At 34.4% G+C, this 144179-nt stretch overlaps 1 protein-coding gene across 2 annotated transcripts; it reads right to left on the bottom strand.

Moving 5' to 3' along the window:
* Window positions 1-22763: 22763 nt before the first annotated feature.
* LOC145246772 (sugar phosphate exchanger 3-like) lies at window positions 22764-128174 on the bottom strand. 2 transcript variants are annotated; one of them, XM_080108555.1, is made up of 13 exons: window positions 127791-128174; window positions 105324-105416; window positions 99549-99629; window positions 95393-95461; window positions 89110-89235; window positions 88488-88547; window positions 75378-75450; window positions 58717-58780; window positions 48025-48115; window positions 36661-36755; window positions 35011-35171; window positions 34264-34338; window positions 22764-25378 (listed from the first exon to the last, which is right to left on the bottom strand). In XM_080108555.1, exons 1-13 carry the CDS (start codon window positions 127896-127898, stop codon window positions 25197-25199), a joined length of 1278 nt encoding a protein of 425 aa, XP_079964681.1. In that variant the 5' UTR covers window positions 127899-128174; the 3' UTR covers window positions 22764-25196. The 2 variants fall into 2 exon arrangements, with proteins under 2 accessions (XP_079964681.1, XP_079964682.1); XM_080108556.1 differs by lacking the exon at window positions 95393-95461 and having other exon boundaries at window positions 127791-128035.
* Window positions 128175-144179: the final 16005 nt, after the last annotated feature.

Below are 144179 nucleotides of genomic sequence, written 5' to 3'. Positions count from 1 at the left end.
GATTCTTGATAAATGATAGCGGAGTTTTCAATAAAATTGATTAATAAATTTATTTAGTGATTACTTTCTCTCTTAATGATTGATTTTAGAATTTTGAAGTAAAAATTAAAAAAATTAAAAATGAGTTAACGAGAGATTGTTAGCACATGGCATCTCTCGCGCCAAAAAAATATTTCGCTTTTAATTTATTAGTTAATTTTTGCAAAATTTGACAGGACGACAATAAATGTTGATAATTGATAAAATCATAATTTTAAATAACGCATGAGTGCATTTGGTATGACAGAAAACAAAAACATAACAACAAAAAACTATCATAATTAAAAAACAAAACCAAAAGCGTAACGAAGAATCGAATCGCTCTTTTTAATTTTTGGGTTTTGTTTTTTATTATTGTTTTTATGGCTCCAAAAAACATCGTTAAAATAAGAACAAAAAAAAACTTGTAATAAACTTTGTATGAACATAATAAACGCTTTAAAATAAGTTAAACCACTAAGAACTTAGAAAACGGACACTTAGAAAATCGATTTTATATAAAAAAAAAAAAAAACATTAAACAAGTAAAAATATTTTTAAAAAAACATTGGGGGGGGGCTATAGTTTATTTTAAAAAACAATATCTCCTTCAAGAACGATCATAAAATGTGTTTTCAATCGATATTTATTCAATACGGGACCAGTTTTCCTACTTAGCAAAAGGGGACGAGTTTTCCCGAGACGAGTTTTCCGGAGACGAGTTTTCCCGGGACGAGTTTTCCTAAATTCGAATTTAAGGGTGCCCGGAAAACTCGTCCCGGGAAAACTCGTCTCCGGAAAACTCGTCCCCTTTCGCTAGGTAGGAAAACTGGTCCCTTATTGAATAAATATCGATTGAAAACACATTTTATGATCGTTCTTGAAGGAGAGCCCCCCCCCCCTAATATTTTTAAGGTAATCATGAAGAAAGAGAGAGCCTGTTTCCTCCGTTTGCCTATAGGTGGCGTTAATGTCTGTCCACCCAGTTACGGAAGCACAAAATGTATATAATGGCACCGTTGAAATAAAAAATAAATGTTTTTATTAGATTTTAATTTTAAACATGTTGGTTTTTTTTTTTTTTTTTTTTTTTTTTTTTTTTTTTGCAAACATATTTAAGTTTTATTTTGTTTTGTTTTCGCAAACATATTTAAGTTTTATTTTTCCAAACATTTACGTTTTGTTGCTGGTTTATTTTCAAACATTTACGTTATTTTTGTTTTAATTTTAATATATATATATTTTTTTTTTTTGCAAGCATAAATTAAATGTTTTTGCTATATTTTTCTTTTAAACATATTTATGGGTACAACCGTTTTTCCGCGAGTATTTTTTACGTTCTTATAATAAAAAAGTCAACGTTTTTTCTTTTATCTTTTTTTTTTATTGACCCCCCCCCTCTTTTTTCTTAATTTTTCTGGACTTATTTTACTTTTTCCGCGAGTATTTATATATATATTTGAAAAGGGATATTGTAAAACCTGAATATTACTTGAAACTACTATAAAAAATTAAAAAAAAATAGCGCGGTACAATAAGTGCATAAGCAAGCTTTTCTAAAAGAAAAATATTTCAAAAATATTTAGTTTATGCCTGCAAAAAAAACAAAAACGTAAAAACAAAAAAAAAAAAACGTAAATGTTTGAAAATAAACTAGCAACAAAACGTAAATGTTTGGAAAATAAAACTTAAATATGTTTGCAAAAACAACAACAACAAAAAACAAACGTAAATATGTTTGAAAAAAAAAAAAAAACTTAAATATGTTTGCAAAAAACAAACAAACAAAAAAAAACATGTTTAAAATTAAACATTTATTTTTATTTCAACGGTGCCATTATATACATTTTGTGCTTCCGTAACTGAGTGGACAGACATTAACGCCACCTATAGTCAAACGGAGGAAACAGGCTCTCTCTTTCTTCACGATTACCTATTTTTAAAAAGTATTTTTACTTGTTTAATGTTTTTTTTTTTTTTTTTAAATAAAATCGATTTTCTATGTGTCCGTTCCGGTTTCTACCTAACTGGCTAAGTTCTTAGTGGTTTCACTTATTTTAAAGCGTTTATTATGTTCATAAACGAGACCGCATATTTTTTTTTATATTAATATAAAAAGAACGTACTTATTTACGTAATTATGTTTATAAAAGGGTAAAATCGATTTTTCTACTTCGCCGACTATGTTGTTTGCTGTTTAATTTATTTGGAATCGTTTATTCGGTAAAGAAAAAAAAAACACTCAGAAAACAAACAAAAAACATTTCGAGTGTTACGTGAGAACGAGAAATAATGTCCACTTAGAACGTCGACTTAGAACGTGAGAACGAGAAATAATGGACACTTAGAACGTCCACTTAAAATGTCCACTTAGAACGTGAGAACGAGAAATAATGTCCACTTAGAACGTCCACTTAGAATGTCCACTTAGAACGTGAGAACGAGAAATAATGGACACTTAGAAAATCGATTTTATTTAAAAAAAAAAAAAAAAAAAAAACATTAAACAAGTAAAAATATTTTTAAAAAATATTAGGGGGGGGGGGGCTATAGTTTATTTTAAAAAACAATATCTCCTTCAAGAACGATCATAAAATGTGTTTTCAATCGATATTTATTCAATAAGGGACCAGTTTTCCTACCTAGCGAAAGGGGACGAGTTTTCCCGAGACGAGTTTTCCCGAGACGAGTTTTCCCGGGACGAGTTTTCCTAAATTCGGTTTTTTTTTACCCCCCCCCCATCCCATTTTGAAATGTCTATTAAAATTTTAATAATTAATTTACTCACCAAAGTTTTATATATCACAAATAAAAGATCAATAAATAAAATATTCTAATTTAAAACAAAAAAAAAAAAACAAAAAAAGAAGTGTTTTTGGAAATTTACCACGTAAAATCAAACTTGTCTCCATTTATTTGAACAGTTAAAAATGATCTGAGTTCGCATTTTTTTTTTTTAAATCCTTGTTTAAAAACGTATTTTATTTAAAAAGGACGTGGAATATAAGTATAAATATGGATAAATTCTTAACAATGAACAGTTGAAGTAATGAAGTACTCATCGAATAGTAGGTTTTATACGTAAGTGATTTTTTTTTGAATTTATATATATTTTTTATAATCGAAGTAAAATTTCGTTGATTTTCTTTAAATCTTTTTTTAAAGAAAACCGATTTAAAAAAATTGCATAATTTGCTATTAAACCTTTTATTTTTTTAATTTAAAAAAAAAAAATTAGGGTTTGAATTACATCTTTCAAGAAGTTATAAGCTTCGAAAGACAGTAAGTAAATATTCCAGTGTTTACCACGAATTTTTACTGACGATTTCTGACACTGCGAAAGCTGTCAGAAACAGATTCTAGAAAATATGTTTTATTTGAGCGTTGATTGGATAGAAAGTGAACACCCTGTCACGTGGTATAGTCTTGTGCTACGTCCGCATGAAGAAGCATTGTTTTACTTTTTCTTTGACAGAATTTGTGTGAGTGGATACGACAAATGTGCGCGTAACTGAAATGTTATTTATCCATCCATTCTAATGTCTCTGGACGATGGCTACAAATTAAACTCATAAGATATTGGATTTAAAAAATGTACAAAGTTTTTTTGACAAAAAATGCATAATAAACTGTAGTAGTTACAGAGCTAAAAGCTATTTTTTTCTGGTAAATCAATGCCTCCCTCTGAGTTCTTCAACAGTAGACTGACCTATCAGCTAACGGGGAGCATTGATTCATCTGCTTCCTAAAAAGACTTGACAGAACATCAGTCAGCAACACCTCTTCTCTCGTCTCCTGTCCACCGGACATCTTGCTTTAGCATCGATGGTTTCCACTGGAGACAACTGCTATTAGCTACGGACGACTCAGTACTGACTGACCGACGACGATCTCAAAAGGAACTTTCTGTTTCTTCTTCCTTTTTCACAGTTTAACCTGCCAGTTCTTGTTACCCATAAATATTCTAAGTTGTTATTGTTAGAAAAGAAGTTTGTTGTTCTTTTGTGCTTTGTTCTTAAAATATATTTCATTAGGAAGGTAAAACAATTACCTTTCCTAAAAAACCAAGAAAAGCAATTTACGGCATTAAAAAAGAAACGTCTCCCTGAAAAGTGAAAATGTAAACACGAATAACACTGATTTTCACCAAATAACGAATTACTAGAAGCGTAATCATTTTGTTTAATTAATTTAATTTTGTTGTAATAAAACAGGAAACGCTTATTTAATTAGAATTTTTATGAATGTACGCAAGTAAGAAATTCATATTTAACTTGATAAAAACATTTTATTCAATATTATCAAATTTTTTTATGCCGTTTTTTTTTACCAATGTTTTTCTTATAAAACATTTGTAAAATGTTGCTCAAAAGTCAATTTTAACTGTTGCGGCACTAACAGGTGTCGATGTTAATCCCGCAAATTCAAAATAATAATAAAAAATCAAGTGTAAAAATGGAGTTGAAACAATGAAGCAAAGATGACTGAGACGAATAAATAAATTAAATACAAAATTGATTTAAAAAAAAAAAAATTGTAAATGAATGAAAAGAGAAGATAAGAAAGTTTCTTCTTAATTGAAAGTCTCTATCTGCGACTGAGGTGATTGAATGAAAAGATGTAGAAAAGTGAAAGTTCCTGGTTAGAAATAACCAGTCTTTTTACGAAGAATTAAACAATATAAAAGGTCCACCGCTTACTTAGCGGAGAGATAGAAAAGGGTAAAAATAAAAGGTCCATTAGGGTTGCAAGTCCGTATCCACGTGGAGGAATTAATTGATGGGTGCGCGTGTGTTTGATGTCCAAACGTGGACGGGTCGATGTTGATGTTTACGCCATGGTGTTCAAAGGTCGACTCCTGTTTAAGCGCAAAAATGCCCTTTTTATACCTCTCCGGCCGCTCCAGAGAACATTAGCTTCTGCTGATATTTTGGCATTTTGGAAATTTGTAAAAGAAATTATATTCTAAATTTTCTCATTGGCTGGTTGTGTCATGTGATGGTGCTTCCAACTACGTCTGCCAAAAATATGTTCTTTTTACTTTTGTTATTTTGAGCAAAGTGTGTAGGCGTATTTGAATTTGAGTAGTTGCTGAGAGAATATGTTTTTTCTGAAAATATGCGGGGAAAAATGGAATGAATAATGTTTCATTATTTGCGCGTGAGTGTGTGTGTGTGTGTGTGTGTGCATGCGTGACTGTACAAATACTCCCCCCAGATTGAAAAAAAGATATAAAAACTTTATTTTTCTTTTTTAAATATGTCAAAATATGTTGAAGCTTCCTGTAGGCAAGGAAGGGTGTAAGAAAATGGCTGGCATGGCAAAACATAAGCTACGATGTGAGCACACCGCGACAGGGCCCTCTCCCTGGATAATTGATCATATTCAATTAATATTGTTTTTGTGTCTTTGCAGGGTTGGTTGAGAATGATTGGTGAGTGCAAGTGGGTCTGCACAATTGTTGGTTAGTTGCAAGTGAGTCTGCAGAGTGTGTGGTCCGGTTGAAAGTGATGTGTGAGTGCAAGTGAATCTGCAGAGTGATGAGGTTGAAGTCGATTGTATGCGAGGGCTTGCAAGCGAGTCTGCAGAGCCAGTACAAATGAGTCTGTACCGAGGTCAGTGTGCATCGTTCGTGTTGATTGGATGTGTCGGTTGAATCAACGAACGACCAGTTGTGGAGTTTTTCCGTGTGTGTAGAGCAGCTAACTCGTTTTTTGGTGACTTCTTCATAACTTCCAGTTGAGTTTTTACAGTGCGCGTCACAGCTAACTGGTGTGAGTTCAATGTCGGTTGTTATTGAAGCGCGCGGATTTTGTGCGTGTGGCGAAAATCCATGAGGGTTCAGGTTTGTTGAATTCAGTCCGAGAAAGTTTGAAAAGTGATGTTTGACTTTTTACGATTTGTATGAAGTCAAGAACTCAATATCGATTCATATTGAGAGACGTTGGTACTAATTCGTCATCGTTCCTTGGTTCGGCTGCAATCTGTTAGAGATTGGCGGTATCGATGGCTTGAATGGCATCGTGTAAGTATGCGTGTGGTTTATCGGCATCGTGGAAGGAATGCGATGTAGTCGTGCTTATGCTTGCGTGAAAACGTATCGCGATCGTTTCTGAATCCGAGGTGTAAGTAATAACGATCTCGTTCAGAAATGTTGGATGACCGCTGGCGATGTAGGTAGAATTGTCAGTTGCCGGTTTGTTCGATATGTTAGGAGGTCCATGTGTGTTTTTGGCGCTAATTGGCTGTCATTCTGCGTTTGATTTGTAGAAAAGCATGTTGTTTAATCTTCGATTTTTGAGCGATTAATCACAAACAATAACCATCTCAGCAAAAATAACCTTCTTAGTGACACACAATATGGTTTCCGTTCTGCTAGATCTACAGCAGATGTGCTTACAGTTATATCTCATAGGGTTAGCAAATCTCTCGATGGAGGCAACCTTTCTAGGGCAATTGCTCTTGACATATCAAAGGCCTTTGATAGGGTATGGCATAAAGGTTTACTTCACAAGATCTCCAGCTATGGTATAGCTGCAAATGTCTTCTCAATCATTAAATCATTTCTCTCTGATAGGTTCATAAGAGTAGTAGTTGATGGGCAAAAATCAGAAGCTCACAGTATAAATGCTGGAGTCCCTCAGGGGTCCATTCTGGGACCAACTCTTTTCCTGATCTACATTAATGATCTTCCAAATTACATCCTTACATCATTCGTAGACATTTTTGCTGACGACACTACCATCTATGGTAGCACATCTAAGACAGTAAACGACCAAGTTCTCTCCAATTCTCTCTCCTCTGATCTTGATCACGTTGTACAATGGGGAAAGGAGTGGCTGGTTACTTTTAATGCATCTAAAACCAAGCCTCTATCTTTACATCATCAACGTTCTGATCCCCATCTGGTATCAATTAAAATGAATGGCTCTCGTCTTGGGGAGGCCTCAAGTTTTGACAGGCTTCTAGGCTTGACCTTTACTCCTGATCTTAAATGGAATACATACATCAAATTTGTTGCCAAAGCCGCTGGAGAAATGGTCGGATCCTTCTATCGATCCAGTAGATATCTCACTGCTGGTGCAATTCTCTATCTATATAAGAGCCAGATACGTCCAAGGATGGAATACTGTTGCCACATATGAGCAGGAGCTGCTAGAAATGACTTGTCCTGCCTTGATAGGGTTCAAAATAGACTTCGTGGCCTGGTGGGAGATGTCCTTTTCTCTTTGCTGCAACCTCTATCTCACAGAAGAGATGTTGCGAGTTTGTCTCTGCTTTATCGTTATTTTCATGGAAAGTGTTCGACTGAGCTTCAATCTATGGTCCCCCCTCGCCAAACTTTCACAAGAAACACTAGACTAGCTGAAAACATTATCAATAATTTCCCCCACTCTTTATCTGTGCCTAAACCTAAACATAGATTCCATGATCAAAGCTTCTTTCTTAGAACTGCACGCCTGTGGAATTGTCTTCCGTTTTCCTGCTTTCCAGCTGTCTATAATATGGTTGTCTTCAAGTCCAACGTGAACAAGTTTCTGATGAGCCGTTCCACTTAAGTTAACAAATTTACCAAACTTCCATTACTATTGATTACTATATTGTCCTTTTGACTACTCTACACTCTTTAACCCTTATCCTTGAGTGGCCGATCGGCCTTGATAAGTGGTGACGCCTATGTAAAAAAAAAAAAGAAAAATTTTTTTTACATTACTTAATTTATTCTTAAATTTTATTAATTCAAAAATAAGCTAAAACAATTCTTTATTAATTATTAAATATAATTCAAATTTGAAAGAAAATGGTTATTTACTAATGAAAGTTTTGAGTTTCCTTTTTATTTTTGCCATTCTGTCGACCCATACTTTTTCGAAGTAATCGTCAGTAGAACTAATACCATTTTTAAGTTACTTTTTTTAGTGACTCGGGATATCAGTTTTTTAGTTTTATTTTTCAAATTATAAAAAAAAAATTCTGACGCTGAAATTTACACGTTCATGTGTTTATATGTTCAAGTGACAATCTCTTTAATCCTTGCCCTCGAGTGACTCCCAGGCCTTTAAAGTAGTGACTTATCAAGTGATCTTCAAAAGTGTGATTTTCACTTTTTCCATGAATTCAATCTTTGATCTCGATATTCCCCGCCTTATCATAACAAATCTACTATCAAACCATAAATTAAATATTGGTGTCATATTTGCAATGGTGAATTCTCAGTCCCATTTGAGGGTTCTTAATAAATTGCAATTTAATTGGCCACACTATCTTAATCTCTGCAACCTCCCTCTTATAGACGTAATGTTGCTGGTCTCAGTTTTTTCTATAAATACTATCATGGTATGCGTTCTTTAAAATGGTCTCAAATTTTCTATAAATACTATCATGGTATGCGTTCTTTAAAATGGTCTCAGTTTTTTCTATAAATACCATCATGGTATGCGTTCTTTAAAATGGTCTCAGTTTTTTCTATAAATACTATCATGGTATGCGTTCTTTAAAATGGTCTCAGTTTTTTCTATAAATACCATCATGGGATGCGTTCTTTAAAATGATCTCAGTTTTTCTATAAATACTATCATGGTATGCGTTCTTTAAAATGGTCTCAGTTTTTCTATAAATACTATCATGGTATGCGTTCTTTAAAATGATCTCAGTTTTTCTATAAATACCATCATGGTATGCGTTCTTTAAAATGATCTCAGTTTTTCTATAAATACTATCATGGTATGCGTTATTAAAATGGTCTCAGTTTTTCTATAAATACTATCATGGTATGCGTTCTTTAAAATGGTCTCAGTTTTTTCTATAAATACTATCATGTATGCGTTCTTTAAAATGGTCTCAGTTTTTTCTATAAATACCATCATGGTATGCGTTCTTTAAAATGGTCTCAGTTTTCTATAAATACTATCATGGTATGCGTTCTTTAAAATGGTCTCAGTTTTTTCTATAAATACCATCATGGGATGCGTTCTTTAAAATGATCTCAGTTTTTCTATAAATACTATCATGGTATGCGTTCTTTAAAATGGTCTCAAATTTTCTATAAATACTATCATGGTATGCGTTCTTTAAAATGGTCTCAGTTTTTTCTATAAATACCATCATGGTATGTGTTCTTTAAAATGATCTCAATTTTTTCTATAAATACCATCATGGTATGCGTTCTTTAAAATGGTCTCAGTTTTTTCTATAAATACTATCATGGTATGCGTTCTTTAAAATGGTCTCAGTTTTTTCTATAAATACCATCATGGTATGCGTTCTTTAAAATGGTCTCAGTTTTTTCTATAAATACCATCATGGTATGCGTTCTTTAAAATGGTCTCAGTTTTTTCTATAAATACCATCATGGTATGCGTTCTTTAAAATTGATCGATTTTCTGCTTCTTTTGTTCCAGCTTGTTGAACTTGTTGGTCAAATTCTATTCGCTGTTTTGATACCTCATTGTAATACAGCTTCCTATTTCAGTAATCTTTTTTCAAGAATTGCAGGTTTGTGGAACTCTCTTCCTGCTGACTGTTTCCCCCTACCTTTAATCTTTGTCCTTTCAAGACTAAGGTCAATAGCCATCTGTTGTCGTTGGTTAATCATCTTTCTTGTTAGCTTCTTACATTAAGTGACTTATATTTTGTTTGGAGCAATTTCCATTCAAAAGAAAGGAATAAAAAATTTTAATGTTAATTTTTTTTCTGAAATGTGTGATTGTTCTTTGACTCAAATGAAAAATTGTTTCATCGCTTCACTCAATGTTGCACCATCTTTGTGAATGGTGCACAACCATCAATTTATGCATGACCCAAGAAGAAATGTCAAAATAGATAAACCAAACCTATCATACAAAGTATTAGAAAGTTATAACAAATAATAAACAAAATTGCGATCAGTTGTTTGCATGTAAAGTTATTAAGACACACAAATCCTATTATTAGTTTTTAAATGAAGTTGCTAACAGACAAATATTTGGTTAGTAATTTTTTTTTTTTTTTTTTGAGAAATTTCTAGACAAATGAAGGATGAAGCATAACAAAATTGAAAGAGAACATTCACGTGAATGGGCGTATAATTTCGCCCATGTGAAATAGTTTATACTCGTGAACAATAAAACTATGTCGATTAATTGACTATAAAAGGTCACAGAGGAAAACTGAAAGGCTTTTGTTATGCTCAGTTAGTCATAACTTGGCATGTACATAGGAAAACCTAGATAATAAAGAGAAAATGTGTTACATATTTATTGTAGGTGTTGCGTGACTGCAGCACTCCTTATTTATTTTCACCAATTATTTTTTGTACAACATATTTTTATAGTGTGATAAGTTGCACCTACCCAACAGTCCAGGATTAATGTCATTTAGGTTAAAATTTTTAAATAAAAAAATCATAATGTGTAAGTCTTGAAGGGATGGAAGGTAAAAATATTTGAGTCTTGAATCTTTTAAATCATTATTTAAAATTGTAATAATATATAATAATATTAAATAATATATATTATATATATATATGCTATATATTATTTAATATTACTATATTTTGCTGAAATAATTATTGTCAAAAAGAACCTGGAGAGAATTAAACTTTTTTTTGTTTAGTGTAAAGAACATTCTAAAGGGATAATAAAAATGAAATGGCTGGTTAGAATCAAATATCCATTTATCAGATCCTTTGCTATTTAGGTCTAACCTAAAAATCTGACAAGATATCTTTATATATTAGAAGATAAAGATCTATTGAGCACTTAAAATACTTCTCTAATTCCTATAAATAGAACAGATCTCTGACCTTGAAAGAAACTGGCTGAGACAGTGCTGAAGCCATTTACATGATTGAGTTTTTTGTTTTTTGTTTTTTTTAAATTTTTCAATGTTGGTTGCACTTGGGTTACTGAGTTTTAATTTGAGTGCCTAGTTACATTCTGAGATATTCCTTTTGATTGCTTGATCATTCTCGTTGAACCAGTCAGTATTTTGTCTTTTTGAGTAACCAAATACTTCTGCAGCAGTTTCAAAAGTTGCTTTGCTTATTTTATTCCACATTTGTTCAGGAGGAGAGGGGGGGGGGTTCTTCGTCTAATATGTGGTTACTTAGTGCTGCTTCTACCAAGTTATTCTTGTACCCTAGGTCATTAAGTTCTGCAGTGTCTCATTTCTTCTTACGGTACGGTTTGCTTTTTGTCATATGTAGGTTTTATGTTAAAACTTGTTCTAATGAGGTGGTGGTTTATATGACGGTTGCTGGAAATATATATTGGTAATTGCTAAGTCTAATTCAGAGAAAAAGCAGGTTAGAAATTCCCCACTCGGGTATTGAAAGCTCCTAATAGGACTAGTTTGTCTGCTGCAGAAACTCTTGTGATAATCTCCCATAATTGGCAGTAAAAAGCTTCCTATCCTTTTTCTGAGTAAGTCATTGTAGGGCATAAACGTTTATGAGAGTAGATATATCTTTGCGGTTTTCAGTAAACTTGATGACCAGAGCTACATCTGCTCTTTTCGGTTGACCTTCAGGGCATCCCATCCAAAAAACAAATTAAAGAAAATGAAGGCAAAGCTCCAAAGAAACCTCAGGAAAATGAAGAATTGGTGTCTCCAAATGAGATGCAGAGGTTGATAAATGAAAATAACTTTGCTGAATTCTTAAGGCTCAATGAACAATACATGACTCATTGGATGGATTCAATCCACTAACTGAACCTGACAAATTAATCCACAGGTGGAAAGAATACTTTGACAGGCTATTAAACATGGAATCATCTACAGAGGATGATGCTGTAGACCACATCCTAAATGGACATGAATAATGAACCAACGATGAAGAATTATTAGATAGGGGTTGATGGTATTCCTGCTGAAATCTATGTTTGGAAAAGATGCTAGTGCAAAAACTGCATGAACAAAACGTTGGAGATGCAAAACTCTGCTACAAGTCTTCAAAGATGTCCCCATATATAAGAACAAGGGTGGCCACAAAGACTACAGTAACTATGGGGGTATATTTCTCCTATCCGTAGCAGGCAAGATCATGGCAAAAATAGTTAAAAAAAAGACTCCCAGACCTGGCAGAAAAGGTGCTCACTGAATCACAATGTGGCTTTAGGAAGGAGAGGTCAACAATTGACATAATCTTTAGCCTCAGACAGATCCTAGAAAAAGCTATTGAACAGCACCAAGATCTGTATGTAGTCTTTATTGACTACCGAAAAGCTTTTGACACAGTTGATAGAACATGCTGTGGAAAGTCCGTAAGACATTTAGATGCCCAGATTACTTAATTGAAATTGTTAAATAGTTTTGTGAAAACACAAGAGAAGAGTATCAGTAAGCAAGAAGATGATCAGCTAAAAGTGAATCACAGAACAAAGTAATGTGTATTTGTATTAACGCTTTTTACCCTTTTCTTAACCCGACGGTACTAATAAAGTTCCATCAAGACACGGATAAAGGTGACTTTATTCACTCCAGATTTGATGGCAACCTGTTCGACTTAACACGACTGAGAGCAAAGACAAAGACTCAAAATTAGCTGATAACAAAACTGCTATTTGCAGATGACACAGCCTTGGTGGCACACAGCGAAGACCAAATCCAAAACATAGTAAACTTGTTTTGTAGAATGGTACAGAAAATCGGTCTTCAGGTAAATACAGGAAAAACTGAGGTGATAAACCATCAGGTGATCACACCCATGAATTCCAGACTTTAAAGACCTGGGAAGTACACTTGTAATGTTATGGGAGGGCAGGGAGAGGAGGATTTTCTGCCTGTTTGGTTATTATTAATATCATTATTATTACATGTCTCTTATTAATATGGATGTTTATGTATGTGTGTCTATATTTGTGTGTGACAACCATGATTGTCTGTCTATGTAAGTCTATATATATCTATAGATGTGGTCGTATCACCTCTAGTGTGTGTATTGTGAGAAATTCCATAACCAACGCCATTTTGTTTGCCCGCCTAACATGATTTGCTAGACGGTCTTTGATTGGTTCGATTTGAATGTGTCAGTTTGGCGCCAATTTTGTATTACATGTGCGTTATTTTTCAGTCTGACAAATGAACACGGAACAGTAAAGACTCACAGCGGTGCTCTGTTATAGAGTGCCAGGATTTTACCTTCATTGGACACCATGCAGTGGGTGGACGAAGGACATTTCTCTAAATACAGAGACAACATAATTGCTGAACTTATTTTACTCAATGAGGATACTCTACAGTGTTCGACTTGATATATTTGATTATAGGAAATTATTCCTATTTCTTCCAGAGACCATGAGGTCCTAAAATATGCTATATTGGGCGACAACATTCACGCCGTGTTCAATCATGTACAACATGTGTATATATTGCAATAAATTCACATTTTTTCTGTTTCTTATCTTCTTTGGGGATGTGATTCTTCCTGTCACTGGTTGATGCTGGAAAGGAACATCTGACAAAAACATAACACCGATTTTATGGCATGAATTCTTTATTCGTCTACGAACGAATGGGGGGAGACATTGCACTGTCGACTCAAGCTTTCTTTTTTGCGTTTTCATGTCTCCTTCGACAGGTTAGTCTCATCCAAAATCGGAAGTTAGAATGCACTTGCATGTGAGCCAAAAGATATCTTTCTCTCTTTTTAATGCATCATTTTTTTTTCACATGAACTGAATGATATTTCAGGTGACACTGTTGACCCTAGCTATCACATTTGACATACATCAACCCTAACCCTTTGAACTCTTTTTGCACTAACCAACTTATGAAGCAACTCACAATTTCCAACTTGCCGGCATAATCCGGGATAGATTATATATCACACTATCTATCAATGGCCATGCAAACAAGGAGAGAAGTTGCCGCATCCAGAGTGCATGTGCTTCGTTCAGAAAACTAAAAAAAAAACGATTATAATCAAGGAATGGCATTAGACTAGAAACAAAATGCAAAGTTTATAAAGCAGTGGTATTACCTGCTCGACTATATTCAGCAGAAACCTACACAATGTATAGAGACCACATAAAGAGGTTGCAAGTAATACAACAGCGCCACCTAAGAAAAATTATGGAAATTAAATGGAACGATCTTATACCAAATGTTGAAGTACTCAACAGAGCCAACATGGACAGCATAGAAGTTGTACTCACCATCACACAACTGTGATAGACTGGACATGTGGCCAGAATGGAAAACAATCGCATCCCAAAAATCATATTGTACGGAGAATTGGAAAATGAGTACCATAAAGTGGGGTGACTCTGGTCACCTGGGGTGACTTTGAGACATTAAGAAAAAGAAAAAAAAAAAGATAATGCATAAATGATACAGGGTAACCCATAAAAAAACGGGCCCCAACTCTAATTAGGCCCTGTTTCTTACTGTTTTGTCCGAATGAAATGAAACTTTGGTCATAACTAGTTTATTATATTCAAAACATCACATCAAAACACTAGGGTCTTTGGCCTTTTTTTCTTTTTTTTCTCCGTTCTACAGCATATGTTCTAGATGGTCTCTTTTGTTTTTTTGGGTCACTCTGTATATGATCTTTGCATTTTTAAACATAATTTCTAGGTCCGATACAATTTCATAATTTTACAGATAAATCGTGGTGCAGCAGCACACATTTTCTGCGGAGATTTCTTCAATTTAAAATGGCCGCTTGACTGCATGATTTTCTCTGCCGAAATTTATATCTTCAAACTTCTGTGAGTACAAAGAAAATTTTTCATTGTTTTAAGATTTGGTTATATTAAGCAGTAAGAAGAATAAACACTATGAAAATAATTAATATGATAAAATACACCATTGGTAAGATTTGGGGATGGCCAAAGTCAGCCCACAGTGTGCAAACATGTGAGGGGTGAATTTGGCAATCCCAGTTCTGCATAAAATTTAAAATTGGATATTTTATTTTAACAAGATATTTAATCTTTTAATTTTTTATTTGCCTGTTAAAAATGGCAGTAGTGTTTATGCAATGATAATTTGTGTTTCATCCAGAAAAATACGAAGATCATATTGACCCAGTACAAAGCAGGAGAAAATACAACTCAATTCTTCAAGAAGGGTGTTTGGCATCCAGAAAGAATTATGTACAGTACAAAAAATTCTACAAACAGTATACTAACAGTAACAGAACAAACATTATACTAACAGTAACAGAACAAACATTATACTAACAGTAACAGAACAAACATTATACTAACAGTAACAGAACAAACATTATGCTAACAGTAACAGAACAAACATTATACTAACAGTAACAGAACAAACATTATACTAACAGTAACAGAACAAACATTATACTAACAGTAACAGAACAAACATTATAATAATAGTAGCAGAACAATCATAATAGCAGTAACAGAACAAACATTATACTAACAGTAACAGAACAAACATACTAACAGTAACAGAACAAACATTATACTAACAGTAACAGAACAAACATTATAATAACAGTAACAGAACAAACATTATAATAACAGTAACAGAACAAACATTATGCGAACAGTAACAGAACAAACATTATAATAACAGTAACAGAATAAACATTATACTAACAGTAACAGAAAAAACATAATAACAGTAACAGAACAAACATTATAATAACAGTAACAAAACAAACATTATAGTAACAAAACAAACATTATACTAACAGTAACAAAACAAACATTATACTAACAGTAACAAAACAAACATTATACTAACAGTAACAGAACAAACATTATAATAACAGTAACAGAACAAACATTATACTAACAGTAACAGAACAAACATTATACTAACAGTAACAGAACAAACATTATACTAACAGTAACAGAACAAACATTATACTAACAGCAACAGAACAAACATTATAATAATAGTAACAGAACAATCATTATAATAACAGTAACAGAACAAACATTATACTAACAGTAACAGAACAAACATTATACTAACAGTAACAGAACAAACACTGCCATTGTACGCAAAACTCCTCTGGTAAACATGGACTGACAAGTTCGCTATAGTCGTTCCAAATCTGTATAGTTCGACCACAGCGCTTTCAAAGATTGGTTTGACTCAGTGGCACTTCAAAACTGTATGAAGCTACAAGGAAAAAGTGTCCATCATTTGCAACAACTTGTCACACTTGAGTGAAGACATTCTACGGCAATGTTAAAAGAATGACAGTCAATCCATCAAATGCAACATTGTGTCAGCTACTGGATGTTGCTTTTTTTGCACCAAAGAAGGCGCCGTGGAAACTGCTTCTCTCCAGGATCATGAATGTACCCAAAAAATCTCAAAGCACTATCTCAAAAACCTTGTTCCCAAAACATTTGAAGAACCTCATGGAAGAACTAAAAACCAAAAAGATCTTCTTGTGGCTTCAAAAATGTGGAATATTTCCTCTTGATGAGCTTCAAGTTCTGAAACACCTTCCACAAATTCCATTTGATCTGTTGGAGTCAATCAGTGAGGTCTTTATTTCAGAGCTCAAAAGACTTCGATATGGAGAAAAATTTGGAGCAACCAACGCCAAGTGAAAAAAACTAGAAATTGCTCCAGGAAAGATCATTTTGATAAGCCGTGTAGCAACACTAGTGAATAGTAGAGATGCTGCTCAAGATGTCCCTGTGACAGCAAGTCTCCATCCCCAGGTCCTTTGGGGGTCAAAATAGTGCCAGCTCCCAGTTCTCCAGCAGCAGATCCAATATCTGAGATGGTTGCTTCCTCTTCAGATGCTGACACAGATACTGTTATCAGTCATACAGAGTCAAGCGAAGACGAATGGACACCATGCTAAAACAGATAAAACATTTTCAACATTTGTGAGTGAAAAATAGCTGGTACCGTATCAGTATATACTATGTGTAAAATTTGTGTAGAATCAATAAAGCTTTTGGTTTATTAATAAATATCAATTTATGGAGTGTTCTGGTCATTTCAAAATAAATACTAAAATCAATGTGTACACACTTGTTTTAATGTTGGATAGGCCAAAGTCTGGCAACAATTACTAAGCATAAAATATTTGACAAAATGTCCTTTGTTCTATGTGTTCCTGTCCACTTTCTTTATAATTCAACACCAGCAGAAATTTTGTGTGTCCCTTATTTAAAAAGATTACAAGCATATTGTTCCTAATTTGGACCAAAGTCACCCCAGATTATGATACTGAAAGATTGGTTCAAGACTGCTACAAGGATGTGATAAAGTGCCATCTAAAGGCAATAAATATGAACACAAAAATTAGCAGAAGACCAAAGTTGTTGGCTAACTAGCCTTCACAAAAGAAAAGCAGAAATAGAGGTAAAAATAAAGGCCAGGTCTAAACAAAAACACTACCAAGGCACAACTACCATGCAATATTTGTGCGGAAACTTTCAACACTAAGGGTGGAATGCTACAACACCGTAGGATAAAGCACCAAGACTCTGCCTAGTTATTTTCAGCTATGATAGACTGCGTGATGATGATGATGACATGATTGAGTAAATGAGGGAGAGGAGAGAGAAATTACAAAGAGGCTACAAGTGTGCCAAAAATTCTGGCACAATGTTATTGTTGATTAAGCAACTGAGTTTATTTGATGTAGATTGAAGCAATATCAAAATATGCATCCGAGTTTTTTCTGCATTTATAGCTAAATTTCTTTTTAATTTCTTATTTTTCATTGACGTGTATGGGATTTAAATCCTTTATTTTAGAGACACACAAAAAATACATGATTATTCCAGGGAAAATAAACGTGATGTGCTCTGAATTATATCTGCCTAATTGAATGCTGAAATTGATTACACTGACCTCCAAAATTGATTATGGTTTTAGATTACAAATTATCCCCCCTCCCCACCTCCATTTGAAAACAGATTTAGAGGCTGCTGTTTCTGCAAACAGAACAATAGCAACATCACAAAAATGGTTAACAAAAATGGACAGAAAGAAATTTGACAGCAATTTTCTTTCCAAATCATTACAATGATGATGTCATGTACCCTGATGTGTCACACAACAGCAAAATCGTACACATACATTCGTGGAGTTCAATCATATTTCAGATCTAATACACATCATGTCACTTGTTTAACAGCATGAACTTTTTATACACACACACAGACACATGCACACGCACACAATGTTGTGTACATGTTACATCATAAAAGCTGCAGATCAGGTAGAGAGAATGATTGATGTATCAGAGGCAAGAAAATTACCTCAACAAATAAATGGAAGTCGAGGGTATCATGTGAATCCTGTCTTTTTGCTAGTGAACACTTGAATGGGAATGTTACACAAAAAGTGGCTTGACCCTAGAAACCTTATTGGGGTGTGAGCATGATAAACTAAATAGTGTGTGACTGAAGACTTGTATATCTCTCACACTATCTCTAATACAATAACTTCTAAAAGTATATCTCTCTCTAGTCTTTGTAATTGTTATTTTGTCGAAAAAATCTCCATTAGAATAAAAAGCCACATCTATATATGTTGACGATGATGATGAGGAAAGTGGGCGGTGTGTATAATTTCATTATAAACACAGAAGTGAGATGGCAACAAAGATTGTTTCCTTTCTCACATCTAAATACAAATGTAATGTGTAAATATGTTATATATATATATATATATATATTATTACTAGCAGGGATACCTGATGTTGCCTGGGATTGAATGAGGATCAACGAATGTTCCACACTTCCAATACTTTTATTGCCATTGAAATCGATGAAATCGTCCATGTTTCAATCAAATCGATTGATTGCCTGCTCTAGTCAGGGAACCACCATGGTGCACCGGGAGAAAACTTTACATGCCTCCCCATAGTAACTTAACACTGTACTCTACATTGAACTGCAGGGAACTTACTATTGATTTTATAAAGCATTTTTTATATAATGGCTTGAATTAAAGTTTAATATATATATCAAGTATCATGGTTCGATTGTACACTAAACAGAAACATTCATTTCAAACTCGCCCCTGTCTTATCAAAGAACCTACTGTTGATTTTATTCACAGAGTCCTTCTGCTTGTGTGGTGATAAAACTTCTTGATTGTAGTTGTGATGTTAGGCTGTATAAAGGTGTTAACTTTGATCAATATTGGATTGTATTTTCATTAACTAGTTTTGTTTTTATTATAGATTTTCAATACTTATTGGAGGTATTCTAATATAAAACCTATCTAAGAACACTGCCAGATACATTAAGTACATTTGTGTGAAATTAAAAAAAAAATGAACTCACACACACAAAGTGCCTTTCATATAAGTAGAGATACAGATATTTCTCTTTGTCTGTCTGGCTGTCCATTTCACTTTTTCTCAGAAACTACTGAGCTGATCTGTCTAAAATTTTGTATGGACCTTTGTTATGAGCAGATACAGTGAACTAGTACAATTACGGATTAATAGGGATTAGCATTTAATGAAAAAATGAGCACAAATTTATTAGTAATTTATTATTAGTACTTGTGTACAACCAATGTTAGCAGAGAAGTATATAATAGTTCATTAATTATAATTGTGCAGAAAGAATATATATTACACACACTAAAATACGACAACCACTTCATAAGCATATACATAAAAATCATGTGTGCACACTTATGATTAAGCCACATAAAACGGCATAATACAGCACCAAAGACTGCAGGCTTTGGAGATTAAATTATCCCATTTCACTTATAGCATTCTTATAAGTCTGGCTTCAACTCTTTCCAAAATATATCTTCCTCTCTGATTCCACAACTTTGTTAAAAATTCTACATTTCATAAAATCCATATTTTTTTTACATTACATTGATTTACAAAATTCAGCAAAAAGAGTGGAAATCTCAACAATAAATGGAATTATCGCATTCATCAAAAATGCATGAAAGGATTTTTGTGCATAGTTTTTGCAAACAACATTCCATATCCATGTTAGACATATAGAAATCAAAAAAGCTGTCCCTTCCTCCTTGGGTTGTTGTTCTTGTTGGCGGGACGTGAAGATTCTTTCCAACTTTGAACATTTGTTAGCCTGTTGAAAAGAATTCTAATCTAATCATAAGTTGCTGGAATCTGTGTTAAATACAGAAGTAATCAACCATCTCAACAAAAATAACCTTCTTAGTGACACTCAATATGGTTTCCGTTCTGCTAGATCTACAGCAGATCTGCTTACAGTTATATCTCATAGGATTAGCAAATCTCTCGACAGAGGCAACCTTTCTAGGGCAATTGCTCTTGACATATCTAAGGCCTTTGATAGGGTATGGCATAAAGGTTTATGTCATAAGATCTCTAGCTATGGTATTGCTGGAAATGTCTTCTCAATTATTAAATCATTTCTTTCTGATAGGTTCATAAGAGTAGTAGTTGAGGGGCAAAAATCAGAAGCTCACAGTATTAATGCCGGTGTCCCTCAGGGGTCCATCCTGGGCCCAACTCTTTTCCTGATCTACATTAATGATCTTCCAAATTACATCCTTACATCATTTGTAGACATTTATGCTGACGACACTACCATTTATGGTAGCACATCTAAGAAAGTAAACGACCAAGTTCTCTCCAATTCTCTCTCCTCTGATCTTGAGCACGTAGTACAATGGGGTAAGGAGTGGCTGGTTACTTTTAATGCATCTAAAACCAAGCTTCTCTCTTTACATCATCAACATTCTGATCCACATTTGGCATCAATTGAAATGAATGGCTCTCGTCTTCAGGAGGCCTCAAATTTTGACAAGCTTCTTGGCTTGACCATTACTCCTGATCTTAAATGGAACACGTACATCAAATCTGTTGCCAAGACCGCTGGAAAAATGGTGGGATCTTTCTATCGATCCAGTAGATATCTCACTGCTGATGCTATTCTCTATCTATATAAGAGCCAGGTACGTCCAAGGATTGAATACTGTTGCCACATATGAGCAGGAGCTGCTAGAAATGACTTGTCCTGCCTTGATAGGGTTCAAAATAGACTTTGTGGCCTGGTGGGAGATGTCCTTTTCTCTTCGCTGCAACCTCTATCTCACAGAAGAGATGTTGCGAGTTTGTCTCTGCTTTATCATTATTTTCATGGAAAGTGTCCGACTGAGCTTTAATCTATGGTCCCCCCTCGCCAAACTTTCACAAGAAACACTCGTCTAGCTGTAAACACTATCAATAATTCCCCCCACTCTTTATCTGTGCCTAAACCTAAACGTAGATTCCATGAACAAAGCTTCTTTCTTAGAACTGCACGCCTGTGGAATTGTCTTCCGTTTTCCTGCTTTCCGGCTGACTACAATATGGTTGTCTTCAAGTCTAACGTAAATAAGTTCTTGATGAGCCGTTCCATATAAGTTATCAAATTTACCAAATTTTCATTATTAATGATTACTATATTGTCCAATTTCTACTGTACACTCTTTAACCCTTATCCTTGAGTGGCCTCTTGGCCTTGATTATGTGGTGATGACTGTGTAAAAAAAAAAAAAATCTGTTTATTCGCCTCCTCTCTACGAGAGCACAGTTAAGTACAAGATTGTTTTTTAATATGGGGAAAATCTAACTCCCTAAAAAAGGAGCACATTGAGTTGGGATAAAAATTAAAATTGCCTCAGTCTAGAAGGACTTTCTCATCACTGATCAAGGACAGAAAAGATGCAGTGTAGTATTAGAACAGATACTACACTTTGCTTCTAGCCAAAAATGCAACACTTGTTTTTGATAAGATTTGGTATATTCTTCCATTCTTGAATCATTACATGTTCTAATGTCTGCAGGTATTTGAGATCCGGACAATTTATTAAAATTTTCAATTTTTGCCATAAATTTCCAAGCAAATTATTTTTATTCTAAATGTTATTACATTGTCTGCCGAGAAATGAAAGTTTCTGAAAAATTTTACCCAAAATATTAGACTTTTTCATTCAACATAATATTTTGTGACTCAGGAATTGCATATTTCTGTGTCAATGCTATATGTATGCATATCTGTCATTCAAAAAATCTGTAATTTTATTTGCCAAACATACACAAAATCATGGCATAATATTTGACAGCACAGATGGAATCTCATTTAATTTGAATAATAATTCAAATTTGAACGTTTAAAGTTAATTATGTTAAAAATTGAAAATTTTTCAAATTTAGTTATGAGACCCTCAGCAATAAAATTGTTTTTGCTTCATTCTTCAATATGAAGGTGTAAAGAACACACCTTTTTTTTTTTTGAACTGAGGATATTGAGTTAATTAGAGTTACAACTGAAAAATGTTTTTGCTTCATTCTTCAATATGAAGGTGTAAAGAACACACCTTTTTTTTTTGAACTGAGGATATTGAGTTAATTAGAGTTACAACTGAAAAATGTTTTTGCTTCATTCTTCAATATGAAGGTGTAAAGAACACACCTTTTTTTTTTGAACTGAGGATATTGAGTTAATTAGAGTTACAACTGAAAAATGTTTTTGCTTCATTCTTCAATATGAAGGTGTAAAGAACACACCTTTTTTTTTTTGAACTGAGGATATTGAGTTAATTAGAGTTACAACTGAAAAATGTTCTGGAATGTGTAAGTTTGAATAAATAGCTGTATTTATTATTGAGCACACAGTAATGATTCTCTGGAGAAATCATATAAAATTACTATGAGAATGAAACATGGAAGCCTTTGTGTAGCTTAATTGCTATAAATCTATTTTCATACACAAACACATATTTTTTTAATATTAATTTACCAACATAACCCATCCTATCTCAAAAACAGAAATAAATTTATACAAATCATAAAAAAGAAATGTTTCAAAAATAATTTATTCTTTAACTAAAAACCAAATGAAGATCAACTTTTTTTCATCATTTCAAAGATTTAATAAATAATACTTTATTGCTTAACAATAAAAGGAAAATTTAGAGAAACACTGTCTATATTTGTCTTTTTAAAACAAACAGAATAAACAGATATTATGAAAAGGCTGAACATACAAGTCAGTAACATGATGGCATGATGGTGACTAAAGTTTTTTTAAACTTTTGTTTTGGAATTTTTCACATGAAGAATGACAATTTGAATGGGGATCATTAGGATTACTGTTCTCATCTTGGAGATTATTCTCACAACAGTTTTGCTGATATAACCTTTGACTTTCTTCAGGTACATCTCTGAATTTAACAAGATACACCTGTAGACAGTCAGATGGTAACATCAGTCAAAGCATTGAGAACAGTAGTTTTGATAATTCTAATTTGATCCAAGATTGTCTTTTCTTTGAAAATATCAACCATTGATCCTTGCTGAATTGTTCGCCAATCCTCATGGTCTGTTCGATCCCCATCAAATGCTGGTCCACTTTGTTAATGGAATTTCATTGATTGTGCTGATATTTTCCCCTCTCTGTTGCTCTATTCTTTTTCTCAATAACCGTTTTTACAAACATTCTTAAAAATAAACATCAACATATAGAGTTGAGCATTAAAAATATTTTTTGTTTTTTTTCTAGTTTTCCAAAGCATACATGTACGTACTGTCTCCCCGCCTCTCCATGATGGATGGGTGCATGGGTGAGGAAACAGTTATCCAAAAGTGCACCTGCACTCTCTAGCAGTTCAGACCAAAGAGACCCAATTCTCTCTACTAATATGGCTTCTTTCTTAGAAGTGCACGCCTGTGGAACTCTCTTCCATTTGTTTGTTTCCCACTTGACTACAACTTGGATGTCTTCAAGTCCAACATAAACAAATTCCTGATAAACCACCCCCTTAAGACACTCTATCAAATCTCCATTACTAACGATTACTACGATATAATCCCATAGATTACTGTACATGCAATGGCCCTTATCCCCGAGTGGCCTCAGGGCCTTGATAAGTGGTGACTACCATGTAAAAAAAAAAAAAAAATGTCACATCCACTTCCTATGCCAACAACGTCACAACTAGTACGCAAAATTCAACTTTACCTATTTTTTAATGCTATGTGGAAATTTGCCATATTCGATTTTTACACACTCATCTCTAATAATGCTGCTTATATACGATGTTATGGCGTTTGTTCGCGTGGATCTTGTTCGGGTGTTTTATTCATTTACGGCGATGTGGTTTTCCCGACATATTATTGTTGTTTATTATCCATGTACGTGTGTCAAACACAATCGAAATACATTATTTTTTTGTTTAAATTAAATGACCTTTATGTGTGACATCGTCTCAGAGAATGACATAAAAAAACTTTGCATTTATAGCTTTTTAATCCGTTGATGTTATTCTTCTTAATAAGCATTTCCCATTTTGTAATTAATATCTATGCTAATCAACTGATCATGCTCCTCCTTTAATAATTCATGTTGTTTCAGACTGACAAGGGAAGGGAGATAACTTAGGAAATCAAAATAGAATGTCAAACTTTGAGCTGCATATGAACGTCTCAATCAGTTTGAATATGATAAAGTAATCCACAAACAAAACATCATCGATCGCAATGACAAGGGCATCCACATCCAAACAATTGAAGGTATGTTTAATAATTGTTTAAATGTTTTTAGATTTAAGATTTTGGACTTGCACTCTCTTTTGAAATGTTTAAAAATAATTAACATTGAAAACTAAATGTTTTTATTTTTAAATATTAGTTATGGCAAATAGATTTAAGGATTTTTCTACAAAAATAAAAGAAAACTTTTTCAATTTTAAATAAAGGTTTGTTTATTGCTCGTGTAATGTTTCTTAACTTTTTAAAAGTTTTGTATTTAAAAAAACACAAAAACAAATAAGATATATTTATATATAGCCCTTGCTTTGTCAGCATACATCATGAACTAAAGGAGGGTCCCTAGCTCATAGGTGAACTCATTCTCAAATGTTGCTATCTATTAATTTTAAAATTTTCCCACATAAATTGACAAGCCCCACTTTTCACATGTAATAAGCAATACCTGCCTTCTCTATATCATCCCTAGTTCATATTTTCCATACTTACTGAAAGAGATGAACTGATTTAATTTTTGTCTTCTATTCCTTGTCACAACTGGACACACGGAATTGAATCAATACTGTTGTTTGTCATGTTCATCTCTGGATCAGGTTTGATGTGACTGACAGGGACAATATTTCAAAGAAAAATCATGTAAATAATGAAAAATTTGCATTAAAAAAATTCAATCCAAAGTTGTGATCCGGCATTTTACTTTAACCCAACTCATATGGCGGATCTCGATATTTCCCCAAAATAATTGTTAGACTTCCTGAAAGATAGCATTTTTCTCCTGTGACTTTTGAATGTAAGCTGCTTTTAAAACCATAAAAGAGCCCAAAAGGGACAAGAAAATCATTAAGTAGAACATTCCAGACCAACCATACATTGTTGAAACAAAGCCAATAATTGGACCCTCGATAATTGTGCCAAGGCTACCAAAGCCTAAAAAAAAAAAAAAAAGTAATGGAATATAAATTTCACAAAAATATAAAAATAAAGAAAAGTTTATATATATATATATTAGTGTTGGGACAGCAAAAAAAAGTGGAGAATTTCGAAAATCATTTGATTTTTTTCGTAAAATTTCTTTCATAGAAGATAAGTCAAAACAAATATTTTAACCATGAATTAAACATGCACCATGGAATTAATAACATCAAATTTAGGAGTTATTTTATATATTAAAAAAATATAAAGAAAAAGTAAGTCATGATTAATTCAACAAAAACACAATAACATCAAATTTCAAGGGGAATAACATGTTTTGTTTATCTTTTGATATTCATGTATTTGTTTTATTTTCTCTTTATCTTCGATAACTCTTTAAAATTTATCTTTCTTTTTTTTTGCAGCTTCAATCGCTAACTAATTTTTATTTCATTTTCTAGAATATTCTTATTTCTAAATGGAATTTAAAAATAACTAAATCTTTTGATTAAATTTTTAGCTTTTTATATTCAACCGTCTCAAATGATTCCTATTTGACTTTTTAAAAAATATTTTTTAACAATGTTATTTAAATCTAAATAAATTGGTTTATTTCTATATTTATTATATATTTATATACTTATATTTATTTTTATTATATATTTATATACTTATATTTATTTTTATTATATATTTATATACTTATATTTATTTTTATTATATATTTATATACTTATATTTATTTTTATTATATATTTATATACTTATCATCCTTAAATGTTTATTCTTATTAATGCCTTAATTTCTTTATTTCTATATTAAAAAAGTAAATTTTTGGTAATTGTTTATTTCTATATTAAAAAAGTAAATTTTTGGTAATTGTTTATTTCTATAGTTAAATAAAAGTCATTTATTGAACTTTCGAAATCGCTTCCACCTTAATGCTGTTTCTGACAACCTTTTTATGTTTATTTTTTGTTAGGGGTTGGGAAACATTTACCTATGCTCACATCACAACTCTGATACCAGACATCGGTGAATGTCAACCAAGCCTCTACAGTCCTTTAGTTGAACGGCTCTGAGTGACTAGTTAGTTTGCAAAGTTAGGGTTCAAAGGATTTTAAAAAAAAAGTTAAACTTTTTCCTTTTTTAATAAATTTTTCACATTTTTTTTGTGCAAAGAAGTTCCAAAAGAAATGTTTAATTGCTTCATTCGCAGAATATTTGAATGAAATGTAAATTTCTAAAAGAAAGAAAACTTAAATTCACTTACCATGTTTTTTTAACAGATAACAAAATGATTGTTTTCTTTTGTAGTTTTTGAAAGACCTTAAGTGGAACCGTAGTCAGCATTATATGTAGTTCTATGTTTTTGTTTTTGGATACTTCAAAAAAGCCGACTGACTGTCAAAGTTTTGCGAACTGATACCACGTGATCAGTTTCACTTTAGTTTTAGAAATATATATTTTTCTATTAAACCTTTTATTGTTTAAATAATTTGATTTTGCTTGTTTTATTTTAAAAAATATAAAGGTTGACATTTTTCATTTACTAATGAGATTTTTCATTAATTTACTAATGGAAGAGTGTCGGTACAAAAACAAACAAAAAAAAACTTGCCAAAAGATAGACGCCCCCTTTTTTTTAGTCACCAGTCGGAAAAACCACTGATTTTTAACATGATTTACTTGCAACGAGAGCACTGTAAGCTATTTTTTCTCTAAGGGTTAAGTATACATCAACTTTTTCATGGACTTTACGTAGTTAGGCTGTTTTATACATAAATAAACTTTGCTCACAAATGAAAACAATATGAACTCACAACAGTGCAAACAGATAACTAATCATGGACCTCGAAGTTTCAAAACAGACAGCGCCTATGTATGTGACGGAATAAGAAAACTCATTAAGATAAAGATTACTTTTAAAGTAGTTAATAAAATTCTTGTACAGCATATTAAATATGTTACTGGATGAATACTTAACAATATTAAATCCTTAAATAAGAGAAGAATCCAGGTTGTCCTCCACAGTCGTAGATCTAAACAATATGATATAAATTCAGGTGCACCTTAGGGGTCGATCCTTTATTATTTTCTAATATTCATAAATGACCTCCCTGATAAAATTGTTTTTGAGATGGGTATATGTTATGAAAAGTTCTTTGACGTTTTTATCATAAATTTTTGAGAGCATTAATCTCACTTCAAACAAACAGTTCAACCTAAAAATATAAGAGAATCGTAATGAAAGAATCGTAAATCTAAAGTATTTTTTAACGATGCGATTCTGATTTCCCCCAAAATACATGATTCTTACAATTAACGATTCTGAGTAATCATCTAACCACTAATATATATATATATATATATATATATATATATATATATATATATATATATTCAATAAAGTTATTCAAAATTGTCACAATTAATAAGCTAAAAAAAATGGATTTACACTTTCAGAGCATATATACTTTTATCAAACATCCAAAGTCACAGAAGTATTCACTTAATTCACATTCATTTATTGTTGCATCTTACACGTTTCATTGAATGGCATGAATATACCAAAAAAATCATCACTTACATAGTTTTTTCTTCTTCTTTACCTTATATTGAAATCCTTTTTAATAAAAAAAAACTTGTCTAAATCTCTGATAATTTGTTTGGTATATTAATGCCATTTAATAAAACACATGTAAGACACAGGAATAAAATAATTTGAATGTGAATTAAGTGAATACTTCTGTAACCTTAGAATGTTTAATAAAGTTTTTATATATATATTGAGTAAGATGATTGATAATTTGTAATTAAAATTAAAAATCAGTTTCACAAGGAATATTGGGTGGGGTTTTTTAAAGGCACCGAAAATAAAACTAGCATTTTTTAAAAGTAAGTCAGATGTATCTTTTAATGGTTTGCCTTTTAAAGCTTGTAAGTATCATCGTCAATGCATTCATTGGGATGTTAAAAAAAAACACCCAATATTTTTGCTAAGACTTTGTTTCAAAAAATTATTGTCCAAGACTCACTGTCTATCACAATAAAAACATCGTTTCCGAAACGATCGTACAATTTATTGATTTTGTTTGTTCTTCCTTGTGAAACTGATTTTTAATTTTTAATTTTAATTATAAATTATCAATCATCGTATTCAATATAAAATAGCTCTATGATATATATGTCTATCGAGCTTATTATATATCTACATTACAACGAGCACTGTTTTCTTTTCTTTTAATTGTATTAATAAATTTACTAATACATTAAAATATACTCTGCTCTTTAGACTGTTGTTCTAATCCCCTTAAAATACATTTTTTTTTTTTACACAGTGGTCACCACTTATCAAGGCCCGGAAGCCACTCAGGGATAAGGGTTATTGCAAGTACATTACGTTAGTGTGGAGATTTGATGAAGTGTTTACTTAAGGGGGTGGTTCATTAGGAATTTGTTAACGTTGGACTTGAAGACATCCAAGTTGTAGTCAGGTGGGAAGCAGGCAGACGGAACAGAGTTCCACAGGCATGCAGTCCTAAGAAAGAAGCTTTGTTCATGGAATCCACGTTTTGATTTAGGTCCAGATAAAGAGTGGGGGAAATTTTTCACAGTGGATTCGGCTAGATGGGTGTTTTTCGTGAAAGATTGGCAAGGGGGGACCAGAGATTGGAGTTCAGACGAGCACCTGCCATGGAAATAACAATAAAACAAGGATAGGCTCGCAACGTCTCTTCTGTGGGAGAGAGGTTGCAGGGTAGAGAAAAGGGCATCCCCCACTAAGCCACGAAATCTATTTTGTACTCTGTCAAGGCAGGATAGGCTGTTTTTAGCAGCTCCTGCCCAGATATGGCAGCAGTATTCCTTCCTTGGACGTACTTGGCTTTTATATAGATAGAGAATTGCATCAGTAGTGAGATATCTTCTGGAACGGTAGAAGGATCCCACCATCTTTCCAGCGACCTTGGCAACAGACTTGATGTACGTGTTCCATTTCAGATCAGGAGTGAAGGTTAAACCCAGAAGCTTGTCAAAGTCAAAACACGGGGCCTCTCCCAGATGAGAGCCATCCATCCCAATTGATGCCAGATGGGGATCAGAGCGTTGATGATGTAAGGATAGGAGTTTGGTTTTAGATGCATTAAAGGTAACCAGCCACATCTTCCCCCACTAAACCACGCACTCGAGATCAGAGGAGAGAGAATCAGAGAGAATTTTGTCATTTACAGCCTTTGATGTGTTGCCATAGATTGTCGTGTCATCAGCATAGATGTCAACGAATGATTTAAGTATGTGTTTAGGGAGGTCATTGATGTAGATCTTTATCTGGGCCTAAATCAAAATGTGGATCCCATGAACAAAGCTTCTTTCTTAGAACTGCACGCCTGTGGCTCTGTTCCGTCTGCCTGCTTCCCACCTGACTACAACTTGGATGTCTTCAAGTCCAACATAAACAAATTCCTAATGAACCGCCCCCTTAAGTAAACACTTCATCAAATCTCCACACTAACGTACTGTACTTGCAATAACCCTTATCCCTGAGTGGCTTCCGGGCCTTGATAAGTGGTGACCACCGTGTAAAAAAAAAAAATTAACTTTAATTTGAAAATGGTGCATTTCTTTGATGTTACCTTCAATCTGATAAAAAAAACCGAAAAGATATAGTTTCTATAGAAAAGACAAAGCTAATCCATTATATGTTCACCCCATGTCCAACCACCTGAAATCAGTGATTAAACATATTCCAAAATCTATGAGTAAAAGACTTAGTGATAACTCATCTAACAAAGAAATGTTAGATGCCCATAAAAACTTTTATAATAAAGTCATTAAAGATAAAGTATACCGAGACATTATCAAATAAAAATAACAACAGGAAAAGGAAAATCATCTAGTTTACTCCTCCCTATAATTTCATGGTTAAAATAAACATAGGAAAAAAATTTCTTAATCTTATCAAAGTACATTCTCCACCAGGGAACATTCTCCATAAGATGTTTTTTAACACAAACACCCTCAAACTAAGTTATAGTTGTAGTGATAACCTTGAAAAAATTATCAAAAAACATGATAGTAAAATATTAAATAGCAACCAAGAGCCAAATATATCTGAACTAAATAATACAAGATCATGTAATTGTTTAAACAAGCCTGAATGCCCACTTAAATGCAATTGCTTAGTTAAATCTGTGGTATACAAAGCAACCATCACTACTGAAGAAAATGTAAGTAAATACAATATTGGCATGGCTGGTAACACCTTCAAAGAGATGGTCTTCAGTTATAATTGTTTGTTTAATAATCCAAAATACAAGAACAGAACATCACATGCCACATACTATTGAAATTTAAATGAGCAGAACCTAACATCAGTTGTTAAATGGGGCATTCTTAGGAAAACAAGCATTTGCAAATCTCTTAACTCACCTTGCTACCTTTGCTTGAGTGAAAAACTGTTTATTTCCAGATTCAAGGAAAGAGATAAGCTCTTAAATAAAACAATGAAACCTCTATTAACTATGGACACTATAAATCCCACCTTCTTAGCCACTTTGATTTCCTTTCATAACTTTGTGCTATCTTTATCTGTATTGTTTCCTTCTTTTTCATTCTTGCATTATTATGAACTATATAATATGCGAAATTGTGTGTTGATTACTTGTCATTTTGCAATGTTTATTTTGCTGCGTACCTTGCCTCTCTTATTACCTTCTAATATAATGACTTTTATTTTAACTTCCAAAATGTATACCCTTACCCATTCTTTGTTTAGAAATTTTACTATCTTTTATAACCTCTTCTATCTCTTACCCTTTTGTCTTCCTTAGTTTACCGTTTGAAATGCCGTAAAACAAAAACAACCAAACTCCTATAATTTCTTACTTTATTATTTTCTTTATATTATTAATATTATTATGGTTATCTTTACTTATGTTTTCCTTATTTTTTATTGTCTTATTTATTCATATTTATACTTCATCTTTTTATAATGTATTATATTTTCTGAACCATTTAAGTTATTTCTCTAAATCTTATTATAATCATTATCATTTACTTTATTATTTTACTAGCGGGGGTGGCCGGCGTTGCCTGGGTGTTTAGAAAAAAAAAGGTGGTAGTAGGCAGGCAGGCTTGAACCCATGACACTAAGGCAGAAAAGAAAGTGAAAGAAGAGCTGAGATCTTACCTTTATGCTAAAATGCAACAGGAAATGAAAAGCGTTCAAATTAATTCATGTTAGTCAAAAAATTGACTTGAAGTGAATAAGTTAAGAATCATGCAGACACAGAAATGAACGTTGGCTGAAGACTAGTTAAGCTTTCAGCTTTCTGCCATATTTTGCTTCGCCATGATGTTGGGAAAAACCAGCTCCCTACAAAAAGGGGGAATTCTCAAATGAATAGCAATTGTCTGATATGAAGGGTTTCTCCAACATTGATCAAAGCTAATTGCTTTTCTGGAGGTCCCGGCTGGAAAGCCAGGCAATCCACTTTACTTCGATCAGTTTCGCTTTATTTATACGAAAAAGATGAACAAACACGTGAAAGGACGGAATTTTTTAAAAGTCAATCAAAATAAATGTAGAGACGACATCCATTTGCAAATATTATAATCTACAAATATTATAATCTACAAATATTATAATCTACAAATATTATAATCTACAAATATTATAATCTACAAATATTATAATCTACAAATATTATAATCTACAAATATTATAATCTACAAATATTATAATCTACAAATATTATAATCTACAAATATTATAATCTACAAAGTATAAACTTCTAAATAAATGTAACCTCGTTGAGAAGCCCGGCACAAAAAAGCTTTTCTTGGACATACAAAAATGTGCATGACCGTTTTGCCTTTCATATATATACACTAGCGGGGGGTGCCCCACGTTGCCCGGGTATTTGGAGGTGTGATTGTTGGGAGAGTAGATCAAAACAACCCTGTTTAAAAAAAAACGTTGGGCGGGTGTTTGGAGGTGTAAAAGAAAGAAAAACTTTTGGTAGGAAGGTAGGCTCGAACTCAAAGCCTTGACGCGAAGAAAAGAAAGAGAAAAATCCCTGACACCTAACCAGCTCGGCCATGAGGGGAGAGGAAGTGAAAACTGTCTTAATTTAACGTTTATAAAGTGAAATTGACAGGTTCAAGAATTTAATAAGGTCAAACATCACGCGACTTAAGTTTGGTGCTGCGAGCCAATTTCTGTGTATGTTTGTTTCCCCCGCCAAATGAATAGCAATTGTCTGATATGACGTTCCCCCCAGCATTGATCAAACATTATTTGCTTTCTGGACATCTTGGCACATAGAGTCGATATTTGTTTGCTCCCTCACTGAGCAAATTAGGCACAAGGCCGTTTTATGCACGTAAAAATATTTAATAAATAAAATATATATATATATATAACTTAAAACAACGTGCACAAATAAATTTATGCTCCTCTTTTAAGCACATGTCATTGAGGCTGTCACTACAATAGTTAAAATTGTCCAAAGAAGCTCATATATATATCTGCAGATACATGTTTCAATATTTTATGGCTCATCAGCATGATTGAATTCATTAAGATTGAAAACCGGTATCACAGTGACTGGAATTTGGTACCTTACCATCAGACCGCAAAACCTTGCTAGCAACAAAGGGACATATCACACATAAATGTTATCATTTTTTGTTTGTTGTGTTTTTTTGCAATATTTACTAATGAATAGCTTCAGACATCGCTTTTTTACATAGAAAGCATTTCCTAAATGCTATGAGGTAAATATTTTTCCCTTTCAAACATAGGAAACTTCCATTTGGAAAATATCTATATTTCTAAAATATAATTATCCACAGACATGTGTTTCACTGTTTTATGACTCATCAGCATGGCTGAATCCAGCAAGATTGGTTGGGATCACACCTTTATTGTCAGATTACGGTTTTAAATCACACTGGATTCAGTGAAGCTGATGAGCCATACAAAAACACATGTACACGCTTCTCATATGGGGACCATCACACTGGTGAAAAGTAACATTTCCCTCAAAGCATTGAGGAAATATTTTCCCTGGTAAAACACAATCTCTTAATATGTTATTTTGTCATTATTACAAAAATAACAAAGACACATTGCCCTTTAGACATTAGCTATTGTATATTACTGGACCATAGTTATAGGAGCATACTAAGTGAGGAGTTTTGCAGTGAAATATTTGTTCACATTACATTTAAAATGTTGCATGCTTATACAGTCATGGAAACTGGGAGCAAGGAGGGGATTTCAAAGGCTAGCAATTTAAGAAAAGAAGAGTAGAAAGGCCTTCCTACAATGAATGGGTGGGATTTTGCTGATTGCTGGATTTGCCATAAGTATTTACGTGAAGGTGGTACAAGTGCAGCAGGTTCAGCAGAGTACATTCTTTGTAAAACAAGCAAAGTAATATACAATCGATTGTGACAATGGGATGTGGCAGATAGTATGAGACCTATTAAATTAGATGCTCTTTTTTTGAATATTGCAGACAAGAAAAAGAGAGACCAGTGGTAGGTGCACTAGATGTGACAACATGGCGAACGGTGACTCTAGAAATATACAGCATACTTGCAGGTGTGAGAATTTTCTAGCATGGTAGAGGGAGTCTACTTTCTTTGCAATGTCTAAGTAATTGTTCTACTGTTCCCCGTGACAGTTTAAATAATGGTTTCTCAGGTAAAGTGCTATTAACCATGGCAATCGGTAGTTGAAAAGTTTTTTTTTAATATTTGTTAAAGGAAATGGGTTTTGTCTTTTGCCATTTAATCTCACCATCCATTTATTTTCCCATTCCCCTATGGACACAGGTTGTGCTATTATATGTGTGTGTGCATTACTTAAACTGGCATTAGGAAATACTTACCATTGACAAAACCGACCGCTGCAGCTGCGGCATTGCGGCCATCTTGAGCACCAATTTTAGAAGGAATTGCAGCACCTAAAAGTTTTTATATGAAAAAAATCTATATAATAAAAATAGACGCATTTCAATAATTATGAAAATTTATTTTCATGAACAAAATTAAATAATTCAATCATTATGAAAATTTATTTTCATGAACAAAACTAAATAATTCAATCATTATGAAAATTTATTTTCATGAACAAAACTAAATAATTCAATCATTATGAAAATTTATTTTCATGAACAAAATTAAATAATTCAATCATTATGAAAATTTATTTTCATGAACAAAATTAAATAATTCAATCATTATGAAAATTTATTTTCATGAACAAAACTAAATAATTCAATCATTATGAAAATTTATTTTCATGAACAAAATTAAATAATTCAATCATTATGAAAATTTATTTTCATGAACAAAATTAAATAATTCAATCATTATGAAAATTTATTTTCATGAACAAAATTAAGGAAGTTTAATCTTGATAATGATGGATAAAATAAAATAAAAATAAAAATAATGGAAATTTTAATAAAAAAAGAAGAGGAGGCGTAATCTTAATAATTGATTAAAAATTATAATTAAGAAAAAAAATAAAGAATCAATCAGAGTAAAAAAATAATATAAAAACATTGAAATTTTTAAAAAATAATGATAATTATTAAAAGAGAAGATATTTATGCCAAAAAGACTATATTTACCAAGGATTGAATCTGGTCCACAATTAAAAGCACCCGCTAATAACATGAATAAATTATTGAATAAAATTCCCCAATGACTTGTCAAATTAAACAACACAAGGGTAATGCCACTAAGAAAAGCTGACAGCGTTGTTCCAATAAGAGGAACTTGAGAAAAATATCTGAAAAGAAACAAGAAATTTTTTTAAATTTCAAATCTTCAAAAAGGATTTTTGAGAAAGCATTATTTTTAACAATGTTAATTAAAAAACAAAAAAAGATTAGAAAAATACTTGTTTGAGGACGTGAACAATTTTGCATTTTATGAAGATTAAAATCAATCAGTTTAAAACCTTTGTTATTCCAATTTTGAGCAACATTACATAATTTTGATTCTAGAAAATGTCTGAAAGTTTGAAAGTTCTTAGAATTTAGGGATTCTTTCTTAATAGGTGTTTAATGACTATGGATCAAATTTAATACAAGTAAATTTTTTAAATGGAAGGGTGTGCCATCTAAGATCCCTTTAAAGATAATCCAAAGAAACTGAAATTTAAGAGAATATTTGTTATCGGTAAAATTTTAGAAGAATCAGAGGTACGCGTATCTAAATTTTCATGAAGCATGTCCATCCCATTTTTACTTCCTTTATATAAAAGTAAATATAGCCCACTTATGCCTAACAGCTATGCTTCAAAATTCATAATGATTGGTTTTATACGTGAATCCTACACATACAAATAAATAAACTTAACTATAAACTATAGAAAGAGACATGTTAATAAAAATGGGTTCATTTTTATTAACATGTCTTCTAAAAAGATTTTATTTAAAATAACATTTATCAAATTGTCAGAATAAAATATGGATTATTTGGACTGCTGTTCTCATCTTGAGTGTTACTCACATGTCAACCAGGAGCGGGTAAAAGCCTCCAGTAATTTGCGATTGTATCCTTAATATCAGTGACACTGAGGATTGAACCATCAACTTCTAGAAAAGTGTCATGTAAAACGGACTTAATATTTTGGTGAAAATGTCATGATGTCACATGACTAAGTGCAGTTCTCCAGCATAATCCATTGATAAATTTTTAGCTTCTGTTTGTTCACAAATTCTTTCTTGGGTTTTAGAGATCATTGAAAATTTTTTTATATTTTAAAAACTTTTATTCACCTCAAACAAAGCATGCCAGAGAAGTCAGATTTATAGGGAGCAATCTAAGTGTAGAGTTGGCCAGCAAGACTTTTGTTCACATCACATTTAAATTTTTGCATGTTGGTATGATCAAGGAGACTGAGATAGAATTCCAAAAGTAAGCAGACCAAGGAAAAAAGCTATGAGAATAGAAAATCTTCATCTGTGGAGCTCTACAGTGAAATGGTAGAATTTTGCTGATAATCAGTTGGATTGGGAATATTTACCGTGAGGGGAATACAAATGCAATAAGTTCATTGGCACACATTTTGTGGAAGTACTTGTAAAACAAGAGATGCAACATTACAGTTATGTGACAGAGGCTGGAGCTTAGTGGAGCATGGGATCTATTAGATAAGAAATTCTTTTTGAAACCTGTCTAAGAGGGAAACAATACTGGTTGGTGCACCAGTCTAGGTATGGTAACAATATTCTATGCATGGGCAAATAAATGAATCCAAAGAAAGGAATTACCTGTCCATGACAAAACCTATACCAAAACTTCCCACAACGCCACCAATTTCAAAAGTTGTAGAAAATAAACCAGCCATATTTTTCGAATATTTCAGCTATAAAAAATAAAATAAAATAAAAAATTTTTATTATGAAAAATATTTTCTTTATATTAGAACATACAGGTCAGCAATCATTGATCGACTCATATTTAGAAAACAGAATTTTCAAAATTTATGTCGATTTTGTTCAGATTTGTATGTTCAGAAAAGGAAAGATATTTATATGTTTACTTAATAATATGAAAATACTAACAGTTAAATCACATATGTACATGTGCACGTGTATGTGTATGTGTATATGCAAATGTATGTGCATGTGTATATGCAAATGTATGTGCATGTGTATGGGCATGTTTATGTGCATGTGCAGTAATGGTGTGACATATTTTGATAGTGCATCATAAAACATTGGTGTTTGATCTGTGGTTGTGGCTCTATGTGATAAAAACATCGGGACGCATTACTGTTGCATCTACATGTACAGTTTGGATCAGTAACAGGAACATACCAACGTGTGCGGCCATCTTTATCAGTAAATCGGATTTTACTGCTACCTCTGACCATTAGAGACAGGCATGGATTTCATCAAGGAAACGGGCAAATAACCACACACAATGAAGTGGCTGAATATAGAGTAGCTGAATATAGAGTGGCTGAATACAGAGTGGCTGAATACAGAGTGGCTGAATAAAAAATGGCTGAATACAGAGTGGCTGAATATAGATTGGCTGAATATAGAGTGGCTTAATACAGAGTGGCTTAATACAGAGTGGCTTAATATAGAGTGGCTGAATACAGAGTGGCTGAATACAGAGTGGCTGAATACAGAGTGGCTGAATATAGAGTGGCTGAATACAGAGTGGCTGAATACAGAGTGGCTGAATACAGAGTGGCTGAATACAGAGTGGCTGAATACAGAGTGGCTGAATATAGAGTGGCTGAATATAGAGTGGCTGAATATAGAGTGGCTGAATACAGAGTGGCTGAATACAGAGTGGCTGAATACAGAGTGGCTGAATACAGAGTGGCTGAATACAGAGTGGCTGAATATAGAGTGGCTGAATATAGAGTGGCTGAATATAGAGTGGCTGAATACAGAGTGGCTGAATATAGAGTGGCTGAATATAGAGTGGCTGAATATAGAGTGGCTGAATATAGAGTGGTTGAATACAGAGTGGCTGAATATAGAGTGGCTGTGAAAATTCGACCAAGATATGATCAGGAACTCCAGGCATGGAGGGATTTAGAGGCCTGTTTTTTTCCCGATATGGCACAAGCCATATCGGGAAAAAAAAACTCAGACCTCTCAAGGAGTTAATTCCGTTGATGGCCATGATGCAGCTGAATAAGAAAAAGATGCAACCAGTAACAAACTACCACAAACTTACAAATGAAGTAAACACATTCACGGCAAACACAATATTTGTGCTGCTAAGATGTGCAAATGATGCCAAAAAAGGGGTTAACGTGCCATTGTTGGACCTCAAAAGAGCATATCTCCAAGTATAAGTCCACAAAATGCTGTTTCCATACCAGACTGTGCAGATATTGTCTGACACATCTGGGGTTGGATTGAACATAGTTTCCTTATCATCACATGAAACTTATCATCGTAGGCAATCGTCAGCAGAGCAGTGTCATATGAGGAAGTCATGCGCAACATCAAATAACGACATTTTCGTTGATGAAGACATTGTGCCTGCGTTTCAAATCAGGGAACATTTGACTCAGTTTGGACTAAAATGTAAGGAATTAAAACGGTTGGAGGATGACATACGCATGATAGGATTGACGGTGTTAAGACATATGCATGATAGGATTGACGGTGTTAAGACATATGCATGATATCCTGGAAGCTGTAGAGGTGGAATCGAACCCAAGACGCCCAGTTACAAGACCGTTGGGTGGTCTTGGTTTCACACCCCCATAGACTCGCCCGTTTGCATGAAAGGCGAGAGCATGTTACTTAAACAAGACATTCATGGCAACCAGTGTGCTTTCAAATATACATCGTCTTGCCGACACTTTACATGGAGTCGCCAATATAGGAAACCTGCTACAAAAAACGTTGGAATATGGACGAACAAACACAGCAGACATTACTGCAACAAATCCTCGAGCTACAGCAAGAGAACATCGCCCTGCGAAGAGACGGAGGACAGTCCAGCAAGCCTTTTACAAGGAGACCCGACAGACCTACCATAGAACCGAACTCAAGTCATGGTGACCGGGCGATATTCATTAACTCCTGAAATAGATACAAGGAGATGTGTGGGTTGACAGAGCCAACAGCATTAAGAAACGAGCTGAGAATGGCCTGTTCTCCAGAAGTAAACAGGCTGTTGTTCGACATGATAGGAGCAGAAAAACTGAACTCCGTCACAGAAGAACAGCTGTTACGACACATAAAGCTCGTAGCTGTCAGAAGCCTAAACAAAGAAGTGTACCGACAAGAATTCCATTCCGTAAGGCAGAAGGAAGGAAAATCGGTTACGGATTTCGTGGCATGACTTTGATCAGCCGCAAAATTCTGCGACTTTTCAGTGACTTGTCCAAACGGGATAGGATGCAGCTGGAAAGTCAACTATTCCAACGATATGGCAACAGGACAAATGATGGCAGGGCTGGCAAACCTGGAGCATCCAAGCAAGGTGCTGTCAGAGGCTGCGACGCTTACGACACTGGAAGAAAAATTTATCAGGCTTGTCAGCCTAGAGATCACAGACAAGTCTCTCCCCCATCTCTATAGTAGGGTATACCCTACTACAACGAGCATACAGAGGCTGAGACACAGGCAGCGGCCTTGGGAGAACCAGACTGTATGAACTCCGAGAGACACTGAACCTTGTAAATGATGTGGGAAGAGCTCACACCCTGATGGCTCAAAAGGATGAGGGGGCTGCCCAGTAGGAAAGATGACTTGTCACAATTGCGGCTTGACCGGACATTTTAAAAGAGTCTGCCGAAAACCAAAACAGAGGTCCAGAAACAGATCTACAGTGGAAGTGGCCGGAGCAGAATCCAGAACTTCCACTACCCAAAGACACAAAAAGGGTTGTAACCGGATGATTTTCCAAGATGGGCAAATAAAAAAGAGATGTGAAGCCAACCTGATAAAACCAAAGGCCGTGCCGCACCTTATTTGGAACAAAAATAAGTTCTGAAGAGGTACTCCTGATCCGGTACCAACCCTGATGGTAGAAATAACTCGATTCCAGAGGCCCATGCGAAATTCGGGCGCATCTCCATAGGGCCAGCTGGCCTCCATACTCACAGCATTGATGCAATCGCAGACACTGGGGCAGACATGTTCTAGCGGACCAGAAATCCAAAAAATTCTGAAGTTTTCAGACAAATATCTAGTACCGACCAGTCACCGAATTCAGGGATCACAGAAAACCTACTAAACATAAAAGGCGTGATATTTGCTAAACCTACTAAACATAAAAGGCGTGATATTTGCTAAACCTACTAAACATAAAAGGCGTGATATTTGCTAAACCTACTAAACATAAAAGGCATGATATTTGCTAAACCTACTAAACATAAAAGGCATGATATTTGCTAAACCTACTAAACATAAAAGGCATGATATTTGCTAAACCTACTAAACATAAAAGGCGTGATATTTGCTAAACCTACTAAACATAAAAGGCATGATATTTGCTAAACCTACTAAACATAAAAGGCATGATATTTGCTAAACCTACTAAACATAAAAGGCATGATATTTGCTAAACCTACTAAACATAAAAGGCATGATATTTGCTAAACCTACTAAACATAAAAGGCATGATATTTGCTAAACCTACTAAACATAAAAGGCATGATATTTGCTAAACCTACTAAACATAAAAGGCATGATATTTGCTAAACCTACTAAACATAAAAGGCATGATATTTGCTAAACCTACTAAACATAAAAGGCATGATATTTGCTAAACCTACTAAACATAAAAGGCATGATATTTGCTAAACCTACTAAACATAAAAGGCATGATATTTGCTAAACCTACTAAACATAAAAGGCATGATATTTGCTAAACCTACTAAACATAAAAGGCGTGATATTTGCTAAACCTACTAAACATAAAAGGCATGATATTTGCTAAACCTACTAAACATAAAAGGCATGATATTTGCTAAACCTACTAAACATAAAAGGCATGATATTTGCTAAACCTACTAAACATAAAAGGCATGATATTTGCTAAACCTACTAAACATAAAAGGCATGATATTTGCTAAACCTACTAAACATAAAAGGCATGATATTTGCTAAACCTACTAAACATAAAAGGCATGATATTTGCTAAACCTACTAAACATAAAAGGCATGATATTTGCTAAACCTACTAAACATAAAAGGCATGATATTTGCTAAACCTACTAAACATAAAAGGCATGATATTTGCTAAACCTACTAAACATAAAAGGCATGATATTTGCTAAACCTACTAAACATAAAAGGCATGATATTTGCTAAACCTACTAAACATAAAAGGCATGATATTTGCTAAACCTACTAAACATAAAAGGCATGATATTTGCTAAACCTACTAAACATAAAAGGCATGATATTTGCTAAACCTACTAAACATAAAAGGCATGATATTTGCTAAACCTACTAAACATAAAAGGCGTGATATTTGCTAAACCTACTAAACATAAAAGGCATGATATTTGCTAAACCTACTAAACATAAAAGGCATGATATTTGCTAAACCTACTAAACATAAAAGGCATGATATTTGCTAAACCTACTAAACATAAAAGGCATGATATTTGCTAAACCTACTAAACATAAAAGGCATGATATTTGCTAAACCTACTAAACATAAAAGGCATGATATTTGCTAAACCTACTAAACATAAAAGGCATGATATTTGCTAAACCTACTAAACATAAAAGGCATGATATTTGCTAAACCTACTAAACATAAAAGGCATGATATTTGCTAAACCTACTAAACATAAAAGGCATGATATTTGCTAAACCTACTAAACATAAAAGGCGTGATATTTGCTAAACCTACTAAACATAAAAGGCATGATATTTGCTAAACCTACTAAACATAAAAGGCATGATATTTGCTAAACCTACTAAACATAAAAGGCATGATATTTGCTAAACCTACTAAACATAAAAGGCATGATATTTGCTAAACCTACTAAACATAAAAGGCATGATATTTGCTAAACCTACTAAACATAAAAGGCATGATATTTGCTAAACCTACTAAACATAAAAGGCATGATATTTGCTAAACCTACTAAACATAAAAGGCATGATATTTGCTAAACCTACTAAACATAAAAGGCGTGATATTTGCTAAACCTACTAAACATAAAAGGCATGATATTTGCTAAACCTACTAAACATAAAAGGCATGATATTTGCTAAACCTACTAAACATAAAAGGCATGATATTTGCTAAACCTACTAAACATAAAAGGCATGATATTTGCTAAACCTACTAAACATAAAAGGCATGATATTTGCTAAACCTACTAAACATAAAAGGCATGATATTTGCTAAACCTACTAAACATAAAAGGCGTGATATTTGCTAAACCTACTAAACATAAAAGGCGTGATATTTGCTAAACCTACTAAACATAAAAGGCATGATATTTGCTAAACCTACTAAACATAAAAGGCATGATATTTGCTAAACCTACTAAACATAAAAGGCATGATATTTGCTAAACCTACTAAACATAAAAGGCATGATATTTGCTAAACCTACTAAACATAAAAGGCGTGATATTTGCTAAACCTACTAAACATAAAAGGCGTGATATTTGCTAAACCTACTAAACATAAAAGGCATGATATTTGCTAAACCTACTAAACATAAAAGGCGTGATATTTGCTAAAATCAGAGTAGGATCATGGGAAACACGTCAGATTATGCATCAAAAAATGCATCAGATTTCTGTCTGTCCAAATCAGCCCTAAAAGACTTTGGTCTGGTACTAAATTTTCCAGGCCCAACTTCCCAGCAGAACATGGCAACTAGTGATGGTGGAAACGCACCATGTGGGTGCCCACAAAGAACTAATGTCCCACTTAAGCTGGACAGTATCCCTTTTGCCCCTACGGAAGAAAACAGACCCCGATTGGAACGATGGATAAAGGAGCAGTTTGAGTCTAGTGCATTCAATGTATGTCCACATCAATGGCTGCAGGCGATGAAAGGAAACCCCATGGACATCATGTTCATCCCGGGGGCCAAACCCTCAGCTGTCCACACCCCAATTCTGGTATGACACCATTGGAAGAAAGAGTTAAGGGGGACCTCAACCGAGACGTGGCATTGGACATCATAGAACCTGTACCATGGTGCTCCAGAATGGTGGTTGCATCGAAAAAGGATGGCTCACCAAGGCGTACAGTAGACCTACAAAAGCTCAACGCCACTACCCTACGAGAAACCCATTATACACCATCTCCTTTCAACCAGGTATCGCTGGTGCCTGCGAAAACTAAAAAAACCGTCTTGAATGCATGGAATGGCTATCATAGCCTAACGCTCTCCCTATCGGCAAGAGATGCAACTACCTTCATCACGGAATGGGGTAGATACCGTTATCTTCGGGCACCACAACGATTCCAAGCCTCAGGAGACGCATATACACACAGGTTCGACAATACCACTGTAGATATGCCCAGGAAAACAAGATGTATAGATGACACGATACTATAGAATGGCTCTATTGAAACATCATTTTGGCATACTACGGAGTACATAAATAACTGCAAAAAAAATGGTATCGTATTCAACCCCCAGAAATTTCACTTCACAGAAAAAGAGGCGGATTTTGCCAGGTTCTTGATAATGGAAGACAAGATAAAACCCACCATAAAAATGACTGAAGCAATACAAAATTTTCCGACACCAAAAAATATAACTGATCCTGGTAAATCAGGTAGCTTACACTTTTTCTCAGGCTGAAGTAATGGCTCCGTTCCGGGAGCTGCTGAAGAGAAAAAATCGAAAGTTTTAGTGGGACAACACACTTGATCGAATTTTCGAAGAGTCGAAAATAAGGATCATGGAAGAGATCGAGAACGGTGTAAGAACCTTCGAAGTGAACAGAGCAACTTGTTTGTTGACGGACTTCAGTAGGACAGGCTTGGGATATTTTCTTTTCCAGAAGCACTGCAACTGTGCAACCGAAGCTGGACCGAAGTGTGGTGAGGACCACTGGAGATTAATTCTGGTTGGCTCCCGATTTACTAATGATGCAGAGTCCCGATACGCACCAGTTGAAGGAGAGGCATTAGCATTAGTCTACGGACTGGAAGCATGCTGCATGTTCGTTTTAGGATGCCCAGAGCTGTTAGTCACTGTAAACCATAAGCCCTTGGTGAAGCTCTTCTCGGACAAAGCCCTGGAGGACATAAAGGACCCAAGACTGTTCAACTTCAAAGAATGGTCCTTGATTTTCGAATAAAGCATCTCTCTGGCAAACTCAATGTGGCATGAAAACCATGGATAGTGCCATAAGAGCATCATTTAACTCTACCTATGAGCAGGATCCCAAATTAAGGGTAATAACATGGGACAAGGTTGTGGCAGCAGCTGCTACTGACGAGGAATGTCATACCCTCGCCGAATTCATATGAAATGGGTTCCCTAAATCTCGGCACGAACTGCCGGAGACAATTCGCCGGTTTGGGCATATGAAAGATGAGTTATATTGCTTGGAAGGGGTAACGATAATGGAAAATAAAATCCTCATACCCAGAAAACTATGTGCAGAGGTACTGGAATCGCTCCATTCGGTGCATCAGGGCATCAATGGAATGTTGGCAAACGCCAGACAATGGCTGTTTTGGCCAGGACTGGACGCGAGCATTCACCAGTTTGGGCCTAATGCAAAGTATGCAACATACTGCCTCTGTCACAACCTAGGGAACCCCTAATGCCACCATCCAATCCTGAGTTCCCATTTCAGAACACGGTGACAGACTTTTTCGATTTACGAGGGAAGAATTACCTACTATATACAGACAGATACACCGGATGGGTAGAAGTCACTCTGATGTCGTCCAGGAATGTCAAGGCCACATGTGACAACCTACAAAACTGGTTCTGCACTTATGGCGTTCTGGAGAAACTGTCGACTGATGGTGGACCACCGTTTGACTCCAGTGAATATAACTGGTTCCTAGATAATTGGGGCATAAGGAAATGAACATCATCGGCATATTACCCTCAAAGCAATGGGAGAGCAGAATTGGTCGTTAAAACGGCTAAAAGGATCCTTATTGATAGCACAGACAGTTGTGGTCGCTTATGCCATGACTGGGCAGCTAGGTCCTTACTGACTCATCGCAACACCCCGGTACAAGACCTACATATGTCTCCAGCGATGATGCTCTATGGTTGCATGATAAAGGATCATCTCCCAGTGCTTTAGGACCAATATCGAATCTATAAACGCTGGAGAGAAATCAGTCGTTATAGGGAAACGGTGATGGCAAAAAGACACGGAATGAAAGAGAATACAATCTAAAATGTCACCCACTTTAGGAACTGAAAATCGGAGAAACGGTGCAGTTCCAAAACCAAGTTGGTCCACACCCGTGCCGATCGGCAAAGACGGGAAGGGTGGTGGAAACACTGGGTAATCGGCAGTATAATGTATGCATTGATGGAAGTAACTGGGTAACCCGTTGCAATCGCAGATTCCTCCAAAGAATAAACCCCGTGGTAGATACCCCTTGTCACTCGATACTTGAGGAGCCACCAGGAATTTTGGATACCATAGACAACCTAACAGAACCCGAAGTACCGGGACAATTATCCCTCACGTGTACAGATCAACACCAGCCCAAAATATTCGACACTCTGCCAGAACAGATGGAGGTGGATGACACAGCTTGCGCTGATATGATGGAGGTTGAGGAAGACCAACCGGTGCATCATAACAGAAGAGTGATGCGACCACCCAGGAACCTATATCCACAGACATGGGGCACATCGCACGACTACTCCAGAGCCTCAAAATATTGGACCATAACACGAGTATCTTGTGGTCCTGGAAGGGGGAGGGCATGTAGAGGTGGAATTGAACCCAAGATGCCCAGTTACAAGACCGGAGTGGTCTTGGCATCACACCGCCTATAGAAGTAGACTCACCCGCTTGCATAAGAGGCGAGAGGGGGCTACTTAAACAAGACATTACTGACAACGAGTGTGCTTTCAAATATATGTCATCTTGCTGACACGTTACAGAAACGAGGAAATACAGTCCCAGAAGTTTCCAACATCATCACATGATGAACCATATTCTCCTTATGTAGAAGGCTTATTAGGCACCCCCAAGTGTGTACATGGCTGCGTGTGGAGTAATCAAGAGAAGAGCCACTTCGATCATAAATGACAGGAATGATAAAATGACTGCAGAATGTAGTAAAGCAGAATGATCCAGCTTGTGAGGACTGGTGAATGGACAATCAGAAACTGAATGTATGGATCAATGTCAGCATGCTAGCAACGAGAGTGGCATTGGAAAAACACGGGACTGTGTTGGAGGATGCTGGCTATGATCAGAGAATAATACACAGTATATTAATTTGGCTGAACTGGATACTGTGTTGAAGGGAATTAACTTGGCACTTCAGTAACAGACTAATTTGCTGCAAATAAAAACATACTCAGTAGAAAAGCACTTCATTCCAAGGCTACCAGTAAGATGCTCATTATGAGATAATCAAGGATATTCAAGGAGCCGGTAAAGGAATATGATCTTTTGTTGGAAGTGATATATTCACAATATGGCCGACCAATTGACGTGTTTCGCTGCTCTCTACAGCTCATTAGTTTAACTTGACTATATTAGAGCTCGAAATAAAAACTAAAATATATTTATTTTTTACGTCCAAAAGAGATGAGAGATCTTTCTTAAGGAAAAACTAATTCCCTGATCTCCTAGGTAGGAGAAGCTAATACTGAATTATTGCTAAAAAAAAAAAAAAAATCAACAGCAGAAAAAAAAAATCAACATAACTTTAAAAGAGATAAAAAAAAAAGTAGTTAATAATATCAACAGGTGCCTGGAGTGTAATTGTATACACACTCGGCCATAGAACGTGTGGTTTGAGATTCGTGTCCTAATAAAGTCAAGTTACACTGATGAGCTGTAGCGCAGCAAAACACGTGTATGTAGAGTACCGTTTTAAAAAGTAAACTAATATATATATATACTAGCATGGAGACCCAATGTTGCCGCGATTGAATGATGATCAATGAATGTTTCACACTTCCATATTTTTATTGTCATCGAAATCGGTAAAATCATCTGTATTCAATCAAATCGATTGATTGCTTGCTCTAGTTGGGGACACATCATGGTGCACAGGGAGGACACTTCACATGCCTCCCTGCAGTGACTTCGTTCACAATACATTGTAGTCTACATTGCACTGTAGAGAACCTACTGTTGATTTTATAAAATTATTTTTCTATAATAGCATGAGTTAAAGTTTAAAATGCAAAAGTCAAGTATAATGGTTTAGTTGTGCTCTGAATGCACTTCTGTCACATCAAAGAGCCTACTGTGTATTTTATATGTCGGGCATTTCGGCTTGTGTGGTAATAAAACTTCCCAAATGCAATTGTGATGTTAGGCTGTGTAAGGTGTTAACTTTGATCAAAATCGCCTGTTCCTTCTTTAAAAATCGATCCAGCCATTTTTGAGTTCATAGGGAATGAACACACAAAGTTCCTTTTATATAATAGAAATTAACTGCATCTGTGCAGCATGGCTTGGAAGATGTTTTGTTTTGTTTTAATTATAAAATGACCTTTTTCTTAATTTCCTCTAAAAGTAAACAAAACTTCCATGAACAAAGTTTTTTCCATGAATTATCCATCTACTGAAAACGTTACCATAAGGTTGCTTCTCAGCTGACTATAACATGCTCATTTTCAAATCTTGTTGAATCTTCCTCTTAAATTATTTAATTTCTGGCCAGTCACAACCACTGTTACGAATCCTCATAATCATGGTGTACAAACCAGTATGTGGGTGTGATGTTCTTTGTATAGGCCAATGTGTATGCATGTGTGAAGTTTGCACTGTTTAATATATGCGTGTGATTTGGGTGTTGTGGGAGACAGTATACACATTGTTTTAACCGGTTGTGTTGTTTCACTGGTGACCTGACAAACTCGTTAACTCTTATCCTCGAGTGGCCTATGGGTCTTGATAAGTGGTGACTTATTACTACATAAAATTAATAAGAAAATGTAAATAAAACTTTTTGCCATTTAAAAACATTCTAAAGAAAGTGAAATAAAAAATTTACCTCGTTAGAAAGAAACATTGGTAACCACATGTACATGCTGTAACGGACAATTTTTAGGCAAAACACAGCCATCGCAACTTCCAGCATCATCCTGAAGAACAACAAAAATATAAGAGAAATATAACAAAAATCTAAGAGAAAGCTTTAAGCTGGACAATATAGAGAGATGTATGCAGAGCAGGAGACTTTGTTGGTTTGATCACGTTGAAAGAACAGATGAGAGTGCTGTAGGACAGTTGAGGTAGCCAGGTTAAGTAACATAGAGCCTGGCCAGTACTAAATGGGTAAAAATTCGGGAAAGCTAAGTGCTGCATGTCATCTTTCCATGACTGATATACAAGCAGCTGGAGATCGCTAGTGAAATTGATATTCCCTGTAAACTTCCTCCTTTAGAGGAAGCCAGCATAGCCCATTAAGCTATTACGAGTTCATTTTAGAGATTAAATTGGTAGAAGCTGTCCAACATATGCCAGCATGTAAAAAAGACGTTGAACCGAATGATTTATAAGCAACTCAAAGAAACATGTATTTTATAATTTTTATGCAAACGAAGATGAAATAATTATAAACACTATTAAAAAACATGCAGAGAACAAAAATTTTAATTAAAAAATAAATCAGATAAAAAATAGAACATCTTATTTCTTTTCCTAAAAAGAAAGATTCTATTGAAACGATTTGTAGTAGAAAAAAAGATACACGGCTAAAACTGCGGCATAGAGTATTCATTAGTTTTAAATGAAGGCATAAATACAAATACATTTACTTAAGTGTCTCCTGCATTCATTAACCATTTTATACTAATTAGTCACTACTTATCAAGGCCAAAAGCGACTCAAAGATAATGGTTAATGCACTTGTCAGTTTGAAGAACACCAGCATAATGCGATTGCAAAAGATGGATGATATTAACAAAATTTGACTAGTATTTGTTGACATTGGATTTGAAGAAAACAATGTTGTAGTCTGTAGAGAAGTAATCCTGTGAGAATGTGTTCCAAAGATAGGAAGTTCTTGGAAAGAAACTATGTTTGTGCAAATACTGTTTAGTTTTAGGTACAGAGTTCTTTGCAATAGTTGTAATAAGACAAATTGAAAATTTTACAGAGGAAGACAAGAAATTGAAGCTCAGTCGAGTACCTACGATAGAAATAATTATAGAGTAAAGAAAGACAGCCATGTCTTTTCTGTGAGATAGAAGTTGTGGGGAGGAATAGAGATCATCCCCACTAGATTGCAAAGTTGATTTTGTCAAGTATGTTTTAAAAAAATAAACTGCTAAGCAAGATGCAAGAAAGAATGTGTGATTGTTCTCCTAAAACTATTCTTACAAGATCGTTATTCCAATTGTAAAATCAATGTCCATAAAATGTAAAAAGGAAAATTAGTTTTTTTTATTTAATTTAATTTTTAATTATTGTTATGGTGTGATAATAATCTACTCTCTTTCGGAAATAGATGGACTCTTCCAGACAATATATATGGAGAGTTACAACAAAATGTCATAGCAGTCACAGTCACAGCATCGGATGCAGACTTTCCATAACATACTATTGCTGCACTTCTAAAATACCACCATATCATCACAACAATTATTTAATTTTATTTAAAGACATTATAAACGTAAATGAAATAAAAAAAATACTTTAACTAAATAAAAAAAATTATAACTTTTAATGCTAGAAAAACATTTAAATGTAATGACCTCAAAGAAAGGAATAAAAGGCTGCTTGCAACAATGTGTGAAGACAAAATTATAATTAGGCATGATTAGTAAAAATAGTTAAAGTACACAAAGTCATGCAGAAATTTGTTTATTAAGTATGTAAGCAACTGGTACTGTTTAGGTAAAAAAGGGACAAATGACTTCAGCCTAAAAATCTTTCTAGCTGGAATAAATATTTTGTGAAAGAAAGTATTGTGTTTGTAAGAATCATATTATTTGTTGCTGGTTATGAGAATTAGCAAGAACACTTTATAAACATGCAACTATTTATCAATGAATATAATTTTACAAAAATGATAATTGTAAATAATGTGAATCTGGCATCTTGCTCCATTGTGTCTGTCAAGGGAGACAACCCTATCCTTTTAGAGTTCCTTCCCTTTATTGCTGCTTATAACACCTCCTTTTGAAATATGATGCTTTTGGTGTGGATATACTTGTAGCAATAAAGTTGGTTTGCATCTTTGCTGTGTCATTCTGCTTCAACCTTTCTTATAGGACTTGTTTTGTTTGCTGCTTGAACATTTTGGGGTACTTCAAATGTATCGACTAAAACATTTAAAGGAATGATTGAGTCATTTGATTGTCTGTTTGGAAGCTGATTTGCATGTTTGGCCCAAATAGATAATTGTACATCCACATCATACCAGAACGACATACTATGTGATCTTGTGTCAGTTTTTCTTTACCGCTGCAGTAGTCTTTTGCCAATGCAGATTGTCTAAGTAGCAACTGATGTGACCGTGCTCCATGATGGTTTTCCATCTGTTTCTCTTGTAAAGATTATTTGATGATGGATGAGTATCATATTTTTATGTTCATTAGTGTGTCAGCAGGAGACTTTCCATTTGGGCAATTTGGATTTGGGGTAGCTCTGTAGCCACTTAAAAATATCTCCATGTTCTCTTGTGTAGTTCTTTCCTTTTTTAATTTCAAGAGTGCTCTCTTAAATGTGTTTACAAACTGTTCAGCTTGTCCATTTGATTGTGGGTGGAAGGGTGGAGATCTGAGGTGCTAAATATTGTTTTGTTTGCAGAAGTCGGAAAATTCTGCTGAGATAAATGCAATACCATTATTAGAAACTAACATTCCAGGGACGCCTAACCTGTTGAAAATTTCTCGTAATTTCTTTACAGTTTTATTTGAGGTAGTATTATTCATCTGAAAGACTTCTGGCCACTTACTCTGAGCATCAACTAATATTAGATACTGTTGTCCATTTATTATTCCTACAAAATCAACATGCAGTCATGACCAAGGAATTCCTGGGATAGGTCATGAATGCAATATTGTTTTCTGATGAGACTTTGCAACAAGTTGACATTTTGCACAACTTTTTACAAATTCCTCTAACTGCTTACACTTTCATCTGATTAATCCCTTAATGAAATTGCTTGAGAAATCTGTTCTGGAGTTTGAATGAGACAAAACGTTCATCAAAAAATAGATTTTCATTGATCTCAAATCAAGATCTTCACTGAAAAAATAGTCAAATGAAATGAAAATATAAAACTTTCTGTAGTAATGGATCTGCGGCTGTAACTTCCTGGATCACCTTTGAAGTGACAGGTAATGATCTCACTGTGAAATCGAGTCTAGAAACAACTTCAGATTTCACAAATAAAGCAGTGATGTGCCTTTCACTGCTTTTTAATGAGAATGGATGATAACGCACTTGCTTGGCCAATTTTACTGCTTGGTCGGTATTTTATGGAAAGTTGTAATCTAAAAACATAGTTGTCCATCTTTGTAAGTGCTGTAGTTAAGTTTAAGGGGCCACAATTATAAGGTGAAAGAGTTCTGGTGTTCATTGCGAGCAGTTAAACTGAGTGTACTCTCTGCTTGAAGATAGAAATGTCTGGCATTATATAAGCCAGACGAATCCATATTATCCATAGAAAGAGGGGTGTTAACTATCATGGATATAGGGATGTTAACTATCCCAGCATCCCCCCTCCCTCAAAGATTTTGTTTCCTTTTTCTGCTGGAACGACATATTTCAGTACTTGCTTGAGAGGGTTCCAGGTCAAACACGTTATACAGTAGGTCCAACATCTACTTCTGGTGGAGTTTCACTTGACTCATCCAAAGTGTGTTTGCATATCTGGTTCAAATGTTTTTTATACATAACATGTGGCCCTTCCTCCATGTAGACCATATAGCCGATCCTGTTCTTGATTGTTCCTTGTTCCCAGAAAGTATTATTATCTTTGTGCATCTGGAAGAATATTTTTTCTCCCGGTATGTATTTCTTTCTGGGAACAGTTGTCTTTACCTGTTTTGGCAGTAATTTTTCAAAGACTGGCTGTATTTTTCTAGTGAACATCACTTCTGTTGGAGACATCTGGGATGGTGTATTCTCGTTAGGCATCATGCGGTATACCTGAAGAAATCGTTGCAAAGCTTTTTCAGATGGAGTGTCCTTTTCCTTTTTCAAAACCTTCTTCAAGGTGTTCATGAACCTTTCAGCCTATCCACTTGACCTGAGGTAGTATGTCGTTGTGATGTGGTACACTTGGAAGTCCTCCATGAACTCTGTAAAGTCCCCGGATGTAAACTGAGTGCTATTATCTGACACTAAGCAATCGACCACCCTGAAACGTGCAAATAACTCATGAAGAGTTTTTATAGTCAGTACTTGGGCTTTTACACCTAAAGGCTACTTGGTGAAACTGTCCACTATTATAAGGTAGTACTGTTCATCAAGTGGTCTCACGTAGTCCATGGGCTAAATTGAATTAGTGGAGCTTTAACAGTTAGTGCACATCCCCTGCATGATATCACCTTGTCCATGCTTCTCCAATACACATATGAATGCATTAAACTTTTTATTCTGATGGCACCCAGATGTCCTGTGTGAAAATCCTGTAAGATTTTCTTATGGAGGGTCGCTAGAACAACTACTCTCTCCCGATATAATAATACTTGGTTGCATGTTGAGAAAACCTCTGCTACTCATTCATCAGTCTGCAGTTTTTCATTGGTTTCTCTTATAAAGTCATCGCTTTCGGCTTCTTTCCTTATATCGTCCAAGGTAACAGGAAGTTCTTTCACAGTGTTGAATTGGATCGAACTGTAATCTCCTTCTGATCATAGTGATGTGATCACCGAGTTTCTAGTGGTTCACCATCCTTGGTATTAGCCAGGATAAGCCGTCTGCATGTCTTGTTTGATGGAAGGAACTCCATACCAAAGTCGTAATTCAATAGAATTGTCCTCTTCAATTCAATAGGGTAGCCTACATATATGCCTGCTTGGTGTATGTGTAGGCAACCATGTTTTCAAGCCAAATATAAAAGATCAACGGCTTGTTATCTGTTTGTAATTTGAAGTGTCATCCATGCAGTTATCTGTGGAATTTTGTTACTGTGAAAATGATACCTAAAGATTCTTTCTATCTGGGAATAATTCCTTTCTGCATGTAGTAATGTTCTCGACGCATGTGCTATAAGTTTCATAGATCTGTCTGGTATTTTATGCAGGATACACATGTTAATTTCATATGTGCTCGTGTCACTTGCAACAATAATGTCTAAATCTAGGTTGTAATGAGTCAGGAATAGTTTTGATGTGAGCACCTCTTTCAACTTTTTGAAGGCCATCTTGCATTCTATGATCCAGTTCCAAACCTTGTCCTTCCTAAGTTCATTTAAAGATGTGCGCAATATGTGCATATTGGGAATGAAGGATTGGTAGTAGTTAGCTAAAAAACTTTGCAATGTTATATTGTGTGGCTCATAGTCTGAAGCATCAGTCACCACAGTAATGTCTAAAGATGAATCATAATGTGTAAGCAATAGGTCAGAACGAAGAAATGACTTGAAAGTGATTCTTTGCATATGCTTGACCTAAACTTGACCATTTAGTGTCTTTTTTTGTAAAAGATAATTAAGAGGCCCCTGTAATTTGTGCAGTTCTGGTAACAAAGAACCATGACTTAAAAGTCCCGAAAGGATTGTAGTGATAAAATATCCCTTAGGGCTGCCATGTGCTTTATTGTCTGACTATTATCTTGATCTGGTTTTCGACCATTTTTGTCAAATAAAAATCCAAGATATTTGACAGAAATTTGGAAAAATTTGCATTTGTTTGATCTTTAAATAAAATCCATATTGTTAAATTCGATCCAGCACAGAAGTTAGGCGACACAGAAGTTCCTCTTGAGATGTGCCTGTAACGATAATATAATCAATGTAAGCAGATACTCCTGACAATCCTGTGAGCATTGCATCTATAGTTTGTTGGAATATCAATGGCGCTGATTTGACCCCAAATGGAAGACGATTAAATTGAAATAATCCCTTGTGGATGTTGATGGTGAGAAAATTTTTGGAATCTTCTTCAATTTCCATTCGTAGATATGCATATGCAAAGTCTAGTTTTGCGAAACAGGTTTCACTATTGAGTTTTGAAAACAAATCATCCGGTACAGATAGAGGATACTGATGTGTTATCAGTGCGTTGTTTAATTCTGTAGAAAAATCTGGACACACATGTACCTTGCCCTTAGCCTTCTTCACAATGGCAATAGATACTGCCCAGGATGAGTAATTTGTGGGTTGGATTAGTCGTACTTGTTGAAGGTGGTCCAATTCTTTCTCCACTGTAGCTAAAGCTATGTATGGTCCCGGGTACTTTGGTCTGAAAACTGGTTTTACATCTGATTTCAGTTTTAAAGTCACTTTAACTTTAGAACATTCAAAACTTTCTTGAAAAAAATTGTTGAACTTTGCCTTAAGTATGTTCTTAAATTGTGTTTCAGCATTTGCTACAGCATTAATATAGAAAAAATTTAAAACTGAGTTTAGGGGAACATTGAAAAAATCAAGTTCTTCAATAAAATTAACACCAAGAAGATTTAGAGTCGATGTATCAGAAACATAGTACACACCTGAAAAGTTTTTTTTTTTCTTGAAAAGAGACATTACATGCTAACTCGCCAGTTAGTTGTATTTTGTTTCTTGATGCACTACAAGCAACATGTGGCAAAAATTAAATTCGATGAAGGTTTTTATATGGTTTTGCCTCTTGGCTATGAAGTAATCATCCTGGTAGCGTTACTATTATTATTTTTACAAAATTTATCCATGATAAAAATTATTCAGTTTTTATTTATGTTTGTGAACAAAAAAATTCCGAGCAAAAACAAAAAAATAAATGTGTTCGATTTTATTTTTTAAAAGACATTATGTGGTCACAGGAAAATATTGTTTTTAAATCGTCAATTATCTCAACCTCTTTGCCAAATTTGTAAAAATGATGTAATTTGTTGCCGGTTATGAGAATTAGCAAGACCACCTCGTATGAACATGAAACTATTTATTTACAATAGAAAAATAAAACTTTACAAGAACGATAATTGTAAATAATGTGAGTCTGTCATCTTGCTCCATTCTATTTGTCAGGGGAGGCAACCCTATTCTTTATAGTTATTTTCCTTCATTTCCGCTGTTATTTCATTTGGAGTAGTAATTTCATTTTCTTAAATGTTGTTAAAAAGAAAATACTGTATTTTACTTCAGTTTTTGTTAGAAAAAGTGTAATGAAATACAGTACTTTAGTTGGAAGTTATTTAGATCCAACCTCAAAAGTTCGAATGATATAATTTTATATATTAGATAAATGAATGCACATGAAAGCATTTTATTGAAAACTGATGATAAAACAGTAGTGTTTAGTATATCTTACAGCGTGTAACAAAACTGATGATAAAGCAGTAGTGTTTAGTATATCTTACAGCATGTAACAAAACTGATGATAAAACAGTAGTGTTTAGTATATCTTACAGCGTGTAACAAAACTGATGATAAAACAGTAGTGTTTAGTATATCTTACAGCATGTAACAAAACTGATGATAAAACAGTAGTGTTTAGTATATCTTACAGCATGTAACAAAACTGATGATAAAACAGTAGTGTTTAGTATATCTTACAGCATGTAACAAAACTGATGATAAAACAGTAGTGTTTAGTATATCTTAAAGAGTGTAACAAAACTGGTGATAAAACAGTAGTGTTTAGTATATCTTACAGCATGTAACAAAACTGATGATAAAACAGTAGTGTTTAGTATATCTTACAGCATGTAACAAAACTGATGATAAAACAGTAGTGTTTAGTATATCTTACAGCATGTAACAAAACTGATGATAAAACAGTAGTGTTTAGTATATCTTAAAGAGTGTAACAAAACTGGTGATAAAACAGTAGTGTTTAGTATATCTTACAGCATGTAACAAAACTGATGATAAAACAGTAGTGTTTAGTATATCTTACAGCATGTAATAAAACTGATGATAAAACAGTAGTGTTTAGTATATCTTACAGCATGTAACAAAACTGATGATAAAACAGTAGTGTTTAGTATATCTTAAAGAGTGTAACAAAACTGGTGATAAAACAGTAGTGTTTAGTATATCTTACAGCATGTAACAAAACTGATGATAAAACAGTAGTGTTTAGTATATCTTACAGCGTGTAACAAAACTGATGATAAAACAGTAGTGTTTAGTATATCTTACAGAGTGTAACAAAACTGATGATAAAACAGTAGTGTTTAGTATATCTTACAGCATGTAACAAAACTGATGATAAAACAGTAGTGTTTAGTATATCTTACAGAGTGTAACAAAACTGATGATAAAACAGTAGTGTTTAGTATATCTTACAGCATGTAACAAAACTGATGATAAAACAGTAGTGTTTAGTATATCTTACAGCGTGTAACAAAACTGATGATAAAACAGTAGTGTTTAGTATATCTTACAGCATGTAACAAAACTGATGATAAAACAGTAGTGTTTAGTATATCTTACAGCATGTAACAAAACTGATGATAAAACAGTAGTGTTTAGTATATCTTACAGAGTGTAACAAAACTGATGATAAAACAGTAGTGTTTAGTATATCTTACAGCATGTAACAAAACTGATGATAAAAAAGTAGTGTTTAGTATATCTTACAGCGTGTAACAAAACTGATGATAAAACAGTAGTGTTTAGTATATCTTACAGCGTGTAACAAAACTGATGAAGCAGTAGTGTTTAGTATATCTTACAGCATGTAACAAAACTGATGATAAAACAGTAGTGTTTAGTATATCTTACAGCATGTAACAAAACTGATGATAAAACAGTAGTGTTTAGTATATCTTAAAGAGTGTAACAAAACTGGTGATAAAACAGTAGTGTTTAGTATATCTTACAGCATGTAACAAAGCTGATGATAAAACAGTAGTGTTTAGTATATCTTACAGCATGTAACAAAACTGATGATAAAACAGTAGTGTTTAGTATATCTTACAGCATGTAACAAAACTGATGATAAAACAGTAGTGTTTAGTATATCTTACAGCATGTAACAAAACTGATGATAAAACAGTAGTGTTTAGTATATCTTAAAGAGTGTAACAAAACTGGTGATAAAACAGTAGTGTTTAGTATATCTTACAGCATGTAACAAAACTGATGATAAAACAATAGTGTTTAGTATATCTTACAGCGTGTAACAAAACTGATGATAAAGCAGTAGTGTTTAGTATATCTTACAGCGTGTAACAAAATTGATGATACAGTAGTGTTTAGTATATCTTACAGAGTGTAACAAAACTGATGATAAAACAGTAGTGTTTAGTATATCTTAAAGAGTGTAACAAAACTGGTGATAAAGCAGTAGTGTTTAGTATATCTTACAGCATGTAACAAAAATGATGATAAAACAGTAGTGTTTAGTATATCTTACAGCGTGTAACAAAACTGATGATAAAGCAGTAGTGTTTAGTATATCTTACAGCGTGTAACAAAAGTGTCTCCCGAAAGAAAACAACAGTACAGATATATTTTAAAACTTTTTTGAAAAAATCCATTCAGATAACTTGATTATGTAGTAGCAGAGCCGAATACTATTCGATGCAGCCACTTTCAACCTCCATCACCGCTTCGATATAGATTCGGAACTGTGACCATGCCTTTTCCACAAGCGCCAGCAGGAGCTCGGTGAATACTTAGTGGATGGCAGTGATCAGGTTGGCTTTGATGTTGTGAGAGGTCATGTTGGTGATTTTCTTGATGTATGACCAAACGAAGTAGTCCAGCAGGTCCAAGTCGAGGGAGGAGGGGGGGCAGTGAGAGAAGGATACAAAGTTGTACCACTCCTGGGTCTCTTTGGATGTGGACTGGCGCTGAGTCCAGGTTTTGCCAGTGGCCACCAGATTGCAGCAGGGGATCACCACACTCTTCAGCACATTCAGATACAGTTTGGTGTTGACTTTCAAGCCAACTTCGAAGATGTGAGATGGCATGATGTGGCCCTTACTTGAAACCATACCAAAAACCATAACGGTGGCTGGGGACTTTGTTTTCATAACCCTGGGCACATCCCTGTTATTTGTGGCAATCCAGCAATGCATTTTGAAGGTGCTGGCAATAGTCCTGTTGTCATAACTCGGATTGGTATAGCGGCGCATCTCCAATCTTGCTTGTTCAACATTGTGTCACTTTCAGACATGATAGACGTGATTGCTTTTGAGATTGTACACAACTGGCCAACTAGTAGATGGTCTCGAACAAGAAAAGAAAATCGTTTTTCATCAAATGGAAATGGAATCATGTTGTTTCTAAGGCAACAATATTATCGTTTCTCTCTCTCTCTCATATATATATATATATGTGTGTGTGTGTGTGTGTGTGTGTGTGTGTATATATATATATGGTATATACTTTACTTTATGGTAAACTAAGGTTATCATTAATAAAGAAAGAAACACATCTTAAAAAAATACACATCTTTTTTTATTAGCTGTTTTTGCAAGTTTATAAGATACAATTCTTTTGAATATCATTGACACCCATATTGAATTCCATCTTTTCTAGGTCAGAAAAAAGAATAAAGTGGAATTATGAAGCTTGCAAACCCTAACGATAAAGCCCCAATTTCCAACTTATTAAATAGAATAGAAAAAAACTTACGGAATTTTCATTAACTGCAAGTAATTCAGTTTTTCTGTTGCTCCAGAAGGATGGATATCAGATTCTACAAACGTGAAAAAAACTTCATTGTACACTTTTTAATATAAAAAAAAATGTAGCGATTTCCATTGAACCAAACAACAGTTAAATGCATATCTGTTTTTACATTGAAATTATTTGAGCACTGGAAATCAATGTCCTTTCTCCTAATCAAAAAAAAAAAAAAAAAAATTGACTCTGCTTTAAAAAGCTTAAATATTCATGTAATTTCTCACTTAATAAACTAAATTGGTTGCATTTCTATGCAACAGATAGACTTTAGTCTAAACTTTATTATACCATTATATATTAGCAGAGGTAATAACTCAGCTTCATCTGTGAGAACTGTCTACAATTTGAGTGGGGATGAAAAGAGGGGTCTATTCTTCTCCTCTCCAGAAGAAATTGGGCAGGTCATTCATCGTTTTTAGGATTTTACCATTTATTTCTAATCATAAATACTAAAGGGAAGATATCAGTTACTTGATTATTATGCCTTGTTGAAAAATAAAGCAAAATTGTCTACAATATAAACACTACTGAAAAAGCTGTGACTTTCATACAATTTTACTTACGGCAACAAAATTATTTGTACAAGATAAATGAAAAACATTATTTTTTGTAGAAGTTATATGAAATATAACTGTTCAAAATAAAACAGACATACTTATCAATGAAAAATATTAGTTATGTTATGACAGTTCAAAATAACAGGAAATATTAGCATACACCAAAAATTATTGAAAATAAAGGAGTAGAATTTGGATAAAAAATAAAATTACTTTCCTATTTGGAGCCCAAGGAAATCCGAATTACATTCGCATCAAACTATTATTTTACATATATATATATGCACAATATATACATATATATATATATATATATATGCACAATATATACATATATATATATATATGCACAATATATACATATATATATATATATGCACAATATATACATATATATATATATATGCACAATATATACATATATATATATATATGCACAATATATACATATATATATATATATGCACCATATATACATATATATATATATATGCACAATATATACATATATATATATATATATGCACAATATATACATATATATATATATATATGCACAATATATACATATATATATATATATGCACAATATATACATATATATATATGCACAATATATACATATATATATATGCACAATATATACATATATATGCACAATATATACATACATATATATATATGCACAATATATACATACATATATATATATGCACAATATATACATATATATATGCACAATATATACATACATATATGCACAATATATACATACATATATATATATATGCACAATATATACATATATATATGCACAATATATACATATATATATGCACAATATATACATATATATATATATGCACAATATATACATATATATATGCACAATATATACATATATATATATATGCACAATATATACATATATATATGCACAATATATACATATATATATATATGCACAATATATACATATATATATATATATGCACGATATATACATATATATATATATGCACAATATATACATATATATATATATATGCACGATATATACATATATATATATATGCACGATATATACATATATATATATATATGCACGATATATACATATATATATATGCACGATATATACATATATATATATGCACGATATATACATATATATATATGCACGATATATACATATATATATATGCACAATATATACATATATATATATGCACAATATATACATATATATATATGCACAATATATACATATATATATATGCACAATATATACATATATATATATATGCACAATATATACATATATATATATATATATGCACAATATATACATATATATATATATATATATGCACAATATATACATATATATATATATGCACAATATATACATATATACATATATGCACAATATATACATATATATATATATATGCACAATATATACATATATATATATGCACAATATATACATATATATATATGCACAATATATACATATATATATATATATATGCACAATATATACATATATATATATATATATGCACAATATATACATATATATATATATATGCACAATATATACATATATATATATATATGCACAATATATACATATATATATATATGCACAATATATACATATATATATATATGCACAATATATACATATATATATGCACAATATATACATATATATATATATGCACAATATATACATATATATATATATATGCACGATATATACATATATATATATGCACAATATATACATATATATATATATGCACAATATATACATATATATATATATGCACAATATATACATATATATATATATATGCACGATATATACATATATATATATATGCACAATATATACATATATATATATATATGCACGATATATACATATATATATATATATGCACGATATATACATATATATATATATGCACAATATATACATATATTATGCACACTATATATATATATATACATACATTCACAATATATATATATATATGCACAATATACATATATATATATGCACAATATACATATATATATATATGCACAATATACATATATATATATATGCACAATATACATATATATATATGCACAATATACATATATATATATGCACAATATACATATATATATATGCACAATATACATATATATATATATGCACAATATACATATATATATATATGCACAATATACATATATATATATGCACAATATACATATATATGCACAATATACATATATATGCACAATATACATATATATGCACAATATACATATATATATATATATGCACAATATACATATATATGCACAATATACATATATATATATATGCACAATATACATATATATATATATATGCACAATATACATATATATATATATGCACAATATACATATATATATATATGCACAATATACATATATATGCACAATATACATATATATATATATGCACAATATACATATATATATATATATGCACAATATACATATATATATATATATGCACAATATACATATATATATATATGCACAATATACATATATATATATATGCACAATATACATATATATATATATGCACAATATACATATATATATATATGCACAATATACATATATATATATATGCACAATATACATATATATATATATATATGCACAATATACATATATATTTATATATATGCACAATATACATATATATATATATATGCACAATATACATATATATATATGCACAATATACATATATATATATATATATATATGCACAATATACATATATATATATATATATGCACAATATACATATATATATATATATGCACAATATACATATATATATATATATGCACAATATACATATATATATATATATATGCACAATATACATATATATATATATATATGCACAATATACATATATATATATATATGCACAATATATATATATATATATATATGCACAATATACATATATATATATATGCACAATATACATATATATATATATATATGCACAATATACATATATATATATATATGCACAATATACATATATATATATATATGCACAATATACATATATATATATATATGCACAATATACATATATATATATATATGCACAATATACATATATATATATATATATATGCACAATATACATATATATATATATATATATATGCACAATATACATATATATATATATATATATATGCACAATATACATATATATATATATATATATGCACAATATACATATATATATATATGCACAATATACATATATATATATATATATATATATATATATATATATGCACAATATACATATATATATATATGCACAATATACATATATATATATATATATATATATGCACAATATACATATATATATATATGCACAATATACATATATATATATATATATATATATATGCACAATATACATATATATATATGCACAATATACATATATATATATATGCACAATATACATATATATATATATATGCACAATATACATATATATATATATGCACAATATACATATATATATATATGCACAATATACATATATATATATATGCACAATATACATATATATATATATGCACAATATACATATATATATATATGCACAATATACATATATATATATATATGCACAATATACATATATATAAATATGCACAATATACATATATATATATATATGCACAATATACATATATATATATATGCACAATATACATATATATATATATATGCACAATATACACATATATATATATGCACAATATACATATATATATATATATGCACAATATACACATATATATATATGCACAATATACATATATATATATATATGCACAATATACATATATATATATATGCACAATATACATATATATATATATGCACAATATACATATATATATATATGCACAATATACATATATATATATGCACAATATACATATATATATGCACAATATACATATATATATGCACAATATACATATATATATATGCACAATATACATATATATATATGCACAATATACATATATATATATATGCACAATATACATATATATATATATGCACAATATACATATATATATATATGCACAATATACATATATATATATATGCACAATATATATATATATGCACAATATATATATATATGCACAATATACATATATATGCACAATATACATATATATGCACAATATACATATATATGCACAATATACATATATATGCACAATATACATATATATATGCACAATATACATATATATATATGCACAATATACATATATATATATGCACAATATACATATATATATATGCACAATATACATATATATATATGCACAATATACATATATATATATATGCACAATATACATATATATATATATGCACAATATATATATATATGCACAATATATATATATATGCACAATATACATATATATGCACAATATACATATATATGCACAATATACATATATATGCACAATATACATATATATGCACAATATACATATATATGCACAATATACATATATATGCACAATATACATATATATGCACAATATACATATATATGCACAATATACATATATATGCACAATATACATATATATGCACAATATACATATATATGCACAATATACATATATATGCACAATATACATATATATGCACAATATACATATATATGCACAATATACATATATATGCACAATATACATATATATATATATATATATATATATATATATATATATATATATATATATATATATATATACACACTAGCAAAAGTACCCGTTGTTGACTGGGTTCAAAAACAGCCTACAGAAAATGGACTCTGATTTATGAAAGTATGATAGGTTATGAAAAGGAAGGGTTGTAAAGAGATAGCTTCGAATTTGGGGGCATCAAAACCAAAGCAAAATATGATGAAAGTAAAAATAAAATAGATAAACCCATGATTTATTATACCATACCTGTTCACACTGAAACACTTATCACAATATTCTGTGGATCTATATTAAAAAACCTTGTTAAACTTTGTGACATATTTCCATTCTTTGGAGGTCAGGCACAAACGAACACCCCATAATTTTATTATACCATACGTCTTCAAACTGAAACATAATTATCAAAGTATACTTACAGAGATAGATATGAGAAGTCTTCATTAAAGTTTGTGCCTATTTCCTTTCTATGGAGGCCAGGCGAAAATGCAGACCCAACAATTTTATTATACTATCCCTATTTAAGTTAAAACATACTTATCAAAGTATTCTTATGTACATCTATATCAAAAACACGTGTAAACGTTTTTTTTTACTTTTAAATTTTTTTATTTCCATATTTTCTGAACCAGGCGCGTACACAGACCCCACAATTTTAATGAATCATCATTATGCCAGATCAAGCATACCTATTCCTGTGTCTTGATACATATTCTATCATTATATGTGATCAGTTTTCTATAATAGTCAACCATATAGAAGCCTATTTGTGACCAAACATACACACAGACGTTCAGCTTTATATTATAGATATATATACATACATATATACATACACAATATAATATATATATGCACTATATATATATATATATATATATATATATATATGCACTATATATATATATATATGCACTATATATATATATATATGCACTATATATATATATATATATGCACTATATATATATATGCACAATATATATATGCACAATATATATGCACTATATATATATATGCACAATATATATATATATGCACAATATATATATATATATGCACTATATATATATATATATGCACAATATATATATATATATATGCACAATATATATATATGCACAATATATATATATATGCACAATATATATATATATGCACAATATATATATATATATATACAATATATATATATGCACAATATATATATATGCACAATATATATATATATATATATACAATATATATATATGCACAATATATATATATATATATGCACAATATATATATATATGCACAATATATATATATATATGCACAATATATATATATATATGCACAATATATATATATATATATATATGCACAATATATATATATATGCACAATATATATATATATATATACACACAATATATATATATATGCACAATATATATATATGCACAATATATATATATATATATGCACAATATATATATATATGCACAATATATATATATATGCACAATATATATATATATATGCACAATATATATATATATATATGCACAATATATATATATATATATGCACAATATATATATATATATGCACAATATATATATATATATGCGCAATATATATATATGCACAATATATATATATATATGCACAATATATATATATATATGTACAATATATATATATATATGCGCAATATATATATATATATATGCACAATATATATATATATGCACAATATATATATATATATGCACAATATATATATATATATGCGCAATATATATATATATGCACAATATATATATATATATGCACAATATATATATATATGCACAATATATATATATGCACAATATATATATATATATATGCACAATATATATATATGCACAATATATATATATGCACAATATATATATATATATGCACAATATATATATATATATGCGCAATATATATATATATATATATGCACAATATATATATATATATATATATATGCACAATATATATATATATATATATATATATATATGCACAATATATATATATATATGCACAATATATATATATATATGCACAATATATATATATATATGCACAATATATATATATATGCACAATATATATATATGCACAATATATATATATATGCACAATATATATATATATATGCACAATATATATATATATGCACAATATATATATATATGCACAATATATATATATATATATGCACAATATATATATATATGCACAATATATATATATATGCACAATATATATATATATATATGCACAATATATATATATATATGCACAATATATATATATATGCACAATATATATATATATATATATATATATGCACAATATATATATATATATATGCACAATATATATATATATATGCACAATATATATATATATATGCACAATATATATATATATATGCACAATATATATATATATATGCACAATATATATATATATGCACAATATATATATATATGCACAATATATATATATATGCACAATATATATATATATATATGCACAATATATATATATATGCACAATATATATATATATATATGCACAATATATATATATATATATGCACAATATATATATATATATATGCACAATATATATATATATATGCACAATATATATATATGCACAATATATATATATATATGCACAATATATATATATATATATGCACAATATATATATATATATATGCACAATATATATATATATATATATGCACAATATATATATATATATGCACAATATATATATATATATGCACAATATATATATATATGCACAATATATATATATATGCACAATATATATATATATGCACAATATATATATATATGCACAATATATATATATATGCACAATATATATATATATATATGCACAATATATATATATATATATGCACAATATATATATATATATGCACAATATATATATATATATGCACAATATATATATATATATATGCGCAATATATATATATATATATATATGCACAATATATATATATATATGCACAATATATGTATATATATATGCACAATATATATATATATATGCACAATATATATATATATATATATGCACAATATATATATATGCACAATATATATATATGCACAATATATATATATGCACAATATATATATATATATATATATATATATATATGCACAATATATATATATGCACAATATATATATATATTGTGCATATATATATATTGTGCATATATATATATATATTGTGCATATATATATATATTGTGCATATATGTATATATATTGTGCATATATATATATATATATATTTCAATTTTAATCATACTTTTTATTTTTAGATTCAAATATTAATAACTCCATTTTATTTCAGTATTAAATTTATGTACTTTTGGAAGAAACCCCCCCTCCCCATCCGCTTTTCTTTTTTATCGTAAGTTTCTTAAAACGTGACTAGCTAAAGTTCAGAATAAAATCACGCTTTTCTTTTAACAGTTAATTTAAAAAAAAAAAAAAAAATATTTTTGAATGCTGTTAACTTAAATTCCTCATTTCAGTTTACATTTTGGAGACGGATGTGTTTTTGTTGAGATAAGTGATTTCAATTTTAATCATACTTTTTATTTTTAGATTCAAATATTAATAACTCCATTTTATTTCAGTATTTAATTCAAGTATTTCTGTTTTATTAAATGTTAGCTTTTTTTTTTCTCGTCCATAAATGTTTATTTATCTACCAAGTTGATTGCAAAAATAGATTACGAATTTGTACTCATTCTTAGTTTGTGAGAGGGGAATCTATCACCATACTTTCCCTTAAACACGTCTGTTGGACTTTTAAGTACAATACTTAATAGTTTTTTTTTTTTTTAATGGAGAGTAGAAAACGCATTGTGGACGCTAGTTAGTTGTTACACCCCAACGTTAGCCAGTTCAGATCAAGAGAAGGATGACTTCTACGATACCTTCCGTGATGTCCTCTCCAGAGTTCGACACCATGATAAACTCGTTCTTGCTGGCGATTTCAATGCTCGTGTTGGTAGTGACCATCTGTCGTGGACCGGTGTACTTGGTAAGCATGGCATAGGCAAGGTAAACGCAAATGGTTTACGACTTCTTACAATCTGTAGGGAGTTTGACCTCTGTATTACCAATACCATATTCCAACAACCTGTACATCGGAAGATGACATGGATGCATCCTCATTCAAAGGACTGGCATCTTATTGACTTCGTCATAACAAAGCGGAAGCACATGAGTGACTTAAAAATCACTCGCTCTTTCCACACTTCTTGCTGTCTTTCGGATCACGCCCTTCTCAGAAGTAAACTGTTGTTGCATGTGCGAAGGCACAGAGGTAAAAAATCAACAGTCCCCAAACGCATTGATGTGCGGCCTCTTAAATCCGGGGAAAAGAGAACTGAGCTCTCCAATAAGCTTGATGAAAACCTTGAGGGTGTTGATGTAACTGATGATGTTGAATCTTCTTGGAAAGCATTGCGGGAAGCAACTCAAGCTGTAGCAGTAGAAGTCCTTGGAATACCGAAAAGAAAACACCAGGATTGGTTTGACGAAAGTGACAATGAAGTTAAAGCACTGATTAACCAAATGCACTCATCTCACAAATGTTGGATTAAGGACAAAAACTCAACAGTGAAGCACACGGCCTACAAAAAGTGTAAGGTGAGGTACAACGAGCTCTCTGAGCTATGAAAGAACAATGGTGGTACAATAAGGCAATTGCACTGCAGGGAGCTGCTGACAGCAAGAACACGAAAGCCTTCTATGATGGTTTGAAAGAGGTATTTGGTCCTCAGAAAAGTGGTGCTTCCCAATAAAGCACAGCCGATGGAGAGGCATTGCTGACTGATAAATCAGATATTCTCACTCGTTGGAAGGAGCACTTTGAAACTGTCTTAAACACCTCATCTGTCATTGACGGCGATGTCGTGTCCTCTATTCCTCAGAATCCAGATATTCCAGAATTGTCATTGGAACCTGCTTATCAGGAGGTATGGGATTCCATCAAACAAATTGCTTCTGGCAAGTCTCCATCACCAAAGGATCCAATTCTGCCTGAAGTGTACAAGCATGGTGGGCATGTGCTGGTAAAAAAGCTCCATGCTCTCTTTGTAAAGATATGGAAAGCAGGCCGAGTTCCACAGGACTACAAAGATGCCTGCATCAAACATCTCTACAAAAATAAGGGAGTCAAGAATGTCTGTGACAACCATCGGGGGATATCTCTGCTTTCAATTGCAGGAAAGATTCTGGCTAGGCTCATTCTAAACCGAATCATAAATCGTCTCGTTGATGAGATGTATCCAGAGTCCTAGTGTGGGTTTCGGTCGGGTCGCGGCACCATTGACATGATATTTTCCTTACGTCAGGTGGCAGAAAAGGTCCATGAGAAAAATCAGGAATGTTATATGGTGTTTGTTGACCTGACGAAGGCCTTCGACACTGTGAATCGCGATGCTCTTTGGCAAGTTTGAAGAAGGCTTGGTATTCCAGAAAACATGCTGAACGTGATCATTTCCTTTCACGAGGGGATGAAGGCTAATGTTGTCTCAGATGTCTGATCCATTTGACGTTACGAACAGGGATGTGTAATGGCGACAGTCCTCTTTGCGCTCTTCTTTTCACTAATGCTGAAACATGCATTTGATGATTTGGACACTGGTGTCAAGTTTCAATTTCAGTCATCCGGTGGCTTATTTAACCATCAACGGTTTAAGGCCAAGACTCTTCTTCGCACCAAAATTATTCGCAACTTGCTCTTCGCTGACGATGCCGCACTGGTAGCCACATCCTTTGAAGAAGCCCAGGTTTTTCTTGATCGATTTTCAGCCGCGTGCAAGGTCTTTGGCCTGACAATTAGCATAAGGAAGACTGAGGTAGTGCATCAGCCACACCCTACTCCAAAACAAGTTGAAGGCGTAAAGCAAAATCCACCAGAGTATAGATTTCCTGCACGCAAGCTGAAAGTCAACGGATATCAATTATGTCAAGTTCTTTCCTTACCTTGGTAGCAAGGTGAACCAGGGCGGTTCTCTTGTCAACAGGATTGCTAAGGCCACTTCTGCCTTTGGAAATCTTCGCCATCGCTTGTGGAATGAAAGGGGTATTCGACTAGACACAAAAATCCTTGTCTACCGTGCTGTTGTTCTTTCCATTCTTCTTTATGGATCTGAGTCATGGACCCCATACAGACATCACATTAATCAGCTGGACGTTTTCCACAAAAGCTGTCTACGCTCCATATGTGGCCTTAGCCTCCGCGACAAGGTATCAAATGCCGAATTATTCACAAAATGCAAAATATCTGGCATTGAATCATTCCTTATTCAATCGCAATTGCGGTGGGCTGGTCATGTATTGAGGATGCCCGATGACAGAATTCCAAAAATTGTGATGTACAGTCAATTTGAGGGTGGTAAAAGAACTGTCGGACGTCCTTGGCTTAGGTACAAGGACAAGTTGAAGAGTAACTTGTCTACAGTGAACATACCATACAGGAGTCTTGAAGATGAGGTGAATGACCGAAAAGGATGGAGATCAAGGTGTTTTGAAGGTCTCCAGAGGTTTCAATCTGAAAGCTTAAGGCAACTGAAAGGAAACAGAGTAAGAGCAAAACGACTAGCAGCCGCACCAATATATGCAGCGTTAAATCCACATTCATGTTCTATTTGTGGCCTTGTTTGCAAGTCCCTTGCTGGACTAAAAAGTTATCAGAGGCAAAAGCATAAATGAGTTTTAGAAATATGGGTTGTCCAAACCTCATACGTCGAAATCGACGGGAGAGTCCATCATATGCACAATATATATATATACACACATACATATATATGCATACATATATATATATATGCATACATATATATGCACAATATACAGTGTGACCCCCAAAAAACGGGCCCGATTATAATTAGGCCCTATTTCTTAGTGTTTTGTCTGAATGAAATGAAACTTTGGTCATAACTAGTGAATTATATTCAAAACATCACATCAAAACACAAGGGTCTTTGGTCTTTTTTTTCTCCGTTCTACAGCATATGTTCTAGATGGCCTCCATTTAGGTTTTTTTTTGGGGGGGTCACCCTGTATATGCACAATATATATATATATATATATATATATATATATATATATATCAGGGGCGGAGATGGGACTAATGCCACTCGTGCCCGGCACTACCAATAACTTGGTCAATGTTATTCAAAATGGATTAAAAATCATCCATTAATTTCAAGCAAACATACTTAGTCTGATCTCAATTAAATTATGCATGGATTTAAGTTTCAATAACTAAGTAGTCAAAAGTTCATAAATATATCTAGGAATAATACAACGATGATGTTTTGAATGGATGGACTTTCTCCGGCAACCGCCAGATACATTGAACATCCCATAAAAGCGGCTACAATGTTGAACACGCGCAATCCGTGCCAAGCACAAGAACCCTCATAATAAGCATAATGTTAGAGAAATCTTGCTTTTTCCTGTAGCCACTGGCAAAATCAAGACAAACTACCATGCTCAACAAATTGAGCACAATGTCACTGCTGACGCCCTTCTTGGGAAGAGGGAGAGGGACCGAGAGAGAGTGAGAGTGAGATCTATAGATACATACGCACGCATAAACACATGAAGAACGATTACTACTACTGCTGCAATATGTAGTAGTACGAATAGCTATGTGTATATATCAGATTGTTAATATCAGTGATGAAGTTACTGTTTCATTAATTAATAAAGAACAGGTTTTGAATGAGAGTGAATTTGCTTGTTTTTTATTGAGGAATTTTTTATAGAAATCTATGAAAAATATGGGTTTTAAGTCATTTTATATTAATACTAAGAAAACCTGTCAAACCAATGAACCTTCGTAGAATTCCGTAGTGGTATGTAAATACTTTTGTAATTTTTTTTTCATAAAGGTCTTGTAACTTTTTTTTGCTGCATCCATCATTTCACAGCTATTTAAACCCAACTTTATTCACCAATATTACCTTTTATTCTATGGGAAAATTTAATCGCCATTTTTGGAGAACATTATTCAGTTGCCGAAAATATTTCAGTCGCTTCACTACATTCAATTTTACCACGGACTTTATTTACAAATTCTTTGTATCTTAAAATTTTTGGATAAAATTAAGATTTTCAATGTTCTCAGTGTTTCCATGGATAACTTTAACTGGTCAAGATATATGTTTCAAAATTCATCAGATGGAATTTACATTTTGGAAGTTTTCGATCATTGTTAGGTATGTGAATGGATGCAAAATTATTGAACGATTCCTTGGATTTCATGACGTGAGCGCTGACAAAAGTGCCACAAGATTAGTTGATGTAATCGAGAATTCTTTAAATTCCTTCGATGATGCAAAATCAAAATTGGTTTGCCAAACTTATGATGGAGCAGCCGTGATGGCAGTTGAATGGAACGGAGTGCAAATTAAATTGAGAGAGAGAGGGGATTTAAATACACCGATTTCATCCATTGTTATGCCCATAAACTTAATTTAGTTTTGAGTAAAAGTACGGAAAAAGTTGTTGGCATTTAAATATTTTTTTCACATTTACACAACTTCAGTAAATTCACATCATCTAGTATGAAACGGAAGAGTGTGTTCTGAAAATTTGAAATCAGCATCCCATCTTTGTGTGCTACCAGATGGTTTTATAAATCAAGAAGCGTATCTGTTATAAAAGACGATCATCAAAAAATAATGAACGCACTCGAAAATATTCTTGATCATGGCGAAATATGGGATGAAGCAACACTAAGTGAAACCGACAATTTTCATGTTTTTTATTAACTGTTTTTATGTCATTCTTTCTCAAAAAGAGAAACTATTTGACATTTTACAGCGCAGAAAACTCGACGTGAAATATGCTCAAGATAAAATACATGATTTCATTCAATCAATATCAAACAATTGTGACAATGAACATGAAAATATGATCCAACAAACGATGACAGACATGGAGATATCGGACGAATCACACGCTCCACCCACAAAAAGAAATAGGGGAAATCGAATCAACTACAAAAGTGTATATTTTGAAATAATTCAAAACATCATTTCATCTCTAAAGGAACGATTCGCCAACATAAGAAACTTTTCATATTTTGAATTGCTCGATGTGAAGAAGTTTGGAGTTTTTTCCTGTACATTCCCTAAGCAACATATAGATGCATTGCAGAAAAAATACCCTGGTATTTTTTATCTAAAATACTTGACAAGTTAGCTCAGGTATTTGTATTCTGATAATGATTTCAAAAAATGTATTTCAAGTAAAGCTTCATGAACTCGGTTTTTTGTCTGCAATGTCTGAAACTGTGAGACTGATACAACTTTTCCTTACCATTCCCGCTACTTCAGTTTCAAATGAAAGAAGTTTCTAAACCTTGGACAGAATACGATCATTTTTGAGATGCACTATGGCTGAGGATTGACTTTCGTCTTTAGCCCGAATTTCAATTGAGAAGGAAATGCTTAAAGACTTAGAACAAAGAAAGAATTGCACAATAAGGTAATAGAAAAATTTGCGGCCAAACCAAGATGCCTGGAGTTTATGCTCAAATGAGATGACCTTCACAAAAACGCACTTGACCTGCAGACAGGCCCATTCAAAGGCATTTATAGGCGAACACTAGCTGTGAAATGATACAGCAAAAAAAAAATTACATACAGAATCTTTATGAAAAAAAATTACAAAAGTATTTACGTACTACTACGGAATTCTATGAAGGTTCCGAGGTTTAAGAGTTTTTCTTACTATTAATATAAAATGACATAGAACCCGCATCTTTTGTAGATTTCTATGATTCAAAATTCACGAATAAACCATTCCTTAATGAAAAAAAAAAAGGATTGTGAAGTGTTGATAAAAAATCATTTAATTATTTTATAATTCCATGAGTAAAAAATGACCTGGAGAGTTGTGGACTTCATTGCTAACCTAGTTAGTTGCCATTGTCATCAATTTCTTTATTCTAATAAACATATTTTTCTCCTCATAGTAATGAACATCTCTTTTCTTCTATACTTTTGAAAGGAAAAAAAAAAAGTTATCCTATCTACTGTATTAACAAGACTACAACTTATATAGTATCTTGATTGTTCACAAAAAAGCACCATGCAAGGTACGTTAGTCAATCTGTGCTATACAATGGAGAATCATGCAATAACAACTATGAGGACTTACTTTGGGTCCATGGACCACGGATTGGGAACTGAAGTTGCAGAGGGCGGGGGGGGGGGTGCACAAATAGCAATAATAGGCTAGAGTCGCCACTGACATATATATATATATATATATATATATATATATATATATATATATATATATATGCATATACATATATATGCACAAAAAAAAACTTAGTCAAACATCTTTTTTTCCAATTGTATGTCACTTATTTAAAATCATTTTATAAAGTAATACATATTTTTGTTAGGTTTAGTTGCTTTTTTCCTTATTTTTTTAGACAAACTGAGGGTATCCTATCGCTAAAAAAAGTTAATGTTATAAACTGGGATCATTTTGGGATTCACAAGTGAAAAACAAGAGTCAAGTCTAACAAAACAGTATTATCGGCTTTTAAACATTGCTAACATAATTTGCGGTACTTGTACAGTTTAATCAAGACATTAAAAAATGAAAATATTGAAAAAAAGTTTAAATTGTACGTATCTGTTATGGAATGAAGTACTCTGAAAAAAAATTTCACTTAATTTCATCAAGTAGTTTTTTTTACAGCGAAAAAACAATTTGTTATGATACCGAGCAAAAGGTTCGATTTTTAGGAAGTAAATCTAGTATTAAAGATGGGGAGGGAGTGTCGGCGCTTTACATGGAGTTATCTCCCGTGGCATGTTCTATAATTCAAACAAAAATTTAAAACAAATCCAACCTTCAACACGCTCTCATAAAAACGTGTTTTTCTGCTGTAAAAAAAAAAACTACTTGATCAAATTAAGTGAAATTTTTTTTCAGTGATCTTCAGTCCAAAACGGACATGTACAATATGACCTTTTTTCGATATTTCTTATTTTTTAATGTCTTGATTAAACTGTACAAGTGCCTAATTTGCATATAATAAAGTCAGAGGAAATAATTGAGATATTTACCTTTACCAGGAACTTCAATTTTCAACTCTTTAGGTTGTTTAAATTGCAGTAAAACTGTAAAACCCAAAATAATCTGAAGAAAAAAGATAAATGAATAAATCCAAAATGAATTGATTCTGTGATAATTTCTACATCCAAAATATATGAGATAAGAACTTTGAAATTACACAACTGATTCCGGTGAACTGAGGCAACTATACGACTACACATATCTATCACATGGAGAGTCTTCAGACAGCAATTTTACAAAATGCAGAAATACAGTTGTTGCAATATTTTGGCTATCAGACCAATCAGAAACCAGAATCATTCTATAAAATATACTGAATGTTTAAGAATTCCTGCACATAACTTTTTATCTTTATACAGGAAGGAATGCTGCTATTCATCTACCAGCTTTAGAATTCAAGATTCTTTAGATTGCAAGCTTTGACAATTTAAAACTTCCCTACTGGTATTTTGTTTGGAACATCATTTCTCTTATCTTCTAAAACTAAAAATGGCTTACAAGTCTGTCATATGCAAGACAAACAGCATACAACATATATATCTGACTGTCATATGCAAGACAAACAGCATACAACATATATATCTGACTGTCATATGCAAGACAAACAGCATACAACATATATATCTGACTGTCATATGCAAGACAAACAGCATACAACATATATATCTGACTGTCATATGCAAGACAAACAGCATACAACATATATATCTGACTGTCATATGCAAGACAAACAGCATACAACATATATATCTGACTGTCATATGCAAGACAAACAGCATACAACATATATATATCTGACTGCTTAAGGCATATCTGGAATCAGTTCATGATGATCTAATCCTGGTGGGTGACATAAGCAAAAAAGCAATAGACAGGCTTGGAAGTCATTTAAGAAACATCTAACCTCAGCATGATACAAGGTGAAAAAGATTATTATTATTAACTATGGTTAAGAAAATAATTATTAACTATGGTTAAGAAAATTGTTATTCACTGTGGTTAAGAAAATTGTTATTCACTATGGTTAAGAAAATTGTTATTCACTAGGGTTAAGAAAATAACATTTTACCCTGAAAAAGATTTTGCATTCTATATAATGTTTGCAAAAAAAAAAAAAAGACAGAATAATTTTGTCCATCAAAACATATAAAACTGTCCTCTATTATATCATGTTTCAGATGCTAATTTAAAAAAAAAAGCCACAGCATAAAGATATACAGATGACACAAAGCTGTATCTTAAAATAACAACAGATTTTGCATTCTATTAATCTTTCTTTTTATTAAACCTAAACGCAATGCAGAAATGAAGCTGTGGACAAGTGTACTGTTGTATTATGTGGACTGAATTAGTAAAGGGTTAGTGATAACATAGAGAGAAGAGAGAGACACACGTGTGAACGATACAAAAGCTTTATTAACACTGAGAAGGAGTAGTAGTTTTTGCTACTACGATATACCACGTGATTGTGTGGTGGGAGGTTGCAGGCAATGGTGATGGTGGGTGTAATCCCAGTCAAGGGGAAATAACTCGTGTTCCTTGATGCATATAACATCTTCGGTTTTTTACTAATAGAAAAGTTTGTATTTTTATTTTATATGTATTTAATTAGTGTCTGTATCTGACTGGAAGCCTAATTGTTCTGCCTCTCGTGAAGTTTATTGTTGTTGTTCTCTTTTCCCTACCCATTTGTGGTACGGCTTGTCTTGGACTATTTTCTTGATTAAATATGTTTTCATAGTCATATGTAACTCTGCGTGTTGGATTTTCATTTGTTTTAAGAGGTGATGTCTGTTACGTCTTAAATATTTTCCTTATTCTGTTTTTGCTAAATACGAACGAGGCTCTTTTAGTTTTTTAACAATTTTACCTTTCAGGTTCCATTTTCCTTGGGAGCGAATACGAACAGTGTCGTCTTTGCTTAGTGTTGGTAGTTTTTTAGACTTTTTATCTACTTCATGCCTTTTCATTGCTTTTTTATGTATGATGTTAGGAAGGTTTGTCCTAAGCGTTCTTTTCGTTAGTTGTTGGGTTCGTGACAACGATTTATCTTTTAATGGGAATGTCCATTGTGCTAACATTGCTAAATATGGGTCTTGGTTGCTTTTATATGACTTTATTAGTGTCCTTTTTATAGTTTGTATATTTCTTTCTACTAGTCCATTGGATTGTAAATAGTTTGGACTTGTCGTGATGTGTTTGAAATCCCAATCTTTAGCAAACAATTGTTTAAATTCTGATGATGTGAACTCAGGTCCATTGTCGCTGATCACAATTTGTGGAAAACCAAATTTTGCGAAAGTCTTTTTTATTTTATTGATCACTGTGTGTGATTTACACTCATCAAGTTTGTGGATATCAAAGTATCTCGTTGTGTAGTCTATTATTACTACATATGCTTTATTGTATGAATAAAAAATGTCTGTCACAACTTTCGTTCATGGTGCATTAGAGGTTCTTCAGTGGGTTTTATTATTCCCATTTTTATCATTTTCTCAAGTTCCTTTTTTAATTTTGGCTTCATGCCAAATGGGATATTTCTTGGGGGATTTATAACGAGTTTTATATCTGCGTTTATAGTTATGTGGTGAATGACTGGTAATTTTCCGATGTCACCAAAGCAATCTTTGTGTCTTCCTATTAGGGCTTCTATATCAGTCTTATTTATCGAATATATTCTTTTCACCAATCCCAGATTTTCCGCTGTGTTTGCATTAATTACTGCATTTGCATTATTATCTGCTATTTATTTTTATGTCTTTGTTTTGTAGCTGTATTATACAGCTTCCTATTATACGAATTTTTGTACTATTATATGCAGTAAGTGTTATCGTTGTTTTCATTAATTTAGATTTAGGTTTTATTGTGTTGTAAATATTTGCTGGTATTGGTATTGCTCCCCAATGGTTTACTTCAACTTGTGCAACTGCCATTGCTCAAAAGCAGCATGCATACCGCAGATTTAACTGACATAAGTCCAGTTCAAACAGATTGAAGTATATAGAAGCTAGAAATAACGTTAAGAAAGAAATAACGACAGCTAAGAGAGAATTTACGGAAACCACTAAAAAACGCGTTGAAGCACAAAAACTAGGAAATCGAGACTTCTGGAAAATCTACAACAGTGTAGTAAATAATGGGCAATCAACAATTCCCCCACTAACCAACAATCACGAGGTTGTCTCCTCAGCAACCGACAAGGCTAACATGCTTGCCAGTCGGTTTGCCTCAAACTCCACCCTGGACCCTTCCAACCACCCCGTACCTGACTTTCCTATGCGGACAGATGCCTCGCTAGATGATCTGAAAATCACCCTTGATCAGGTACATGCTATCATAAAAAACCTTGACACTTCAAAAGCATGTGGACCCGATCTCATCCCAGCTGTGCTATTAAAAAAGTGCTCAGCCGAAGTAGCTCCAGTTCTCTCCAAACTCTACAACAAGTGCCTTAATGAAGCTTGCTTTCCAGGCTGTTGGAAAACTGCTTCTGTTGTACCAGTATTCAAGAATTCTGGCGAAAGGACTGACCCATCAAATTATCACCCCATTAGCTTCCTCCCACTTTTTGCCAAAATATTTGAGACCTTAATTAACCATGCTCTAGTCCATCACCTTACAGATGCTAAACTTCTGACTGACAAACAATATGGGTTTAGACAAGCCTGTTCCACAGCAGACATCCTAACTGTAATCTCTGAACATATATACCATTCACTGGGTAGAGCGGTAGCTCTAGATATATCTAAGGCTTTTGACAGGGTATGGCATGAGGGTCTCCTTAGGAAAATTAGATCATACGGTATCACTAATAGAATACTTAACATAATTAAATCCTTCTTAGATAAGAGAAAAATCCAGGTTGTCCTCGACGGTCGTACATCTAAACAATATGATATAAATGCGGGAGTGCCCCAGGGTTCTATCCTTGGACCTCTATTGTTCCTGATATTCATAAATGACCTCCCCGACAAAATTGCCTCTGAGATGGGTATATATGCTGATGACACTACACTCTATGGCAGGCACGACAGGAAGACGAATGAACACATTTCTAAAGAAATGGCAGAAACACTAGAGGATGACCTCCAATCTGTAGTGGAATGGGGACAAAAACGGTTGGTCACATTCAATGCCGCCAAGACTAAACTAGTGTCATTCAATAATTACAAGAAACCTTCTCTACCACCTATAGCAATGGCCAGCGACTCTTTATCTGAGAGTACATCTTTCAACCTCCTTGGCCTAACGTTCACAGGAAACATGAGTTAGAACAATTACATTGAAGGCATTGCCAGGGCCGCTGCAAGAAAGGTGGGCTCTCCCTACTGTGCTAGACAACTACTAACACCCGAAAGTATCCTGTACCTCTATAAGGCCACCATTCGCCCATATATGGAGTATTGAGGTCACATTTGGGCTGGTCTCGCTCCTTGACAAGGTTCAAAAGAGAGTCGCAAACCTGATAGGCCCTGAACTGGCTTCTAAGCTTCAGCCTCTGTCCCATCGACGAAATGTTGCATCTCTCTGCCTTTTCTACAAGTATTTTAGTGGTGAATGCTCTGACGAACTGCAATCACTTGTGCCCCCACGACATGAGCACCCTCGACAAACCCGACAGGCTGCTAAATCCCACCCCCACACTGTAGAGATCCCTAGATGTAAAAGATCTTTCTACTCCAATAGTTTCTTCCCCAGAACCGCTAGACTTTGGAATTCCATTCCAGGTCCCTGCTTCCCCAACTGTACTGATGTGCAGAAGTTCAAGTGTAACGTGAACCGACATCTTGCTGCCCAAATCCCTACATAGTACCCCAGTAGTTGTTGCCCCTGATTGAGCAATGGCAGTTGCACAAGTTGAAGTAAACCATTGGGGAGAGTGGGGCTTGCTATAAAATTTCCGCATGGGAACATGTGCTTCGATTGTAGTTTTGAACCATTCAGTGGTCTCGTTTGCACACTTTTCAGCAGGAAGAGAAAAAATATTTCCACATGGGGCATCTCTGATAAGATCTCTGATGGCTTCCCAGTCAGCCTTTTTATAATATCTCGTTGTTTTGAGCACTTGATCTTCAGTTTTGGCTCTAGAGTTTAGGGCGATTTCAACCATTATCACTGCATGATCAGCGTTCCCAAGTGGGCTGTCGGCATTCGTTATACAATCATCAGGAACTGTGGTCAAAAACAGATCTAAAAGTGATGCGTGTTGTTCTTCCTGGTCAGGGAAACGGGTTGGAAAAGTAACAATTTGTGATAGGGAGTGAGATATAGAGAAGCTATGAGTTGTACTGCCTGTTGCATCTGTGTAAGTAGAGAATCCAAGCCAGTTTTTGTGATGGACATTAAAGTCACCAAATACATGTACTTGTGCACTAGTGTCGATGGAGAGTGTTGTGTCTATGCTGTCAGAGACTTTGTTTATTATGGTGCAGTCTTGGGTCGAGGGAGAGCGGTAGAGAAAGTAAAAGTAGCTAATGTTGTGTTGCATGATTAGTCTAAAGCACATGTGTTGCATGATTAGTCTAAAGAACACTTGATCATCCGATTCTAGGTTTGTTTCTCTAGTCAGGGGAAGGGTATTACGAATGTAAACTCCAAGTCCATGCATGTGTCTGTCAGAGTCCTTACGGAAGAGTGGGAGATATTCAGTCATGTTAAAGTAGTTAGAGGGGATGGAGGAGTGTAGGTTAGTCTCACTTAGTGCTAAGATATCCGGGGTATTTGTTAAGAGAAATGCTTCAACATCAGCTAAGTTAGTTCTAAGCCCACGGATATTTGTGAATGCAAGCCTCAAGGGAGGAGGCATGTTGGATTTGTTTGACCCTAAACTTGGTTTAAGCTTATTTTTAGATTGTACTGTCATTATATTTTTTTACGAGTTTTAGTTAGGAGGGCTTGAGATGCGAGTGCAATATATTACGGATAAAACTAAGTTTTGAGTCATGTGTAATTAGGTAAATAGATATATGGGTAAGTTTTTAGTAGATGCGAATAAAGTTGAAGGTACAAAGTGTGTTTCTATTATTGAGGGAAGATAATTTCATCTTTCAAGTAGGAGTCATGGCCATTTAGCATAACAAGGAGTATTGGTTCAGTTTCGTATAAATCGTTGCAAAGCTATCTAGGAGGAGACAGTTATGTAATGCAGTGCACTTTGCTTCCGAGTACATACTTTGGCTGTTAAGTACCTAACTGGAATAGGAATGAACTCCAATGCATGTCTAAAAGGTAGAATTGTATAGATGTTTAGTGATTAAGCAGTTAGCATGTGAGGGTTAGGGGCTGGAAGTTAAAGATTCCACTACAAACGCTGTGCAATGTAGGAGTTAAGTGGGGTTTGGTGGGAAGGAGCAGATTGTTAGCGTTCAAGAGACAGGGGTTATTAACTTGCAAATAACAGATCTCCATTAGGATTTAGAGTTTCAGGTAAGGTTTTTTGCGCATGCAGGATAGACAGAGGTAGTTGTCTTGGAGGTAAAATGTATATTGGGATTTCGTAGCTAGCCGTTAGGTGTTTTTTTCCATTTACAAGATCTAGTTCATGGTGATTCGGAATTCGTATTCTGTATTTATAGGCAGAAGGTCAGGCACAGGGCATAGCATCCACTCAGGAAAAATAGTCCTAGTATCACAGCTAAGATACTGCATATTTCAGTTACGAATATAGTGAAAGTTAAATTGGAGGGCACTTATTTTTAATTTTTTAATTTTTAAAACTTTATTTATATATATATATATATTTTTTTCTTGCATCTTACCATGGCTGTTAATATTAAGTATCATACTTAAATAAAGTTCTTCTGTCATCTAAATAAGCTAATAGGGATTTACCCCCCACCACTACTACCTCGATGTGACATGGTAAAAAAGAAAGAAATTAGTCAGGAAATTGTTTTAAAATAAGTGAATCAAGAATGGTTAAGATGTGTGAGAAATAAAAATAAAATAAAACTACATAGAATGATATGAGCACAAACAAAAAAAGAGGGTTAGATTTGATTGACTTTAAAAAAGTGAGCATAAAAATGTAGCTTAAAGTTTCATCTTCGAGGTGTGGATTCTTCGTCCACCGTGCAAATGACGCTAAGGAATTCTACCCTTTCTATCCCAGGTCATTGGAGGCGTGATTGTGTGGTGGGAAGTTGCAGGTAATGGTGATGGTGGGAGTAATCCTAGTCAAGGGAAATAACTTGTGTTCCTTGATGTATATAACATGTACCACAATCTATTTTCAGAGGGAAAGTTCAGTGTTTACATATTATCTTCACAAAATTAACATCAAAAAATCTTGTGAACATGACTTGTGTTGGACAAAGCAGGTACAACTAAGGTTGTCCTGAAATCATTTGGCAAGATATTCCTATGCTATTCATTTAAAATTGTAGAAACCTCTGGTGTGACTGAACTTAGGATTCACATTATGAAATTCCTATCTTGCTAAGATTATGGACCATCAGATGAGATTGAGATGTGCAACCAAATAAATATTCTCCTGCAATTTGTTAAATACCTGATTTTCTTTGAATTTTTGACATTCAGTAAATCAATTGGTAATCATTCAGAAAATTATGAATTATCTCACCCACAAAAATCATGTTTTTTATCTCCATGAATCTAACAAACATGGACATATCTAGAAAGTCAGGAAACAGCACAATTTCAGAAGCGCTTTTTATGCTCAGAATTGTTGAGGCATGGAATAAAAACTGCTTCGCTGTTAATACAGTGCCTCCTTTAAAAGCTTCATTCTTCCAGAAATTTTCCAAAACTATGATGTTTCAACACACACACATATCATGACTCTTACACTGTTCATTTCGCTGACAATATCTACAAAATGGTTTGTCTCATGTCAGAAACTATAAATAAAGTAAACAATATATTTCACCTCAACTTATACAGCTAAAATTATTGCTTTCGGTTAACATGAAACCACATAGTATATCTTTAATTGAATAAACACTTTATCTTTCAAAGAATCATTCAAAATTATGGTATTTTCTCAAATTATAAAATTTTGCCCTATCGACAAACTAAAATCGGCAGTAATTTTTAGTTGAAGCTCCTTGAATATTTTGAGAATAGCTAAGATTAAACTATACTATTTTCCAAGAATTCAAGTAATGCTCTGCCTGCATTATAAAACTCTTAGCTGATTTTTAATATGAATAAAACCTAATTTAATTACAGACATGTTCTCCTTCAAGGATGTTCAATCTCCCTAAGAATTAGTCAATCTCAGTTTTGTTGAAGACATCGGCATTGATTAAATTCACATTGTGTTTCTTATGAATGTATAGAGTTTGTTACATCCTTGATCCGGGTTTAAATGCACAGCAGTAATTTTAACATCAGCACATGGACTTAGGATTACTATATGCACCCGGCTTAAAGAAGGGTAAGGGGATTTACCACTAGGGACAGCTACGCAACTGGTCCCCAATCCAGTCAAGTGTAAGCAAATTTCATCACCTATCGAATTTTCTCCGAGTCTCTAATCAAAACAGTGAGAAGTGAGCATGCAAAAAAAAAAGAAAAAAAATTCAGTATGAAAAAATGAAGAGGTTGAAAGCAGAAATATAGTTTATATATATATATATTTGTTTTTTCTCTTATATCGGCTTTATTTATCCTCTTTTTTTCTGTATAAAACAAATAAACAAACAAACAAAAGTATTGCAATAACACAAAAGTCTTTTTGGTGAAGAAACAGAGAAATTCACAAACCTTCATGGCTAATTCAAAGTCAACCATATAAAGTTTTTTTCTTTTTAAGGTATCATTGTTTTTTTCTGCCTGTCACTCCATGAGCCAAGAAACGAAAACATCACCTTCCTTTGCCGAAAAAAATGCCAACTCAGACTGATTCTTTTTCTTTCCTCTTTCTCCCTCCCCTCGACGCGAATCCTGACCGATTCCCTCTCTTTCCCTTTTCTGCTGCTGCTAGTGTTCACTATGATCTCGGCATTACTTCACATTAACTTCCAAAAATAATTTGCGTCGACTTCGAGGTCTCCGTTTTCTTCCCACGGTCTTTGGACAGTGACAAGTTACAGTCATTACGTTTTATTTTAGTATTTTATGTTATTGTATTTTTGATTCATGCAACAAATACATATACAAGAAGTGGTCAGACAATATGGTAAACATTCAACATCTCTAAAGTGTTGAAATTAAAGTTTTTAATTGACAAATACTGGTTTGTGCACAAAAAAAATATCTGTCGTCCTTTTTCCCACTGACATGCGAAGTACGTACAAAATAACTCCGAGTGAGCAAAAAAATCTTCTCTCCAATCAAAGAAATACAAGCTGTTTATATGCTCAAATTCAACATATGCAAATTAAAACGCGGTCGAATTAGAGCATATATCGCTTTTTCATGTCCTATCATCCGGGTTTTGAGTTTTGAGCATCGCACACGCCGCCCTTGGCTACTTATTTCTGTGTCACACTCTTCCCTGATCTTATGATCACACAGCGGTGGTCGTCTTTGTCGGGTGCTTCTTCGGAATTATGGGGCCTCTTCAGAACTGTGGGCTTCATCGGGGGTGCGCTTGTCTTCTACTCCTGCCTCTTGACTATCTTCTGAGTCTGTTTTGTCATCAAGTATCAAACTTTCTTACCTGCTCTCTGAGGATGTTGTGCTGTTGGAATCTTCTTCTGACAAGAGTACACTGTATTGGGGGCACAGGTCCTTCACATATCTGGGAATCCCATCCACTAAGATGGACTGTGGATTATCTCAATTACCCGATCCTGGCTAAATCTCGTGGTACGATGACTCCCTGGTGTCTTCACCCTCACAGTCTCCAAGTTGGTATGCACTATGCTCAGGGCCTGTTACTGGTGGAATAACAGCAATTCCTTTCACCCGGACCTTGTATCGGTATATGGCATCAGCTGATGAGGTCAAAGATGACTTGTCTTTTCGAGTCACATTGTATCTGTAAACCGCTTCTGGTAATGAAGCAGTGTATCATAGCCACAATTCGTTTCGCAGTGCAATAGCATTGCTCTGCTATGCCGTTCCCAGCCGAGGAATATGCACAGCGAAATCTCAAGTTCTGAATTCTTTGCTGCGGAAAGCTGTGTCGTTATCTGTCAGTAGTTCATGAGGTGGGCTACATTAAAAAAAGACCGTTTCCAGTTGGTGAATTATAGTTGCAGCGCCCTGCCATGCTAATTGCCTTCACATTAAAAACCACAATGGCCCACAATCCGTGATAGTTAGAAAATGGTAAGCACCATAGTGTCTAATGTCCATTTCCAACTGTTGCCAGTATTCTTTTCTCCCAATGAACTGGCGCTTGATCTATAGATTGGCATTCCATATATATTTGACTGCTGCTTTTGTTGCCGCAAGGCAAACTCTCTGGTTGAAATAAGCAGTGTGTCACACTCGTGGATGTCCACTGTTTCTGTGAATGGACATAATCTGGGCTACATCCCCTTGTTCATTTCCCAAACAGTCCTGCGCCCAGTGTCCAACCTTTTCACATTGGTAGCAACAGGTTTGATGTCTTCGGCAATTTCTCACTCTGTGACCCTTGCAGCCAGATTTGAAGCAGTTTACTACTGTGCCAGAGCTATCCCTGGTAGGAACAGCAGATTTACCATTTGATGGACTCACAGTTGCAACCACATGAAGGCTTTGGTCCCTGGTTGATGTCAACACCCTTGCTCTTGCTATTAGGTCTCCCATTGTTAGGGTCTCAATTTTTTGTACCTGCTGGAGTTCAATGAAAATGGCATCAGGGAATCCTGTGACAAGCACCAGTTTGGCAAGTTGTTCTAGTTCAACTCCTCAAAACCAGCCAGTCCAACCAATCGTCTCATATTGTTCACATACACGTCCACCTGCTCACCAACCCATTTCACCATGGTTGACTTTCTGTGAACACACCATCTGTGAATGCTTCCTTTAATTGAATCTTAGCCGTTCGACGTCCAATTGATCAATCTTACTCATTTCTAAGTAGAGGGCCAATGCATCCTCGTCCATATGCAGTGGCAACAGGCTTGCCACATCATCCATCTTTTGGAGTTTTGGAACACCCCTGAATTATAATAGCCATGCTACGTCTCTCTCTTGTCATGCTACGTCTCTCTCTTGTCACCATGTTGCTGCTTAGTTGTATTTTCATCATGATAATGGCCAGAATAGCTTGAAGTGTTTAAATTAAAGTTTTTAACTGTTGAATACTGTTTCAGGCATAAAAAAAAACGTCCATCATTCTTTTCTCCCTCTGACACGCAAGTTAATTGTACAAAAAAAAAATCCATTGTTCTTTTTCCCACTGACATGCAAAGTAGGTACAAAATGACTCCAAGTGAGCAAAAAAAATCTCTCCAATCAAAGAAATATGGGCTGGTTATATGTTCAAATTCGACATATGCAAATTAAAACGTGGTCGAATTTGAGCATATATCACCTTTTTGTGTCCTATCGGTCGGGTTTCGAATTTTGAGTGACGTACACACTAGCTTTGGCTGCTTGTTTCTGTGACTATTGTCACAATCTCTATATATAAAGTTAGACATGTTTATATATTTGCACTTACAAATTAACCAATTATTATGAATTTTGGAACACAGCTGTGAGGCAGCAATATGGGTAACGTGAAGAATTTTTGTTTGTTTGATCTGCTCTTAGGAAATTTTGTGAAATTTTATTAATAAATATTCTCCAAATCTCATTTTCTTTCAAGGGTTTTAGGGGTCATAATATGTTAGGGGTCATAATCTAGACACAATCTTCCATTTGAAAATTAAAAAATATCAGATTTGCATTACATTTGATCCACATCATTAGGCATCAATCAAGAAGATTCCCTGAATTTCAAATTTTCTTAAGATCTCTTAAGCCTAAACCCTAAATTTTAAACATTTTCTAGAATAAAAACCAGCATAAAAATACAATAATAATTGGAAGTTGGTATTTTATCAGAAATATAAGAAAGTTTATATATTTCCAAAGATGAGATAATACAATAATAATTGGAAGTTGGTATTTTATCTCTATATGAATAAAATTAACTCATTTTTTCCCGTCGGATTTTGACCTTAATAGGATTAAAAATCAAGATATTTCATGCAAATATAATATGCACAAATGGCAGAACAATATCTGAGGTGTGTTATAGGCTTATTATTTCTCAAATTCCTCGATAATCTTAGATTTCTATACTTTTTCTGCTGAGAAGTCACGGCCAAAATCGGTTAAGATCAATGGAAGTGGTAAAATATTTTCTCTCTAATAAATTCCTTCTCCCCCTGCCACCACTTAACACCGTTTGGGGATCGTTCACAAGGAACAGTTGAGAAGAGAACACCGGTTTGGCTTCGTAGTTCTTTCATGTGAAGTTATTTAAAATCACTAAACTAAGCTGCAGTGCTCTGTGGCGTAGTGGTTAGCGTGCTGGACAATTCACATTATATTTTCACGTTCGCGCCGACCTACCGTAGTCGTTTTTTTTTTTTTTTTTTTTTTTCCTAAACAACTGGAATGGACTTTTCTTGGTGGCCGAACTGTTAACGTTGCAGATGTTTTTTTTTGTTTTTTTTCACACTTTATTTTCCTACTTTTACTCATGACTCCGGGTTTGATCCTTCCTACTTACCTACCATAACATTTTTTAACCCCCCCCCCCCGTCCCGGAAACAAACACTCGGGCAACGCCGGGTACCCCCGCTAGTCAGAAATATAAGAAAGTTTATATATTTCCAAAGATGAGGTAATACAATAGCTTTGATTGAATCGGAACATGGATTGGCCAATTCACTAGTACAAGACAAAATCCATTAAACCTATCCTGTGACTTTCTATTTTTTTATTACAATGACCCTTAATCATGACAAAAAACTTTATGATTGTAAATCATGTGTTGATAATGATTGCTGCAATAACAATGAATTGAAGCATTATGAAATCGCAGATGATGCCATATACGCACATACAAAAGTTAAATCCTTATTGTAGTTTGTCTTAAACTTTTATAAACATTAAGTATTTAAGTGATTTTACAGTAGTAAGAATATGCTTTCTATAATAAAATGTGAATTTCAACAGAAATCTGTGATCTGTTTCAATATACTTACCACAAGTGTTGAAGGCAGTAGATATACCTCCCTCCATCCATATTTCATCTGAAGAAATACCTACAGGAGAAAAATTAGATAAATCCGATCAATATAACAGCCAATAGAGTGGGAACAGTTAAAACACAAGCATTCAGAGAGTGTAGACCTCCACCAAGTCTCAACTAGACCAGTTAACTTGACAAATCAAAATTCTCACATCAATGGCATTTTATCACACTCGAGCAACAAAGGATGCGAGGAGACCTGATTCTAGCCATACAACATCATCAATAGGAATTTAAATTTATCTTTAGAGATGTTTTTCACCCCAGTGCCAAGATATGCAGATATCCACAGAAGATGTATCATCGTTGTTTTTATCTCAACAGAAGAAAGCATTCTCTATTTGTGTTTCTGCTCTGTGAAACAGTCTGCTAAGAGAGGATATGGCAATGCCAAACATATCCAAGTTCAAATTTTTCAGACTGTATAAAATGTGTAAAAAAGTGCATACAGATGTAAATATAAAACGAGGCATTTCATTGAACACAAGGCGTTATCACATTTCTGATGGAAGTGAAAGCTGTCCAACATATGCCAATATGTAAACTACACATTAAACTGATGATGCTGATCTTACTGCGAGAGCTGTTCCCATTATTCCACCTCCAAAAGCACAGGTACCAAAACTCCCAAAGACGCTATTTCGTACACGATCAGGAAACCATTCTCCAAGAATTTTCACACAGTTCGGCCAGCATTGAGCCTACAAAAAAAAAAAATATTAATTTAAAAAAGATTTTAGCTTTGTTAGGTTTTTTTTAAAATGCCCTTCTTAAAATCAAACAAGAAAAACATGATCAAACGAATACAATTAAGGATAAGAGTTATATCCCTTGGATTCTGATTATGCAATTTTTTTTTTTTAAATCATGTGGTCCAACTCGTACAATTGGTAATATGAAAACATTTTTTTGTTATGACCAAAAATCAAAATCAGCAAAGGAGAATAACTCATATTTTTAATTGAATAGAATATAAAAGGAATTTTTTTTTTTTACGTGGGATTCACCACTTATCAAGGCTTGAAGGCCACTCAGGGATAAGGGTTATTGCATGTACAGTAATCAATGAGATAGTATTGTAGTAATTATTAGTACTGGGTGGTTAGATAGAGTGTCTTACTTAAGGGGGCGGTTTGTCAGGAGTTTGTTTATGTTGGACTTGAAGACGTCCAAATTGTAGTCAGGTGGGAAACAGTCTATTTTGTACTCTGTCAAGGCAGGATAGGCTGTTTTTAGCAGCTCCTGACCAGATGTGGCAGCACGTACTTGGCTTTTATACAGATAGAGAATTGCATCAGTAGTGAGATATCTTCTGGAGCGGTAGAAGGATCCCACCATTTTCCCAGCGTCCCTGGCAATAGATTTGATGTATGTGTTCCATTTCAGATCAGGAGTAAAGGTCAAACCCAGAAGCTTGTCAAAACATGGAGCCTCTCCAAGATGAGAGCCATCCATTTCAATTGATACCAGATGGGGATCAGAGCGTTGATGATGTAAAGATAGAAGCTTGGTTTTGGATGAATTAAAAGTGGTCAGCCACCTCTTCCCCCATTGTACCATGTGCTCAAGATCAAAGGAGAGAGAATTAGAGAGAACTTTGTCATTTACAGCCTTGGATGTGTTGCCGTAGATGGTCGTGTCATCAGCATAGATGTCAACGAATGATTTAAGTAGGTGTTTTGGGAGATCATTGATGTAGATCAGGAAGAGAGTTGGGCCCAGGATTGACCCCTGGGGGACTCCAGCATTAATACTGTGGGCCTCTGACTTCTGCCCATCAACCACTACTCTTATGAACCTATCAGAGAGAAATGATTTAATGATTGAGAAAACATTTCCAGTAATACTGTAGCTGGAAATCTTGTGAAGTAGGCCCTTATGCCATATCTTATCGAAGGCCTTCAATATGTCAAGAGCAATTGCCCTGGAAAGGAAACCTTTGTCAAGAGATTCACTAATCCTATGTGATATAACCGTTAGCACATCTGCTGTAGATCTTGCAGAGCGGAAACCATATTGCATGCCACTAAGAAGGTTGTTTCTGTTGAGGTGGTTGACTACTTCTTTATTTAATATGGATTCCAACAACTTACTCATGACACACAGGAGACTTATTGGTCTGTACTGAGAGGGAGATGATTTTTCACCTAAATTTTTAAATACAGGGCATACTGATGAGGTTTTCCAGGGTGTTCGGAAGCACTTCTCCTTAAGGCAACGCATAAACAGTTTTGTAAGTATGGGGACACGTTCTGGTTGGAGCTTTTTCAGCACTATAACTGGAATGCCGTCAGGGCCAGTTGCTTTACTGGAATCAAGGTTCTTGATTAGCTTGGCGACCTCACGCACAGATATTTGTATGTTGCATAGCGTGTTGTCTGTTATAGGAGGAAATACAGGGAGTTGATGGTCATTGTCTCATAGGGTAGAATTAGCTGCAAAGTTCTTGGCAAATAGTTTGGCCTTGTCTGATGCTGACGAGATGACCTCAGGTCCATTGATGATAGTTGGGTTAGAATGCACACTTCTGTTCAGGATTCTGTTTGCTATTTGCCAGAACTGGTGGGAACCAAGCCGCAGCTAAGCTACTTTGGATTTAACGGACTGAGCATATAGCTCTCTTGCATGTTTTATTACTCTTTTACAGTGGTTGTTGGCAGTCCTGAAAGCAGCTTTAGTCTCAGTATATCTATTACGTTGGTAGCTATGGAAAAATATGGAAAAAGTGATTTCTGAGCATGATGGCAGCAGCACATTCAGGGGAGAACCATGGCTGGCTGTTAGGTTTTTGTTGGAATTTTTTATATGGTATGAATCGGTCTATGCCTACAATTAACCATTCCGTCAGGTCTGATACAATAGAGGACACATCCTTTTTAAACATGGAATGCAGAGGTTGGTCAGATATGAATGTACGGAAGCTATCCCAGTCAGCCATAGAGTATCGATATACAGTACGGTGGAGAGGTACGCCTGAAGACTTATAAAATTTCATTTTTATTTTAACTGTTATGACGGAGTGGTCAGAGGATCCCAGAGGAGATAGAACGGAACATGAACACAGCTCAGGGGATGTTGTGAGGAAAACGTCTAGAAGGCTTGCATATTGACCGGGTGTATCGGGCATACGGGTGGGTTCGTGAACAATCTGAGTGAGGTCACAGGCAATGGCAAAATCATGACAAAACCTCCCCTCGTCATCGGTTTTATTTGAGTGGGTCAGCCATTCCACATTATGGACATTGAAGTCACCGCAAATGTGAATGTTAGCCGAAGGATGAGCAGACAGGAGGTGGTCAATTTTCTCAGATATGCTCTTAAAGATAGTAACCCCACTGCTGTGGGGATGATAGAGGGCAAATATAAATGCAGTGGTGTAAGCTAGTGCAATACGGAAGCAGATATAAGGTAAATTAGGGTCTTCTCTGGAGATATCCCTATCACATGGAAAGCCATCTTTGATGTAGTCACATATTCCATGCCCATGGCGATTTTGGGGGTCAGATTTAGATGTTAAGTTGGAGTATCCTTTAATTATGAATTCGTCTAGAGAAGTGGTTGGCCCTATGCCAGTTTCACTTAGAAAGAATATGTCCGGTTTTGTCTCCTGTAATTGTGTTTCAACCTCTCGGAGGTTGGAACGTAGACCCCTGATGTTGGAGAAGGATACCTGATAGTAGGGGTCTATGTTGGAGGATGGGGTTTTAGGTTTATTTGTGTTTCTTTTTTGGAGATTTGTCATGATTGTTGAGGTTTTGGGGTTTGTGGAGCAGGTCGGTAGACTTGGTTGGAGCAGGACAGAGAGAGAAAATAAGAGAGAAAAAAGACAAGAAATTTTTTTTTTTTGTGGCACATGATAAGGTAAAGCCGTAACAATTACCCACTAGTATGGCATCGAGAAGCCCCACCAGAAACTACTGTATTGTCCAGAATCCATTCACCAAATGGCAATACAGCAGCCCCGGTACTTTGCACCTGCTGATAGGACAGCCTCCTTAGTGGTTATTCCAAGGTTCGGGTCCCTGACTATAACGTCAGCCAAGATGAAACGTTTACCTCTAGCACCCTTACTAGTGACATGACCACAAGGATAGACATAGAAACAAAAATTTTCCGACATCTCAGGCTACTCTTTACAAAGTACTACCGACCTGGAAAGCAGCTTTTTCTTCACCCTTTGTCAGAAAAATCATTCACTGGAAATGAGGACTGAAGGACAAAAAAGGAAAAGCGAGAGTTACTGGAGCTGCCAATAACACATCCACATGCATTATCTACTCTCCATTGAAAAAAGAAAAAAAATAAATAAACTAAACTAAACGTGAGAAGGACTTATTAATATCTACTTAGTATAAGTCCGTTGCCCCATTACCTGCTTATTTATTTTTTTGTATAAGTTTAAAGAAATGTGCAAACAAAAATTAAAACTAAAATGACTTCACTGCATCCCAAGCAACACCAAGTAGGTACAGCTAGTCATTAATATAATACTGGTTTACTAGTAGGGACGTACAGCTTAGTCTGGTTGTAAAATACTCTTAAATATATTTTAATTTATGCAGATTTCGTATATATTATTATAGAGTAAATTTTCTATCAATTCTTATATATTATAAGGCTGTGATTTCAAAAATGAAAAAAATATATTCATATGATTTAGGGGCATCAGCTTGAATTGAAACCAAAACCAAAACCAAAACTTATGAAGAATTTTTGGTAAAATTATTTATATATAAAAAAAAAAAGATGACTTGAGTGCCATCAGCTATAATTGAAACTGAAACCAAAACTTATTTTTGGTAAAATTATTTATTACAAGAAATGGAAGGTCATAACAATGACTCAAAAGGTTTAAATGTAAGCGTGACACACAAAATGACACACAAAATGACACACACGCTATCGTATTAATGTATTGATTCTGTGCATTTGATTCACATTTGTTTCACATTTGATTCACATTTGATCCACATTTGTTTCACATTTGATTCACATTTGTTTCACATTTGATCCACATTTGTTTCACATTTGTTTCACATTTGATTCACTACATTTTGTTTAGAAGAAGAAATAATAATAAACTTCATTTGAAAATTCACTTATTTTCTTGTCTTCAGCATTATTATGAAGAACTTCTAACTATTATGAAGAACTTTTGAGGGCAAAAGATTGAAAATCAATCAAGCACTTTTCATGAACATGACGATAAAGTAAAGGAAAACTAACAATGTCTCTTCTGTGAGAAAATGGGCTTTAGGGATCATCTCCACTAGATTGCAAAGTTGATTTTGTACTCTGTCAAAGAGAGAAGGCTTTGAGTGATACACTGCCAGATATGTCAGTAAAACTCCATCTTAGGATGCATTAGGCTATTATACAGGTATGGATTGCATCAGAAAATATTTTATGGAGTGAAAGAATGACATGACCATGTTAAATGAATGTTTAAACTTTAAAAAAATAAAAATGTGTTCATGCTAAGAATCAAACTGACAATATTTGTTTCTAAGTTATGTTCATGGCAGGTGCTCGACTGAGCTTTAATCCCTGCTAACCCTTGTAAAACATTCGCAGCAGCAACGGACCTAGCTACAACTACAGCAAAGAATTTTCCTTTCTTTTTTTTACCAAAATTCAAATAAAATTTCCATGAACAAAGTTTTTTGCATAGAACACCCCATCTGTGAAAGATAACATAAGTCTGCTTCCCAACTGACTACAGCATAGTCATCTTCAAGCCTAATGTAAAAAATATTTGTTGTGCCATCTTCTTGGATAATCAAATTATCTTAAATAACCTCATCTCAACCATTGTTCTGGCTCTCTCGTGAAGATGATCAGGCCTTGATAAGTGATGACCCATTATTTAAAAATAAAAGTAAAATATTTTTAAATATCGATCAACGTATATGTCATGTGTATTTTTCTTATTTTTTCCAACATTACATCAAACCGTCCATACCCATTTCTCTATTTTCTCTTTATAAAATATATAAAAAGGGAAAAGAGCTAAATGTAAAGGGATTCAGAATTTTTCTCCCTTAAAACCTTATTTGTTATAATGAAAATCGAATTGAATTTCAAGTAAAACTAATTGTATCTAATTGTCATGTCACAGTAATGAGCATATCCAAACATTATGAAAAATGATAAGGTAGAAAATTAATCATTAATGAAAATAATTTTTGAAGAAAATCAGTGGAAATTGATTTTTGCTAAAACAACGGAGAGGACAAATCATAACAAGGGAGGTAATTTCTGAAAACTGAAAATCTTAGCAAAACTCAACTTTCGTTGTCTGCGAAAACTATTTTCATTAATAATTGATTTTCTACCTCATTTTTTGTAAATTTTGGATATGTTCATCATTGCAACATGACAAGCAGATACCATATTCAATTTTTCGATTTGCACTATTATAATGAAGAAGTACCCTTTATTTTGATTGGTAAATTGTGTAATCAACCATCGAGGAAAGGTATCTACAATTTTTAATAATTACAAATGCATACAGGTTTTTTATTTATATTTAAATATGATAAAAGATTTTTATATGAAGCTATTGTGCATCTTTTTTTTATAAAATGAAACTAATAAGAATTACATTTTTTGATGTAAAAACATGGTGAAAGGATTTAAGTATTTTTGTTGATTAATTTCCATTTTATTCATAATCCTTGCTCACTGAATTATTATTAGAAAAAAATTTAAGCAAACACAAATTAAGATAGTGGAAGAAAAAAAAGGCTAGTGTGAATTAAGTATCGATTTATCAGATTCATTGCTTACTTTGAACGTCTAACTATATTTTATATATTAAATATTGTATATATAGATTTGCAAAAATTAAACACTTACCTGTGCAGCACCATTGAGAAAGAGGAGAATAGAAAACATGTAAAAGTTATTCCAAAATCCAAAGCTAATCTAAAAATTGAAAAATAAAAACAAAGATAAAACATTAAAACAGATAATTCCAATCGGTTACAAATTTAAAAAATATAAAAAAAAAAAAAAATTATAAACATAAAATATCCAAAGTAGGTTGAATATAATCTTAAATAGCAAAATGTACATTTCAAAATTGTCAGTTTAATTTTTGTTTCACTTTTTGTTGTTTTCTTTACTTATCAAATTCTTATTTTTAGTAGGATTTTAAGTTAAAATCAATTATTATAGTATCGTTTGGTTATTGAATTATTAATTGAACAAAATTTAGCACTTCTCCATGGTTGCACCTAGATTGAATATGGATGTAGAGAAAAAAATAGTAACATATATGTCAGGGAAAATAAAAAACAATTCCCCCTCTTTCTCTCTCTTACTTTCCCTCTCTGTCCTACTCTAACCAAGTTTGTCGACCTGTTCCACAAACCCCAAAAACTCAACATGAAATATCTCAAAAAACAAATAAACCTAGAACCCCATCCTCCAACACAGACCCCTACTACCATGTTTCCTTCTCCAACATCAGGGGTCTACGTTCCAACCTTCCAAAGGTTGAAACCCAATTACAGGAGACAAAACCGGACTTACTCTTTCTAAGTGAAACTGGCATAGGGCCGACTACTTCCCTAGATGAGTTCATAATAAAAGGATACTCTAACTTAACATCTAAATCTGACCCCCAAGATCGCCATGGACATGGAATATGCACCTACATTAAAGATGGCTTCCCATGTGGTATAGATATCTCCAGAGAAGACCCTAATTTACCTTATATGTGCTCCCGGGTTGCACTTGCTTACGCCACCGCATTTATATTTGCTCTCTATTACCCCCACAACAGCAGGGTTACTGGCTTTAAGAATATATCTGAGAAAATTGATCTCATCCTGTCTGCTCATCCTTCGGCTAACATTCACATTCGCGATGACTTCAATGTCCATAATGTGAAATGGCTGACCCACTCAAATAAGACAGATGATGAGGGGAGGTTCTGTCATGATTTGCCATTGTCTATGACCTCACTCAGATTGTTCACGAACCCACCCAAGTGCCCTATCTTACCGGTCAGTATGCAAAAAAAAAAAAAAAAAAAAAAGCCTTCTAGACGTTTTTCTCACAACTTCCCTTGAGCTATGTTCATGTTCCGTTCTATCTCCTCTGGGATCCTCCGACCACACAGTTGTATCAGTTAAGATAAAAATGAAATATAATAAGACTTCAGATGTACCTCTCCACTGTACTGTATATCGATACTCTATGGCTGACTGGGATAGCTTCCGTACATTCATATCTGATCTACCTCTGCATTCCATGTTTAAAAAGGATGTGTCCTCTATAGTATCAGACCTGACCAAATGGTTAATTGTAGGCATTGACCGATTCATACCATATAAAAAATTCCAACAAAAACCTAACAGCCAGCTATGGTTCTCCCAAGAATGTGCTGCTGCCATCGCGCACAGAAATCACTTTTTCCATAGCTACCAACGTAATAGATGTACTGAGACTAAAGCTGTTTTCAGGACTGCCAGCAACCACTGTAAAAGAGTAATAAAAAATGCAAGAGAGCTATATGCTCAGTCTGTCAAATCCAAAGTAGTTGAGCAGCGGCTTGATTCCCACCAGTTTTGACAAATAGCAAACAGGATCCTGAACAGAAGCGTGCATTCTATCCCAACCATCATCAATGGACCGGAGGTTATCTCATCAGCATCAGACAAGCCCAAACTATTTGCCAAGAACTTTGAAGCTAACTCTACCCTATGAGACAATGACCATCAACTCCCTGTATATCCTCCTACAACAGGCAACACACTATCCAACATACAAATATCTGTGCGTGAGGTCGCCAAGCTAATCAAGAACCTTGATTCCAGTAAAGCAACTGGCCCTGACGGCATTCCAGTTATAGTGCTAAAAAAGCTCCAACCAGAACTTGCCCCCATACTTACAAAACTATTTAAACGTTGCCTTAAGGAGAAGTGCTTCCCAACACACTGTAAAACGTCGACAGTATGCCCTGTATTTAAGAATTCAGGTGATAAATCATCTCCCTCTCAGTACAGACCAATGAGTCTCTTGTGTGTCATGAGTAAGTTGCTGGAATCCATATTAAATAATCAACCACCTCAGCAGAAATAACCTGCTTAGTGACATGCAATATGGTTTCCGTTCTGCTAGATCTACAGCTGATGTCCTAACAGTTATATCACATAGGATTAGTGAATTTCTTGACAAAGGCTTCCTTTCTAGGGCAACTGCTCTTGACATATCAAAGGCATTCGATAAGATATGGCATAAGGGCCTACTTCACAAGATTCCCAGCTACGGTATAACTGGAAATGTTTTTGCAATAATTAAATCATTTCTCTCTGATAGGTTCATAAGAGTAGTAGTTGATGGGCAGCAATCAGAGGCCCACAGTATTAATGCTGGAGTCCCCCAGGGGTCCATTCTGGGCCCAACTCTCTTCCTGATCTACATCAATAACCTCCCAAAACACATACTTAAATCATTCGTTGATATCTATGCTGATGACATGACCATCTACGGCAACACATCAAAGGCCATAAATGACAAAGCTTTCTCTAATTCCCTCTCCTGTGATCTTAAGCGCATGGTTCAGTGGGGGAAGAGATGGCTGGTTACTTTTAATGCATTTAAAACCAAGCTCCTAACTTTACATCAACACATCTAGCTTCAATTGAAATGGATGGCTCTCGTCTTCGGGAGGCTTCATGTTTTGACAAGCTCCTGGGTTTGACCTTTACTCCTGATCTGAAATGGAACACGTATATCAAGTCTGTTGCCCAGTCCACTGGGAAAATGATGGGATCCTTCTACCGCTCCAGAAGATATCTCACTACTGATGCAATTCTCTATCTGTATAAAAGCCAAGTACACCCAAAGATGGAGTACTGCAGCCACATCTGGGCTGGAGCTTCTAAAAACAGCCTATCCTGCCTTGACAAAGTACAAAATAGACTTTGTGGCTGAGTGGGGGATGCTCTCTTCTCTTTGTTGCAACCTCTCTCACACAGAAGAGACGTTGCGAGCATGTCTTTGTTTTATTGTTATTTCCATGGCAAGTGCTCGTTCGAGCTCCAATCTCTAGTCCCCCCCTTGCCAATCCTTCACGATAAACACCCATCTAGCTAAAACCACTGTCAGTAATTTCCTCCACTCTTTATTTGTGCTTAAATCAAAATGTAGATTCTATGAACAAAGCTTCTTTCTGAGAAGTGCACGCCTGTGGAATTCTCTGTCGCTTGCCTGTTTTCCACCTGACTACAACTTTGATGTCTTCAAGTCCAACAAACAAATTCCTGATTAATCGCCCCCTTAAGTAAGACATTTTATCAAATCTCCAATACCAACTATTACTACAATATTATCCCATTGATTATTGTACACAAAATAACCCTTATCCCCGAGTGGCTTCCAGGCCTTGATAAGATGTGTAAAAAAAAAAAATCATGGAAATTCATCCAGTAAATTTTTTTTTTAGAAAATAAATTGAACTTTTAGCTGTACATTGAATGATCATGATATTTAAGGGAGATAATTCTGACCTCACCTCCCTTGACTTTCATAAGAATGCTGATAATGGTAGCGATATTCATTGTCTACTCAAATGGGTTTATCTGCAGACAATCTTTTCTCAAGTAGATTGTTCTCAGTATAAACCTCCGTTTAATGAGCCACTTATTTTATTTCAAACAAGAAAACACTTGAGATATTTTCAATTCTTTATATGACCTATTTTCTAGTTATTAAAAAATACTCACTTGTAGCAAGTTTGTTATTTGCATACATCCAATCTAGTGAGTCTTTACAAGTGTGATAAATGGCTCAACTTCAGAAATATAAGATTACTATGGAAGTCAAGAGACTTATTAGTTTTAGTTAAGCATGAAAGGTAAATTATTATTAAGTTATTATTAATTTAAGTAAAATTATTAATAAGTTATTAATAACTTAGATAAATTTTTGAACATGCGTTTGGGAGTGTGCACAGAACAAATGAATAGCAAGGTATAAGAAGATTATGGAACCAAATACTGACCATCGATAAACCAGATAAAATCAAAGAGATTCCAAATGTTTTTCTTGGACCAATTTTGTCTCCCACAGAACCAAGAAGAATCTGAAAATAAAAAATTCCAAAGATTTAAAATCTAAACAATTTTTAACAGAACAACAATTATTTACAATGAAGCAAAATTTAAAATATGGAAACAAAAAGACAACAAAATATATGAAAAGTTATACAAAATTATTTGTATCTGACATCACTCAGGAGTCTTTTTAATTTGTTTTGTTTAAAAAACAATTTTTTTTTTTTACAAAATTATTTATCTTGGAAAACATGACATCGTGATGCGACCATCGCACGCATAAAACAAAAGGAATTATGTTATGCTCTCTCGCGCAGAAACACAGTAAACAGGCTGAACATTCGCCAAAAATCAAATCAGTTTTCTCTCCAAATTTTCAACAACAACAACATGTGCTTGAGGAAACTCCGTCTACTTAGACATAAAACATCATTTGCCAAGAATGCCACAGAACAATCAGTTTCCTCTTCAATTTCTCAAGAACAACACATGTTCTTCAGGATAACTCTGTGGGAGACGTTAAAACCTGATATTATGTGCAGTGCACATGAACTTTATTACCATCATGGAAAATTACCACATTGAACGAAACTTTAAATCTTCCTTTGAAGAATTTTATTTCAAACTACTGTTCTTCTGATATGAACACACACACATGTATTCACTTGAATGGATTTTTAGACTGTTCTTCTCAGAAAATAGTCACATTAATCTGAAGCCTGCGGCACTCTGATCATAAAAAAATCAGTAATTTCAAACCTCGTGCTATTCTCACAAAAATCCTCATTTCAATAATCCTTCATTGTGAACATTCAACACAAGAAAACACTTATGTTGGAACAATTTATACTAATATTCATAACACATAAAATATTCCTAACACATCAATTAATATTTATTTTATGTTAATACAATGATTTTGTGTTCTTTGTTGAATGTCATTATTTTCTGGATTTCATTTTTTATGTAAAGATGTGGATTTGTGAAACCTTTCTATTAATCGGCGATCCTGTTAAATTTACCTTTAATGGCCCCACGGATACACTTCTACTTTCGACTTGTTGCATGTGGCTCGATAAAGTTGAGCCACATGCAACCACAGTCCTAAAAATTGAAAAATCCCAATTATGAATTGATTATCTGATCGAACCACAAATGGGGGACTCCATCGGGAGTCAATCCTACAAGCCCTGTCTAAATCCTTAATTGTTGGTTTTGATAATTTCTGTGACAGTTTTGTTAATGTGTAATATACATCTGGCCTTGTGGCTGCCATTAAATATATAAGACATCCTATGACCTCTCAATGTAGTTTATCGTCAATTATTTCAGATTCTGGATCCATATTTTATTTATATCATTTTCAACTGGTATAGCATGGATTTTGGAATCTTATATTCCAAACTTTAATAGGATTTTGTCAATGTATCTTGATTGATTTATCTTAATAATTCCTTTTTCATAAGTAAATTACCATATCTGACTGAAATTAGCCATTTTGAACTTTTTATTTAGTCCATTCTTAACATCTATTAATACTATTTTACAATTTTATGCGACTAAAACGTCATCAACCTACAAGACTAAAATCAGTAATTTATTGCTTAAATTTTGAATGCACGAATAGGAATCAATTGTTTGAATTGTTGTTCGATTAAATAATTATGAAATATTTGATTCCAATTTCTACAACTATGCTTTCATCCATATATTGAGCTTCCATTAAGCTTCCATATCCAATTTTTTTCATTTTGAATCCTTTGGAATGGGTAGTATAAATTTCACAGACTATCAGGGCATTTAGATAAGCATTTTTGAAGATCCATTTGATGGATGTTAATGATGCAAGTTGCAATAAAATTCTGACTATGGTTAAGTTTATCGTCGGTGAAAAGGTTGAAAAATATCCTATAAATTTGAGAAAATCATTTCGCAACAAATATTGCTTTATACTATTTAACGCCTGATACTTTTTTTGTAAAGCCGGGAAGAAATTACATTTTTATCCTTTGCTGGGGGCACTAATGTATGATTATCATTTTCTGTTAAAGCATTAATTTCATTCTTCATGGTCATTTTCCAGTGTTGGCAATTTTCTGAATCAATTACATAAATGAAGTTTTTTGGTGGATTTTTCCATGTAATAGCAATAATCTAGTTGATAATTCTCAATAATTTTGACTTTAACATCATCGTTGTCATCATTATCAATATTTCTATCAGTGTTAATGTTGATATTCTCACTAGATGTAGGAGTTTTGGAAATATTAATTCATCTTTTTTGTCTAAGTGATTTTCATTTTTCAAATTAAATTTTACACATTGAACTTGTTTTAATTTTGTCTACCTCTGTTGTAAATTAGAAATAGACCCTGTTCACTTTTAATATTTAATTTACTTTTCTTATCTATGAATGCGAAGTAAGTTTAACCAAATATAAGCATTCTATCTAAATTTTTTTTTTTTTTACCGCAGAATACTTGATACAGAGTTTTGCTTCATCTGTTATTAAAAGATCCATTGCATATAGATGCGGCTGCCATTAATGCATACATCCATAAGTTTTTGGGAACTTTAGATTCAATAAGTAGACATAAAACCAGAATAATTATCTACAAAATTCAATGCATGTTTTCCTTGCCTATTGGCCCCATGCACCAGCGAGAGGATTTTGGTGGCCTTTTTGTCTGGCAACCTGCTTTGATATTTCACCATTTTTTTCTTAAAAGGTTTTATTTTCATTGCATCAACAATATTCAGCAGCAAACATTTGATATCTGGAACATTGCAGTGTCTTAAAATTTAATGCCAAGTTTACAAATCATACCAGGCAGTTTTGATAAGACATCATCTTCTATTTTTATTTAAGTGGGGGAGAATGAAAGGTGGGAAGGTTAACTTTTGGTAATTACGTCATTCTTCTTAAAATTATGGTGTTAAGTTGGGGACAACTTGAGATTATCATCACATGGATTGGCAAGTGTTTAATGAGATAATCCTCCCAGACATTATTTTGTGTTTATTCGAGTATGGGAGGAATATAGGCAGGGGAGGGGGCGGTAACTTCTGGATATGATGTCATTCCTTTTATATATTATGGTGGTAAGTGGGTGATGACTTGTGATTTTCATCACATGGATTGGTGAGTGTTTCATGAGTCAATCCTCCCTGACATTATCTCCTTTTTTGGTTCACATAGAGGGGAGGGTTGGTGGGGGGTTACTTCTGGTGATGACATCATTTCTCTTCAAATTATGGTGTTAAGTGGGGGACGACTTGAGATTATCATCACATGGATTGATGACTGTTTTAATTAGACAATTCTTCCAGACTTCATCTTCTCCTTTTTATTCGAGTAGGGGGGGGGGTAAGAGGGGGGTTACTTCCTGTTATAACGTCATTCTTCAAATTATTGTTGAAAGTGAGAGACGACTTGAGATTATCAAAGTGCTCAATATCCTAAATAAAGCAGATGTGTTTAAGTGCAGCATGTTCTGGAAGAAATAATTACTTGGTCTTTTGTTATTGTGTAATGGTATACGTTAATTAAAAATGCCTAATACCCAGGTAGCCCTTTTAGTATTGAATACAGTTCCATTTGGGTACATCAAATTTGATAATGTTTGTCTTTTTCGTAGGAGAAACTGCCCTTTGAAAAATTGCAGCTTTTATTTGGTGCAAAGGCTGATTTTGTTGGTTTTTGGTGGGCATTTCTGAATTTCATAATACTTGTCGATTCTTGATTCTTTTCAGTTTCTTTATAATTCTTTATTTCTACCTCTAATTGACTGAAAATCATGGGGTTTCTTTCTAGTTTATCATGGTTGTAAATGGCTTAAAGTCTTCCACATTTTTAATAAATTTACTGTTATTTCATTCCTTGTCTGTAATTGTCTCAGTTTCCATTCATTTTAGAGATGTCAGTTAAGTATATATAAAGAGATAATTTTGGGTTTTTCCTTCGATCAATACTGCTCTTAATGTTCGATGCTTTGTAGACATCATCCAAAGCTTCTTGTATTATCAGAAATAGACTTCTGTCATGTAAATATTGTATTCATTCCACAAAACAGTTGCATTCTTTGTATTATTTGGACCACTGTTCTCATCTTGAGTGTAATTTTCACAACGTTTTAGTCGAAGTAACTGCCGAGCATCTTCAGGTATGCTGAACTTGGGAATTTGGATGTAATTTCGAGCGGAACCCTTTATTTACTTCACGGGGGTAGCATGCTCTTGTTCCATCAGTAATTCGCAATTGTATTTTTCAGTCGCTCACACTGAGGATCGAACCTTCAACCATCAAGAGAATCACTTCTTACAATTGATTTCTCCAAGTACTTTAACCAATAAGCCACGTGAGCAATTTTGGCACAAATTTTAGGAGCCTTAAACCTATTTTATTTCTATTTGTAAATATCACTAGTTATTACTCTATATTAACGTATATCTATCTATCTATATATATATATATATAATTTGGTAAAAACAGTAATAAAAAAATAAAACATATATATATATATATTAATGTCTATACTTATTACTTTTATATAGTATCTATTGTTTATAATTAATGGTTCCCATATCGTATTAAATTCTATACTAGGTCTTCTTAGTAATTGGTTGTCTCCCAGCATATATGCTGCTTCTTTGAGTAGTCATACTCTCCACTGTTCCTCTCTGTCTATAATCTTTACTACATCCTATAATGGTAGATCGTTTCCCTTTTCCTTCCAGACATGGTCAGCTATACCTGACTTTTCAGTCTCTCTATGTACTACGACTTTTCAATATTCTTCTAATCGCACTTTCAATGGACGACACGTCTTACCTTTGTACAGTTTTTCACATTTACATGGGATTTCATATACACAGTTCTTAGTCATAATTTATTTTTGTAGGGGGCTTAACTCTCACAAGCTGTTTCTGGAAAGTTGAATCACACCTGAATACTATCCTGATGTCATATGGATTAAATATTCGTTGAAGTTTTTCAGACAAACCCTTCATATATAATGTATAAAAACAGTGGTCATTTTCTGAGTGGTGCCCTTTTGTGTTTGGTCCAGATTTCTTAGAGCCGATGTCATGCACACTGAATAGTTGTTTTACTAGAGGGTTTCTTTTAAACTGTCCATCTCCTCTTGATATGAACTGCTGTTACTACACATTGTTTTGCTTGGTGTTGTACAATTTCCAGTTCTTATCAAGCACATAATCTTCCAATTTTTTGTCATCATACTATCATAGGGATACCAAAAAGATCATAACAAGTATTAATATTATTTCACCTATAACTAGAGAGAGAGAGAGAGAGAGAGAGAGAGAGAGAGAGAGAGAGAGAGAGAGAGAAAATGAAATTTTGGATTTTATTTTTATTAAAAATATTTCACTGGCTTTGAAACTTATTTTTTTTTAATTCAAACAATCCAACCCAAGTTTAATTCCAACATTTTCTAAACTTCCTTTTCTTTCCTCACCCTTTTTTTTAACAATTAAAATTAAATTTATCATCTGTAACTCTTGTTAGTTATTTCTCATTGAATTTCAATGCATTATTGAAATGTATAAAATTAAAATTAAATTGGTGATTGCTTTGACTGATGCTGTATTGAATTCTATCAAACAAACTATGCCAGCTTCCTCAAATTGAAAAATGATGTAGACTTCTTTCTCAAGCTTGAAACCTTGAAAGGAACAAAGCAAATTATATAATTAGATACCTGGATGACTGCATACGGTAAAAGAAGGGCTGTATCCAACCATCCTAACTGTGTTTTGGATAACTTCAAGGACGTCTCCAGATCAGTTTTTATCTAATTAAAAAAAAGAAAAGAAAAGAAAATTAATAAACTGTGATTGAAAATTTAAAAAAATGTACAAAGTTTAGTTGGGTTGAGTTTTTTTTGAAAACCAAAACAAAACTGAAACTCATTCAACCACCTCTAAGGAGATATGTATAACATTAAAGTATAAGGTAAAAAAAAAAAAAAAAAAAATTTCTCTTCCAAAATGAAATATCGTTCGTGGTCTGAATAGAGAAATCAGTAAAATGGAAATGATTTGAAAGATTACTTTTTATCGAAACAGATTTGAAAGATTACTTTTTATCGAAACAGATTTGAAAGATTACTTTTTATCGAAACAGATTCAAGGATTCGGTTCTGGGATTCGAGAAGGAGTGAGTCACTCTCTCAACAACAGTACATTCCTGCCCTCTTCTTTTCCAATCGACCACACCTGGCCTCTCGCCACCAATGTCACACCGCACAATCCGAACGTTCAGCAATACAAAATTCTTTTCAAGAGATGTTCACAACTCTTTTCGCTCTGCTCCCCCAGGGAATTTTTCCCTGCTTTTATATCCTCCTATCTAGAAAAAAAAAGAGACAGGAAAAAAAAATAGCTTCTCCCATCATGCTTTGCCTTCCCAAGATGCCCTTCGCGTATACAAATGCGCTGGCCATCCTTTCCTTCTTTTCCAAAGCGCGATGCAGATACGCCCGGTATGTTTCTTTTTTTTTTTTTTTTCTTCTTTTCTAACCATATACCCCACACGCCCCCCTGATCTTTGAGATCAATAAGACACTTCATAATCTTTCATCCAAGCAGGCCTCCTCCTCTCATGTTGAGGCCTCTGAGGGACAACTTCTTGGGGGTTGACATTTTCAGGTTCACTACAGACATTCTCGTCCAGTTGCAAAGAACCACAATGTGGGGCTAAGTCGAATTGGGGTGCATCGTTAGCTTCTTAGTGGATATCGACTTCCTCCTCTTCACTGCCATCACTGCGCACCGGCAGGGTTACACGACGCAGGTCTAGGATATGCCGGGGAATGCCATTCACCATTATGTTGTTTTTTGACTGCGTTCCCATTACGACCCCCCTCCCCCAGCGAGTGATACATTTTGCATTGGGGGGCTTTATCCACACCTCCTCGCCCACTTTAATGGCAGCTTCTTCACCCTCAATTCCTACCGTTTTGTTGCACGGATGCCGCCACTTATATGCAAAGATGGCTCTATGAGGAACAGTTGTCTCATCTTGTCTGGTTTTCGGTGAGATGTTGTACCAAAACACCGCCTCCATGGGTGAAATGTTGCTTTTTCCGCAGCAGCCTTGATGGTGTGATGATTTCTCTCCACTATCCCATTGCCACTCGGCCGATACGCTGCCCTAAAAAATTGCCTTACTCCCCACCTATCACACACCTCTTTAAAGGCTTCTGATCATTAACAGTTTCTCAATCGGCTCTCTCTCCAAAAATATTTCGTCGATGACCCCTCCGATCGCCCATGCAGCTTCTGCCCTGATCTCTCTCCATACGGCAAACTTCCTCGGTCCACAGACGACCATCGACAGATACAGCTTATGGCGATAATGGGTCACATCAATGGCCAATCGCTTCCAGTCCTCTGCAATGTGTAACTCTCCTGCTTCATGTCTGGATGGTCTGGGGTCTATCGATTGGCACTCCATACAGTGCTCCACTACCTCCCTGACCTCCTTCTTGGTGGTTTCCGGATAAACATCTCTTGCCAGGAATAATGTCCGTTCTTGACCAAAGTGGTGCATTTCATGTAACTTTTTAACTTCCTCTCCTGCACAGCATACTGAGGAAACCTCCTTTCTCTCTTGCAGTCAGGCCTTCTTTACCCGTGTCATCGAATCCGCTTTGTTCTTTTCTGATGGGATCAGCACTACAGATACCTTCAACTGGAATTCCGCTATCAAATCTGCAAGTGCTCCAAGCCTGTGCTTGATCAGCATTTTTTCAGCAACTCTGGTCCTAACTCTCTTATCGCCAATCACTGCTGACCTGATTCATGAAACTACCGTTGCCGAATCGGATTTGATTTCAATCGTTTTCAATCCCCACTTCAGGGCCAGATTGATTCCTTTCATAGCGGCCTCCAGTTTGGCTCCGTTGATATGGGAATAGTCGTTTTTCTTCCTTAACCATGCCGCATTTTCCACAGTTATGCCTCCCATCTCTAATACAACACCCAATGCCAGACTGCTGGCATCACACCAAATCACCCCCGCTGACGTACCATTCCTCCTTTACTGGGTCTTCTTCCGTCACTATCACGATGATTTCCTGTAGCATGTTCGTGACCTCCTTTGTCACACGGCCCTCACAGCCATCAGTGCCCGTTTGTTGTTTAATAACTGCACGCTATCCTGAGCCAGCCGGCGATTGGATAGTGTCCCACCAGTCTCCTGCAGACCGAGAAGAGTTCTCGTTTTGTCAGGTTGGTTCCGATTTCGAGTATTGCATTCCCTCATCTAAAGACAAAGCTTCCTTTGCCATATCGGCATAGTTTCAACCCCAACGCCGCTCCTCCATCCAGGGACTCCGCCGGTTTTGCAGTCAACCCATACCTCACGACATGGCCTCTCACTTTCTCTGCTGTCACCTCTGCTTCCTCCACGAGAATGTCGTCAATGTACGAACTAGTGGCCTTGTCCACTGTACAGTCTTTACTCAGCACCGTCTTCAGCACGGCAGTCATAATTTTTTGGGCTGAGCTCAGCCCAAAGCCTAACCTCGTCAGGCAATACAACTTCTCCTTGTACCGGACCAATTGATGTTTCCAGAGTTTTTTATCTACATGGACCTGGAGATAAGCCAACTTCAGGTCGACAATCTTAGTGGCCTGCTTCATTCTCCTCCACATCCTCATCACCTCTTCGCATACATCAATCCCCTTTCCAGTGTGGCAGGCTACATATCTGTTTAATTCTCTGAAATCCAGTCAGCCATGTTAACCTGCTTGACTCGCCGAAATAGCTTCTAGGGTTATAATCAGGATTCGGTTCTGGGGTTCGGGAAGGAGTGAGTCACTCTCTCGACAACAGCACGTTTCTGCCCTCTTCTTTTCCAATCAACCACACCTGGCCTCTCGCCACCAATGTCACACCGCACAATCCGAACGTCAGCAATACAAAATTCTTTTCAAGAGAAGATGTTCACGACTCTTTTCGCTCTGCTCCCCCAGGGAATTTTTCCCTGCTTTTATATCCTCCTATCTAGAAAAAAAGGAAGAGACAGGAAAAAAACATAGCTTCTCCCATCATGCTCTGCCTTCCCAAGATGCCCTTTGCGTATACAAATGTGCTGGCCATCCTTTCCTTCTTTCCCAAAGAGCGATGCAGATACGCCCGGTACGTTTCTTTTTTTTTTTTTTCTTCTTTTCTAACCATATATCCCACACGCCCCCCCTGATCTTTGAGACCAATAATACACTTCATAATCCTTCATCCAAGCAGGCCTCCTCCTCTCACGTTGAGGCCTCTGAGGGACAACTTCTTGGGGGTTGACTTTTTTTTGTCTTCTTTTCTAACCATATACCCGACAGTTTACAGAAATAATCAATGACAAACTAAGAGAATAGAAGTGACTTTTCTTCATATATTTTACACCTTATTCCATTGACATAAATAGCTTTCTTATTCCATTGACATAATAAATAGCTTTCTTATTCCATCGACATAAATAGCTTTCTTATTCCATCGACATAAATAGCTTTCTTATTCCATCGACATAATAAATAGCTTTCTTATTCCATTGACATAATAAATAGCTTTCTTATTCCATTGACATAATAAATAGCTTTCTTATTCCATTGACATAATAAATAGCTTTCTTATTCCATTGACATAATAAATAGCTTTCTTATTCCATTGACATAATAAATAGCTTTCTTATTCCATTGACATAATAAATAGCTTTCTTATTCCATTGACATAATAAATAGCTTTCTTATTCCATTGACATAATAAATAGCTTTCTTATTCCATTGACATAATAAATAGCTTTCTTATTCCATTGACATAATAAATAGCTTTCTTATTCCATTGACATAAATAGCTTTCTTAAAAAATACATAATTAAAACTGTATACCAAATATTATGCTTGCTGCATGTCTGAATACCCTTTACATAAAATTTCAAATGTTTAGACCCAAAATTGGCTTAATAGTTTGCAAAGGTAAAATCTTTGGAATTTTGACTCCTTGGCAGCCAAATTTTCAGCAAAAAATGATTAAAAATTTTGCCCTATATCTGAATATATTTTATGTAAAATTTCAAATGTTTAGACCAAAAATTGGCTGAGTAATTTGGTAGAGATCGCTGAGGTCAATTTTTAAAAATCTTTGACCCCAATTATGACCCCTTAACATTTATTGTTTTGGGCTCAAATCAAATTATAAAGTTAGATCCATGTCCAACTAACCTATATCTAAAATTTCAAGTGTTTAGACCCAAAATTGGCGGAGGAGTTTGGTAGAGTTCTCAAAGGTCAAATCGGTGAACTTTGACCCCTTAACAGAGAAATTTTTGGCTGAAAACCAATCAAAAAGATTGCTATCAAAAAGTGCTCCGCCAAAGTAGCTCCAGTTCTCTCCAAACTTTACAACAAATGCCTTAATGAATCTTGCTTTCCTGCCTGCTGGAAAACTGCTTCTGTGGTATGAGTTTTCAAAAATTCTGACGAAATTAAAGTAAATTACCACCCCATTAGCTTCCTCCCATTTTTTGCCAAAATATTTGAGTCCATAATTAACCAAGCTCTAGTTCATCACCTTACAGATGCTAAACTTCTGACCAACCAACAATATGGATTTAGCAAGCCCGTTCCACAGCAGACATTCTAACTGTAATCTCTGAGCGTATATACCATTCACAGGACAAAGCAGAGGAGGGTAGAGAGGTAGCTCTAGATATATCTAAGGCTTTTGACAGGGTATGGCATGAAGGTCTTCTCAAGAAATTCAGATCATACGGTATCACTGGAAGAATACTTAACATAATTAAATCCTTCTTAGATAAGAGAAAAATCCAGGTTGTCCGCGATGGTCGTATATCTGAACAATACGATATAAATGCGGGAGAGCCTCAGGGGTCTATTCTTGGACCTCTATTATTCCTAATATTCATAAATGACCTCCCTGACAAAATTGTCTGTGAGATCGGTATATATACTGATGACACCACACTCTATAACAGGCACGACAGGAAATCAAATGAACACATATCTAAAGAAATGGCAGAAACACTAGAGGATGACCTCCAATCTGTAGTGGAATGGGGACAAAAATGGATGGTCACATTCAATGCTGCTAAGACTAAACTTGTTTCCTTCAATAACTACAAGAAACCTACTCTACCACCAATATCAATGGCCAACGACTCTTTATCTGAGAGTACATCTTTTAAACTCCTTGGTCTAACGTTCACAGGAAACATGTGTTGGAATAATTACATTGAGAGCATTGCCAGGACCACTGCGAAAAAGGTAGGTTCTCTCTAATGTGCTAGAAAGCTACTAACCCCCGAAAGTATCCTGTACCTCTATAAGGCCACCATTCGCCCATGTATGGAGTATTGTTGTCGTATTTGGGCTGGTGCATCTGTTACTAATCTCTCACTCCTAGACAAGGTTCAAAAGAGAGTCGCCAACCTGATACGTCCTGAACTGTCATCTAAGCTTCAGCCTCTTTTCCCATTAACGAAATGTTGCATCCCTCTGTTTGTTCTACAAGTATTTTAACGGTGAATGCTTTGACGGACTGCAAGCACTTGTACTCCTTCGATGTAAATACCCCCGACAAATCTGACGAGCAGCAAAATTCCACCCCTTCACACTTGAGATCCTAGATGTAAGAGAGCCTTCTTCTCCAGTAGTTTCTTCCCCAGAACCGCTAGACTTTGGAATTCCCTTCCAGGTTCCTGCTTCCCCAACTGTACTGACATGCAGAAGTTCAAGTGTAACGTGAACAGACATTTTGTTGCCCAACTCTCTACATAGTACCCCTGTAGCTTATGTCCCTGATAGTAGCCCCCTACATCCAAGTGGCAATGTGCCTTGTTTGGGGTGAAAATGTAACAACAAAAAAAAAAAAAAAAAAAGCCACATATATTTTCTAGAATCAAAATCATGTAATGAATTTTGATGAAAATTAGAATAAAAATTCTAGACATAAGGTTCATTATCATCGTACGTTAATTTTAATGTTCATAAAGAGACAAAGTTTGGAAGAATTTATTTTGCTGATTCTGGGACAGGAATTTTTCCAATTGATTACCTAAAAACGTATTTGTAAAAAATTATTTTGGGGCAGAGGTAACATTGACTTGTTTGCTGGATTGTGGTATGTGTTTTGTTTTTTACAATTTAATGACAGAATAAAATGTTTTTACAATTTAATGACAGAATAAAATGCATTATGGCAGAATTTAATTTCATAAATTTATAAGGGGAGATGCAAGCAGGAATACTCATTGACATATTTGCTTGGCTGCAATGTGCATATATGAGTGTTTAGCCTGGGAAGGGGGTGTAGCTGTAGGGGCTGGGGAATTTTGCTTTTAATTTATAATTGTAGAATTGGAGCGCAACTCTGAGAAAATTGTGTTGAACAGGAACCTCCTTCACTCGTCCCAATGCACTGAGTAACCGTCTGTCTTGTAACGTCACCTGTTTAGCATCTGAACAGCCAAAGCTCTCTCTGCACACTTCCAAGCGGCCTGCTTTATATTACATTCATCCACGTGAATCTCGCGAGATTACACGAGACCGTTTCTATTAAATATCACAGATGCCATCTTGCTTTTTCTTTTTCCTGTCAAACGTGCATGACAAACAGACACGTGGATGCTTCATAGGTCGTGTGTATGTCCGTTTCTATTTTCCCCACAAATTGACTGGAAAAGACTTGAAAGACATTTCTCACTTAAAATAATTATCCACAATATAAAAAAAAACATCATTGAATTAAAAAAAAAACAATAAGAATGAATAGTGAATGAGATGTTCTTTCACAAAACAATATGCAAATTAGCTAAACTTATGTCGCTCAGAAGAGATGATCCATGTATAAACAAAGGCTATTGCTTTTCTATTTTGATTTCAATGTTTTAATCTCACTTCCAGTGTGATAAATAACCCAACTAGTGGTTTAAAGTGTTCTAAATTTGAAGAGGGCGTTTTTCTTTTTTTTAAGGTTTTGTGACTTTCACAGTTTTTGGTTGTAAGTTAATGAAAGAAATCAATGAAAAAAAGTGATACACAATGAAAACTAATTTGAATGTTTGAGATTTACTTTTTAAACAAGGTGAATTATGAGAGAAAGATTTTGATTTTCGTTTGTGACATTTTATATTCATGTACAACTTTATTTTTTTACCAGAATTCCTACTGACTTGCTTCCTCACAAGGGCAGAGTAAGATATAAGGTCGGCTTTTAATGCAGAGAAAATCCAGCTCCCTAAGAAGGAGCAGTCTGGATTCGTCCCCCCACCCAAATGCCTAAGTCTAAAAATATTTCTTCTTTATTAGTTGAAGACAGAAAAGATAAAGTGTAGTATCAGAACAGATACTACACTTTGCCCTTAATCAAAAGGCAAAAAAACAAAAATTAAACATGGTGGACATTATAGGGTAGTATGTATAGAAAAATAGATTTTAATGATATGGCCATGTTAAAATAAAGGATTTCTTGTGTTAATACATGCAAAAGGGTTGAAGTTCAGAGGACAAAGAAAACATGGAAGGAAGTGATAAAATTGAACCCAAACGAAATAAGGCTGAATAAACACCTGGCCAGAGATGTGTTAATTTGGAAGTCAATTTTTTAAAGCCAGCATGTAAGCCAGATGTTAAAACATCATGCAAGCCAACATGTACCATAGACATTAGACTGAATATGTGACATAAGTCGTGTTTGAATCAAGAAGTAAAATTATTCTTTCAATTTTTTTGTCTTTTACAGAACAATCAATGGTTCACATTTGTCAGCGGACTGTGTGAACTAAAAAAAATCAATTGTAAGAAAAAGCTATTTCTGTTTACACAATCGATTTTTATAGTTTTTCTTTCTAGCCTTTTACTTGTAAGTAAAAAACTAAATATTTATTTAAAAATCTGTCTCCACTCTAAGGCCATCTATTTGCACCAAGAAAGGAGGGTGGCGGGGACAGAGTAATGCTGGAGTTAATTTTGTTCCTACTGTAACACATGTTAGGATTATGACTTTGCACCATATGTAGTCATTTCAAACTGGCAAACTCAAACCACTTCATTCTTTGGGCATTTACGTCATTTACGGCCAAAAGATGAGCAAATAATTAAAAAAAAATGAACAAAAATGTAAAAAAGTAAAAAAAAAATATATATAAACAAAAACAAAAAATGTAAAAAAGTAAAAAACAAAACAAAAAACAACATTTGATATTTTTTCAAATTTCCATGTCAATGTAGCATTTTTATTGCATAGATAACTTATCTAGGATAAATAAATTTTAAAAGGATGAAATTAATGTTCGAAAAGTTTTTAGATGAGGATCGAGAGTTTACATCAGCTGAAATATTTTGTGAATAACATTCAAGATGAAAACAATAGTCCGAGTAATTCAAATAATATGAAGAAAATTCATATTTTTTTCATTTTCTGAGAAACGAGGAGAAAAAGGTTGGATTCTTCATATAACGACAGAGAAATTACGAAAACAAACATTTACAACATTTTTTTTAAGAATTATAATCAACCATTAAGAAGTTGAATTTCTAAACACAGTTCTGCAAGCCTTAACGGTCCACCATAATGGAATTTCCTGACATATACTTTTTATTCTGTAATATTTTATATTGGATGGCACAATATTGATAAAAATGAACGCATGAGGTATAGTTTACTAGACATTTTTATTTACGAAAAGAGTTAACAAAATCGATCCAAGGGCAGCAACCCTTAAAAACTAAAGAGCTCTCTACCTTATGACATCTCAAGTAAAATTATTTCATTTATTTTTTTATTTATACATAATAAAATCCTTATATTTTGTTGGGAGTTTTCTTGTTCTCACAGTTTGTTGATGTTGGTATGTTACATTGTGGGGTAGCCAGAAGAGGATGATTTATGTAGTATAGCCACATATCAAATTGATGTCTAGACATATATGATACGGTGAGGTATCATATGGGGATATATTACAGTTCATATTTACATAAAGATATCATATTTTATAAGAAGAATATGCTTCATATCTTTTCTTTAACCAAGAGTTCACTGCTGGGCTCTGTGATGAAACATGAAACGGCCAACACCATAACTGATTGAGACACCTGTTTTTTCTTCTTTTGTGAAACTACAGAACAACACTATATTTTTTCAAATATAAATTTATTTCAGCTGTCTCAGTAGTCTTCACCAGGAGTCTGCATTATGTCTCTACGTGCTTGTTCTTTCAGCTCCGCTTCTCAGGTTTGAAGCACGTCTGTTCACTTTCGTGACCAAACCCCAACTCTTCAATCTAATCTTCTTGACCTCTTGACCTGTCAGTTCCATTACATCAAAAGCACACGTCTCCTAATGTGTGACCTCTGTTACATATGCAACTGTTGAAGGTCATTTTGTTTATTTTTAACTTAGCTAATTTCTGTAAACATCTTCAGTTAAAACCCATTGTTACATTCAAAATCTTTAAACACGTTTTTGAAAATTTTTTTTGTTTGTTACTGAGATCTGCATTTTTTATAACCTCTCGACCCTTTATTCCTAACTAGCGGGGGTACCCGGCGTTGCCCGAGTGTTTGTTTCCGGGACGGGGGGGGGGGAGTTTTAAAAAATGTTATGGTAGGTAAGTAGGAAGGATCAAACCCGGAGTCATGAGTAAAAGTAGGAAAATAAAGTGTGAAAAAAAAAACAAAAAAAACAAACATCTGCAACATTAACAGTTCGGCCACCAAGAAAAGTCCATTCCAGTTGTTTAGGAAAAAAAAAAAAAAGACTACGGTAGGTCGGCGCGAACGTGAAAATATAATGTGAATTGTCCAGCACGCTAACCACTACGCCACAGAGCACTGCAGCTTAGTTTAATGATTTTAAATAACTTCACATGAAAGAACTACGAAGCCAAACCGGTGTTCTCTTCTCAACTGTTCCTTGTGAACGATCCCCAAACGGTGTTAAGTGGTGGCAGGGGGAGGAGGAATTTATTAGAGAGAAAATATTTTACCACTTCCATTGATCTTAACCGATTTTGGCCGTGACTTCTCAGCAGAAAAAGTATAGAAATCTAAGATTATCGAGGAATTTGAGAAATAATAAGCCTATAACACACCTCAGATATTGTTCTGCCGTTTGTGCATATTATATTTGCATGAAATATCTTGATATTTAATCCTATTAAGGTCAAAATCCGACGGGAAAAAATGAGTTCATTTTATTTATATAGAGATTAAAATATAGTTACATTTCATTTTTCCCTCCACATTGTTGATTATGAAAAAGGATGACAAAGTCAATCCATTCACTGAAGGCTTCATGTTTATTCGTTCAGTCTAACATCGGTAGTGGAATATTAGACGTCGCCATTTTTTTTAAAGGGAAAAAACTTATCTTGATGTATTCACTTTGTGATATATTTACATCCGCTTTTTTTTTCCATGAGTTAATTGCAAATCAGTCAGTTCCAGCTTGCTGCCACCATGTAATATTTTATATTGGATGGCACAATATTGATAAGAACGAACACACGAGGTATATTTTACTAGGCGTTTTTATTTACTGTCGAAAAGAATTAACAAACTCGATCCAAGGGCGGCAACTCTTAAAAACTGAAAAGCTCTCTACATTGTGACAATTCCATCTTTGTATTTTAACCTATTGCCATGGAAATAAATGGAGTGGGATTTCCTTAATCTCCTGTTGGTCAATGTCGTACCACACTGGGGATCATCGTGAATTGACTTTTTGAGTGTGGCAGAACATTTGATTAAGATGTAGCGGTTAACAAACTATTTTATATATGCAGATCAATGCCCTTTGCCAACGTGATTTGGCAAGACTGACCAACCGCAGAGTGCATTGATTTTAGCTGTCCCCTAAAGGACTATTTTTAGGCCTTTGGAAACTCAGCTGATTTGGGCAGAGAGACACCAGCCAGCGACCAGAACAGATCTCTCTCACAGCACTCCTAACACCGCTACTCACTAGCTACTGCCATCCATCGCTCACCTACCCAACCATCAGCAGACGACACCCAGCCAGGCAGATTCCTTTGCCCTTTCTTTCTTTTCAGTTCGAGAAACAATCTCGTCTTTGTTCTGCAATAAACCCCTTTTGTTGTTACTTGTTTCAAGGTGTTTTGTTGTTCTTGTGATTATTAATTAAATTATTAGGAGAGTAATGAACCTACATTTGTTCCCCTAAAATACTTCCTGATGTTTTGTATGCATCGAAATGTTTTGTATGCATCTAAATATGTTTTGTATACATCTAAATATGTCTTACATTTATCTAAATATGTCTTACATTTATCTAAATATGTCTTACATTTATCTAAATATGTCTTACATTTATCTAAATATGTCTTACATTTATCTAAATATGTCTTACATTTATCTAAATATGTCTTACATTTATCTTAATATGTCTTACATTTATCTTAATATGTCTTACATTTATCTTAATATGTCTTACATTTATCTTAATATGTCTTACATTTATCTTAATATGTCTTGTATGCATCTAAATATTTTGCTTACATCTAAATATGTTTTGTATACATCTAAATATGTTTTGCAAACATATTTAGATGTATACAAAACATTTATATACATCTAAATATGTTTTGCATACATCTAAATGTTTTGTATGTATATAATTGTTTTGTATACATCTAAATATGTTTTGTATGCATCTAAATATGTTTTGTATGCATCTAAATATGTTTTGTATGCATCTAAATATGTTTTGTATGTATATAAATGTTTTGTATACATCTAAATATGTTTTATGAATATAAATGTTTTGCAACATCTAAATATGTTTTGCAACATCTAAATATGTTTTGCATTCATCTAAACATGTTTTGCATTCATCTAAATATGTTTTGCATTCATCTAAATATGTTTTGCATTCATCTAAATATGTTTTGCATTCATCTAAATATGTTTTGCATTCATCTAAATATGTTTTGCATAATCTAAATATGTTTTGCATACATCTAAATATGTTTTGCATAATCTAAATATGTTTTGCATAATCTAAATATGTTTTGCATTCATCTAAATATGTTTTGCATTCATCTAAATATGTTTTGCATTCATCTAAATATGTTTTGCATTCATCTAAATATGTTTTGCATTCATCTAAATATGTTTTGCATTCATCTAAATATGTTTTGCATTCATCTAAATATGTTTTGCATTCATCTAAATATGTTTTGCATACATCTAAATATGTTTTGCATACATCTAAATATGTTTTGCATACATCTAAATATGTTTTGCATACATCTAAATATGTTTTGCATTCATCTAAATATGTTTTGCATTCATCTAAATATGTTTTGCATTCATCTAAATATGTTTTGCATAATCTAAATATGTTTTGCATAATCTAAATATGTTTTGCATTCATCTAAATATGTTTTGCATTCATCTAAATATGTTTTGCATTCATCTAAATATGTTTTGCATTCATCTAAATATGTTTTGCATTCATCTAAATATGTTTTGCATAATCTAAATATGTTTTGCATAATCTAAATATGTTTTGCATTCATCTAAATATGTTTTGCATTCATCTAAATATGTTTTGCATTCATCTAAATATGTTTTGCATTCATCTAAATATGTTTTGCATTAATCTAAAGGTTTTGCATAATCTAAATATGTTTTGCATAATCTAAATATGTTTTGCATTCATCTAAATATGTTTTGCATTCATCTAAATATGTTTTGCATAATCTAAATATGTTTTGCATTCATTTAAATATGTTTTGCATTCATCTAAATATGTTTTGCATTCATCTAAATATGTTTTGCATTCATCTAAATATGTTTTGCATAATCTAAATATGTTTTGCATAATCTAAATATGTTTTGCATAATCTAAATATGTTTTGCATAATCTAAATATGTTTTGCATTCATCTAAATATGTTTTGCATTCATCTCAATGTTTTGCATGCATTTAAATATGTTTTGTATGTACATAAATATGTTTTGTATGCATCTAAATGTTTTGTATACATCTAAATGTTTTGTATACATCTAAATGTTTTGTATACATCTAAATATATTTTGCATGCATCTAAATATGTTTTGCATGCATCTAAATATGTTTTGTATGTACATAAATATGTTTTGCATGCATCTAAATATGTTTTGTATGTACATAAATATGTTTTGTATGCATCTAAATATGTTTTGTATACATCTAAATATGTTTTGTATACATCTAAATATGTTTTGTATACATCTAAATATGTTTTGTATACATCTAAATATGTTTTGTATACATCTAAATATGTTTTGTATACATCTAAATATGTTTTGCATACATCTAAATATGTTTTGCATACATCTAAATATGTTTTGCATGCATCTAAATATGTTTTGCATGCATCTAAATATGTTTTGCATGTACATAAATATGTTTTGTATGTACATAAATATGTTTTGTATGTACATAAATATGTTTTGTATGTACATAAATATGTTTTGTATGTACATAAATATGTTTTGTATGTACATAAATATGTTTTGTATACATCTAAATATGTTTTGTATACATCTAAATATGTTTTGTATACATCTAAATATGTTTTGTATACATCTAAATATGTTTTGTATACATCTAAATATGTTTTGCATTCATCTAAATATGTTTTGCATTCATCTAAATATGTTTTGCATGTATATAAATATGTTTTGTATACATCTAAATATGCTTTATGTATATAAATGTTTTGCAACATCTAAATATGTTTTGCATACATCTAAATATGTTTTGCATACATCTAAATATGTTTTGCATACATCTAAATATGTTTTGCATACATCTAAATATGTTTTGCATACATCTAAATATGTTTTGCATACATCTAAATATGTTTTGCATACATCTAAATATGTTTTGCATACATCTAAATATGTTTTGCATACATCTAAATATGTTTTGCATACTTCTAAATATGTTTTGCATACTTCTAAATATGTTTTGCATACTTCTAAATATGTTTTGCATACTTCTAAATATGTTTTGCATACTTCTAAATATGTTTTGCATACTTCTAAATATGTTTTGCATACTTCTAAATATGTTTTGCATACTTCTAAATATGTTTTGCATACTTCTAAATATGTTTTGCATACATCTAAATATGTTTTGCATACATCTAAATATGGTTTGCATACATCTAAATATGGTTTGCATACATCTAAATATGGTTTGCATACATCTAAATATGGTTTGCATACATCTAAATATGGTTTGCATACATCTAAATATGTTTTGTATACTTCTAAATATGTTTTGTATACATTTAAATATGTTCTGTATACATCTAAATTTGTTTTGTATACATCTAAATATGTTTTGCATACATCTAAATATGTTTTGCATACATCTAAATATGTTTTGCATACATCTAAATATGGTTTGCATACATCTAAATATGGTTTGCATACATCTAAATATGGTTTGCATACATCTAAATATGTTTTGCATACATCTAAATATGTTTTGCATACATCTAAATATGTTTTGTATACATCTAAATATGTTTTGTATACATCTAAATATGTTTTGTATACATCTAAATATGTTTTGCATGCATCTAAATGTTTTGCATGCATCTAAATGTTTTGCATGCATCTAAATGTTTTGCATGCATCTAAATATGTTTTGCATGCATCTAAATATGTTTTGCATGCATCTAAATATGTTTTGCATACATCTAAATATGTTTTTGATACATCTAAATATGTTTTAGATACATCTAAATATGTTTTGCATACATTTAAATATGTTTTGTATACATCTAAATATGTTTTGTATACATCTATATGTTTTGTATACATCTATATGTTTTGTATACATCTATATGTTTTGTATACATCTATATGTTTTGTATACATCTATATGTTTTGCATACATCTAAATATGTTTTGCATACATCTAAATATGTTTTGCATACATCTAAATATGTTTTGCATACATCTAAATATGTTTTGCATACATCTAAATATGTTTTGCATACATCTAAATATGTTTTGCATACATCTAAATATGTTTTGCATACATCTAAATATGTTTTGCATACATCTAAATATGTTTTGCATACATCTAAATATGTTTTGCATACATCTAAATATGTTTTGCATACATCTAAATATGTTTTGTATACATCTAAATATGTTTTGTATACATCTAAATATGTTTTGTATACATCTAAATATGTTTTGTATACATCTAAATATGTTTTGTATACATCTAAATATGTTTTGTATACATCTAAATATGTTTTGTATACATCTAAATATGTTTTGTATACATCTAAATATGTTTTGTATACATCTAAATATGTTTTGTATACATCTAAAATATGTTTTGTATACATCTAAACAGAAAAAAGAAAAAGTTAGAAAGGAAGAAAGAGAGATAAAATTCAGTTTAATAGCGATGAAAAATTAATGCTTTAGAGATGTGGCCGAAATAATAAAACATAACAAAAAAGGTGTTTAAACAAAAAAGCAAAGAACTCATATCCAGAAGAGACTCTAAAGCGTTTTAATTGAAAATCCACTTTTATTTTTAGAAAAAAAAAAGCAGAGAATATATATTCCTGTACTCACAACAAAACACCCAAAAATAAAACTAAAAATGCCATCACATAGAACACTATTTAAAAAGTTGCCAGTTTAAAACAAGTACAATTATTATATGTGCTAATTAACAATAGTTGAACGTTGATTTAAATTTACAACAAGATTCATCAACTCAAATGATCTGCGCAGACAACAGTGAAGATTCATTTAAATGTGTCTCTTCAAAATTTGTAGACTCACTCGTAACTAACACATACCAACAGTGCAGGTCCACTTGCATTCAACACATACCAACAGTGCAGGTCCACTTGCATTCAACACATACCAACAGTGCAGATCCACTTGCATTCAACACATACCAACAGTGCAGATCCACTTGCATTCAACACATACCAACAGTGCAGATCCACTTGCATTCAACACATACCAACAGTGCAGATCCACTTGCATTCAACACATACCAACAGTGCAGATCCACTTGCATTCAACACATACCAACAGTGCAGATCCACTTGCATTCAACACATACCAACAGTGCAGATCCACTTGCATTCAACACATACCAACAGTGCAGATCCACTTGCATTCAACACATACCAACAGTGCAGATCCACTTGCATTCAACACATACCAACAGTGCAGATCCACTTGCATTCAACACATACCAACAGTGCAGATCCACTTGCATTCAACACATACCAACAGTGCAGATCCACTTGCATTCAACACATACCAACAGTGCAGATCCACTTGCATTCAACACATACCAACAGTGCAGATCCACTTGCATTCAACACATACCAACAGTGCAGATCCACTTGCATTCAACACATACCAACAGTGCAGATCCACTTGCATTCAACACATACCAACAGTGCAGATCCACTTGCATTCAACACATACCAACAGTGCAGATCCACTTGCATTCAACACATACCAACAGTGCAGATCCACTTGCATTCAACACATACCAACAGTGCAGATCCACTTGCATTCAACACATACCAACAGTGCAGATCCACTTGCATTCAACACATACCAACAGTGCATATTCACTTGCATTCAACACATACCAACAGTGCAGATCCACTTGCATTCAACACATACCAACAGTGCATATTCACTTGATTTCAACACATGCCAACAGTGCATATTCACTTGCATTCAACACATGCCAACAGTGCAGATCCACTTGCATTCAACACATGCCAACAGTGCAGATCCACTTGCATTCAACACATGCCAACAGTGCAGATCTACTTGCATTCAACACATGCCAACAGTGCAGATCCACTTGCATTCAACACATGCCAACAGTGCAGATCCACTTGCATTCAACACATACCAACAGTGCAGATCCACTTGCATTCAACACATACCAACAGTGCAGATCCACTTGCATTCAACACATACCAACAGTGCAGATCCACTTGCATTCAACACATACCAACAGTGCAGATCCACTTGCATTCAACACATACCAACAGTGCAGATCCACTTGCATTCAACACATACCAACAGTGCAGATCCACTTGCATTCAACACATACCAACAGTGCAGATCCACTTGCATTCAACACATACCAACAGTGCAGATCCACTTGCATTCAACACATACCAACAGTGCAGATCCACTTGCATTCAACACATACCAACAGTGCAGATCCACTTGCATTCAACACATACCAACAGTGCAGATCCACTTGCATTCAACACATACCAACAGTGCAGATCCACTTGCATTCAACACATACCAACAGTGCAGATCCACTTGCATTCAACACATACCAACAGTGCAGATCCACTTCCATTCAACACATACCAACAGTGCAGATCCACTTGCATTCAACACATACCAACAGTGCAGATCCACTTGCATTCAACACATACCAACAGTGCAGATCCACTTGCATTCAACACATACCAACAGTGCAGATCCACTTGCATTCAACACATACCAACAGTGCAGATCCACTTGCATTCAACACATACCAACAGTGCAGATCCACTTGCATTCAACACATACCAACAGTGCAGATCCACTTGCATTCAACACATACCAACAGTGCAGATCCACTTGCATTCAACACATACCAACAGTGCAGATCCACTTGCATTCAACACATACCAACAGTGCAGATCCACTTGCATTCAACACATACCAACAGTGCAGATCCACTTGCATTCAACACATACCAACAGTGCAGATCCACTTGCATTCAACACATACCAACAGTGCAGATCCACTTGCATTCAACACATACCAACAGTGCAGATCCACTTGCATTCAACACATACCAACAGTGCAGATCCACTTGCATTCAACACATACCAACAGTGCAGATCCACTTGCATTCAACACATACCAACAGTGCAGATCCACTTGCATTCAACACATACCAACAGTGCAGATCCACTTGCATTCAACACATACCAACAGTGCAGATCCATTTACATGTGTCTCTTTAAAATTTGTACTCACTCGTAACTAACACATACCAACAGTGCATATCCACTTGCATTCAACACATACCAACAGTGCAGATTCACTTGTAAATAATGCATACCAACAATTGTGTTGAAACATTTTCAAACTCACTTGCACTATGGACTTTGACACCAGCAAACACTCACTCGAATCATCTGCTCGTGTGCAGAAACATTTGCACTCCTCACTTTGACAGTCTTTACTAATGTACATCCAATACATCTGCACGTTTATTTTATCATTTTCTTTTTTTACTCACGTTCACCCCTAACAAAGCATATCGCCACTTGGATGTAAAGGGCTACTTTTTGGGGGCGTGCCTAGGAAAGATTTACAAGATGTTGGTTTATGTTACATTTAAACTTCTGCATATCAGTACAGGTAGCAAGAAGGGAATTCCAAAGTCTAGCTGTTTTAGGGAAGAAACTATTAGAGAAGAAACCTTTCTGGCATTTAGGGACTTCAACAGTGAAGGGGTGAGATTTTGTTAAGCGGGTTTGTTGGGGATATGTACGTCAAGGGGACACAAGTGCAACAAGTTCATCAGCATCCCACAATATTTTGAATATGATCAATTATTGAGGGAGAGTGCCTTGTCATATTGTCCTGCGTTTACTGCTTGGCATTCCTAACAAAACCTTTGGATTGTATATCTTTCAAAAAATTCATTTTTTCAGTGCATAACAATTTCAGCCAATCAGATCTTATTAAAATGTATCAGCAGCATCTCACCAAGCAGTATTCATCTTTTCACGCAGCCATTCATTTGGGGGCTTTGTCCCCTGGCCTCAACATTGTCTCCGCTGACTGCACCTGCTCCACAAATCCTTGCCATCTCACTACTATGATGACAGTAGTGGCAACTCTGATCCTACATCAACAATAACTATCAAAATCTTTAACTTCACAGCAAGTACAGTATCTCATTTCCTACCAAAAAACTAGCAGTATCTTGATTCTGCCTTTCTAGCTCCAGGTGATGTCCGCTTGACCGGACCTACCTTTAATGTTCATGTTTGCTTCAGTTTGTATTGTCAGCAGTGAAAAAAAAATGGTGACCACTGAAAACCATTAGAAAATGCATTGGATAATAAAAACTACTTGTCAGCAACAAGTATCAGGTGGAGCCTGCCTAAAACAAACACTTATGGTGGACGATTCATCTCGAATGTTTGAACATTTCCCTTGATGCTGTCTAGGATTTTATCCTAGGATTGCTGAAAGCTGCTCCAATGTATTGTCCCAGTAAAACTTAGTGTTACGTTTAAGCAGTTCTCTGAAAGGTGACATAACAGGTGCCTGGGTAAACGCATATGAAACCTGGTTAATTAGGCCAAAGAAAGATCTAATCCTGTTATATTTGTCAAAGATGGAAAGTCTCTGATGTCCTCAACTAATTTTTGACATGGTTTATACGCTGATAGGCTGATATCAAAACCAGCAAACTCCACATTATCTTTCACAAAATGGAATTTGGGTTGAATATGATTTCATTTTCAGCACAAACCATGATGTATCTAATAGTGTGTCAAAAAGATAGTGCTACATCATTCCATAAAATGGAATTATCCATGTGACAGGTCACATGAGGGAAGCCCTCTGAAATGGTGTAAATCTCATTGGGTAGCCATCATCGGAAACCTTGGAGAACTTGCAAATACCAGTATCTGTCACATTCTGTGATGAAAGTGGTGGCATCCTGCACTTTTGCACCAAGGGGACACTGTGATATCCATTTCAGGCATTGGGAATATTTTCTATTTTTTCCTGAAGGTATTATATTGACAATATTGAATGGAGAGGGTGTGTGGTGTGTCTCTTATTTCGTGGCTGCATTTAAAAATTCTGCAGGTCGATTGTTCTACATGGGCTGCTGACTTTTTTTGGAGAACTGTCATTATTCTGGAGCACCTTGTTGTTGGTGGCCCAACTGGCACTGGTTCAATGATGGTTACTGCAACATCAGCATCTAGTTGGGATTTGACAACTTCTTTCCAATGGTAGGGGACTAATTTTTTTTCAATTACTCAATTTTTTAGAATAATAAGATTTTGAATTACCAATAACTTAATTAAATTTGTTGCTATGGCAATTTCTTTGTTGTTCGTGGGAAAATCGAAAATTATTTTCAAATCTTTAAATAAAACTGGATGCTTATGCACTTTTGTTACCATGCTAGTTTTTAAAACATAGTATTTTCAAAGTTAAAATCATGTTTTACGATATCTTTTTTATTAAATTTTAAATGAAAGTAGAGCATGTTTCCCATGTTAAGAATGGCTTTCTAAATAACAACGTTCTTATTTCAGTACAGTAATAAAAGTGCATAAGTACCCAAAGCTGTCAAAATTCAAAAGTAATTTTTATGTGGAATTGAAGTATAATGGCAAACGTTAAGTATTTTAGGGTCCTAAACGAATAAGAAACAATATTTTTCGAAGGAGCCACTATTCTAGAAAAGAACCGAAATATGGACATTAGCTACGGTATGGAACATATTAACGTGTCACACATGTGAAACGGGATACTGTTGTTTGTTCGATATTGTGGAAAAAATAAGGGAGGCTCCAATACTAAGAAGGAGATGGAGGTCTGAGAAGGTCGGTTCTACGCTGAGGCGTTTTGACTGCCATTTTATGTTGTTACAGGGAAAAGTAGTTATAGTTATAGTTGGTTATATATTGAACATGCCTTGGCCAGTGTTGTCATATTGAACATGCCTTGGCCAGTGTTGTCATATTGAACATGCCTTGGCCAGTGTTGTCATTAAGACATTTATAAGTTTTTGAGAATGTTGAAAACGAAAATAACATTTAAAATTCCAGCAAACGAGTAGTTTCCAAGATATGAAGAAATGTTAGTTTAAAGAAAGTGGGGTATCACTTTTCTATAATAATTTAACGTATAATGATCACCCAATTTATGGCCACCACTAATGTAAAACTTGAATTTAAGCCACTGAAATACACATTTGCCGAATTTTTGTTGGAGGAGCGTCAACGTGTGAGTACTCAATTTACGTAAAATTCTTCATATCTTGGAAACTACTCGTTTGCTGGAATTTTAAACGTTATTTTTGTTTTCAACATCCTCAAACACTTATAAATGTCTTAATTTTCCAAGTTTTTTTTCTATAGTGTGGAAAGTCGATTGTCTGTCCCCTTGCTGATCTTATATTCCCAATAGGTGTCGCTAGCAGTGTATCATTCAAAAACAAGATGGTGGGAAGTTTTTCTTCGATAAAATTTCTCATAATATTTGATTTTCTTAAATAAAAAAAAAACTACTTGATCGATTTACGTAATTTTTGGAATATGACATTTTCATGCAGTGACAAGTACGTACATTATAAAGATTTTTTTCAGATTTTTATAGTAAAAAAGATTATTAGTGGTCCATTTATAGACTTGCACCGTTTTTTTATACTGCTTTTAAAGTGTTACGTGACGAGGTAGGTTGCTAAGCAGTACCTCGGCTAGCATTTTATCTGTTACTTGCCGACATATATACATATTCCAAGTCTAGGTGTGGTGTGAGGTATGCTGCAGACAGGGAGGGGCCTCAGCGGAATGCGGGAGTCGTTGCCGTTGGTTCCTTTCGGAGCTAATTCAACATCTCACCAGAGTCAACTAGCGGTTAACTTGGGAGTCAGTTAACCGCCGGTTAACTGACTCCCAAGTTCGGGTCGCAAAATAACGATCATTTTGCAACCTTTAAACTGGCCCCATCTCGGATCATCTAGCCCTACTATGGTCGGAATTAAATTTTCGACAATATGAAGAAAAAAAAAAAATTATTTAACTTGCAAAAAGTGTGGTAATGTTTTAGCAGTTCAAATGTTTTATGTTTTTACTTACCTGGCTTAGGGTGGAATATCGTTATGGTTGGTCTCAGAATATCCTACTCCCAAGCTAAGAAGCACCTTCTTGTCCGCTACCTAAGGCGTCTCAAACCAGGAAAACCAACGTGTCCGATCATGTCAGTTTTTGCATTCATCTAGATTCCATATCGAATGCAGTAAAAAAAATAAATAAAAAAAAAAAAAAAAAAAAAAAAGGTAAACGTTTTTTTACTTACCACACCCAACGGTTTCCGCAAAAAATACGTCGAAGCATAAGATATCCATCCGAGAATAAAAATCGCAATTTGTTGCGAACGAAGCTGCGTTAAATTTTGGAAAACCATTTTTTTTTTATTGAAACAAATGGTAAACAGGTCGAAAAAGTTGAGAGTTGGCAATATAAAGTTTGTGTATTATTTTTTACAGAAATCAAGAGACTGAGATATTTTGATCTCTGTTAAGATATTTCTAATAGGGATAATTCCAATGAAAAAACAAGAAAAGAGCTGTTAAAAAGCGTACAAAAAGGTATTGCTTTTTCTTCGAACATTTTGATAATGACAACACACGAAACTGGACATCCTTTTATTTCACCACAAAGGGGGATAACAATGATTACCATTGAGTTCAAGGGGAACTAACTCTAATTAAACTGTGTCAAAATACATTTAACGTCAAAAAAATTATTGTAAGGAAATAATTTAAGAATGTTCGAAAAATAACAATAAAAAAAATAATAGCATAAATACTTACATTTTTTCTTTTTTTTTTTAACCTCTTAAAGTTATAAAGATCGGTGTAATTAATTCCATGAATAGAACTATTTTGTACGACTTTTATGTCCATTTACCAAGACCAACATCAAGATAAAAATAATCCTTAATAAACTTTGTCTAGAATCCTTATTCCAATTCTGATTTTGATTCCAGAAAATATCTAAAAGTTAGAGATAAAGGGGTCTTAAGAAGAAATTTAAATTCAGGGAATCCTTTTTTAACGGCATCTAATAGCTATGGATCAAATTTAATGCAAATCTGAAATATTTGAATACCGATATTATACCCTTTGAAAACCCATTAAAATACTACAAATTGAACTGAAATTTGGGGAATATATTGAAGGAGGTATTTGCATTTTCACGAAGGGATTTTATCCCCTCTTTACCTCATTTGCATAAAACTAAATTAACCTACACATATCCCACATTAGTCAGCCTTACATGTAGCAGCTGTATTCCAGAATCCATAATTGATTTAGGAGTGAATCAGCTGTATCCGTTGGTCATTGCACAGGAGTCTTTTTACTTTCATTTTTTTTCCTTTTTAAACTGATTAGAATTACCAGAGTTATCTCTCTTGGATGGTATCCAAATTATATCCCTTAAATTATTCTGATTCAATGTTAGGGAATTTTCTCTTCTGTTTGGAAGTTAAGGAAGCTTCTTCCATACATGGCAAAATTGAAAACATAATCTCATTCTCTTTCTGGCCTGTATTTCAGAGCCATCAACCAGCTGTCCATCTTTGCATAGTTCTTTATAAATTGATGCTGATGGTGCATCCTCCAGGCACCTTTTCTGGTTGGAGTTGCATAGACTCCCAGCACATCACAACAAACTAAGTACATTACTTATCCATCTTAGAAGCATCTTCTCCAGTTACAACTCCAGCAACAAATGTTTTTTTTTGTCAATTTTATTTGGGACTATTGTATTCCTTCTTTTGTACTTAGGCCTGTTGTTCTCTACTTGTATATATAATACTAGCAGGAAGACCCGACTTTGCCCGGGATTGAATGATGATCAACAAATCTTTCATGCCACATATTTTTATTGTCATTAAAACATCTGTGAAATCGCCGATTTTTCAATCAAATCAGTTGACTGCCTACTCTAGTTGTGTGAAATTTCATAAAAATCGACCCAACTGTTTTCGAGTCCATAGGGAACTCTCTCTCTCTCTCTCTCTCTCTCACACACACACACACACACAGACAAAGTTCTTTGTATATAATAGATAGATAGATAGATAGATAGATAGATAGTGTACCACCGCCCATGTCCTGTTTTACCCCTCTCCACTCTTGTATTTTTCTCTCCTTCGACACTCGTGTGTGATTAAAAACCACACAATATGCAAAAGGGCAGCCTCATATTCGGGAAAGATAACACATACATAATTACATGGTCGCTAAAATCGTCAAATTTAGGATATAATTTATTTATTATTTTCATAAAAATTTTACAAAACATTTTTTTAACTATGCAGTTAGTTTTAATAGGATTTTGAAAGTTAACTTTAACTATAGTATCATTTGGTTATTAGATTGTTAATTGAAAAAATATTATAAAACTCTAACTATGATGTCATACTAAAGTTATAATTAGTTTAAGAAAGTATTTTAAGACCTATTATCAGTTTTAAATTAAAAATCTCAAGGTTTCAATTTCATGGCATCCACTTTATTTGTTGGGAATTTATTATTTACTGTAATATTTTCCATTTCTAAAAGTAGGTAATATCTTTGACATTTTGAAACGCAACAAATTTCACAATATATTTACAGTTAAAAAATTGTGACAGACAAAGTAAATCTCTATGTATATAAGATAATCGATTATTATTAAATAATAAAATAATACTGTGTAAGTCACGTAAAGGTGAAGAACCTGTGTTTACACAGACAAAAAAGGCCATTTTATTTTATGCAGAGGGACTCATGAAAATTAAGTAATTAATTTTTAAGGTTCAACTACATTGGATTTTCCCAATCATTTTATTTGAGATTCAACCAAATATTAAATAAAATTAAGCAATTTTCTATTTTAGCGGTTTACAAAAGATGCAGCCTCAATTCTGAACTTTCACTGAAATTTTATTAAAATCACATTAGTTTATACATACCGAAAACCAGATTAATTACAAGAAAAAGAAAATTTGGATCTTAATCAGAAATGTTTAGTGAGTGACACTACCATTTAATGCCAGATTCCGTTAAAATCTCTTTCTACATCATCTGTTTTTCTATGAGAAAGTTTAGTTAGGATTTAAGGGCGGGGTGTATCATCTTGTAGAGAGCTTCACTGTTAATTAAAAATATAAAACCCAAGGGAATCTGAAAAATTGATAGAAACAATACAAGAGTTGTTTTTTCATATTTAAACACGAAATTTACATATAAATTTAAAAAACGTTGGAAAATATTTTGGTGTGAAATCTTTGATCATTGATCAAAGTTTGGGTTACGGCTGTAAAAAAGCATGTATATAGTGTGTGTATGTTACACTATAGTTGCAGGTACATGTGATAGTAGCATGTAAGCGTGAAAAGCTTAATAGTAACCATAAACATTCAACATAAGATATAAAAGCTTAATAGTAACCATAAACATTCAACATAAGATATAAAAGCTTAATAGTAACCATAAACATTCAACATAAGATATAAAAGCTTAATAGTAACCATAAACATTCAACATAAGATATAAAAGCTTAATAGTAACCATTAACATTCAACATAAGATATAAAAGCTTAATAGTAACTATAAACATTCAACATAAGATATAAAAGCTTAATAGTAACCATAAACATTCGACATAAGATATAAAAGCTTAATAGTAACCATAAACATTCAACATAAGATATAAAAGCTTAATAGTAACCATAAACATTCAACATAAGATATAAAAGCTTAATAGTAACCATAAACATTCGACATAAGATATAAAAGCTTAATAGTAACCATAAACATTCAACATAAGATATAAAAGCTTAATAGTAACCATAAACATTCAACATAAGATATAAAAGCTTAATAGTAACCATAAACATTCGACATAAGATATAAAAGCTTAATAGTAACCATAAACATTCAACATAAGATATAAAAGCTTAATAGTAACCATAAACATTCAACATAAGATATAAAAGCTTAATAGTAACCATAAACATTCGACATAAGATATAAAAGTTTAATAGTAACCATAAACATTCGACATAAGATATAAAAGTTTAATAGTAACCATAAACATTCGACATAAGATATAAAAGCTTAATAGTAACCATAAACATTCGACATAAGATATAAAAGCTTAATAGTAACCATAAACATTCGACATAAGATATAAAAGCTTAATAGTAACCATAAACATTCAACATAAGATATAAAAGCTTAATAGTAACCATAAACATTCGACATAAGATATAAAAGCTTAATAGTAACCATAAAAATTCAACATAAGATATAAAAGCTTAATAGTAACCATAAACATTCAACATAAGATATAAAAGCTTAATAGTAACCATAAACATTCAACATAAGATATAAAAGCTTAATAGTAACCATAAACATTCAACATAAGATATAGAAGCTTAATAGTAACCATAAACATTCGACATAAGATATAAAAGCTTAATAGTAACCATAAACATTCAACATAAGATATAAAAGCTTAATAGTAACCATAAACATTCGACATAAGATATAAAAGCTTAATAGTAACCATAAACATTCAACATAAGATATAAAAGCTTAATAGTAACCATAAACATTCGACATAAGATATAAAAGCTTAATAGTAACCATAAACATTCAACATAAGATATAAAAGCTTAATAGTAACCATAAACATTCGACATAAGATATAAAAGCTTAATAGTAACCATAAACATCCGACATAAGATATAAAAGCTTAATAGTAACCATAAACATTCAACATAAGATATAAAAGCTTAATAGTAACCATAAGCATTCAACATAAGATATAAAAGCTTAATAGTAACCATAAACATTCGACATAAGATATAAAAGCTTAATAGTAACCATAAACATTCAACATAAGATATAAAAGCTTAATAGTAACCATAAACATTCGACATAAGATATAAAAGCTTAATAGTAACCATAAACATTCGACATAAGATATAAAAGCTTTATTGTAACCATAAACATTCGACATAAGATATAAAAGCTTAATAGTAACCATAAACATTCGACATAAGATATAAAAGCTTAATAGTAACCATATACATTCTACATAAGATATAAAAGCTTAATAGTAACCATAAACATTCGACATAAGATATAAAAGCTTAATAGTAACCATAAACATTCGACATAAGATATAAAAGCTTAATAGTAACCATAAACATTCAACATAAGATATAAAAGCTTAATAGTAACCATAAACATTCAACATAAGATATAAAAGCTTAATAGTAACCATAAACATTCAACATAAGATATAAAAGCTTAATAGTAACCATAAACATTCGACATAAGATATAAAAGCTTAATAGTAACCATAAACATTCAACATAAGATATAAAAGCTTAATAGTAACCATAAACATTCAACATAAGATATAAAAGCTTAATAGTAACCATAAACATTCAACATAAGATATAAAAGCTTAATAGTAACCATAAACATTCGACATAAGATATAAAAGCTTAATAGTAACCATAAACATTCAACATAAGATATAAAAGCTTAATAGTAACCATAAACATTCAACATAAGATATAAAAGCTTAATAGTAACCATAAACATTCAACATAAGATATAAAAGCTTAATAGTAACCATAAACATTCGACATAAGATATAAAAGCTTAATAGTAACCATAAACATTCGACATAAGATATAAAAGCTTAATAGTAACCATAAACATTCAACATAAGATATAAAAGCTTAATAGTAACCATAAACATTCAACATAAGATATAAAAGCTTAATAGTAACCATTAACATTCAACATAAGATATAAAAGCTTAATAGTAACCATTAACATTCAACATAAGATATAAAAGTTTAATAGTAACCATTAACATTCAACATAAGATATAAAAGCTTAATAGTAACCATTAACATTCAACATAAGATATAAAAGCTTAATAGTAACCATAAACATTCAACATAAAATATAAAAGCTTAATAGTAACCATAAACATTCAACATAAGATATAAAAGTTTAATAGTAACCATAAACATTCAACATAAGATATAAAAGCTTAATAGTAACCATAAACATTCGACATAAGATATAAAAGCTTAATAGTAACCATAAACATTCGACATAAGATATAAAAGCTTAATAGTAACCATAAACATTCGACATAAGATATAAAAGCTTAATAGTAACCATAAACATTCAACATAAGATATAAAAGCTTAATAGTAACCATAAACATTCGACATAAGATATAAAAGCTTAATAGTAACCATAAACATTCAACATAAGATATAAAAGCTTAATAGTAACCATAAACATTCGACATAAGATATAAAAGCTTAATAGTAACCATAAACATTCGACATAAGATATAAAAGCTTAATAGTAACCATAAACATTCAACATAAGATATAAAAGCTTAATAGTAACCATAAACATTCAACATAAGATATAAAAGCTTAATAGTAACCATAAACATTCGACATAAGATATAAAAGCTTAATAGTAACCATAAACATTCAACATAAGATATAAAAGCTTAATAGTAACCATAAACATTCAACATAAGATATACAAGCTTAATAGTAACCATAAACATTCAACATAAGATATAAAAGCTTAATAGTAACCATAAACATTCGACATAAGATATAAAAGCTTAATAGTAACCATAAACATTCAACATAAGATATAAAAGCTTAATAGTAACCATAAACATTCAACTGTAAGAGTATCTTGTGTAGTTTCCACGTGTAGGAGACGGGGAGTCTCGTCGTGGGCGATGAAGCGTTTCACTGAAGAACCCCGGCAACACACAGCGAACCACGGCACGAAGGTAATTAACAAAGCTCAGCTGACTGCATGAATAGAAACGGAACCCAACGGTCACTAACGGAACCCAACGGTCACTGTACTGATCGCCACGAACGTCAGAACCCGACTGCCTCGCACCTCCAATGGACCGATTTTTATTCCTCAAGATGGCCTAGCTAATTTGCATCCCCGCGAGATCTCACGCGATCCTGCGAGATTCCGTCTCTAATAAAAGCAGGCAGGCGCCATCTTGGAACTCTTTCTTCCGCTGCCCCGACCACAGGATCAGCCACCACCCCGCACGCCAGGCACACACGGACCCTCTTGCGCCGAGGGCTACGGTTAGTCTCACACTCCCCCCTGGTCTCCAGATCACATACGTGACACGGTGGACGTGGCCGTTTGATTCAAGCACTCCTGCGGAGGGTTATTGCCGGGACTTCCTCATCGGAGCTCTCAGAAGTGGCATCGGAAGCATCAGCATCAGCATTAGAGCTCGCAGTTGAGTCATCAGGTTCGTGGGGCACAGGTTGGATCCATCGCTCATCGTCGCATGACTCGCTCGTTCCACTGCTCGCAGTTGAGTCACCAGGTTCGTGGGGCACGGGTTGGATCCATCGCTCATCGTCGGATGACTCGCTACTTCCACTGCTCGCCGATTGGTCAGCGCTTAGAGCGGGCTGGACACCCCTTACGTGGCGCCGAGTATCATCGACTAGTATGGCCTGTTCACTGATGACGCCGGTGACCCGCCCCCTCCAAAAGCTGCTTGTGCACCGGCCACCGGGTGGCTTCACCCAGACGGTGTCTGCCACTTGGTACGTCCCCTGGGGTTCTCGTTGGTCGGGTAGACACACTTCAACATCCTTGACGCACACGTGGTAGTGATGAATCGCATCAGTGGGCGCACTACCGCCAGTCACGGCGTCCTTAGGCATTGTGTTGTATCTGTAAACCGCCTCCGCGATCGTACACTTCTTCCTGGCCGCGATTCTCTTTACGGTTCGGTGGCACCGCTCCGCTATGCCGTTGCCGCTCGGCACATACGCGCATTGGTGTCGAAGGCGGATCCCCCAGTTGTCCATAAAATGCCTGAATTCCCTGCTGCAGAACGCCGTGTCGTTATCCGTGAGGATCTCCTCAGGCGGCCCTCTTTCGTAGAATATGGATTCCAATTCGTGGATGACACTGGTGGAATCCTGCCTCGCTAATTGGCGCCAAATCGCGAACCTCGTTGGCCCGCAGTCTATCAGCGTGAGGAAGTGTTGGCTGCCGTAGTGGGTTATATCCATACCCCACCGACTCCAGGTCGCGTCCACTCCCAGCTGTCCTTTCCGCCATCTGGCTGGGGCGGGGTCGATGGACTGGCACGTTTGGCACTCCCTGACCACTGCTCTTACTGCACTTTTTGGTATTGATGGTCTAGCCAACTTCACAAAGTAGTAGGTCCGTTGTACTCCGGGGTGCCCACTGTCGTGATGTATCTTCCTGATTTCGTCCTCCTCGACGGAGGCAGCACACAGAGGCAATGGCTTAGCTTCTTTCTTCATAGTCTCATACCATCTCCGTGGTACCCGAGTGAGCTTGTCGGCGAGGTTGTAGTCCGAGGTGACGAGCACTACGTCTACGGACAGGTTGTACTCCGTCACCAGTTTTTTCACAGTCTCCAGCCTCCGTCTTATCAGCATTTCGCTGGCTGCCTTGGTGCGTGCCCTGGCCTTGCTCGTGAGTGTGTCCGACACCCAGTGGTGCACGCAAAGTGAGTCAGTGTGCACACGCAGTTTCTTCACTACCCATTGAAGTGCCAGGTTAATGCCCTTTATTACAGTGTCGAGTTCTGCCAGGTTGATATGGGCAGCATCATTCGCCGGTCGCAGCCAGCAGGCATCCTCAACTACGGCCCCATCTTTCTCCAAAACTACACCGATTGCTAGAGAACTTGCGTCCACCCACACGCTCAGTTCGTCTCCCTGCACGCACCAGTCCCCTGTGGCGGGGTCATTCTTTTTCACACTAGCGACGGTCTCCTTTAACATTCAAACCAATAGTTCGTCGGTTATCTCATCGTCCCAGCCTTTGGTGACCGCATTTGCCCTCCTTTTTATGACGCCTGTCGCCGCACGAACCCATCCGCATACTGGAAGGTGCCCCACAAGTTTCCCGCACAGGGAGAACACGGCACGTCTTGTGTAAACGTCGGGTATGTCGGGAACTGCGGTTCCACGCCTCCACTTCAGGATCCCTCGCTCCTCTTGAACGCTCAAGCCCAATACGCGGGCGCCATCCTCAAGCCGCTCAGAGTCCTTGCAGTTTAGACCAAACTTGGCAAGTTTGGATCTTACGCGCGAAGATGACACGATATCTTCATTCACGTATATATCGTCAATGTATGCCGATGTTCCCTTTCTGATCCATTCTTCTTGTGACAACACGGCATTGACGATAGCCTTCATTATCTGGGGTGCTACGTTTAGCCCAAATCCGAGTCGCGTAAGACAGTATCTCTTCCCAGAAAACATCACTGTCTGGAAAGGCCACATCACCTCGCCGATCCGGACCTGCAAGTATGCTTTTCTCAAGTCCAGTAGGGACACATTGGACCCCTGCCGGCGCCACTCTCGCAGCTTGCTGGCACAGACGTCGGCATCCGCTGTGAACGCATCAACGTGCGCATTCAACTCGCGGTAGTCCATTACCGGCCTCACCTTTGACTTGTTAGGTTGGGCAACTGCCATCAGCGGTATCAGGCCCTTGGGGGGTCCAAGTTTGTCGTAGGGGTATGGAATCAGCCAATCGTTCTTAATCCATTCACGGAGCTCGCTTTCGTATGCAGGCCTTATCTGGTCGGGCATATGGTACTCTGCCACTTTGTTTTGTAGTTTGGCCGGTTCCTTGTCTTCTGACCACCTCCATGTGGCGGTCCACGCCTTCTGTTGGTCGTCGAACTCCGCACTGAAGTCCGGCTGGTCGACTCTTAGTGCTGAGCACACCGGGGGCCTATCCTGAAACTCTACAACGCCAGCGCGCGTTATGCGCACGCCGCCCAGGGCTTTGATGGCATCGTAGCCTAGCAACAGGTTGAAACTCAGCGGCTTTTCGCGTGTCACCAGCGCTTCGACGTTGGCCGAGTTTCCAGTTCTTGTGCGAATGTGTACCACACCCACGCCGCAACACATTCGTATTTTTCCAGTAATTGTAGTTATCCTGACGTTCTTCTTTTTCCACGCCCGACAGAAGTCCGCACACACTATGGTGCGGGAGCAACTGGAATCAAGGAGGGCTGAACATAACGTGTCATTAACTCAGACCTGAATGACAGGGAGCGCCTTGTTTATTTTCTGTTCGGGGAAGAGGTCGGCACTGGCACCTTGTCCCCGTCCCCGTTTCCCGCACAGTCTCGGGCCATGTACCCAGTCTTGTTACAGCGGTAGCAGCGAACAGCCGTCGACCGCCTTCTACAGTTTCTTGTCATGTGGCCCCGCCCGTTGCATCTGGAGCAGATGACATCACCTTGTGGGCTGGGTCCCTGAGACAGTCCTTCGCCACTTGGTGGGGCCTGTGCGACGGCGACTACCGGTTCCTGCACCGTCGAGTCATCCTTCATTATTGTCCTGGCTCTGTCCACTAGGTCACTCAGCGGTAGTGAGGACATGGTAGAGGTTGCTCGCAGGAGCTGCTTTGCTCCAGCGGGGAGTCCTGACAGGAATTTGTAGGCTAGGGCCCTCTCGGGAAGACCGCCGAACAACACCGTCAGCTTCTTAAGCTCGGCGAGATACACGTACACAGTTTCGCCCAAGCGTATAGACCTCGTCTCAAACTGCTCCCATGCAGTGGCGGGGTCAGTGGTGAACGCCCTCTACAACGCCACCTTGATACTCGAGTAGTCACACTTCTCCTCAGCGCTGAGTTGCTGATATACAGCGAAGGCCCCGCCGGTCAACCGCAGAGGAATCACGCGCTCGATATTTTTCACGCCGGACAACTGACAATGTAATTCGATCTTCTCAACCCAGCTGAGTACCGGGTCGGATCCGTCGAATTCCGGTATCAACTTTAGATCGAACCTATCTGCCATTGAAGAAAAGAAAACCAAGTTCGGAGTGGGGGGGGGCCGAAATAGCTTGTAAGAGTATCTTGTGTAGTTTCCAACGTGTAGGAGACGGGGAGTCTCGTCGTGGGCGACGAAGCGTTTCACTGAAGAACCACGGCAGCACACAGCGAACCAACAAACAATGACAGCCACGGCGCGAAGGTAATTAACAAAGCTCAGCTGACTGCACGAATAGAAACGGAACCCAACGGTCACTAACAGAACCCAACGGTCACTGTACTGATCGCCACGAACGTCAGAACCCGACTGCCTCGCACCTCCAATGGACTGATTTTTATTCCTCAAGATGGCCTAGTAAATTTGCATCCCCGCGAGATCTCGCGCGATCCTGCGAGATTCCGTCTCTAATAAAAGCAGGCAGGCGCCATCTTGGAACTCTTTCTTCTGCTGCCCCGACCACAGGGTCAGCCACCACCCCGCACGCCAGGCACACACGGACCCTTTTGCGCCAAGGGCTACGGTTAGTCTCACAAGATATAAAAGTTTAATAGTAACCATAAACATTCAACATAAGATATAAAAGCTTAATAGTAACCATAAACATTCAACATAAGATATAAAAGCTTAATAGTAACCATAAACATTCAACATAAAATATAAAAGTTTAATAGTAACCATTAACATTCAACATAAGATATAAAAGCTTAATAGTGACCATAAACATTCGACATAAGATATAAAAGCTTAATAGTAACCATAAACATTCAACATAAGATATAAAAGCTTAATAGTAACCATTAACATTCAACATAAGATATAAAAGCTTAATAGTGACCATAAACATTCGACATAAGATATAAAAGCTTAATAGTAACCATAAACATTCAACATAAGATATAAAAGCTTAAGAGTAACCATTAACATTCAACATAAGATATAAAAGCTTAATAGTAACCATTAACATTCAACATAAGATATAAAAGCTTAATAGTAACCATAAACATTCAACATAAGATATAAAAGCTTAATAGTAACCATAAACATTCAACATAAGATTTATATCTTATGTTGAATGTTTATGGTTACTATTAAGCTTTTATATCTTATGTTGAATGTTTATGGTTACTATTAAGCTTTTAATAAGTTTAATAGTAACCATAAACATTCAACATAAGATATAAAAGCTTAATAGTAACCATTAACATTCAACATAAGATATAAAAGCTTAATAGTAACCATAAACATTCAACATAAGATATAAAAGTTTAATAGTAACCATAAACATTCAACATAAGATATAAAAGCTTAATAGTAACCATTAACATTCAACATAAGATATAAAAGCTTAATAGTAACCATTAACATTCAACATAAGATATAAAAGCTTAATAGTAACCATTAACATTCAACATAAGATATAAAAGCTTAATAGTAACCATTAACATTCAACATAAGATATAAAAGTTTAATAGTAACCATTAACATTCAACATAAGATATAAAAGCTTAATAGTAACCATTAACATTCAACATAAGATATAAAAGCTTAATAGTAACCATTAACATTCAACATAAGATATAAAAGCTTAATAGTAACCATTAACATTCAACATAAGATATAAAAGCTTAATAGTAACCATAAACATTCAACATAAGATATAAAAGCTTAATAGTAACCATTAACATTCAACATAAGATATAAAAGTTTAATAGTAACCATAAACATTCAACATAAGATATAAAAGCTTAATAGTAACCATTAACATTCAACATAAGATATAAAAGCTTAATAGTAACCATTAACATTCAACATAAGATATAAAAGTTTAATAGTAACCATTAACATTCAACATAAGATATAAAAGCTTAATAGTAACCATTAACATTCAACATAAGATATAAAAGCTTAATAGTAACCATAAACATTCAACATAAGATATAAAAGCTTAATAGTAACCATAAACATTCGACATAAGATATAAAAGCTTAATAGTAACTGTGGTTAGAAGCAAGAAAGAGAAGTCTTACCGTGGGTGCTCAGCGAGTGAGTTCAGGCGAAGAAAAGGAAGAACAAACATGGCGGCCAACATTTTTATTTTGTCTCTTCTCGCATAATCTCGTGTGTGCGTGAAGATGGAAGCTATAAAACGATGTTCATTTCTTGGTGCTGGGAGATTATTACCGATCAGCCAGGAGAGAAGGCAACGAGAGTAGAGACAGAGGACTGTAGCGATAATCTTTCTTGAACATTCCGTTTGTGTATTTGAGGTGACCCCCCCCATTATACTTCAGTAACCATAAACATTCAACATAAGATATAAAAGCTTAATAGTAACCATAAACATTCAACATAAGATATAAAAGCCTAATAGTAACCATAAACATTCAACATAAGATATAAAAGTTTAATAGTAACCATAAACATTCAACATAAGATATAAAAGCTTAAGAGTAACCATAAACATTCAACATAAGATATAAAAGCTTAAGAGTAACCATAAACTGTAACAGAAATGTGTAAGGAAAAATTCAAGATGGCGCCCGACTCTCTCTTTAACACGGTAAGTTCAGGAAAAGATGTTATAAATGTTGCAGCAATTCAATAATCTTTATACACCGGTTCTGCACGGAATCCAACAACGGTAAAATATCCCCACACGGCACAAGAAGCAACAGCCACACGATTCCCCGGCCAACTCAATCGTCGCTCTCCCAACGTCTTTTTCCTCACCCGCTTTTATCGTCGTTCTAGGCCGGCTAAATTTGCATATTCCAAGAATTCGTGTGACTTTGCGAGACATCATACTTTACAAAAGACGGCGGCCGCCATCTTGGTCTTTCTTTTCTATTTTTGGTCGGTAACCCTGAGCTGGTCTCGAGGTAAGTCTTTTTCCCCTCATCCGTCTCTCCCACGTACCCATACAACACGCAAACACGCGGGCGCTTATCTCCTGGATGCACGTTACACTCCCCCCTGATCTGATGATCACATAGAGAGCACTGGGGGGGGGCCTTTTAGTGCGTGTGCTTCTGCGAAGATGTACATTCACTGTTTCAGATTCGGGCTCTGGATCTGGTTCCGCCTCATCAGATAAAGTATCGCTATCAGTCTCTGGAGGGGGCTCACTGAATCCGTGCATCAGCAGCTCATCGCTAGACACTTCACTGCTTTCTTCTGTAGTTGTGTGACGCACCTCGGTAGCTGGGCGAAGATCTCGCACATGTCGTGGGGTTCCATCGACCAAAACAGACTGCTGGCTAATCACTCTAGATATTTGTCCTCGCTTAAACTTGTCGGTGCACCGATTTCCTGGGGGCCGCACCCACACTGGATCTCCCACTTCATATCTGTTATATGTTCCCTTGTCGGTTGGCTGCGTAGTGTTGATTCCCTTCACTCCGACTCGATACGTGTAAATAGCATTCGCAGGTGCGGTTGAAGGGGACGTCCCGTCCTTTGGCGTAATGTTGTACCAATATGTTGCTTCCGCAATAGTACATCGCTTCCTGGCAGCAATTCTCTTGATGCTGCAATGGCTTCTTTCAGCAATGCCATTTCCTGACGGCACATGCGCACATCGCAACCGTAGTCGGACGCCCCACTCATCTAACAACTGCCGAACTTGCTGGCTACAAAATGCTGCATCATTGTCAGTCAGGAGCTCTTCCGGCACACCTCGCTCAAAAAAAATGGATGATAGGTGGCGAACAACATTTGCTGAATCCTGTCTGATCATCTGCCGCCACACTGCAAATCTTGTAGGCCCGCAATCAATGAGAGTTAGAAAGGGCTTGCCACTGTAATGGGTAATATCCGTGGCCAGCGGCTGCCACACACTCTCAACTTCCAAGCGACCCTTCTGCCATCGCTCTGGTGCAGGATCAATAGACTGGCAAGCCTCACAATTTCTGACGATCTGTCTGACATCCATCTTGGTCACTGCTGGGTATACGCGCCTCACAAAATAAAGGGTCCTCCTGATACCCGGATGTCTGCTCTGTGCATGAATTTTTTGTATTTGACATGGGTCTATTGCAACTGCACAAGATCGTGCAGTAATCTCCATTCCCATCTTCGCGGCTTCATACCATTTGTGAGGTACGCGGGTCAGTTGGTCAGCACGATTACAATGTGATGGCACCAGAGTGACGCTCAGTGATAGCCCATACTCAGATACCAGGTTTTTTAGCGTGTCTAGCCTTCTCCGTATTAACATTTCGCTTGCTGCCTTGGTACGGATTCGTGTCCGTCCTGAAAGTGTGTCAGACACGCAGTGGTAGACACAGAGAGAATCTGTGTACAAGGTCAACTTCTTAGACTGCCACTGCAGGGCCAGATTTACCCCCTTTACAACAGCGTCCAGCTCTGCCAGGTTGATATGCTGAGAGTCTGTTACGGGCCGCAGCCAACATGCATCCTCAAACACGTTTCCTCCTTGCTCCAACGATACTCCCAACGCCAAAGAACTGGCATCAACCCACACACCTACGTTGTCTCCGTTAACACACCACCGCCCACAGGCAGGGTCCTTCTTGTTCACTCTCTCCAGTGTCTCTTTAATCATCAGAGTTAGTAGGACATCATCGGATATGTCATCCCAACCCGTGGTTGTTAAATTTGCTCTGCGTTTAATTACACCAACAGCTGCGCGGAGCCAGCCACAAACCGGTAAGTGACCAACAAGTTTTCCACACCAAGAAAAAACGGTCCGCCTTGTAACGAGGTTGGGGATGCTTGGAATTTCACTGCCACGCCTCCATTGTAGGGTGCCATCTCCTTCATAAACATCCAATCCCAATACACGTGCTCCTTCCCTTAAACGTTCGGGATTCTTGCATTCCAGACCAAACTGAGCCAACTTTTCTTTGACACACGACGCAGACTGTACATCTTCATTGACGTATACGTCATCAATGTAAGCTAACGTTGAGTCCCTCATGGGCTTTTCTTGGGACAATACTGTGTTGACAATAGTCTTCATGATCTGTGGTGCCACATTTAGGCCAAAGCCAAGGCGTGTAAGGCAGTACCTCTGCCCCTGGAACCAAAGTGTCTGGAATGGCCACAACGTCTCATCAACTCGCACCTGTAAATAGGCTTTTCGCAAATCCAATATCGAGACATTAGTGCCTTTCTGACGCCATTCCCTCAACTTACTGGCGCGTACGTCAGCATTGGCAGTGTAGGCTTCAATATGCTTGTTAAGCTCTCTATAGTCCAGCACGGGCCGTACTTTCGACTTGTTATGCTGGACTACTGCCATCAAGGGTATTAGACCCTTGGGAGGCCCAAGCTTGTCCTCAGGGTAGGGGATTAACCAGCCATCTTGGATCCATGCCTTTAGTTCCCTTTCGTATTCTGCTCGGGCCTCACTGGGTATAGGGTACTCTGCAACCCCATTCTTGAGTTTAGTCGGTGCCATTCCCTCGGTCCACTTCCAAGATGCAATCCAGGCCCTCTTGTGCGAGTCGTAGTCCACTGTAAAATCCGGCCGATCGATATGGAGCGCTGCACATACTGGGGCCTGCAAGAATCGCACTTTTCCATCCCGATGAATTGCGACTCCCCCCAGCGCCTTGATGGCATCGTATCCGAGCAACAGGTCAAACCCTAGGAGATTTCCTTGGGTCACGAGCACATTGATGTTAGTGGCTGCACTGGTGTCCGTGTAGATCTTGACAGTTCCAGCTCCACAGCATGTCTGGGTCTCGCCTCCTATCGTGGTGACTTTGATCTTCCTCTTAGTCCAACTTGGACACAGCCTGGCGCTCACTATAGTATGCGAACAGCCTGAGTCGAGAAGTGCTGA

This window comes from Euprymna scolopes, chromosome 24, assembly GCF_053919585.1.
Source record: "Euprymna scolopes isolate OS-2025 chromosome 24, ASM5391958v1, whole genome shotgun sequence".
Classification (NCBI taxonomy): Eukaryota; Metazoa; Mollusca; class Cephalopoda; order Sepiida; family Sepiolidae; genus Euprymna; species Euprymna scolopes.
Note: the sequence above shows the minus strand (reverse complement) of the source record. Positions and strands in the feature narration are given on the sequence as shown.

Bases quoted from the DNA above. Each gene is read 5' to 3' on its own strand.
- LOC145246772 (XM_080108555.1), bottom strand. From the start codon at position 127,898: ATGGTTTTCCAAAATTTAACGCAGCTTCGTTCGCAACAAATTGCGATT. The intron at 105,417-127,790 runs GTAAGTAAAAAA...TTTTTTAATTAG, and splicing joins TGCGGAAACCGTTGGGTGTG to ATAAAAACTGATCTGGAGAC. The intron at 99,630-105,323 runs GTATCTAATTAT...TTTTATTTTCAG, and splicing joins TACCGTATGCAGTCATCCAG to ATTCTTCTTGGTTCTGTGGG.